The following is a 144,179-nucleotide window of genomic DNA, read 5'->3' on the forward strand; positions in this document are numbered from 1 at the left end:
AGTCAATAAACATTTACTGGGACGGGTAAACGAAATAAAATGTCCACGGAACGAAACAAAGTCTCTGGACACCCCTGCACGCATGCAAGTGGGTGCGCGATGTGAGCCTTGTGACAGTCCTTGGCTAGGGGCGCAACTTGCCAGCCCTATATCTCCACCGAAAAGAAAGATTTTGTAATGTCCTTACAGGATTTGTTCGGGAATCCTTAGCTCAAACAAATTCTGGAAGAGGGGCACGGTCCTTGGATACGATGTTGTTAACCCCTCACACTCCGGAACCGCTGACGCTAACACTTGGACGTTTCTTGGTAAAGCTTAGATGAATCTAACTGGGAGTGCGCTACATGCATCTTTATAGGGTTAATGGTCCTATTCCTAACATGCACAGCCAATCCTCCCATGGGAACAACTTCTCCCACCTATCCCCGACTTGCCAGGAGTTCTTAGAACAGGCAGAAGTTGCTTCCCGATCTGCTAAGAGCATGCGTTAACCTCACACTTGAGCTACTTAGCATACCGGGCCCAACCTCTTACCTGGCGACAGTAAGTCTGATACTTAGCAATATCCCGGCCACCCTAACACCTCGGGTCTGAGGCTTTTCAACTCCGGACTTCTTTAGACACTGAGGCACCACCTTTGCAGGGTGCCCTTTGAAGTACGGAGATGAAAAATCTCTCAGCTCATTCATCCATAACATATGGGCATGTTAATTGACTCATTGCTGGTCTGGAAGGAAAAGGTTCCTGCCTGTACATTTTAAAACACCATTGCAATACAGTTTATTTATAAATGTACTAGCTGATATACCTGGCGTTGCCCGTGATGTAATGTTCTGGCTCCCCCATCCTCCCTCTCAACTCCCTTCCCCCCCTCTTCACAGCTGTTTAGGCTTCCCCCCTTCTCTCCTGATTCCCTCCCTCCCCTCTCTCCTGACTCCCTCCCCCCCCTCTCTCCTGACTCCCCCCCCCCCTCTCTCCTGACTCCCTCCCCCCCTCTCTCCTGACTCCCTCCCCCCCTCTCTCCTGACTCCCTCTCCCGCCCTCTCTCCTGACTCCCTCTCCCCCCCTCTCCTGACTCCCTCTCTCCTCCCCCCTCTCCTGACTCCCTCTCTCCCCCCCCCTCTCCTGACTCCCTCTCCCCCCCCCTCTCCTGACTCACTCTCTCCCCCCCTCTCCTGACTCCCTCTCCCCACCCCTCTCTCCTGACTGACTCCCCCCCTCTCTCCTGACTGACTCCCCCCCTCTCTCCTGACTGAATACCACCCCCCGCCTGTCTGCTGTGCGCCGCCATCTTACCCATTCAGCGCCACGAGGCAGGTGCAGGAGGAAGGGGGTCCTTCCGGGCGCCGCCATCTTAGCCACTCGGCGCCGCGAGGCAGCTGCAGGAGGAAGGGGGTCCTTCCGGGCGCCGCCATCTTACCCCCACTCGGCGCCACGAGGCAGCTGCAGGAGGAAGGCTGCCTGCCCACTGCCTGTCCCCCCGCCGGGGAGGGAAGTAAGCGCCGGGGGGGAGGGAAGTGAGCGCCGGGGAGGGAGGGAAGTGAGCGCCGGGGAGGGAAATGAGCGCCGGGGAGGGAGAGAAGTGAGCGTTGGCGGCTGGGGCAGGAGGGCCGCGCTTCCCCTCCATCTGTGAGCCGGTGCAGGGCGGCGCACGTGAGGGTGAGGGTGAGGGAGAGGGAGAGGGAGAGAGAGAGAAAGGGAGACAGTTGGGTGACATCAGAGCCACCAATCTGATTGGTCCTCAGCCTCTGGCCAATCAGATTCACCGCATCTAGCACTAACCTTTTGATTTTATATATTAAGATGTTCTGCCTATGCAACAATTCTAAAACTTACATGTTTGTTTATGGTTTCTTTTTACCTAGCTGCACTCCACAAATTAGAGTGCTAGCTCTTTCCTAACGCAAGTTATCCACTTAATTGAAGTGGCTCTGTGATGTGGGTTGCGGTTTGACCTATAATCAATCTGGGTGTAACGCTCGGCCTACCCAAAAGCCAGACGAGACCCCGGGACTGAGGTGGAAAGGGTAAAACCACACACCTAGCAGCAAACGGGGGCAGGGCCGGAGTGTGGAAGTAGCGTAGGTGGTCCGGGTAACAAGAATGTTAAATGATACCATACTTGACAGCTCCGGCGTAGAAGGGTTAAGTTCGTATGCCAAGGGTCGTGGGTTGGAGAGGGCAGCGTAAACGATTGTCCGTAAGCCTGGGTCGTGGAGTGGAGAGAGCAGCGTAGTAGATTGTCCGTGTGCCATGTCCAAGGGTTGTAGAAGTCAGCAGCGTAGAAAGTCCAAAGCAAGGTCCAAAGGGTTCCAGAGAGCAGCGTTGTAGAGTCCAAAGCAAAAGGTCAAATCCAGGGAGGTCAGCAGAATTTCCAGGGACAGGAACGGACACTGTAAGACAAGAGAGGCCAGGCAACAGCAGACAGAACCAAGGTACAGAAGCTATGCAGAGCAAAGAGGAAATGGTGAAGGGGGATTATATAGGGAGCTGGGACCAATCAGAGAAAGGAGAGTGACGGAGGAGCGGCCCGAAGAAGGACCTAATAGGAGAGCAGAGTGTGAAAGTTTGGGACCAATGGAAGTGAGGGGAGGAACAGAGTAGTGAGCTAGGTAAGACCCAGAAAGAGGAGAATTGCTAGAGGCAAAGGGAGTGGTCAGAGTAAGGGGAGGAGTGGAGGGACGAACAAGGGAAGGGACAGAAAGGGAAGGAGAACCTGGGAGGCAAGGCTAATGGGGAAGGGGTGTGCAGGGCATGTGCGTGACATTCGAGAAGGCGGAGAATGGGGAAGGTGCACCGGAGGGTCCAGGAGCAGACAGAAGAAGGGGAGGAGCAGAGGGACGGACAGGGGAAGGGACAGGCAAGGAAGACGAAGCGGGGAGGCGGAGCTGACCAGAACGGAGGTATGCAAGGAAGGTGTGCTGCATCAGCGGAGGCGGAGTCAGGCGCCCGGTGCCAACTAATGGCGGCTTGGGTGCACGTGCGCTCGTAGGACTGACGCGCGTGGGTTGGAGGTGCGGGGATAGCAGCCAGGAGCGGGGAATGCCGCCAGGGACCTGAATGGCCTGGGAAAAAGGTAAGGATGCGCTGGACGCGGGTATACCCGCAGCGCGGATCCTTACACTGGGTTACAAACCAGCATACAATGTATCCGTGCTGGCTTTGATCGGTAACCGCAGATGCGCGTCACCACTTCAACTTAAGTGGATAACGAGACGGCAGGATACCATGTATCAAGAAGGCACTTTAGCTAAACCGCAGACCACTTATTCAATTGACTTTGCGGTTTCAACGTCTGTTGTCTGGAAACTGATACTTATCGTTAATACAGCTATTTAGTCGCAGGCACACTTCTTCAATTTAGCGCTTGGCACAGCGCTAGAAGCTCCCCCTTGTGTTGCAAATACAGTTAGCACATTTCTCATTCATTAATTTAACTGCAGCTAGCTGCTAAGCAGCAAAACAGGGACAATAAACGTAGTGTAGGGGATAACATGGGGTTTTGTTGGCAATACATTTTAACCCCTTCTGTCCCAACACAGTTTAGGGTTAACCAGCCGGACATAATACCTTTATTATTGGCCTGGTTAACCCTTCCACCGCCACAGGAAGGGAGAGAGGGGGAAGAATGAGGGGGAGGAAGTGTAAAGGGAAGATTGAGGGGGAGGGAGGGGGGAGTGTGAGAAGGGGTGGAATAGAATCGGGTGAGGTGTGTTAGATGGGGGACTGTAAGAGAAAGGGGGGGGGGCACAAGGCCGCTGACACAAGTTGGCCCAGTGGAAACTCTACTTCTTGGAAAGCTGCTGGTGACCCTGTTCAGTGCTGTCATGTGTCCCCTACTCTGGAACGTGAGAAAGGGCCTCACACATGCATGCGATTTATGCGTGACCCCTCCTAATCGCTGGGGCAGGGACTACGCTGTCTGCCATAGATGGGGTCTGTAATGTTATGGGACATGGTTATGATCCTAATGTCAGACTTGACTGGGCTATTACAGATAAAATTAATACAACTGTAACAGGTGTGACAAACGCCCCTCTTTTGTAGCGCTGACGTCTGTCTGGGTTCTTCCCGACACAGTCTTCTAGGGTTATTTATACAAAAACAGGATCATGCAAAGTATTACATTGCTTAACTCAGGCTTCTGCCTGCTTTATTTTCATCCAAATAAGGGGCTGCAGCTTTAACATGTGTAGGTTAGAGGCACTCAGACATTTTCATTCAGCGGTTCACTTATATCAGTGTCATAGTATTTCCCACACTGTTATTTCAAGTAACAAGAAACCAAATTATATAAACAAAATCCTATCCCTTTCAGGGATCTAACTACACATCATAATCAGCCTCTAACTGCTGCTGGGCCAACTAATCTGGTTCCCCAGCTTAAAACAATGCCCTCTCATTTAGGGTCACTAGATACAGCATAGTCTTTTAGAAACAGCAATACATATTTGTTTGTCTTATCTGTTCGTGGTGGGAACTCGGTCCCAAGTGTCCAGGCAAATCCTCTGGTATTGTGATACTTGGAGGGGCCGTCCACCCCAAAACTGGATGCAGGGGAGCAGCGACACCCCCAGCCCCCAGGCTCTAAGGAGAGAGACTGAAATGCAAACCTCTCTGCTCTAAATCCCTGTGCTAGTGATTAGGAGGGCAGGTGAGGGAGAATTAGACACATTGTAATCTGTGGTCTGGATTTTCCATCCACCAGCCTGAGTTAATGTGAAGCTGTGGAATGGATCCTTTTTTTAACTATTCCTGCACTTTCTGACCTAAAACGGGGCAGAAAGCTGCCTAACATCTTTGGACTATGTCACATATCCCCCTCCCCAGCTCACACCTACTGGGGTGAGCGGCCATGGACCTCACTGGGGTGAGCGTCCTACCTGAAGTACTTGAGCTAACTCCCCAGTACAATATTAAACATTCACAACACGAATATTAACTTTTTTTTTCAAGGCAATTATGGACAATAGTTTTCGTCATAAGAGACTATACTTGGCAAACATACTTTGTTGCTCTCTATTAGGGAACTATTGTATTTTGAAAAATAAATGTCTAGCACAAATTCTTATAACCCAGGATATGATAAATATACTCACAAAACCAGACAATTTCTATTACCTCCATGGTTTTTTTTTTCTTTTCTACTCTAGAATATGAACCTCATTATATATTTACCAACCAAAAGGGCCATCAACCCTGTATAGTAATTTATAGTTTAGCTACATTTTTAACACAGAGAACCAATATAACATTGCAATAGTTACAAAATGCTTATTCTAGAGGCCTAATATAGCATAATTACACTAGCTTATTTGCAAAGTTAAGTGTCCGTGACATAGTCCACACGTGTAATAAAAAAAAATATCGGTCAGTTCCCCAAACATTTTTTTTTCTTTGACTTCCAGTCCATTACATCCTCTGACTTCATTTCAACACCGCTGCAACCTGCAAATGACTGGACTGTTTCTTTAGCTTCTGACGGAACTCTGGGGCCGGATAGTCTTTGTCTTTATATTGTGGCCCAGAGTGTCGAGATCCGGAAAAATTCAAGGCCAGCGTTGACCATCGTCGCTTTTGCTTTGCAACCTTTGAACCTTTATGGTACTTCTTACTGCCATGTATTTTCTCACGACCATCACTCTCAGAGATTTGGGATTTTCCCTTTGGGGCAATTATATGGTACTTAGAAGATGAAGCACTGATTACCTGGAGCACCTTCACCTTGATGGGGCTCTCACTAACTCCGGCTGTACCCTGTGGCATTTTACCTTTGCAGCCGGCAGGCATGTAGTCTTGGACCTCTCTTTCCTGAGGCCTACATTTATTCAGGCGGAAGTACCGCTGGATAACCAGTGACGCATTTCTCAGGGTTTGATAGCGAATCCTGTTCTGTGTCATCCTAGTCAGAGACTGGATTTTTATAGTTGCTCCTTTCATAATGAGGAACCTGTTTCGTACCATGCGGGCACGGTAGAATGATTGAAGAACACAGGCTGCTTTATTTCGGCGATTAAACTGACGAATTTTCATCCCTCTGTAGGCAGCCTGTAGGATGATAGTTGCGGCGCGTTTACGCCGATAATTTTCTCTTTCCCTTCTTCCTTGGATAAGAACTTTGCAGTGCTTCTGAATTATTCGAATGCTTTTCTCCTTTTTCAATATGTTAAGTTCCTCTGCGAGAGAATTCTGTTTTGTGCATACATCTCGCAATTCTGTTCTCAGAGCGTCTATTTCTTCCTGGTGCTGGCTCTGAGTGTGCATCAATGTATTCTGTAGTGCTTCCTGCACTTCTAATTTTTCCTGAGTCAACTGTTTCTTCACTTTTTCTGCTTGGTCAGTCAAATCTGAATTTTCCATTTTCAGACTCTAATTTTCTTGCTTTACAGTCTCTACATCACACAGGGCAATCTCATGGGTTTGCTTCAACATTCCCAGCTCTGCCTTCAGACCGTGGCCCTCCAGGCGTGAGTTTTGCACCTCTGTGCTGAGCGCATGAACCTTTTGTAGAGCCTTCCCGTATTTCTGTTTTAGAATAGCAATCAATTTGTCAGACTTAATCTGTTTTCCATCCATGGTGGCAATTACGGTGTTGGCCTTTTCCAGACTAGTCGTCACCTCTTCCAGCTCACTCCGTAAGAGAGATTCTGTTTTCTTCAAAGCCTCGTACTCTTGTAAAGCTGGGAGTATACACCTCTGTAACTCTGCGTTCGCTTCTTGCACCTTCTTCCAACATTCTCGCTCCTTCACCAAATCCTGCCACAGGACTTCATAATCATGGCGGGCAGCTTGGAGTACAGAAACCAAAGCCTCTTTATCCTGGTTCAAGGATTCAGCTTCCCTTTGCTCCTCCTTTTCCTTTGCCACTGTTCCCGTGACAATTCTGCAGGTCCTTCCGGTCTGCAGCACATCTCGGCACCTTTCTGACGCATGTCCTGACAGCGCAGGTTCAAGTGGCTCGGTCACTTCCCCTGTGACTTGAGGAACAGTTTTCTTTTTGCTTTATTAGCTCCAGAGATATCAGTGGTACTGGGCACACACACTGGTTTCAGCTTCCACATCTTGCTTGCACTCACAGGGCGTTGCTTGCTTTTGCAGCTGTTTGTCTTTGAAAATTTTGGGGCACACATCTTCCATGTGACCTACTTCACGACAGGCCCAGCATACTAAATTCATCTGTAGGTACGGCTCTCTTCTAGGGGCCACATACGAATCATCGTCATCATCATCATCATATGGCCTGAAGGGACACTGTTTTTCATGATTATGTACATTACAAAACAAACATTTCACGTCGGCCATTTTAGAAACCCGGCAGGGACAATTTGCTAGCTGCAATTCCACTCACTTCAGCAACTTACATACAGCACTTGCTAGCTGCAAATTCACTCACTTCAGCAAAAGGCATTAGCTTTACAAACAGCACTTGCTAGATGCAATTTCCACTTTCTTCAGAAAACAATTTTTTTTTTTTTTTTTCCTGTTTGGGTTCAGGGTGCTATTGCATCCACACTTCGCACATTCTCTGTGTATGCTGGAAGCACAACTGGTTATACACAGTGGGACAAACTTCACTCATAGCATCTGTACTTTATCTTCGGCTGGGCAGCCATTTTAAACCCCCGCATTTATTTGCAAACCCACAGACTTTTAGTGTCGACCCGCATTCTCCACCATATGTGACAAACGCCCCTCTTTTGTAGCGCTGACGTCTGTCTGGGTTCTTCCCGACACAGTCTTCTAGGGTTATTTATACAAAATCAGGATCATGCAAAGTATTACATTGCTTAACTCAGGATTCTGCCTGCTTTATTTTCATCCAAATAAGGGACTGCAGCTTTAACATGTGTAGGTTAGAGGCACTCAGACATTTTCATTCAGCGGTTCACTTATATCAGTGTCATAGTATTTCCCACGCTGTTATTTCAAGTAACAAGAAACCAAATAATATAAACAAAATCTTATCCCTTTCAGGGATCTAACTACACATCATAATCAGCCTCTAACTGCTGCTGGGCCAACTAACCTGGTTCCCCAGCTTAAAACAATGCCCTCTCATTTAGGGTCACTAGATACAGCATAGTCTTTTAGAAACAGCAATACATATTTCTTTGTCTTATCTGTTCGTGGTGGGAACTCGGTCCCAAGTGTCCAGGCAAATCTTCTGGTACTGTGATACTTGGAGGGGCCGTCCAGCCCGAAACTGGATGCAGGGGAGCAGTGACACCCCCAGCCCCCAGGCTCTAAGGAGTGAGACTGAAATGCAAACCTCTCTGCTCTAAATACCTGTGCTAGTGATTAGGAGGGCAGGTGAGGGAGAAATAGACACATTGTAATCTGTGGTCTGGATTTTCCATCCACCAGCCTGAGTTAATGTGAAGCTGTGGAATGGATCCTTTTTTTAACTATTCCTGCACTTTCTGACCTAAAACGGGGCAGAAAGCTGCCTAACATCTTTGGACTATGTCACACAGGGTATGTCATTCTGCCTATCTTTCCCCGCCCTGTTATGTAAGACCTGCTAACTGCAGGCTGTAAGGGGTTCACCTTCTGGGTTTGTAACCCCACCCATGCTCCTCTATGATGGGCAGGAGTAAGGTGGTGACTCATGGCCTGTGTAAGCCTATCAGGGATAGGTATAGACCATGAGCCCGCCTCTTCTGTTCTCAATTAGGGGAATGCCAAATTTAGAATCAGTCCTTTTCCTGCTCTGGAGGAGAGAGGAAGCAGTAGAGCTATGAGACTCTACCATGGCGGGATGAGCGTGCTCACCCCCAGCCTTTGGGTTGGGGGAACATCTAATTCAGCCACAGATGCCCTAAACTACCAGGGGCAAAGCACCATCCATAGGTATGGAACCCTCTGAACCCTTGCACCACTGTAATACCATTGTGCAGTAACTGCTAAGAATAAAGCCCTTTTGTTAATCATACACTAGCCTGGATTGAGTCAGGGCATGTGGTGTATGGAAAATGTGCTTCATAGAGAACTGTCTCTGGTACTACCAGAGCCCCCTGAAGCTGGAGGAGCTGAACTTCGAAGGAAAGAACTACAGGTGACATCAAAAGCCTGTCCTGATCTCCACTACATCGCAGATCCACTCAGTTCTCCTGGAACCAACAGGTATGCCTCAGCACCACACGGTAGCAATAGAGTGCATCTCCTATTAGGAATCCCTGAACCCTTCCTTAATCAACTGTTTTGGGGTGACTCTGATGGCAAGATACCAGGGAGCGTGGTTACCGTGCACAGTAATTTCAGTTCAATATAGGGGCGAGCCTGGTAGGAAACTTATCCTGGGCACGTGGTTACCCTATCCTTGTGCTATGCTGATGAAAGGTTGGGGCTAGGTGATTGTCTGAAACACGACCCTAGGCACCCATTCACAAAATGGCATGAATGTACTGTGCCGTGGGGGAGTCGTACCAGATGGAGGCGCTCGCCGGTAGCGTGACCCCCCATTTTCTTTTTCTCTTCAAATTAAGTTCTATATTGGGGGCTCCCAGTGGGAAAATTATCTTGCTAGAGGGAACCCCAATTGAAAATCTGCTGTAAGGGCCAAGCGGCGCAGTGTATGTGGAGATTGGGCACTTGGCAGACTCTGAACCTTCCAAGAGGGTCCTAAAGAAGATCTAAAATGGCTGCCACCGCGTGGTGGCCTGTTCTGTCTGTTCTATGGTTCCAAAATGGACCTCCCGCCAAAGAAAGGTAACCACATGGGCTGCAGTGTGTTTTTGCAAAACTTTTGCAAACACAAGTTGCATCCTTTCGGTGCCAAATGCTTGCACCGCCCACCAAAGTGACTGGCTCATCTTGAGTCAGATCAGCCTTCCAAACCACACCCGCCCTACTCCTAATTCCACCCAGGGGAGGAGCAAAGAGTGACTGTCACGGTAGCTTATGACAAGATATAATGAACACCAAATATCTGGGTTGAACTGAACGAGGCTTAGATATAATAAAATATAATTTATTCCTTAAATAAGGTGAACACAGCAATATAGTACAATTAACAGACAAGAAGGTAACACTTACTTAGGGTTGGGGGATGGAGAAGTATCAGCTAGCAATTCTCCAGCAATCTGGTGACATTCAAGATGGTATCAGAAGAAGAACTAAAAACTGTAGGGTTGACAGTTTATATACCTGTGAAACCCTATTCTTAACATTGAATACAGACTATTGGTGAACAATTATCTGTATCCAATCCCTAACGTGGAGACACAGATTAACCCATGCCCCCCAGCTAATTAGCCCATGTGTACTGGGACTCTATGGGTAGCCCCATAATTAAATCAGGGGCGACGACCAGTCTATCAAATGAAGTATCTGCATTGTTTGTAGGTGTAGACATAACACTTACAAACCACTCTGTTGATTAGTACTTAGTGTAAACAATCAGGCAGTTAACTTTTGATCACATTGCTTAGGCTCAATCAGCCGACTGCCCTTCATGACTTATTAGCATAGCAGATGGAGTCTGCATTTTCAGGGCAGATCCAAAATACCATACATATACACTTTAATATCTACACATATTAATAAGTTCCATTCTGGTGGGCTCAGTGGGTCGACATTTGCCAGTTCTTAATGCCTACAGTGACTCCACATATTGGCCAAATATCAACTCTCTGCGACCTCCAGAACTGGAGATACAGAAATGCACTTTAAAACATCTTTAAAATACAGGATTATAATGAAACATGGGAACATACATTTTCATGACATGACAAGGTGTAAACCACCTTCCTGGACCGCAGTCCAGTTAACCCCTTGCCTCCCTGGTGAGGTCAGGGGGTGGCCATATGAGGTGCAACCCCTTTAATACCGGGCCAACCCCCTCTCCCTCTACAGTGACTGTCCTATCAGAGACTGAGTTCCTGCTGGGAGCAGTCTGCCATGCTGTCTCCAGGGTTTCATTCACATTGGAGCTGAGCAACAGTGAGTGTCTGCTGAGGCAAACGTGCCTACATCTAGAGCCCCCACACCAACTGGGGTGGCTCTTCCTAACTACAGCTACTGCCGCGGACCCTGCTGTGGGCCCATGTGCCCTACAACTGCTGTTCCAGCCTGCTGTGATGGTGCCGACTGTCCAAGGACTGGGATTCGTGTCAGTGGAGGTTGAGTGGACTGCCCCAGGGGTGTTGGGTGTGAGTCCCCAGGTTACCGTGGAGCAAGGTAGCTCCATAAGCATGGTCGCCAGGGCGAGTGGCTCGCCCCTACATCGCGTCCTGGTGGACGTGTCCCCACCTGTGGCTGTTCCAGATGACTCCAACCAGGAGGAACCTGTGGAGAAGAGCCCACCTCTTATCTGCCACCCGGAGAGGAATTCCAGCCCAGTGCATCCATCCCCGAGGCTGTGGAGGTTCGGGAATGATCAAGGAGTTCCACGACCCCAGATGACATCGCCGCTGTTCCAAACCAGCCTGCGGAGGAATCCGGGGACATCGCCTACCTGATTATTGGTGAGGTTCCCGCTCCTTCCGTCTTACAGGGTTCTGTAGCGGCGTACTCGGATGAGGCGCCGGGTGCGGCCTTGTCCGGTGTGCAGCTCGGTGACGAACTTCCGTTCTCACCGGAAGTGATGTCATCACTGACGCCGGGCTTGAGCTGCTCCAGTGGTCTCGCGAGATCCGCACACCCAAATTATGCCGAAAAGATGGCATCGCCGCTATCTGCATAACTCAGAACCTCACTGCTGGCTTCACTAGCGGTGAGTGCCTAACTGTTCACAGCATTGGATCCCTGTTTTGTGGTATATTGACAGGACTGCTGCCACAGTGCTCCTGAGTCCCTGCTTGTGCCACCTCCCTGGGGCAAAGGAAAGTCACGCTATACAGGACAGGGCAATTGGCTTGGATAGGCCCCAAACACCGGCCGTAGCCACTCATGTCCAGCCCCATACTGTCACTGTCAAGGACACTGCTCTGACCCCGTTCGTGCCCTTGGTCAGGTTAAGAGTAACTGTCTTGCTCCTACTGTTTCATCCCACTATCAAAGTCATAGGGACCAAAGGTTCCAGTGAGCGGGTACTTGAAAAGCTGGTCAAGCACTACAAGTAGATATCCCATTCTTTTCCCAGTTGGAAGACTAAGATTATTTGTCGCTGTCACCAGTGGGTGATATGGGTTCTGATTGTATATGGTTATATGTACTGTCGTAATGTATGACCTGTAATATTATCTTGCAGGTTCCTGACTGACGGATGGTGCAGCAAATTTGGTCCCAAGCGAGGGCGTTGGGAATTTCACCCAGGGGAGAGTGCAACAGGGTGTGACGATGTGCTCACCACAAACAAGATGTGACCACGCAGCTGAGGTGGGGTGGGGTGGGCACATCTGGAGTGTAGAGTAGTCAAGGTAGCCGAGTCAGGGTAACAGAAGTGAGAGTAGTCTTGATACTTGCCGGGGTCAGTAGTGGAGAGATACGGATCGTTGAGGATGCTTTAGCCGAGGTCAGGATTGGACAGGTACGGACCGTCTAGAGTAAGCCGAGGTCAGGGATGGAGAGATGCGGATAGTCAAACGTAAGCCCAGTCAGGAAAGGAGAGGAGCGGAGTCCGAAGGCAAGCAGGGTCAGGCAACAAGGCAAGGCAAACAAAGCTGGAACAGAACAGACTGTAGAGAAGCACATGCACAAACAGAGATTGAGCTCAGCCGATGAGCCTCTGGCACTGCAGAGTATTTACAGGGCGTTGTGACCAATCAGAGCAGGAGGCGTGTCACTGAGCAGGAAGCTCAGCTGCAAGAGGCAGGTGTGTGGAATCTTCCTGATGAATTACTAAGAGGATACAGGTGCGTGCTGCACGCGTGTTGCGTGCTGATGACGTCACCACGGGGAAGTAACCGGGAGGTGGAGCCAGCGGAGTTGGAATTTAGGACCGCGCAGGCTGCGCAAGCGCTCCTAAGATGACGACAAGCCTCAGGGTAAGGTTTGGGAGCGGTGCTGGTAGCTGGACGTATTGAGGGTAAGTTTTGCTTGCGCCGACCACGCGGTGCCCCACGGATCCTTACACAGGGTATATCATTCTGCCTATCTTTCCCCGCCCTGTTATGTAAGTCCTGCTAGCTGCAGGCTGTAATGGGTTAATCTTCGGAGTTTGTGACCCCACCCACACTCTTCTATGATGGACAAGAGTAAGGTGGTGCCTCATGGCCTGTGTAAGTCTATCAGGGCTAGGTATAGACCATGAGCCCGCCCCTTCTGTTCCCAATTAGGGGAATGCCAAATTTAGAATCAGTCCTGTTTCTGCTCTGGAGGAGAGAGGAAGCAGTAGATTTATGAGACTATACCATGGCGGGATGAGTGTGCTCACCCCCAGCCTTTGGGTTGGGGGAACATCTGATTCAGCCACAGATGCCCTATACTACCGGGGGCAAAGCACTATCCAGAGGAATGAAACACTCTGAACCCTTGCATCACTGTAATACCATCATGCAGTGACTGCTAAGAATAAAGCTCTTTTGTTAATCGTACACCAGCCTGGATTGAGTCAGTGCATGTGGTGTATGGAAAATGTGCTTCAGAGAGGACTGTCTCTGGTACTACCAGAGCCCCCTGAAGCTGGAGGCGCTGAACACCAAAGGAAAGAACTACAGATGATATCAAAAGCCTGTCCTGATCTCCACTACATCGCAGATCCACTCAGCTCTCCTGGAACCAACAGGTATGCCTCAGCACCACACGGTGGCAATAGAGTGCATCTCCCAGTGGGGGGTGGGGGGAAAACAGTGCTACACAACTACCACAACAAATGTCAAAGACAGGAGAAAGAAAATAAAAATTGGGAAGGAGGGAAGCTGCAATTAAAAAAAAAAGATGTAAATAATAGAACCAGAGTAGATTTACACGAGAAAGTCGTTTCTTAAATCATTCCCAATTAGGGTTGCCAGGTGGACGGACAAACACACCTCAATGCTGTTTCTTCCTCTCCTTGGCCCAACCCCCAGGCTCCTGCATTTACCCAGCAGCCGCCAATCAGGATGGAGGAAGATTCCCAGCCCCTTAGCAACAGCCCTGCTCAGGGAAATCCCATGGTCCCCCAAGACTGTAGGTCAATATGTCCAGAGAGGTAATACCGGACACATAAATGTCCAGTATTACCTCTAATTTTTTACTGGACAGAGTCCAAATACAGGACAGTCCGGTTAAATACTGGACACCTGGCAACCCTATATAATAACGGGCCAAATTTATTAAAATATAGTTAATGTAAGTAAATAAATTGCTGCTAATCTTTCATAACTGTGTACTGCAAGCACTACCTTCTACTAACCAGTGAGCAAGATGAAATAATTGTCTTTCCCATTGATAAAAATCCATATTTTTGCTGGTAAAATTAGACTTGTGTTAAGTGTTTTTAAAAGGGACCAGGTTATTTGTAAATCTGTACACGATAATATTTTATTCCAATTTAATTGCCAGCATCTGAATGTGTTGGGGCGCAATAGAAAATTGTGTGTGTGTGTGTGTGTGTGTGTGTGTGTGTGTGTGTGTGTATGTATATATTATAAATAAAATAAAATATATATTTATTATAAATAAAATGGGTGAAGATTGATAGTGAGAGGAGCTGAAAATGAAAGTAAATTATAGAGCCGAGAGAGTAAGACTGAGAATAAGTACAAGAAACAGCAAGACTGAGTGTGAGAGACAGAGTCTGAGTGTGTAAATAATAAACTCGGGGTACTCAGCACAGGGAGACAGAAGAGACAAGAGTGGTCTGGGAGAACAGGAGTGCGGAAGTGTGAGAATAACACCGAGACAGAGAGGAACACATTGTGCAAGAGAGAGGGGAGAAGGCGAATGAATGACACGTGGACGGAGGGAGACAAGGTGAGTGAAGTGGGAGGAGGGAGAGAGAGGTGAGAGTGAAGAATGTAAAGTGGGAGGAGGGAAGGTGCGGGGAGAGCACAGGGTGCAATGTGTGCTCTGATACTAAGACGGATATAGAAAAATAAACCTGAGCTGAACCCAGGCCACTGAGCACTGCGGGTAGGAAGTGGGGAGAGTGTACAAGTGCATAAGTGCACAAGTGCCCAAGTGCCCGCAGTTCAAGAGGCAGGGAGATGGTGCGTGGAAAGTAGCCCTGGTTATCAAGGACACTGACCCTGCAGTGAATTGCTGGATTTGGCATGGCTCAGCTAGTAGGGATCATCCGCAGGAGTTTTCGTCGGAAATTATCCACTACAGGTAAAAATATCCTGACGTGAAGTCTCATTTTAAGGACACGCTGTAAGGGAACCCCCATTTATACAACCTGCAAAGCAGTGCTCTGTATACACTATTCATACACAACAGAATTCCCCTATACACCTTTTATTAAACAGGATTTCCCAATTTACCCTAATAATACACAGCTGGATTCCTCAAAATACCATAATACAAAAAAGTTAAAGTTAAATTCCCTTATATCCTTCTAAATACACAGCAGCATTCACATACACACCTTTTAATAAACAGCACGATTTCTGTATGTATCTTATTAATGTAACCATGTATTTTTATAACTCTATGCCCAGGACATACTTGAAAACGAGAGGTAACTCTCAATGTATTACTTCCTGGTAAAACATTTTTATTAAATAAATAATGCACAACATTACTTCCCTATATACCTTTATTAATACACAGCAAGATTCCCATATACACATTATTAATAAATAGTAGGATTTCCTTTGATACCCTCTTAATACACAGCAAATTTACCCTATATACCTTATTAATACTGTACATAGGAAGATTCCTCTACATGCATTATAAATACACAGCAGGACTCAACCATATACTTTATTAATGCACAGCAAGAATCCCCCATGTATATGTTATTAATGCACTGCATAATTACAGGCAGCAATCTTTTATATATAATACACAATATATTTGTGAGCTATGTGAAATTTCGTCCATTATTAAAATAAAGAGAGTGATATACTGTGTGTGTTTATATATATAATTATACATACAATACATTCATGGTATTGCAATATACTTTGAAGCGGCTGTTTGGGCCATTATTTGCTCAAAACTTCCATTGAAGTCGATAGGGTTGTTTTGCACAAAATGGCCTGAATGTTCACTTTGAAGTGTATAGAATTTACCCCCTAGTGTGTGTGTGTGTGTGTGTGTGTGTGTGTGTGTGTGTGTGTGTGTGTGTGTGTGTGTGTGTGTGTGTGTGTGTGTGTGTGTGTGTGTGTGTGTGTGTGGTTTTTTTTTTTTTTTTTTTGAAAGGTGACTTTAGTTTTTTGTATCTCTTTGATGTTCTCTGTGTTAATTTGCGCACCCATGTTCATGCACGTACAATATGTGTGGGCTCTCGGAAAGCTTATAGAAAATTCTGGTTTGTGATTTAAAACGCATACAATACTTTCCTAGCAGATAAAAACAAATCTAACTCTTCTAATTATTTGTGGGGTTCTCTAATTTAGGGCATGGAAATAAAATGTTTTAACAATTGTCACTGTGCTCCTACGTAGGACTGACCTTTTAAACGTCACTGTCATTAAATCACTTTGCTTCCATCACTGTGCCACTGTAATCCTGCAAGGGGCTGAACCATATATAAGATGGCTTCTTATGTCAGCAGTATGTAACCATATATAAGTGGGTGTGTGCGCAAAGCTATGTATATCAGTGTGGATTAAGTGTTTGTCAGTGTGTTAGTGAATTTGAGCAGTGGTGAACGAACGTTAGGTGCTACATTAGTATTGAACTGTAGGTGGAAAGGCAATATGACGTGTCCCAAAGGCACCTCCTCTACTCCCTGTTGGTTGTAGTTTGGTAAGTGGGCAGAAAGGGGTTGTGGTGGCATGCAAAAGGAAGATGCAAGACTTGTGGAGTAGACCTTCTTTTTTAAATTGTGGGAAGGGGTGGGGCAGGTTCTCTAGAGAGGGGTGTCAGGGATCTATGGAGTGTGAGGGCTAAAGGGTTTCACTCAACGTGGTGTGATTGATGGACTTATTGATGTCCTCTGCATCCGAAAGGTTGCGTCTTGAAAGGTTAGGAACAGCTCAGTGGTTGGGGTGTCAAGGAGGCAGACCAAATGTTAGTAACGTTTGTGAGGTTGTAGGTGGCCCCTTGGTGTTGGGAACGTTAGCTTACAGTCAAGGGTTGTGCAGACTTGTTTGGGGGTTGTCTGCATCGGTTCAGTCAGGAGCGTTGGCGGGAGTTCCCTTCCAGGATTTCCATCTTTATCATAGTTTTATATACTTACAGTATGCATCCACTTTACGATATTGATCAGTTCTCTTTTGCTGACCCTTATAAAAACTATGTATTTACATTTGGAATTGTAAATGAATAATAATGGGTATTAAAGGGTGATAAGGACATTCAGTGAAAACCCCTAAAGAAGCATGTGATCATGTAAAAATTACTACATTATCAAGCTGTTGCGTGGAGATGATGCTATTGGGTTCTGGAGTCTATTGTCATCGGTATGAGGGATGCCACCGTTCTATTGTTGGATCCTGAAATACTCTACCAATCTTGGCTGTGTAAATATTACTACTTGCCTCGTTGTAAGTAACCAGATTTTTTTGCGTACATTAAACATTTAATTTATATTAAAACCGAGTCGAAATGGATGGATTTTGTCAAGCAGTGGGGAGGTGTGAAGTAGAACAGGAAGAGCTGTGGTGGGTTATATCCTGACAAAGTTTGGTGAAAATGCTTCAGTAAATACGGTAGCGCCCTGGCTGGCCAAGATATAACTTTTTTTTTTCCCCTGGGGATTTCAGGTTGTAGGGATTTTACTAAGCAATATTTGGTTGAAAAGCTGTGGAAGTGTTGGTTGTGGTGCATGTTTTCTGAGGACGATTAGAATCCAGGTACTCCAGCCTTGTCACAAATGTTGGTGTTTTTTTGGGGACAGATATTTTTTGGGGCACGCTGGAAGTTGGCAAACTGTTGGGTGATGCCAAGTCTAGCCTGGTCCCGTTGTTGGTACATGGCTATCCTTTTGACCAAATATCCGTTTAAATAAACTCTAAAAGTAGTGCCTTTCTTTATACAGGTCTCGTTTGTTTTGAACTGACCAACCCATGGCCCGCAACGGCATCTGGAATGGCCAGCGTGATATTTGGGAGAAACTGGGGGATTGAGAGAGAAGATGAAGGGGGTACAGTAGGATAGTGGTCCACCAAAAACAGTGTGTCCATTTATTGGCACACCTAGAAAAAAGGTTGGCCATGCCTGATTTTAGAGGATGGAGAGGTGGGAGTCGGATCAGTTCTGGAGCTTCACATTGCTTAAAAGGTTTTGGTTGTTGGTGAATGTTAATGGAATTTGAGTTGGGTGTACCTGTTATTGATGTTTATGTTGTCAGGTTTCAGGACCATTGTAGATGGAATGTGTAGCCACTCTTATGTACATTGGGCTGAGAGAAGAGCGGAGAAGCGACCTTTATAAAAAAAAACTTCTAGGGTTACAAGGTGATAGAAGGCAGGTCCTTTGGGTGTGTCATGTGAGTATCCGATTGATTCATCCTTGTCGAATTTGTTACAGGAGAAAATTATTAGAGCAGCACTGGATAGTCTGGTACTGCATGTTGGTTTGGTGGCAATGATCTAGGGCACATAAGGTTGGTTGACTTGATCAACTGCATTAAAATAGATCTGGTGCAGATGTAGTTTGCTTTCTATCAGTGATTTTGGTATGGTTTGAGGGGAGGAATTAAGGACTACAAAGCAGTGGATAGATGCCAGAGTAAATTGAATTGTTGGGGGGCTGATTTGGTGAAGGGCTTGAATGAGTAACCTTGTGCCATAAATAGCTTGAGAAGGACTGCAAAAGCTTTTACTAGGAAGATACGGTTCATATTTCTGAGATTTCAATATTTTTGCCAGACCATTTGGAAAATGCTGCAAGGTGTAGTTGGGGATTTAAGAGGCAAATTTGAATGGGTCAGATGACTTCAACTGTTGAAGGAGCAGACTGATCCGAGAGGCCCACGGCAGTTTACAGATATGCCTTTTGGGTGACAGCCTGTGTTACCATAGTGCCGCAAGTCCTTTGGCAAACTGAGATCATGAGTGGTGCCCTTTAACCTGGAAACGGGAGAGGAGACTTCCATTTAGTTACGTTTCAGATAGCTTCATGGGAGCGCAGGAGGCAATCTCCCCTAGAAAATGAGCACTTTGTGGGTATGATGTAGCCACTACGTCATGGGGCCCCAGGAGTGCCGGACCCGATGGTGCATTGGTTATGTCTTGGGGCACCCAAAAGGTTAAGAAAAGGGGGTCTCGGGTGTGGGCCTGGGTGGGTCCTACAATGTGGGGAACTTAATTTGGGCTTGCCGGGCCATTGGTGGTGGCGAGTAAAAAAAAATTGTCTTGGTAATGAATAAGAAAATCGAAAAGGTTTTGATCTGACTACATCCATGGGTTGTTTGTAGTTGTTGAAATGTTTGGTTAATAAAAGCTGTCACTCTTTGAACCCAAATTTTTTTGTTCAGGTTTGTTGGCGAGCAAAAAGGGGGGGGGGGGAGGGAAGCGTAGAGGGACCACAGATCAAGGGCTCATCAGCAATAAATAGCAGAGGGCACCATTAACTGCTTCATTGCTAGAGAAGCCAGTAATTCATGGCTATGTCTGGTATTACATTACTCTGCATTGTCTCGCTGGCACCTCTTGCAGTGTAGGGGGTTAATCTGTGGCTGGTATTACACAAGAACACATTACAGAGGATACTTTTATATAGGAAGTAAACTCGGCTGTGTCATGACCTTATCTTACACTCCCTGTTTGTACAGTAAAGTGTATTTTTAAATCCCAACATACAGTAGGAAGTGCCTTAAAGGAGTAGTTTTTTTAAATTTTTATAATGGGTTAAATATTTTCCATAAACAGAATAATTAATATTTGAAAGGTTTATTATTTTAAATCATTTCTATTTCACAATATTGCTCTATTTACTTATGGTCATTTTAACTAATATTTTCCGTAAACAGAATCATTAATAGTTTAAATGTTTGACTTAATTGCTATAAATGACCAATTTTACATTAAAACATGAGTGATCGGATAGCACAATTCTATCAAAAGAACAAACCCTGATCTGACAGTGGTGCAAAGGGAACAAAGAGGAACCCTCATTCCCTCTTAAATCTAGGTCAAAACTAAACTGGGTTCCCAGCTCTCAAATTAAGAATTGGGGAAAATATTAAAACTACATGAGACCGTAATAGCAAAAATAAAAATTTTACTAGCTCAAGTAAATATTGTAACCAAATGCCCAAATCACCTGCAAAAAATGCAAACATATCAATTCTACACCAAGGATATATACTGTACATATGTACAAATATATAGACACAAGCCCTGCTACTTATCTGCCAGGTGGAAACACAGAAATGAGGACAGTTTAGAGAAAAAATAAATCTCTGCACTAGTGGGAAAAGATATGCAGAAAAAAACAATAAATAAATCAATCCCAAGTAGGAAGACATATAGGAGCAAAATACCGGGTATTTTTTCAATCCACAGAGGATCCTGGAGGATTTAGAAATATTTGCTTGTTACTCAGTACACATCATTGGGAGCCTTTGTGAAAGAAATTCGGTACCACTTGTACTATGCACGTGGGAACGGACTTGAAGAATGGGGGTTCTTCCTCCAAAACGTTGCCTCAGCTGCTCAACATTTTCTCCTACTAGCGCCTCCATTTTGCCTTTATTTTTACCCCTATATGTGTCCCTATTTGGGATTTAATAAATATATATATATATATTTGTATCTGTATCCACTAATGCAGATGTTTCTTTTTTCGAAACTGTCAATTTCTGTGATCCCATGTGGTATATAAGTATCGGAGCTTATATCTGTATATTTGTACATATGCTTGGTGTAGAATTCATATGTAAAAAAAATGTCACCTCTTTCATGATAGTGTAGATATGTATTTTAGCATTCTACATGGTATGTTATTTGTGCAATTGGTAGCAATATTTACTTGCACAAGTAACATTTCTATTTTTGCTATTACTGTTTCATGTAACTTTTTGCCTTTTTTTCGCCAATTCTTCATTTGAGTGCTGGGACCAGTGTTTAGGTTTGACCAATTTTATAATGTTACTTTCTATTTATCGTAATATGGCCATCTTGCCTAATTTTTTTTATTAAACGGTTAGTCAAGTAATGGAGGAGAATGAGTAGGTAGTATGAGACCTTTTCATTGGCTTTTGAACCTCACCGGGTTCTTCATTGGGCAATAGTAGTAATCATTTATGTTTCTGTTTTAAATAGTTTTTTTATTGTATTTCTTATCTAGTTGGTAATCGATTTTAAATACTTACATATAAAAAAGAGACTAGTGCGAGTTGGAAAAGCCTAATACACGAAAGAAGAGATCTGCAATGCTTGGAAAGCTCTGTACCCGGTGTCACGTATGGCGCACCTGTGAGCACGTGACCTGCATACGGGACAAGGGTTAATACACAGCTCTCTAGCTGGTTCACTTTTCACCTTCGCAAAGGTCCCTCAAATTAATATCTCCTCTCAATCCGTCCCTATATACCATCTGTCCAAACCGCACACTAGTGAGCATGTAACGTAGATATGCAACCAGGGTTAATACACACAGCTACTTTAGCCAACTCGCCTTTCTCCTGCGCAAGGTACTTTCAATTAACCCCTTACTCAATTGCAATCATAGCTATATGCTTCCACCACCCAATAAATATGCAAAAGGTATAACTAATATAGATATCTGCCAGGGTCTTAGGTCCCTGTTTATTATAGAAAAAAACTATGCACTTTAGGCTGCGGCCACGCTTCCGCTGAGCTCGCTTGTGCTTGAGAGCGGTGACATCACCAGCTCGCCAAGCATGATCGGCTGACCTGCAGCATTTTTAGAGCGGGGGGGGGGAGGGGGCGCAGCTATTACGGGAAGGGGGCGTATCATTGGCTGGATCGGAACAGTCTCTGTTTGTGTGTGTCTGTGTGTGTGTGTGTGTGTGTGTGTGTGTGTGTGTGTTGCTGAATTCTGATTTTCATTTTACCTGGGTGAGACTTTTGTAGCATCTCTTCCCCCATTGAAACAACATACAGGCATACCCCGCATTACGTACGCAATGGGACCGGAGCATGTATGTAATGCGAAAATGTGCTTAAAGGGAAGTAATACCTTTTTCCACTTATCGATGCATGTACCGTACTGCAATCGTTATATACGTGCATAACTGATGTAAATAACGCATTTGTAACAGGCTCTATAGTCTCCCCACTTGCGCACAGCTTCGGTGCAGGTAGGGAGCCGGTATTGGTGTTCAGGACGTGCCGACAGGCGCATGCGTGAGTTGCTGTTTGCCTATTGGGTGATATGTCCTTACTCGCGAGTGGACTTAAACTGGGGAATGCCTGTAAGTTGTAAATTTGGCTCGCCTGACATTTTTATGGCTTAGAAAAAAACTCCCCTTTTGACCTTCAAAAAGTCTTGACTCAATATATAAAATACCTCATAACTTCATTTCTCTAATACTTGGCGCCTTCTTCACGGGTGCGTCTGTGTGTCACATACACGCCTATGTATGAAATGTGACAGCCTAACGTCTATTTTACAATGAGAAACAGTTATCTGTCTTTTGCACCTCTTACACAGGCAGTGGGTGGTATGATTTGATTTGTCTAATCACAACGGTGACAGATATACATGTTACTCTTATAAATTGATGTCCAGGCCCATGATTTCTTATATTTACTGTAATAAAGTCCTGCAACGAAGTGGTGACCTGTTTGTCACCTCTCTCTGGGATGCACAGGAGGTATCTCAGGAATATTAGTTTCATTTGAGGCTGACAGCCTTGGGTCTGGTGAATGTCCACAGCCTTCTAATCTATATATATATATATTTCACTTTTAGTCAGCTGTCAGTGATACCCCACCAATTAAGCCCTCTTTGTAGATCAGCACAGATACATAAAGTGGGTTGACCTGTCATAAACACAATATCTTGTATTTTTAAGACAATGGGTAACCACATTAACCCCTGTAGCATCAGATTGATTAAAATACTTAACATTCCATGATATCAAGACACGTGAACAGGAGACCAAGGTTTGGAAGCTCTGTAAATGGCAAGGAGAGACCTGTGAGGTTTGGAAAGCTCTGTACACGGGTACTAGGGTTCAAATGAGAATTCACAGGGAGACTCTAATACCGGATCAATAGGGATGCTTGTTGGTAGCTGCAACCAGGAGTCCAGATCTGCAGTGCGATGTAAGCAGAGATTTCACGAAGGAGCAGGCAGATGGGGTAGACTAGTACAATGATCCAAGGTCAGGCCAGGCAGTGAACGGAAGACTCGTCAATCAGGGTCAGAGCAACGAGGAAGCAGCAGAGTAATAGGACAAGCCAGAATCGATACCAGGTTTTCACTAGAGCCAACAGCAAGTCTGGGAGCTCCCAAACAGCAGAGACACAGAGAACCTACCTCCAGGGTAGCAGGCTTGTTGTGAAGCACTGGAGTGCAGGACAAGTACCTTTTTTTAGGCCATGGGAAGTCAGGTTGTGTAGTCATTCTTGTTGTCTACTGAGGGCCTGTATAGAATGACGCAGCCCCTGCATGCAGGTCCTTACAACGGGAAGAAGGGACCTGTGACTTTTGGAAAGCTCTGTACATGGGAAGAAGAGATCTGCAAAGTTGGGAAAACACCTTGAACAACTGTATAGCTATCACTGTAGCAGATAAACATTGTGTATAATTAATATTATTTATCTTTATGCTGGTCTCATTTCCAGAAAACCTCAAGGAAGGCGTGCCCCCTAAAGATGTTGGTGCACCTGAAGATCGCAGGATGTCTGTGCTGAGTGGGGGGCAGTGCTTCTTTGAGTATTTGGTGGTGGTTTCGCTCAAGAAAAACCCAGCGGGGGATTATGCACCGCAAATAACCTACCAGTTTCCAAAGGTGATGTGTGTGTCTCTCTCTGTCTCCTATCTATCTATCCAAAAATATAAAATACTTAGGAGCCAGCGTTTTGCTAGATGGGTGCGACTCGTAGTCATCTGTGACAAACTGACACACTCTCACAGACACGCACTCTCTCTCACATCTCCGCGATCTGCTCTGACTATCCTCACCCCTCTGTTTCCTACTCTCCTCACTGACACACACACTGACCCAGGCACACTCACACACACACACATCTCTTGTCTCCGCTTCAACTTGCTCCATCCACAATTCTCACATGGTTGATGCCTACTGCTCTCACGAAGAAGTGACGGCGGTTGCCATGGTAACGCAACATTGTGGTGTTTAACACGATGGTGCAATGCAACGCAACGCCATGTGCCGTCTCAGTGTCATTTGACGCTTATGGAGGCACGCGGCACAACAGAGAAGGTAAGAACTTTACAGAGGCCCTGATCTCTCCCCCGGCAATCAGTGTGGGGTAGAGGGGGGGAGGAGGGGTGGTAATAAAAAATTGCCTCCCCAAATTTTTGCCGGCCTGCACCTAATGGGAAATTTACCACTGAGCAGAACTCTATATGTTATCCAAAACTTGATGTGAAGCCTGCAGAGGGATTTAAGAAGATGATCAGAGACTGTGAAATGATTCTAGCAGCAGAATTTTAGATGGGTTGCTAAGGAGAAAGTTGCGAGGCAGCCAAGCCTTTTAACAGTACTGTATATTGCAAAAATCCACACGGGAATGTATAAGGGCATGCATTATAGTTTTAGTAGTTATTGACAGGGGAAAGGGTGGATCGTGGCAATGTTACAGGGGAAGAAGCTTCAAATTTTTGCCATGGCATTAATCTGAATTGAGAAGGAGTAAAATGTTACACCTAGGCAACGTGTTTTGGCAACAGGATAGATTGTAGTATTGTGATAGAAAAACGGGTTATTGGGCCATGTTTAGGAGAAAATATGAGGAGCTCTATTTTTCTATTAAGTTTGGGGTGGCAGAGCACCAACAATGAGTATATAGCCAGGAGTCAATTAGAGACTTGGGACTTGATTGCAGGTGCGATGTTGGGAGTGGATAGATATATCTACACAGAGGATACGAAGATATATCTAAAGCCAAAGGAGTTGATGATGAGGTCACAAAGTAATCTTGTGTAGAGAGAGATGAGGAGAGGTCCCAATACAGAGCCCTCCGGTACACCAACAGATAGATCAACAGAAGGCACAGGTTAGCAAAGACAGAAACTGAGTGACTGACCCCTTAACCCAGTAATAGGCAACCTGATATACCTCAAGGGCTGCATGTGCAGCCCTTAAACCCTCAATAGGGCTACACATTGTTTGTGCGTGTGTGTATATACAGTGGTGTGAAAAAGAAAGTACACCCTCTTTGAATTCTATGGTTTTACATATCAGGACATAACAATCATCTGTTCCTTAGCAGGTCTTTAAAATTAGGTAAATACAACCTCAGAAGAACAACACATGACATATTACACCATGTCATGATTTATTTAACAAAAATAAAGCCAAAGTGGAGAAGCCATGTGTGAAAAACGATACCTTAGGATTCAATAGCTTGTAGAACCACCTTTAGCAGCAATAACTTGAAGTAATCGTTTTCTGTATGACTTTATCAGTCTCTCACATTGTTGTGGAGGAATTTTGTCCCACTCTTCTTTACAACGTTCATTGAGGTTTGTGGGCATTTGTTTATGCACAGCTCTCTTAAAGTCCTGCCACAGCATTTCAATCGGGTTGAGGTCTGGACTTTGACTGGGCCATTGCAACACCTTGATTCTTTTTCAACCATTCTGTTGTAGATTTGCTGGTGTGCTTGGGATCATTGTCCTGTTGCATGACCCAATTTCGGCCAAGCTTTAGCTGTCGAACAGATGGCCTCACATTTGACTCTAGAATACTTTGGTATACAGAGGAGTTCATGGTCGACTCAATGACTGCAAGGTTCCCAGGTCCTGTGGCTGCAAAACAAGCCCAAATCACCCCTCCACCACCGTGCTTGACAGTTGGTATGAGGTGTTTGTGCTGATATGCTGTGTTTGGTTTTCGCCAAACGTGGCGCTGTGCATTATGGCCAAACATCTCCACTTTGGTCTCGTCTGCCAAAAAGACATTGTTCCAGAAGTCTTGTGGTTTGTTCAGGTGCAACTTTGCAAACCTAAGCCGGGCTGCCATGTTCTTTTTAGAGAGAAGAGGATTCTCCTGGCAACCCTTCCAAACAAACCATACTTGTTCAATCTTTTTCTAATTGTACTGTCATGAACTTTAACATTGAACATGCTAACTGAGGCCTGTAAAGCCTGAGATGTAACTCGTGGGTATTTTGCAATTTCTTTGAGCATTGCACGGTCTGACCTTGGGGTGAATTTGCTGGGACGTTCACTCCTGGGAAGATTGGCAACTGTCTTGAATGTTTTTTCCACTTTTGAATAATCTTTCTCACTGTAGAATGATGGAATTTAAATTGTTTGGAAATGGCATTATAACCCTTCCCAGATTGATGGGCAGCAACAATTGCTTCTCTAAGATCATTGCTGATGTCTTTCCTCCTTGGCATTGTGTTAACACACACCTGAATGCTTCAGACCAGCAAACTGCTAAAACTTCAGCTTTTATAGAGGTGGTCACACTTGCTGATGATCAATTAATCAAGGGCATTTGATTAGCAGCACATGTCTGCTACTTAGCATCTTAATTCCTATGGAAGCACTAAGGGTGTACTTAGTTTTTGACACACAGCTTCTCCATTTTGGCTTTATTTTTGTTAATCCATGACACGTTATAATATTGTCATGTGTTGTTGTTCTTCTGAGGTTGTATTTACCTAATTTTAAGACCTGCTAAGGAACAGATGATTGTTATTATGTCCTGATATGTAAAACCATGGAATTCATAGAGGGTGTACTTTCTTTTTCACACAACTGTATATCACAGACAAAGAGACGGGCACTCACCTATGCTTAAAGATTTATTGCGTCCTGATCAAAGTTTCGACCCTACTGCAATAACATTTTTTAAGCATTGGTGAGTGTCTGTTTCTCTAGATGCTTTTGTATGATACAGTATTGTATCTTACCTTTTTGTATACTGGATTACAGTGCACCCCACTATTACAACACCTATTGACTTGAGAGCCCATTTTGTGTGTGTGTGTGTGTGTGTGTATAATATATTCAGCAACAAATAGACGATACAATTCTGTGGCTAACAAAATGCTTTTGTTTGTGCGAGCTTTCGAGATACACTGATCTATTCTTCTGGCGGTGTTACCAGTTCTTTGGGTAGGTAACACCACCGGAAGAAGAGATCAGTGTATCTCGAAAGCTCGCACAAATAAAAGCATTTTGTTAGCCACAGAACGGTATTGTCTATTCGTTTTTTATTTATTAAACTCGGCTAACACAGTACAGGCATACCCCGCATTAACGTACGCAATGGGACCGGAGCATGCATGTAAAGCGAAAATGTACTTAAAGTGAAGCACTACCTTTTCCCACTTATTGATGCATGTACTGTACTGCAATCGTTATATACGTGCATAACTGATGTAAATAACACATTTGTAACAGGCTCTATAGTCTCCCTGCTTGGGCACAGCTTCGGTACAAGTAGGGAGCCGGTATTGCTGTTCAGGATGTGATGACAGGCGCATGCGTGAGCTGCCGTTTGCCTATTGGGTGATATGTACTTACTCGCGAGTGTACTTAAATTGAGTGTACTTAAAGCGGGGTATGCCTGTACAGATATAGAACTAGTGATTAGCACAGTCCATAATCAGCAGTGGCAGTGGGAAGAAGCTATAATCCACTCCCTCTGGACTGGGAATAGAGTGAGAACTGGCTTCTGAGGTTGCCAGGAGTTGGCCAATCTCACCCATCTTTCCCATTAATGCTTTAAAATGGGTCACATTGATCCTACGTGGGACTGACCCTATAAAGCAGTTGTTTGAGCTCATAGTTTGGTATTTTTTGCATATTTCTTTTTTATTTATATATAAAACACATCCCATTGCCATTTCAGGGGATGTTTTTTTTTATTTTTACAATCTGATTTCTTTCTACGGGATATATGAGCAGTTGAAATATTAAGTGTCCGGGATATCAAAATGGATGTCTCCCTAGAGCCTAGTGAAGTGTAAGGCTAATTTCAGACACTAGAGATTAAGAAAACAATTATTTTAACACTATAGAAAATGTTAAAAAAAAAAAATTTAAAAATCAGAAAATGCTCACGGGCTAAGATACGAACATGTGAGTTAAACTCGTATAGGTGTAGCCCGTGACTAGGGGAACTGCACATGCTGCATACCTGTTTAGTGTACAGGAGGCCTAATCCTCCGCCACTGGGAGCCTGGGGTGATAGCGTTATATCGGTTTGCAGCGCCTCCACCTGGGAGGGATCCAGCGCTGCAGGACAACCTCTCTCAGGAAACAATGTAGTCAATGAATAAAGACCAGACATATGTGGTGAATGCTGCACACCTAGAAAAGTATAACAATGATACAATTACCGGTGCTCCCGTGCTTGAATGAAAGCCTGTCGTCAGTCCAATGTATGTAGTAGAAGGAACACAGGGCACAACGGATTTCAGATAACTAAACTCATTTATTGAGCCAACACAACGTTTCGACCTTAGTGGTCTTTATCAAGTGACCTAGTGGCATGTAGCCACTGTCACTTGATAAAGACCACTAAAGGCGAAACGTTGTGTTGGCTCAAATGAGTTTAGTTATCTGAAATCCATTGTGCCCTGTGTCAATGAATAAAGATACATACCCACTGGTATGACTACTTCTCTTTACTAACACATATATTTAACAGTATAATAACTACACAGGGTGGGTGTCCCCCAAAGTACATAGGGTGCTTGGCACCAATACCCCTGGTGTCCTCCCCCAATGAGTCAGTCACACCCAAGTGTAGGGAGTAGCGCTACCCGTGTGGACCGTTGGTGCACTTTATCTCCCTGGGCAATCCTGTACCCAGGTACCGCTGAATGAGCAAAAAGGATCCGTCTGATCCCGCAACGTATGCTGAATCCTCTCTCTGGTCCGCATAGGCACCCGCCTCTTGAGGGAGCTCCAGCTGTAGGGTGTCCCTTAATTTCTAGAGTTGCCTGTGGTCTGATCGCAGGCCGCAGCTCACCGCGTGGCGTCTCTTAGCTGCTGCTACAGCTGACACTATAAGGCTAAAGGGAAACGTCCCTGTCTGGGGTCTTCCCTATAGCAGCCACAATCTAAAAGGGGACTTAGGACCTAGCTGGGACCTCAGGGAGAAACCTAGCCCTAGTCCAGGGGAGCACTGCTTCCCGGACACTACTTCAACGGTTCTCCCCTTCTTCCAACTGACAGTAACTGACAGTCACTGTAGTAACTGCCTGTATCTGGCTCTGTCAACATTTTACCTGCATGTCCCTCAGGCTCCTGGGACATGTAGTCCCTTGCGGAGCCTCTCCTAAGATGGCCGGCGCAACTCTGGGGACTGCGCATGCGCAAAGACTCCCCTGCGCATGCGCGAACTACAAGATGGCAGCCCCGGCTTACCGGGTATGCCGCAGAGCTCCGCTGCTCCCATACACTGCAGCCGTCCCCTTACCCGGCACTGGAGGTAAGAGGGGACACGGCTACATAGGCTACTGGGGAAATTGCTGCTTTCACCGGTTAAATATGTCACTGGGTCACTTTGCTCCTACAGGGGACTAACCATTTAAAAGAGCAATTCACGCTGCTTGTAATTTTTTACTTACCTGAACCGATTTATAATATATATTTAGTCCTATCCCAAACAAACTTTAATACTCTTTCTGCCACACCTAACGCATGGAATTATATTTATTACACAACATCTAATTCCTGGAAATATACACGTCGCCTTCACGTGATTTATTGTAAGAGGTGTGTGTGTATACAATGTGTGTGTGTGTATGTGTGTATATATATATGTATATATATATATAATATATATATATTTATATATCAATATTACTCCCTTGAGAAAGGTCCTGTTGTTAGGACCGAAACGTCGGTTGATTGTGCCTGTTTTAATACACCGTTTGGACTTTACTACGAGTGCCGTCTCTTTTCTTGCTGTTTGGTTCTGGATCTCCTGGTCTGCCTGGTAAGGAATTCTGTTACATATATGTGTGTGTTTGTGTGTGTGTATCTGTGGGTTGGGGTAGTGGGGTGTAGGAACTATGTGGTCCCCACAACTAACCCACCTGGAAACGGACACATCCAATATAATCAATTGCTTATACTTGAGGGGAGATGCCCAGATAGTGCTTTACTCCTATGATGAGTGAAGCAAGAATCACCCCAATTGTTTGATAAAGAAATATAACATTTATTCCACCACACCAAAACTCCTTAAAATAATTTGACTGTTAATGAAACAAAAAATGCAGAATTTTAGTTCAGTTTAAATCCCGTCCAAGCACAGTCCCAATGTAGTCCTAATAGAGCTTTAGCATCTGTGTATTGGCATTGTAATTTGTTATTTTCACCTGGCCAGGGCTTAGGGGGATATATGAAGCGGCCCTACTTGGCTGTATTCTCTGGTCCTCGGCTATTCCTTCTCCACAATGCCCTCCCTGCCTGGCTCTTAAGACGTTTACAGCAGATAGACCATTTATATGGCTGTGCTCAGTGGCTCATAACTTTGCAGGGTGCTGTATCCGTGCAGTCTGGGTGTATATATGCAGATGTTGGAATGAAGGGCACATCTGTGGGTAATGCTCCACACGCATAGGATATACTTCTCATAGACATTAATTGGTGTCAAACAATATGCTTCTTCTCTTATTATCTCTCACCCTTACACTAGGGAGATACTTCAACTTCATTAGGATTCATCCACTTAGCAGCTCTCACTGATACGCATGGGAAGTACTTCTACTTGTGTCCTTTAGTAATGTTAGATTGTATAGCTTCCTCAATGCCCTATATCTGGGGTACCTTGGTTTGGTGACACACCCTATTCTCTGGGATCAGTACCCCTTTACTGTGAACGGCATTATTCCTATATACTTTATCAGATCTGCAGTTTACTGAGGACATATAGGTGGGAGTACACTTTATCTTCAGGGATGAGTATCCCATCACTCCGTGCACCATTTACCTGATCCAACGATGCTCCGGAGTTTCTATTCTGAGAACTCCCTGCTGAGCAGTTGCCTGCTCCTCTTCTGGTCCCTAACTGAACACAATGAAGGTGACAGGACATCCTTACTACACATAACTACACATTTACTCCTTGATAAAGGACCCCCATGGTCCGAATCGCGTAGGAGGTACTGTCTCACCCCCTGGGGGGTATGTCTTTGTGAAGTGTTGCTGAATAAATAGATTTTTTTATATTTACACCACCTGGCTCCCTGGCAGTGCACTGTTTTGCTCTTCTTCTTCTTACTGGACTACAATCTACAGATTTGCACGCCCCCTGGATGGACTATGTCGGAATCTTACTAACAGATGGAGTGGGTAAGAGTTTAATATATATTATGTGTGATTGTTATAGATGAGTACCAGCACTGTTTTGTCTCCAATGAGGGGTCACTAGAGTGCCTTAGGGTACAATAGTTGGTCCCCTTCAGGAGACTTAGTGTCTCATAGGTGACTCACATATCACATCTCTTAGTTAACCCACTCCGCTTTTGAGTCCGTCCACCAGTCCTGTTTATTACTAAAGATAGACATTTTGGAATTTCCACTGACTTTGGAGCACCCATTCCACCCTACACCCCTATACATTTAAACATAGTTACTGTACGTAACTTACAGTGAGGCCCTACTGCTACTCTTCAGGAACCTAATTCTAGAAACTAAGAAACATCATTAAGCCTGATGAAGCCTAGGAGTAGGCGAAACGCATTGCTCGTCTTTTGACCACAAGCGGCCTCCGTAGGTACCCTTCCAGCTGACGTCACAGCCATGTATCCGGACGCGGAAGCGGGGACCCAATCTGTTTCAGACGCCTACACGGATCCTTCTGGCGCCGACACGGTCGTTCTTTTATCTAAGTGCAGAGATATTTTTATGTAATAAATCGTATCAATCTTACTGAATCTGGCTGCCTCTGCACCTGCCTATACCGAGGGGAGGACCACAGATCGGGACGTGGATACCGAGGTGGTATCCTGACCATACCAACAGTACCATACAGAAGGGATAAAGAAAAGATACTTTGTCCGGTGTTCCACTACCAGCATTAGTGCTTTGACTGGGGCATTTAACCCCTTGAGCACTGAGCTAGGTATAAAGCAATTGATATCATTGATCACTGTGTCATTCACTACACCATATGTAGATCTCCTGAGAAGGAATCGTATATCTCATTGTTCACCCTTTGCTCCCCTATTTGTTTTTGTTTACCTAATTCTAGAACCCTGCAGAATAACTGGTCACCAGACCTACTGCGGAGTTATGCTTTCTGCAAGTTATCCTATATCACATGATGGGATGGGGAGTAACTCTGTGACCCCACACAGTTAACCCTGTAACCCCTTAACAACTACTAGCAGTCTCTAGTAGAGGGAGCTAAAACAACTAACGAAACAGACTAAGCAATGATTACGCCTTGAATATATCATCCTATCGGGACACTATCAGCTTAGAACAGTCACTGTTACTATAGCTTCAGCCTCTAAGTGTTCTGGTTGTGTACCATTCTGTGACCTGCACTCTTTCATGCATCTCTCTGTTTATTGTCATTTGTGACCTGGATAACTCTTGTGCAGATGCCGTGTCTGTAAGTAGTTTCTCATTTTCTTGCCTTTGCATGCTCTCCCTCTATTTTACTATCTCTATCTGTTTCCTGCTTTTTCTATACAAATCAATCTGTCTAGCGCCTAACAAGTTTATATTTTACTATTTATCTGTATACATGTTATCTATCTCTGTACTAATCCTCTCCTCAGATTTTTTTTTAATGTCTTTATTCTAACTTTATGTTTTTCTATTTAACAGATTAACCGACTAGTTATCTATTGATTTACTCTACATGATTTATGTAATCCTTTCTTGTTTATAAATTATTCTGTCCTTCTCACACTTTTATACTGTTTTACTCCCTTTCGCTTAATCACTCTATCACTCAGTCTCTTCTGCACACTTTCTTATTTTATCAGTCTACAATTATGTTCTTTCATTTTACTCATCTGTTTCCTGCTCTGTTCTGTCATGTCCTGAATCTTCACTCTCATTAACCGCTTAATGTGTGGTGTGTATAATTTCTCTCTCTTCCCCCCCCTTCTCTCTCTCTCTCTCTCTCTCTTCTCCTTTCTCCTCCTTTCTCCTTTTCTCTTTCCCCCCCCCCCCCTCTTTTTTGGAATTTTGTATTTTTGGAATTTGTATTCTTTTGCAAGGGTGGTATAAATATTTCTGTGTAGTAAAATGTTTAGCATGCTTACAAGCACTCATATCTGATATATACATTTTGGGAGCTTCGCTACAGCAGAAAATCTTATGAAAGAAAATGATCCTCAAATCTGTGTATTTAAAAAATAAATAAAATCAAGACCGCTAATAAAGATTGATAATATAGCCAGAAAGGTGTTTAAAATGTTCTGACTGTATGTGAAATAAGGCAAGACTGATATGAAGATATTTCTCAAAATAAATTTAGTTTTTAAGTACAGCATAAAACACATCTATGTGATGAGGACAAGCACCTTGGCAAAGACCTCTGGTAGCCTGCAGGGCCTTACCCTGCACCCCCAAACTCCTCTCTCACTGGTCCCTTCTGCCCTTCCTCATTTAATCCTGATGTGGGGGAGAAATGGGGTGGAGATACAGGTAAACTGGAACATTACAGTGAGAGAAGTGGGGGAGATGGGGAGGGGGGGGGGAGAATAGTGCGAGCCCGAGGTGGGAGAATAGTGAGATTGCGAGGGGGTGGGGAGAACAGTGAGAGCATAAGGGAGAAGGGGACAGGGGGGGCCACGGGTGACGAGGGGACAGATGGGGAGGGAGTAAAAAGGGTGAGGATGGAGCAAAAACAGTGGACGAGAACCGGTAGAGAGAGCAGTTACAGGAAGAGGTTATATCTCAATAGGTTATGTGCTGCCCATGTTGCCAATCACTGTTCAAGACAATCCCTCTCAAAGTACCAGTGTATATATAATTGTAAAAAAAACATTAACCCTACATCATTCACAACTCATTCTGTACATGCTATCCCCACCCTGACTATCTTCTGTCAGCACTTTTTTCAGTTCTTTTCCTTCTGTGGCTTAGTATGTAAGGGCTGGGTGGTTTCTGTTTCTGTGTTAGCGGATTTTTGGTTAGTCGGGTAATCAGTTAAGCAATGAACTTTGTGCTGTTTTCACAAGTTTCATGCAGGTATGTTTGCCTATACCTTTGTTACAACCCCATTCTGCAGTAACCCTTTGGTAGGGTAATCACTACGTCATGCGGTTTTGCACTCCAGGGGCCCCAAGATGCAGTGATTACGTCATCCCCAGGGAGGGTGGTCTTTCCTGATTAAATTACGTCTGCATTCTGAAGGGTACAGCGACCACTTCAAGACTCAAGTCGACCTCTATTTTATGGTGGTCTCTTATTGGGGTGTTGCAGTCCAACTGTATGTCATATGTTTTTATGTAAAAATATATATATATTTTTTTGTGAGCAGAGTGAACACCTTTTGAGTTTTCAAAAAGAAGAGGAGAAGAGGCTCTTAAATGCCATTCCATTGTTCTGCTTTCCTGACCGGAACAGTTGGGCGCCTCTCGATGAATATACCAGGTAAATTCAAAGCTTTAATTTTATTCGGGGGTCAGAGCCCTGGAGTAGCCTGCAGAGCGGTGAAATAACATGCAGAGCAATGCACTGCTAGCAGCTCCGGCAGTGAAGGGGTTAATAATAATAATAATAACTGCCATTTAGAGCTGCTGAGCCCTAATGCAGCATGTGATGCTCTTTAGGCTGCAACAATTCACGAACACAATAGTACAGACACACTACAACGCCACACTGATGCCCTGCCACACCCCAATGATGTACACAATCTAAACATCAATAACTTGATATATACAATGATATACATTGCTTGGCATATGCGCATACAATGGCCTATATACTGTTATATACTACTGACATTAGCAGTGTGGGCTCTTGCATGTATGGGTGCTACACTGAGAAATGGTTTTATTTGTTTAATGTCGGCATCGTTGAACTGCCTCTTTTTAGTAGCAGCAGCTAAAGATGACAGCTGTGTGAGTAGTGGGAGTTTACCGAGGTCAGTGTGAGGGGGCTAATCAATTAAAGGCAGATTTCCTGGGATATTGCCATATTATTGAATGGGTCATGTACTTAATCACAAAACAGCCAGGAACAGCTCAAACTACTCTGTGGATCAGCTGCACAAGCTGTAACATGCGGCAGGCTGAAACCTTTCGTATGTTGCTCCCAGAATCCCTTGCAGTGTGTTACTCTTAGTAAAGATTGAACCCATGAAATATTAGGTCACTTTGTAGTCCAACGTGGGAATGACTCTTTACCCCATTGTCCCTACCTCACTTTGGTCCCACATGGGACTCACCTTTCCGTCCATTAGACATGTCCTTTTCATTGTCACTTTTTTATTTGGTCACTCCGGCATAACATAGGACTGACCCTATAACTCATTAAAAATATCAGTCATTTGGTCACTTTGGTCCTACGTGGGACTGACCCTTTAACCCATTAAACATGATAAGGGGACCAAAATTAACCAAGGGCAGTGGAATGTTTAATAGGTTAAAGGGTCAGTCACACATACAGTGACATGATTAGGGCGTTTAATCTGGCTTACTTTTTTTTTTTTAATAAAAATCAGATACCTAAGTATTTTCCAATCATTATTTAAAGTTAGTTTGTAAACACAGAAAGCTGAGTATTGGCAGGGGGTTGTAATATCAGACCGCTGGTACACAAAAACAATAGTTCACCAGTCCACTGAGTCTATCCAGATTCCACTTGCTGCGATACCGCCTTGGTCCTACAGACCATAAGGGAATCCCACTTGGGATATTGCAATAAAGTGCCCAAACTCTCAAGAAAATAATCCTAGCCTAACACCTACTAGGAGGGTAGCTCCACAAACCGTGACCAGTAGTGGGAACACCCAAGGGATGCGCTCATATATCTGGAGTACCTCCCACCCACTCTGTGGGAGCCACAAATGTAATACTATGTCCTGGTGGTTTCTGGGTGTGATGAGACATCTGCTAACCGAGTGGGTCACAGAGCTTCCAGAACACACCACAAAAACCGAACCAGAATACCGTGTCACAAAAAACAGCATCTCCGCCTATACTCTTAATCAGTGGTTACTGGGGACAATAGGACCACAGGGGTCACAAAGTTCCCAGTAAGCACACTGCCCAAATTACAAGCCAAAAATACAGTAGACAAGAGAATAACAAAAATACCAGAAACCATGTGGGCTACCACTCGGTCACGACAATAAAGATGTTAAACAAATAGGATTTAATAGCGAAACATACAGTACACAAAAGGGATAACATAGAGGTGCCGCACAAAATAAAAGAGAATGTGTACAAAAATGCTATAACTTTCAGAGAGAGGTTATAGTCCGTGGGGATCAGAAGAGATCTTGGGCCACATGTAGTTGTGGGAGGGGTGGGGATTCCTGGATGGTCCATGGAGAGGCTCACAACAAGAAAATTGTTTCCCCAACTGAATGAGAAGGTGTTCTCCTCTGTGCAGACACTTTTTTAAATCTCCCACCTCCATAGGGAAACATTCAAATGTGTTGTTGGGCAATTAGAAAAGCTATGGACCCAGAACAGGGAAACTGTTGTATTATGAAGAGGAAGGGTTTACCACTCCCTGCAGGAAGAGACACCAGACTGGCTGCTAGGAGAGGAGCAGCTGTAGAGATTTAAAGCACCTTTTGAGAAAGTTTTGATACGTCTGCGTGGCACAGGACAGAGGATGCACTGCAAGGGACCTCTGCGGATGTGGAGGGGATAGGCAGCTATGCCTTAGGCTGTGCTTATAGTGCTGGTGACGACGTCGCCACCTACAAAAGTTATAATTAGATTTTCCGCGACTGTCGCCAAAAATGTCACGAAAGGGGGCGGGGCAGCGGTCTCTGGTTTAGAGGCAGTCACATGTGGCGACTGTCTCTGAAAAATCAAATAGACCCGGTTTCAAAAAAATATTTTGCCGCTCCGTCGCCATCGCGCTTTACTATAAGCGCTTGCGACGGAGTCAATGTATTTGATTTGGAGCGCCGTCACCAGGCGCTATAAGCGCAGCCAAAATGTGTGCTGTGTGAAGTCTATATTGTTTAACACATTATATACAGTACTGCACATTCTACCAGAAAAGGTACACACTATATTTTAAACCCATTTTGAACTAATGTTATCTCCCAAAATAATTTGTATCTGACGGGCCAACAGAGCAGAAGGCTGGGCTTAACTTTTATTTAAGGGGAGCACCCTTGCCCCCCTCCCCCTTCTTCCTACTTAGCTCTAACGGGGTTGGTTAGAGATTGAGTAGACATTGGATTGACAAGTCCTTACCCTATTTAAAGGCTGAAATGAAAATACAATTCTCCTTAATTTCCAAAGAAACCGAAGTAGCCCAATCTTTGCTTCAAGTATGGTTACGGGAGATCATTTTTTTCCTTATTGTTTTTTTTTAATAATGCTGGGTTTTCAGCAAACTGGCAGAGATAACACCTTTAATCTCTACACAGATGTGCATAGAATAGGTTAACTATTATGCTGTTTTTACTTTTTATTAATAATACTTCTAATGAATATATATATATTTTGTTTTTTATACAGTGAAACCTTTTCTTTTGTCCTGACAAATATTGACAGCAGTAGGAAATTTGGTTACTGCCGGCGTCTTTTGGTAAGTTTTATTTTGCTGAAAGTTAACCCGTATTTTATGAACGGTGAGATTGTGTTTATACAGGCCTGCCAAACACGAGAGTCGCATGCGGCCCAGAGTTTGGGAGGGTGTTGTTTGGCCTGGAGGGAGGGAAGGAAGGAGGGGGTTCTTTGACCTCTTGGGAAGTAATAACAATTGGACAGACAGGTGCTCCTCCGATCAACCTAATAATCATATGAGAGAGAAGCAATCCTGTGGTGCAAATGGGATAAAGGTCAACATAGAGCACATAAATGTTATCCCAAAGGGAAAAACACGCAGGTTACCGCGTAATTGCACTCAGACAGATAATTGTGAAGGAATATATAAGGAACTGTAATGTCTCCAAGTCTATTACTTATAAGATAAGTAACACAACTCCCAATGTACATATATACATCTATATATATGATCTCCTCTATACACAACTTCCAATGTATATGTGTGTGTGTATATGTATACACATCTATACATCTATACATCTATACATCTATACATCCACGGACGTAGCGCCTGGTTGTCCCTAAATCCAAAGCTGTTATAAATGATACTAAAGTAGACTAAATCGTGGAACTGTCCAGAATAAGGCTGAATAAATAATAATTATGATACACCAATAAACACAATAATAATCGAAAATTCAAGGCTATTGTGTGTAGTATAATTTCTCAAACAACTAGTCTCTATACCATAACAATGAATAATTTAAAAAACCTAAATAATTTAATAAAATAATATTTAAAATCATAAAAAATAATAATAAATTAATAGGACCAATTGATGAATGTCCAGTTCGGTCCCAAAATGTACTCTTCAAGGTATCTCCTGCCCGAATAAGCTACCTGAACAAGCTCCTCGCCCCTACCAGCTCCTACCACCTGAGATCAGACTCCAAAAGACTGTTCATGGTCCCAAGGATCAACAAAGTATCCGGCCGCTCCTCCTTCTCTTACCGTGCACCCCAAAACTGGAACAACCTACCAGAGACTCTTACATCCACCACCAGTCTAAGTTCTTTCAAATCTAAGGCTGTCACACATTTTAATCTGGTCTGTAACTGTTTCATACGCCCATAATATATATTATCTTTAACTGTGCATGCAATGTCTTTTATATAATATATACCCTGCTCATTTATGTAACTGTATTTGTAAATATGTATTATTTGTCTTCACTCTGTGCCCAGGACATACTTGAAAACGAGAGGTAACTCTCAATGTATTAATTCCTGGTAAAATATTTTATAAATAATATATCTCAAATGGAAATATTACTGTATGCTCATTTGCTTGTCTTAGACAGGTCTGCAACCTCACCATTATCACACAGCACTTCCACTGCAGCAAGGGATTTTGGGAAATTACATGCAAATGAGCACACAGTGCCACCTTTTGTCTCAAGCTCACATTACATGAACAACCCTTAAGCCAATGCATGCTGCTTTAAACACAGCTTTTAAACATAGCCTGGGATGAGATGCAAAGCCAGTTAACCCACTCATAGACAGACTGTTTCGACCTTGTGGGTCTCTTCAGTGTGAGGTTGGTTGTACTGGCTCTGCTTTTTTGAGACAGAGTAGGTATTTGAAAGTTCTTCGCCAGTGACACATCTGGGAGAAAATCCTGACACATGGTATCGTAATGTTTACAGAGATTTCTGTTTTATGTTTTATCCTGTTATTTTAAGAAGCTGTTCTGCATTTACTGTAATTGTATGTTCTTGTAATACTTTTTCTCTAATCTAAGAGATATATATATATATATATATATATATATATATATATAGTGCTTAGATTACAGAAAAAGTATATACAGGCATACCCCGCTTTAAGGACACTCACTTTAAGTACACTCGCGAGTAAGTACATTTCGCTCAATAGGCAAACAGCAGCTCACGCATGCGCCTGTCAGCACGTCCTGAACAGCAATACCGGCTCCCTACCTGTACCGAAGCTGTGCACAAGCGGGGAGACTATAGATCCTGTTACACATGCATTATTTACATCAGTTATGCACGTATATGACGATTGCTGTACAGTACATGCATCAAAAGTGGGAAAAAGGGAGTGCTTCACTTTAAGTACAATTTCACTTTACATACATGCTCCGGTCCCATTGCGTACGTTAATGCGGGGTATGCCTGTATATATTTAATAAGTGATGCTTTTGGGCTCTGAATGAACTTTTGCATTTTTTGGAGAGAGTACTTACATATTTGTACACACTTTGCTACAATACATTTTTGTGTGTTAAGTGCATATTTTTTTTCTATTATAAACGGGAACCTAAGACACAGGCATATTAAATTTACATAGTTTATTTGCATAATTTCTCAAGTGGTGGAAGCGTATAGATATGATTGCAAATAGGTATGGGGTTAATATTGACTCATTGAAAGTTACTTGCAGAGGAGAAAGGTGAGTTGACTAGAGTAGCAGTGTGTATTAACACTGGTTTCATATCTAAGTCACGTGCCCACTGTGTGCTGTTCGTGACATATGGTATATGGGAACGAATTTAGGGTAGATGTTGTCACGGTAGACCAGGACTCTTACCACCATTTATATTTAAGGGATCAGTCAATAGACAAAACAAGGTAGTGAAATAAAATGAGGTTTATTTGGAGAAGACCTCGGAAATACACAGAAATACAAAATACAAAAATATACACACTTACTGGGGTCTGGGGAATGAGATCTATCTTTCCTAGGTGCCGGGACCCGCTTGCATGGGCTTACCCCGAACAGAACCTTGTTCCGTACGTCCTGGACCGAAATCCAGCAGAAAATCCTTACCGGGACCTAGTCCTGAATCCCCTGGAACCGATTCCGGCAGAAGATCCAGACCGCGACTGCTAGTTCGATTTTGAGTTCTTGGCCGCAAAAGACGGCACTCAGTCTCTGCGAAGCAAACTTTTCAAGCTTCAAAACGAAGCCGGTACTCTGTTATTTCGAACAGAGCAACTTTGAAAAGCTCGCCGAAGCTTCATCGACTCCCGATTGGTTGCGCCACTCTTTTTCCTGGTCAGCACCTTGCATACACTCCTCTGGGCTATCCCCAGAACAGAGGGGGGGAAGGAGCAGCCAATAAGAGAAGGGGAATCCCTCCTCGCCAGCCAATAGAAAGAGGGGCTCGACCCTTGGCTGACATTAGGGGAGTAGGCGTGCCACATAGGCGCGAAAAGCCGGGTGAGCGGGAAATGCGATTTTAGTCAAGGATCAGACTCTATGGCTGCATCCTTTTTGGCTAACTCATTGCCACCTGCAGAGCCGGGTCCACTAGGTCTGGCACTGACAAAAGGGTGTCTGTCCCTTTGTAGTCTGGACCTGGCCATTCACCTTTTCTCACTCGCCATGTGGTTTCACACCTCACGACATCCTCTCCCCTTTGAACTACGGACCCTATAGACTTGCTAGCACCTTATCTGGTTGCCCGGGCAAGCTACATAGAGCCTTATAATAATGTATAAGACATTGAAACACATTTTAATACCTGGGGGACCTTGGGGAGACTCGTGACTGTGCTGGATATAGGGCAAATAATATAGTGTACACTGTGCAAAGTAAATGTGGAACTGAGCTTGGTTCTTTTGTGTAACGGGTGCTCACCACAAACAGGACGGGACCGCGAGGCTGAGGTGGGGACCTACAACCGCGTAACCGTGTCCGAATTGCAGAGTCATAGTTGTGTAGCTGGGTCAGGGTAGGAGAGGTTAGAATGGTCATGGTACTAGCCGTGGTCTCGGGTTGGAGAAGTCGGGTGGTCGCAGTGCGTAGCCGGGTTCCAGGAGTAGAGAAGGTAGAAGTCCAATAGCAAGCCAAAGTCAAAACAGGAACAAGATAAACAAGACAGGTGCAGGCAAGCAGCAGGATGCTTTTGGGGCAAGCACTTTGTCACATAAACAGAGGTTTATGCTCAGCCAAATTGGAGGAGGACTTGGTGAGCATAAATAGGGCAGGTAACCAATAGCAGGTTAGCACAAGGCTGCAAGGTAATGAATGGTGACCCGCTCCTTCAGACGTATTCAGTCCACCGATAGGCAGGGGTGGGGAGAAGAGCAGGTGTGGCATAATTGCTGAGAGCATGCAGTATCCCAAAGCCTGGTAGCGTGACGTGCGTCACCCATTTTGTTACGGGGCAGAGCCTAATCTCGGTATGTGCAGTGTCCCCCAGCCTGGTAGCGCGACGTGCGTCATCAGTCTTGTCACGGGACGCGTCATAGGGGCGGAGCCGGGGTCCAATCCTCACAGTATGTCAGATCACTTAATAGATAGAAATAATAAAGCTCATCCAATCAGTGGCTAGTGTGTGTCTTCTTAAAGCTCTGCCACCAAACACTCTCCCCCTTGACAATCTCTACGCGTTTTACAGCTCAATGCCGCTTCGTCAAGGGGGAGAGCGTTTGGTGGCATAGTACCTGAAAATTCTACACTCATTCCTGATGATACCGGAGGGGGGGAGCGCACCCGGAAGTGACGTTGGACGCCTGAGAAGCTGGTGAGGAGAGAGAGAGAGAGTGGAGCGGTGCAGAAGGGACTCCCTGGACTGCACAGGACTGCAGAAATAGTGTCCGAATCCCCAGAAAGGCACAAAGTACTCAAGCCCAGCTGCTTCACCTATATTTATTGCCTGTCATACATGCATAAAGTGTGAGTACTTGGTGTATATGTTGGTACTAAACTTTGTCAATATTGGATTGCACTATGTCTCGTTTCTTATTCTGAGGGAATACCCACATACACCAATTTGGGAGAACATCTGTACCCGTATATCCCTGGAAATCGCGAGCAATAACAGCATTAAGATAACACACACTAGCCACTGATTGGATGAGCTTTATTATTCCTATCTTCTAGTAAGTGGGTTGACATATGAGCCAAGCTCAGTTCCACATTTTCCATATTTGCTTTGCACAGTGTAAACTATATTATTTTCCCTTTTCTGGGGTGATCCTGCTCCTTCTGGAATTTGGAGGAGTGACTTTGAAAAAGAGGACTTTTGGAAACAAGTCCTCACCGGAGGTTTTGAGCTATTTTTATACCCAGTATCGATCACCTATGATTATTTGTTTTTTCTTATCCACTTTTACTCACTTGTATGATTTAGTGTGGGAGCGCGTCCATTTTTTTTGGTGTGTGCTGGATATAGGACTGGGATATCGGGGCTCGAAAATCAGGAGTCTGGGGGACACGGGGCAGCTCCGGTGTAATTCTACTCGCGTATCGGCAAATCATGCCTGCACTTCGGGTAGAATTAAGGTACTACCAGTAGCTCCGGTTCTCGAACTCTTGCAAATAAAAGAACTGCATTCTTACACAAATATCCCACCTAAAACTCACACACTCAAAGATTCATGTGTCTGGGGTACAGGGAATATGAAATAGGAAAAAACAGGGTCATTTTATTTTCCAACATGTTTCGTCCCTGGTCCCTAGCTTATGGAGGTAGCAGGGACCCTACAGGTTCAGGGGTAACCAGAGGGCTTAACCTTTATTAGATATCCTGGTTACCCCCTCCTGCCACAATTGTTCATTTGAAGGACCTTTGTGAAGGTGAAAAGTGGGACAGCTTGCGAGCTGTGTATTAACCCTTGTCCCATATGCAGGTCACATGCTCACTGGTGTGCCGTACTGACACGTGGCATGACATGTTTCCACACGCCTGTATAGGGAAGACTAAACTCACAATGTTTCTGATCTTTATATAGGGTAGCGCCTCAAACTCACCCCTGAAGATCTACCTAATTATTTAAACACTTGATTTTAATTATATCCTTAATTTAGCTGCTAAAACCAGGGTTTCACTTACTTTTGCACATATCCCGACTCTTCATTACTCATTGTTTAATTCATCCACATTTTGTTTCAAATGAGATGGAATTGATATAAACCCTATTGGATATTTAAGAAAATACTGGTCTTGATTCAAGAAGGTTACCATGGCAAAACTATGGAATTTCCATAATTATCATTGGGGTTCACAAATTTTTTCTTGCAACTGTAACCTGGGATCTCAGGAGCTGCTGGTTTCTCGTCCTCGATTGCGTTACTTTTAACTGATTGGTTTGGCGCATTGCAGACAACTGCTTGGTACTGTATATTATGTTTTGGTCTTAAGACTAAATATTCTTGGTGACCACATGTACCCTACACTGTTGGATCCAATGGTGGGATTGAAAATTTGTAATAACCGGTTCTTACCGCGACGGACGGCGTCTACCAGCATCTTTTCCCTACATCTCCTCAAAATGGCTGCGCTGCATCACATAGCACCACATTGCATGACAGCGCAATGCCGCGTGACGTCATGTAGTGTCTCATTGCCATAGCAACGGATGTCACGTGATGCGGTGACGTCATGTGGCGTTCCCGTTGGCATGGCAAAGCGGCACCATTTGACGCCGTGCGGCCAAATTGAGAAGAGATATGCAGGGATTTAGATTTTTTTTTAAATGGCAAAATTTGTGTGTGACTGATAAGATGACTAATACAGTATATGCCTTTTAAATACCTTAAATGTATTTTCAGCCCGCAGGAAGAGGTTCTCGTCTGCCTGAAGTTTACTGCATCATCAGCTACCTGGGCTGCTTTGGACTATTTGCAAAGGTTCAACATTTTGTTTAATAAATATAATTATTTTAATTTCCCAATACACTTTATCAACATAAGGATAGAGTATAACCACTCACTTTGTGCTGTAAAGATTTAAAAAATGACAGCAGCATTCCACTTGGGGCCTTCTTTTTATATATTTATTTTTTAATCTAACCTAAACCAGGTATAGTGTCACGGAACTCATCAGTGGTTCCTCAATAAAAATATTAAGAACAATATAAATGGTAAGACCATTTAAAATTATTCGTAAAAAAAAAAACGATTATTCATATATAGTAATATTAACCCATTCAATTGAACTATGTGAAAATCAGACCGCTATAATATAATTCTATAATCTATAACAATATAAGAAAAATTAACACGATTGTGATAATTTGAAATGACTAAATATTCATACTGCATCTGTTGAATATTAAAGCAGCAATTCTGCCTTTCCCCCCTTTAATTTGACTGTTTCCAAAAAAATATATAATCTCGTGTGTGTGTGTGTGTGTATATGTATATATGTGTGTATGTGTGTATGTGTGTGTGTGTATATCTATCTATCTATATCTGAACCCCGTTATAACGCGGTGCTCGGGATCCACCCAATACGACCGCGTTATAACCGCGATAGAGAAAATAAATTAAATACACAGCTGAACAAAGTTCCTGAGCTGAACAAAGTTTATTTCAGCCTCGGGGACCCCCTATTATCCGAGATACAGGCCACTGTACGGGGTGCCAGTATCCCTCTGCTTTTACATCCCACGTGGATTTTAACATGGAGGTGATACCGGGGCCTGTAACTCGGGAAGTAGGGGGTCCCCGAGGCTGAAATCAATTTTGTTGAGCACATGAGACTACCTGCTCACGCACGCTATGAATAAAAATAAAATGTAAGCAGCTTATTATTGATAACTTAATTCGCAAGTATCTGGGAGACCGGGGAGGGAATCCCTAAAGCTAAAAATAGCGCAATTTAGCTCTAGGGGACTCCCCATGTCCCAAATCATAAATAAAAAAAAGATTCAACTATTCATAATAATTTGTGAAATTACGTCGGCTCTAATATAATTGCATATTATGTTATAACAATACACCATACTAAGAATTTGAAATAAACACATGACGTAATTATTCATATACTGTATCTGTTGAATATTTATTATTCATAATAATTATGTAAAACGTCAGTCGTAATATATTAAAATGATGTATAATATAGGAGTATTAAATGTGATTAAGCCCATTTGAAACAACTATTTAAAATACTTTTAATGTTTCTACAATATCAATATTAAAAGATATATATTCATAACGTTTGGATTTCTTTAATCAAAATCAACAGAGTTAAACCCGTAATAATAATAAAGAGTGTCTGATTATAAGCACGGCCCCATGCTTCTAGTAAATTGCGGTTTAAAGTGTAGGCCGCTGTATCAGAGAGACTTTGCTCCTGTTGTTTCCTCTCCAGAATCCTCTGCTTCTTTGGCCCTCACTTATTTGCATCATTGAGGACAGTGACCTCATCAGACTGGCATTACAAGTTTCACATGTTACAACTATTTGCCATCTTGGATTTTCTCCCACTTAGAAAGGTGCGAGGGACTTTGAGAATGGATGCTAGAGTGACTTTATAAAGGGAGTACACGTAACAATAATCTCTTAGTTTGTGGTACTTTAACCCCTTGGCTGCCAGAGGTTCCTGCAACACTTTGTCAGGTTTGATTTCAACTGAGTACTTTTACTTTTCTTTGAAATGTAAATCCTATTTCTGCAGATACTCGAAGAAGTGGAAAAGAGGCGGCAGATCTCGACAGCGGTTATTTACCCGTTCATGCAGGGGCTGCGAGAGGCAGCTTTTCCTGCGCCCGGGAAGACGGTGAAGATAAAAAGTTTTATTCCAGGATCTGGGACAGAGGTGGGTTAGTCAGGGCAAATGTCAGCTTTCCTGGGGCCCAGGACTAGAGTCTCCACCTGGGCCTCGTGTTGTGGGGTGGAAGTGTTTACTCTCCCCTGTGTCGGCGGCCATGCGAGCCCTCCCCCCCCTTACTCTTCCCCCATTCTCTCTCTACCCCCCTCTCTCTCTACCCCCTTTTCTCTCTACCCCTCTCTCTCTCTTCCTCTCTCCCCCTCTCTCTCCCCCCTCTGTCTTTTCCCCTGCTTCCACTTTCCCTTCCCCCTTTTTCTCACTCTTCTCCCCCTCAACTCTCTCCCCCCTGACACTTTCTCTCTCCCACCACCACTCTTTCCCCCCACCACCACTCTCTTCACCCAACCCACACACCCCTACTCTCTCCCTGGGCTGACATTCTGCATTGGTTTTACTGAATCTATAGCCCATGTTTCACAAAAAACAGACTGAAACAGTTGAAGAGCCAATATTCCAATATTCTGTACTTTGTACTGTACATAAGTTTTAAATGTATTTTTATAACCTTGACAATTAGTCTTGTAATAACCTAACACAACCAGTTAATATAAAAACATTTATTTAATCATTCTTTTCATTTAAAAACTTTCTGATGTGTAACAAAGTTTAAAATAAATATTCCCTTTTACATGTAATTTTTTTTTTTTTTTTGTATGTTTATTTCAGATAATCGAACTAACACGGCCCCTGGATTCACGATTAGAACATGTTAATTTCAAAACCCTCATGCAGTGCATAAGTTCTGAGAAAATATTACAAATCTTTGCTTCTGTTGTTTTAGAGAGGCGAGTCGTATTTTTCGCCAAAGATCTAAGGTAAAAATGAAACTCCTTAAACCTTGAAAATTCCCCCAAAATATAATCAGTTAAGATTCAATACCCCTTAAAGTTACCTGATCTCTTGAAGTGTAAACATTATCTGTAATAAGCAAAATACTAGTGCCATAGAGCTTAAAAATATATCTAGCAATCACATTCAAGGAAAAATAGACATAAGCATAAGAAATGGCATTATCACTATCTTCCCTTATATTGGCAATAGTTCTAATCAAAATAATGCTGCGTCCATAGACACTGCAGCCGTGCGGAGGCTGAGGGAAAGCAGGTGCTCTCCTTGGCCTTAGTACGCGCGCCGTCCGGGGGGCGTGTCTATGGGCGGGCCAGTGACGTCACGGAGCTGGTTCGCCCTCATTGGGCGAACCGCTCACGTGACCGGCCCTATGGCGCAAGAAATCAGTTTTGACTGATTTCATGCGCAACGCGCGCCCGCCCGCTGTATAGATGCGATCACTGCCTTTAGGCAGTCTGATCGCTCAGCGCGGTCTGCCCCTCTATGGACGCAGCCTAAGTTCTCTCAAAATGGAGGCCTGTATAGCGTGTCCAATCCTCCAAGTGCTGCCACTCCATTTGGCTTTCTGCCGAATAACCCTTGCACCACTGCGCGAGTTCAAAATATTCTCTTTCTTAGGGGGTGCAAACAGAGGAGACAAAGGACAAAATTCCGTATTCTATTTCAAACAAACAAACAGTATCTTCCCACTTGAAGATTAGGACGGTTAAAACCGGGGCTTGTTCCCACTCTGGCTGGTCAGTTTAGCTCCTCCCGCTATGTTCTGAAGAGACCCCAGAGGAAAGAGAATAAAAATTATCTAAATATATTCTTCAGGCTCCTGTGTAAATCTAATCTTTTCTGGTAATTATTTATCTACAGAATTTCTTTTATGATGGCAGCATTATTACTTTCAAGTTAAACCGCTTAATAATAATAAAATAAAAAGTCCACAAACTATTTCTCTGTACATACCGTACAAGAGTTTACAGAGAGACTTATGACAAATGTTTTAATGACTATGAAGTAATTTCCAAGTTTAAACAATTCTTAAAACGTATCTTGTCTGAAATATTTAAAATAAGTTGTCAATCAATGAGCTTTAACCCATTAAACATGTTGCTGCCATTAGGTCACTTTATTCCTACGTGAGACTGACCCTTTCAACCATTAAACATGTCACTATCGTTGTCACGTTGTTCCTACATGGAACAGGCCCTATAACTTATTAAACATGACATTGTCATTAGTCACCTTGTTCCTACGTGAGACTGACTCTTTAACCCATTAAAAATGTTACTGTAATTAGGTCACTCTCTTACAGTGGCTCAAAGATATTTTATGAGCAACTTAACAATGTAATTGTCATTCGGAAGAATGCAGAAATTGTCCTACTGTACATATAAAATACCCTCACGTGTGTGTTTTAAAATGGGACCATTTTTGGAATGCGCAGCATATGCTCTAAACAGTTAAGAGTATATGAGTAACAGCTGATAAACATTATATACTATAAAACTGATTAATGAATATAGTTACTGCCATAAAGTACACAATCTTTAGTCTTAGTTTTATGCATTACTGGAGACACTTAAAGGATCACTCCCGTGTAGGAACAAAGCGGCATGTACGTTAGTGGCATGTTTAATGAGAATGTCACTCCCCTTTGCCCTCCCCACCTCCCCTGTGGATCCCCCCCCCCAACCTTTCGCCTGTTCTGCCCTTCCACAACCCCTCCTCCCCCTAACCTGTTTTGCCCTCCCCCCACCTTTCACCTGTTCAGCCCGCCCCCCCCACCTGTAATCTGTTCAACCCTCCCACCCCCCCCCACCTGTAATCTGTTCAACCCTCCCACCCCCCCCACCTGTAATCTGTTCAACCCTCCCACCCCCCCCCACCTGTAATCTGTTCAGCCCTCCCACCCCCCCCACCTGTAATCTGTTCAGCCCTCCCACCCCCCATCTGTCATCTGTTCAACCCTCCCACCCCCCCACCTGTCATCTGTTCAAAACCTGTCATCTGTTCAGCCCTCCCACCCCCCACCTGTCATCTGCTCAGCCCTCCCACCCCCCCATCTGTCATCTGTTCAGCCCTCCCACCCCCCCACCTGTCACCTGTTCAGCCCTCCCACCCCCCCCACCTGTCACCTGTTCAGCCTTCCCACCCCCCCCACCTGTCACCTGTTCAGCCTTCCCACCCCCCCCCCACCTGTCACCTGTTCAGCCTTCCCACCCCCCCCACCTGTCACCTGTTCAGCCCTCCCACCCCATCTGTCATCTGTTCAGCCCTCCCCCCCACCTGTCATCTGTTCAGCCCTCCCACCCCCCGCCCCCCACCTGTCACCTATTCAGCCCTCCCACCCCCCCCACCTGTCATCTGTTCAGCCCTCCCACCCCCCCCTCCCCACCTGTCAACCCCTCTCTCCTTTAGTGTTGAAATAGAAAAAGTAATGCTACACTTGGGTGTGTAAATTGGTTTCACACTTCTAAACCCCTTCTTTGTCTTCCACAGTATTTTATCCCAGTGTATCCATGCTGTCGTTGCTCTCCTGTACCCTTTTACATGGGAGCACACGTACATCCCAGTTCTGCCTCAGGTTTTATTAGACACAGTGTGCTGTCCGACGCCTTTTATGGTGGGGATTCAAACCCAATTCCTAGATCAGGTTCTAGAGCAGCCCATGGAAGAGGTACGTGCAAAATATTCTGTGTCTTTTGATATACTTCCTGGTTGATTTTATGTGTTGCTGATTATTGCTATATACAGATGTAGCTAGCCTTACTGTTTTCGGTGCGGTGACCAAAACACAGGAAAGACGCGTGAAAGGGCCACATAGGGGTAAAGTGACTTGTTTACTGGATTAAAAGGTGTGTGTGTGTGTGTGTGTGTGTGTGTGTGTGTGTATCTTTATTTATATAGCGCCATTAATGTAACAAGAAGGTTGTTATGGAAAAACGGTTATCATTTGGGATTCACAAACTTTTTTCTCGTTGATGTACAATGTACATATACATATATTGTAATGTATATGGCTGATGAGGGGTTAATGTGGATTACAAATTGTTTTAAATATACTGTACAAGAATTGTTATTTGTTTTTATAGGACAGATCAAAACTAGAGATAAGGGTATCTGCTCTTGCCAGAAGGGATTGAATTATAGGTACAGTACATTCAAAGACATTCTTTGGAGGGTTCAGAGGGTGTGACTAAGAAGGTATTCCAGAAAGATTAAATATGAAGATATCATGGCCCTGACACCTATTCTGAAGAATAACGAATAGATAACAGTTGCAATGAGATGGATGCAATAAGGTCAAATCCTTCATGTTTAGGAGGTCAAATGGGACAGATATCTATTTCTAGCCTAAATTTAGGCATAAGTTGGTCAAAATTTGTCTCGTTAGATTTAGCAAACTCGCCTGAACCTATTGATATGAATTACATTATTCCAAGTATTATAGAAATGAAGATAGGAGCATGTTTCTATATTCAGAAGACTTTTTAAAGTCTAAAGAAAGGTGTTTTTTCTTTTCTTTAGTCGCACAACTGTCATGAGGGCTGATTGATGGGAATCAATGAAGGGGCGGGTTTCAATGCAGAAGGTTTGGGCATAAAAGTTGGCATGTGTGAATAGAAAATTATATTTCAACTAAGGGAGTGCCCATGCTGGAGTACGTGAAATCTCAATTTCCACTCAAGACCATTTAAGAAAAGATCTGATCAATGCAGACAGTTTCATGAAAATAATAACTATATTCTTGTAATCTTTTTCTGTAATCTAATCACTGTATTATATATCTGTATTAGATTGGAAGGGGTGATTTGATTGCGGAACACTTTGTGCGTTTGAGTGTATATATATATATATATATATCACCCCTTCCAATCTAATTATGTCAATATCCCAGTAATCAGAAAAAATTTGCCTTTGGTGGTGCTAAGGACAAGTAGCATATAAAACACCCAAAAAGAACAAAGCAAGTCCTCTATAAAGCACTCAAATTGACAAAAATGGTATGTGAAAAAGCAAAATGGACTTTATTAGTAATTTACAGAAAACACAAACAAACACAAAAAGTAGTGATACCGCTATACTCCTGCTGAAAAATATGCTGATGCCCCCCAAAAAAAGAAATATATAGGTAAAAATAACATATATATAAATATCCTAATACAGAAAATATAAACCAAATACCAATGAATAAATAAACTATACCTCAATAATAAATGACTATCAAAAAATATAAACTAGTACTGAGCTGTGCTAAACTGGATAAGGACTATATAATTGACAAATACCAATTTAGCCGAATGTAATGGAACTAAGTAGTCCTGATATACTAAAGTGCAATGGATTAAATAAAAAAAAACATAAGGACACTGTCCAAGTCACAATAATCCAGAGCATGAGATCCTGGTCAAATGACCACAGAAAAAGTCCAGTAACAAAATATGAAAGTCAAACAAATAAATGAGTATAATATAGTGTCCAGAATGGAATTTATATATAATAAATTGGTATTGGGAAGCAGCAGAAAATAAGATAATACTCATCAGCTGAGAGATGTAATCTGATTGCTGTAAAAACGCCTGGTATCTTGTGTACATTTCATCTGCTTATCTTGTAAGGTCTAATACATCAGCTGTAGTATGTATGCTCCAATATACACGAGCAGGATCGTTAAGGCTGTAAAGCTGGCATATCCAGTACAAGGATGGACAGTCCCCGGTAAGTAAACAAAAGTAACAGCCGGCTTCAAATCCACCCACGACACTCTGCAAATATCTGCCAACCAAGAAGACAGCACTCAGGTGAAGCAGGACACGAGGGGGGTTATACACACTGCCGTGTGTCTGCGTCGCGTCAGTCACCGCCAAGTAACCCCCTTCACGATATCCAACATATTAGCAGAGCAGCTGTAAAAGATCCTTTCGATAGGGCAAAGCAACAGTTACCAGCTGATCCAGGACACAGCACTTCATTAACCAGAGCGTGAGGGGTCATATATACTACCGTGTATCCATGTAGCATCGGTCACCAACGGACAGCCCCCTCCATGATATCTGGCATGTCCGCGAGATAGCAGATTTTCCGCAATGAAGCAGTAAAGTTTCATCTAAAGTAAAACTACTTAAATTAAATTTCAATTATAGGTGGAGTTCCTCATACATTAAATATCTGGGAGTGAATGTATCGGGAAACTATCACTCATTGTACAGACACAATTACCCGACTATCTTCGGGAAAATTAAAAAAGATCTGGACAAATGGGAAGACTACCAGATCTCATGGATCGGGAGAATGATCTCGGTAAAGATGAATATACTCCCCAGATTGTTATATTTTTTCCCAAACACTCCCGATCCGTGTACCAGGTCCTGAATTGAAAAACATTCAAAATAGACTGTTCAAATTTATTTGGCAGGGCAGGAGGCCCAGGGTCGCTTGGTCAGTTCTTATGTCATCAAGATCAAGAGGGGGCTAGGGAGTGCCAGATATAACAAAATATTACCAAGCAGCCCAGTTAAGACAAACGGAATTGTGGAATGCGGACCCGAACCAACACTGCTGGTTAGAAATTGAGTCCCACTACGCTAAAACGCCTTCTCTGCCAGCTTGTCTGTGGAGTATGGATGTTATTTATATTTGTTATTTATATGACATGTATTACTACTGTGAAGCGCTATGTACATTTTATGGCGCTATACAAATAAAGACATACATACATACATACATACAGAGGTGACATGCTGGCGCACAAATTTGAGTTAGGTGCAATGAGGCATACTTGGGAAGTCTGGATAAAATGTAAAACCAAATTTAAGCTATCAGATACAGGTTCGCAGCTCACCTCGATTCTCAACAATCCTAAATTCCCCCCGGGATGTGAACCTAAACAACTTGACCAATGCAAAGGGATCAGAGCGATCGCCGACTTATTGAGCAATGGAAGGCGGCTGAGCTTTCAAGATCTGCGCACCAAATACGAAGCACCAGAATTGGGCGCCTTCAAATATCTCCAAATTAGGCATTTCCTACAAAAACTGTCCCCAAAATTAGAATTTCCCCCTCTCACAAACTTTGAGATGTTGTGCCAAGTCGCCACTCATCAAAAAGGTCTAATAACAAAAATTTACGCTGGAATGGAGATACCAGCGGGCCCCCCGCACATGAAAACATGCTCAAATGGGCAGCGGAATTGAACACAGTTATAGGCAGAGAGGACTGGGAAGACATCTGGGACGCTGCGTCAGGAACTTCCATATGTACCACAACGAAGGAAAATATTTATAAGATTCTGTATCATTGGTACCTGACTCCAGTGAGACTAAAGCAAATCTACCCCCTGGCTTCTGATCTGTGTTGGAGAGGCTGCGGACAAAGGGGAGACATGGCCCACATTTGGTGGACATGCCCAAGAATACAGAAATATTGGCTCAATGTGCAAACTTTAATAGAAGAGGTAACCAACCTCACAATACCCATTGATCCGCTGACCTTCCTACAGGCCAGGCCAATAGAGGAAATTGACCGACCATATAGGAAATTGAAATCCTTCATTCTCACTGCGGCGGGATGTGCAGTCGCGTCCTCCTGGAAGAAGGTGTCGCCCCCCTCCTTACAAATGGTAAGAAAAAGGCTGAACAAAGTCATGCTTATGGAGAGACTAACTGCTTTCCTTAAGCGCTCAACAGAAGGCTTTTATAAAATCTGGGAGCCTTGGCTTACCCACTGACTTCATATAAAAATCACCCCACCAGGCCTTGGTCATAAGAGAAGGCCTCCATTCCAAGTGTACGAGTCCTGGCCACTGGACCCCTCCCTCCTCCCCCCCCCTTCCCTCCTCCTCTTTCCCCTCTCCCCCCCCCCCCCTCTTTCTCGCCTCACTCTTGCCGGTTCACTTTGTGGGCCTGAGGTCTCGCCTCCTCTGGCGAAGCTTTTTTCTATCCTTAATACTCTCTAATAAAGAAAAACCCATGTTGTATTAGGCCACTGTTGCATTTTAATGTATGTAAATTATATAACCTGCCTAATAAAAAAAGTTTGGGGAAAAAAAAGAGTTTAATCTAAGATAATTTCTGTAACAAGACGTAACATTGTAACTAGTAAGTGTATTTTCATAGTATTTTGTAAATCAAGCTGTGTGTGTTCATTGTGTAAATAAATTACAATTTATTTTATCTTCTGCTTTGCACAATCAAAGGATCCGGGTATTAAGGTGTTAAAAGCATTGGTCTCCTGTGACAGGCTAAGTTAATTAAAGATATTGGGTGGTAGCTCCCACAAGCTGAAGGGTCTTTCCCCTCCTTGTAGATAAGAGAGATCGAAGCTTGCAGCATATTTGTTGGAAAAACAGAGTCAGCCATAATAGAGTTGAACAACCTGAGCAGATGGGGGGGAAAGCGAGTCACTACATTTTTTATAATATACATTTGAAAACCCACTTAGTTTTTCACACACAGCTTCTCCATTTTGGCTTTATTTTTGTTAAATAAATCATGATACGGTGCAATATGACATGTGTTGTTATTCATCTGAGGTTGTATTTACCTAATTTTTAGATCTGCTAAGGAACAGATGATTGTTATTATGTCCTGATATGTAAAACCATGGAATTCAAAGAGGGTGTATAGGATTTTATCCATATGGCGCAAATCTAACGGCCAATCAAAAATGAGGGAAATAGATAGGCGGAACCCTGTATGTCCTATATGGTAAAACAAGACCAACACATTCCTTCATGAAATCGCTGACGTCGAAATAAAATTGTTAAAACCACAAGATGAACGTGTTTTAATTTGTACATCGCTGTACAACCCAGGTGAAAAACATCACATAAGAATCGAGACAGATATTGGGTATAACTGTCATATTGCTGTTAATAATAGACATCCATAAGCTTTCATCACTTTACAAGAAAGCAGAATAAACAAAGCCTTCATTGAGACCTTTGGGGGATTGGGTGCCCAACATATAGATCCATTTTGCTTCTCTACGTAGTAGGGCATTATCCAAATCCCCCCCCCCCCTCTTAGTCCCAATGTAATGTGATCAATGCCTTGAAAAGACAAATGATTGATGGTGCCTTGATGCATTCGATTGACATGTCGTGCTACTGGCGTGTCACTGTTAATTCTTATAGTACTGATGTGTTCAAGGCGTGTGCTGCGTCAGAATTGGCGGGACGTTTTACCAACATAACATATGCCACAGGTCTTGCAATTAATAACATTTTGAATCTGGTAGCTCTTAGTGTTATTCCAGTTGTTAAATTCCTTACAAGAATGTATAAAATTACATGCCCTGCATGTTCCACAGCGATATATACCAACTGTCTTATTTGTTAGCCAGGTTTGTGTGTTAACTGTCTGGTAATGGCTGTGGACCAATTCATCCAACAGATTTCTGGGTCTTGTATAAGTAATAGTTCATTTCCCAGTACCACCTTTAAGTCATCATCCTCCAAGAGGATATGCCAATATTTATTCAGCAAACACCATGGGAGCTCCCCTGGTGTGTGGAGGATAATCGTTTGAAAAGATTTGGGATCAGTCTTTTGAGGGTTGAGTGAGATTTTTTGCTTCTTTATTAAGCACTTTATTCACTTTTTGTTTGGTATTTGGTGTTGATTATATTCACCTTTTAATTTATACCTCCACTGTTACACGTTATTTATTCAAATTGACTTAGGAAGTGTTTGAGCGCCATCCAGTGTTTTTATACTGTAATATTTATTCAGCACCTGTTTAACCTGCCTCCATTGTTTTTTTATATGTGCCCACTATTCGGATCCTATTTGATCCCATAGATTCTGATCTGGGGTTGTTATTATACAGTAAAGTATCACGGTCCGTGTTTTTCGCCCTTTTGTATGCTTTGCTAATACAAGCTCTACTGTATCCTCTATTGTAGAATCTGGTGGTCATGATCTCAGATTGAGTTTCAAAGTCTTGCACGGTGGAACAAATCCTTTTGGATCTTAAGAATTGTCCAGTTGGAATTCCTTCCACTTGTGGTCTCGGGTGGTGGCTTGTGTATAGGAGTAAATTGTTTGTGGCTGTTGGTTTAGTGTGAACCGTAGACTGTAAGCCCCCTTGATGGTCTTTGAAGATTTCAAAATCTAGAAAGGTGGTCCTTTCTTGATTGATCTCGCTAGTCAGCCTTAGATTGTGGTTATTATGGTTCATTGCCTTTACAAACAAATTGAATTTTTCTATTGTGCCGTTCCACACTAACACGTCATCGATGTATCTAGACCATGGGAGCTCAAACCCCCCCCCCCCCGTCTGGCTTGTGCCAAAGCTGCGCCCCCCCTGCTACCTTCATGTCGCGTCATGGGGTCACGTGACCTGTGGCGTCTTTTGACGCCAGTGACATCACATGACCCCGCGGCGTAAGATGACGCCACGTTGCCATGGAGACGCGTCACAGCGTCTGAATCCCGGTAAGTTTTTTTTTTTTTTTTTTGCAGAGGCCTCACGCGATCCCCCGACATTAAATTAAATGCCTGGGGGAAGAGCGCGGACCTCTGCAACAGCCCGCGCCTCCCCAGACATCTCCCGCCCCCAGTTTGCGCACCGCTGATCTAGACCATAAGTCTACGTGTCGTGTGTGTACTTGCATCTCTGGAATAAACACTTTAGTCTCCTCCCACCACCCAAGATAGATATTGGCATAGGTGGGCGCACAGGTACTGCCCATGAAGTACCTTCACACCCCACAGCAGGCCAGTTTGCAGATGGCACACTGCTGGGAGCCCTTCCCTGCACCCTAGCGGCGATCCTACCTTCCACCCCCCTCATAGCTTCGCCCCCCCCCCCCCACTTCAGCCCCGCTCCCGCTAGGATCGGTCAGCTTCAGAACCTCCTGCTCTGCACAGCCAGCCAAAAGTGCTATCCGTTGCTCCCCGCCTCCCGGCTGATTACCCCGCTTACCTGCGGCGCAACCGGAGCACGTCCGTACTCTGCTGCCTTCCCCGTGGCACCTGGCCCCTCGGGTTGTGCAGCCGAGTTGGGGAAATTTAGATCACGTGCGGGCGGCAGCCATCTTGGGCACCTCTGCAGCTGAAAACTTTCCCGGGGTCTTCTAAACCACGGCTCGGGCATAGGGGAGCCCACAAAATTGGTTAGCAGTGAGGGGTTCAGTCCTCTCCCTGCTTAGCTCGATCTGCCACTTGCAGGGACGTTTTTTAGATAAAATTCTGCCTCGCACTGACTCTTCGTTGTGGAGCTGAACCGATTTGCGTCTGCTCAGAGTCCTGGCCACACCCCCATAACGCACCTCTTTTTAATGAAACATATGGGTAGTTCCACTGGCTGATACTATACATCTAAGATGCACTGACCTGGACCCCTTGCAGAGGCACTTACCATAACACCCTCTTACTGTCTCTGTAAGTTCTCCCTAATGACCACTTAGATCAGCGTTTCCCAAATGGTGGGTCGCGACCCGGCACCGGGTCACGGAAGCAAAATTGCCGTGTCGCAGCGAGGCTGGCCGCACGGCATCCCCCCCTCCTTCCTTGCGGCGTCCCCCCCTCCCTCCTTGCGGCGTCCCCCCCTCCCTCCTTGCGGCGTCCACCCCTCCCTCCTTTCGGCGGCCCAAGGTGAGGTGCGGGACAGTGCTGAAGTGGTGCAGGCTGCTATCGCTGGGGTATCAATGGTGATTTGCTGACTCGGGCTCCTACTGCAGCTCCGCATGATGATGTTGCCGCCCATGACATGCTCCGCCCCCCCACAGGACACGATGCCCGGCGTGATAGGAGGTAGGAAGTGGTGCGGGGGCGCACATGTGCCTCCGTTCCTGGCGCTCCCTTCCCCTCAGTCCCCTTGGTGCGGGAGATAGGCGCAGGGGGTGGGCAGTGGTGGCTGCGCGGTCGCTGGCGGGCAGAGGGAGGCGTGGAGCCGCCTGCTCGGATCGCGGGCCTTTCCTCTCTCCCCCGCCCCCCCCCCCCTCCAGTCACTCACATCCGTCGCTGCCTCTGTAATAAATCGTGTGTGTGTGTGTGTAGGGGAGTGTGTGTGTATCAGTGGCTGTGTGTGTGTATCAGTGGCTGTGTGTGTGTGTATCAGTGGGTGCGTGCATCAGTGGGTGCGTGCATCAGTGGGTGCGTGCATGTGTATATATAGGGGAGAGAGTGTGTGTGTGGGAGAGAGAGAGAGTGTGTGTGTGTGTGTATAGGTGAGTGTGTATCAGTGGCTGCGTGTGTGTGTGTGTGTGTGTGTATAGGGGAGAGAGAGTGTGTGTGTGTATATACAGGGAAGTGTTTGTGTATCACTGGCTGTGTGTGTGTATGGGGGAGAGAGTGGGTGTATGTGTGTGTGTGTGTGTGTGTGTATCTGTGTGTGTGTGTGTGTGTGTGTGTATCTGTATGTGTGTGTGTATCTGTATGTGTGTGTGTGTGTATCTGTATGTGTGTGTATGTATCTGTATGTGTGTGTGTCTGTGTGTGTGTGTATCTGTGTCTGTGTGGGTATCTGTGTGTGTATGAGGGAGAGAGTGTGTGTATGTATCTTTGTATGTATCTTTGTGTGTGTGTGTGTGTATCTGTGTGTGTGTGTATGGGGGACAGTGTGTGTGTGTGTGTATCAGTGGCTGTGTGTGTGTGTGTGTGTGTGTGTGTGTGTGTGTGTGTGTGTGTATATGGGGGAGAGTGTGTGTGTGTGTATCAGTGGCTGTGTGTGTGTGTGTGTGTATCAGTGGCTGTGTGTGTGTCTGTGCAGGCTAGCAATGGCTGTGTGTGTTTGGTCTGTCTGTGTGAGTGTCTGTAGGTCAGTGACTGTGTGCGTCTGTGCAGGTCAGAGAGAGGGTGGGGGGGGGAGGGAGAGAGAGAATAGAGGGGATTGGGAGACTATATGAAATCTGTATGGACATTCATAACGGTTTTATTTTACCCATAGGCGATAAAAATTTTTAGTGGGTCACAAAGAAGTTCAAAGATAACCGGGTCATGGAAAAAAAAGTTTGGGAAACGCTGACTTAGATTGTAAGCTCTTTGGGGCAAGGACTCCCTTTCCTGTTGTTACTGTCATGTCTAACACGCTTGTTCCCATTATGTGTTATATTACTATGTATTACTGTGAAGCGCTATGTACCTGGTTGGCACCATATAAATAAAGATATACATACATACACTTGTCCCATATACAGGTCACGAGCTCACAGGTGTGTCGTACGTTACATTTATGTGTGTGTGTGTGTGTGTGTATATACTGTATATGTATTGATGTGATGTGATGTGATGTATAGGCATATATTTGTGTGTGTAATCTTATTATTTTAAAACATATCTCTCGATCTATCATCTCTAGGTCCTGATTGTAGATTTGTGCGAGGGGAAACTCATCCGAATTGTAAGTGTATTTAAATTAAATTATAGTATTCATTTTTTTTTCTGTTTCTTCCTGGTTATGCAGGATATGGGCATTGAATTTTCTATTCGGATAAAAGTATAAAGATTGAAATGTCTTTAAAGGTGCTTTTGCATCATTAAAAATGCTGAATAAAATTAAAATGTCACAGATTTAATAATTGGACTTCGTTTTTTTATTTTATTTTATAGACCGCGCCCAATAATTATAAAAATTCAATGTAATACTGAAGTAGTACAACTGAACCCCGTTATAACGCGGTCCTTGGGGTTCACAGAATGAGATCGCGTTATAACCGTGATCACGTACATTTTGCCGCGCAAGGACTTACCGGCATCTGCATTTCTCTTCTCACCCTGCCGTGGACTTTCGAGCGCAGAGGAGGGTCACATGATGTTCTGGTGTTACACACACACTCTTTTCCATACACACACACACACACACACACACACACACTCTCTCTTCCATACACACACACACACACTCTCTTCCATACACACTCTTCCATACACACTCACACACCCTCTCTTCCACACACACACACACACTCTCCCATACACACACACTCGCAAAATGGAGTATGAGAGGCAGCGACGGATGTGAGTGACGGGATGGGGGGAGAAAAGGCCATAGATCCAAACAGGCGGCTCCCCACCTCAGTACAGCTGAACCCCGTTATAACGCGGTCCTTGGGGTTCACAGAATGAGATCGCGTTATAACCGTGATCACGTACATTTTGCTGCGCAAGGACTTACCGGCATCTGCATTTCTCTTCTCACCCTGCCGTGGACTTTCGAGCGCAGAGGAGGGTCACATGATGTTCTGGTGTTACACACACACACTCTCTTCCATACACATTCGCACACACACACACTCTCTTCCATACACATTCGCACACACACACTCTCTCTTCCATACACACTCTTCCATACACACTCACACACCCTCTCTTCCATACACACACACACACACACACACACACTCTCCCATACACACACACTCGCAAAATGGAGTATGAGAGGCAGCGACGGATGTGAGTGACGGGATGGGGGGGGGGGGGAGAAAAGGCCATAGATCCAAGCAGGCGGCTCCCCACCTCAGTACAGCTGAACCCCGTTATAACGCGATCCTTGGGGTTCACAGAATGAGATCGCATTATAACCGTGATCACGTACATTTTGCCGCGCAAGGACTTACCGGCATCTGCATTTCTCTTCTCACCCTGCCGTCGACTTTCGAGCGCAGAGGAGGGTCACATGATGTTCTGGTGTTACACACACACTCTCTTCCATACACACACACACTCTTCCATACACACACACTCTCTTCCATACACACTCACACTCTTCCATACACACTCTCTCTTCCATACACACCCTCTCTTCCATACACACTCACACACCCTCTCTTCCATACACACACTCTTCCATACACACTCACACACTCTCTCTTCCATACACACTCACACACTCTCTCTTCCATACACACACACACACACACACTCTCCCATACACACACACTCGCAAAATGGAGTATGAGAGGCAGCGACGGATGTGAGTGACGGGATGGGGGGGGGGAGAAAAGGCCATAGATCCAAGCAGGCGGCTCCCCACTTCCCCCTGCACCCACCGCCCTGCCGCTCCTCCACCCCGCCCCCCTGCGACCATCTCCCGCCCCGTGCGGGTGACCAGGGGGAAGAGAGTGGGGGGAAGGGACTGCCAGGAGGCAAGGGAGTGCATTGCCACCGTCCAATTCCACACACCCGCTACCATCTCCCACCCTGGGCGGGCAGCCACGGGGACCGGCAGCAGAAGGGGGGACCCACCGTGTGAGCAGGAAATGCAGGGGCGGGAAGCCAGAGGTGCACCAGAGACAAGGGGGAGGCATAAGAAATTACTTACCTCCACAGAGAAGGGCAGGCAAGCTTGACTGGCTGCGCACCAAAAAAAAAAGTCCTGGTAGCGAGCATGCCAACACGCGTCAGTCCAAAGAGAGAGAGAGAGAGGGAGACGCTCATAGCGTATTATCTTTAGTATAAAAAAAATATATATAAAAAAAAATAGGTAATCTGCGTACATCAGATAAACTTTATAGTATGTCATGTAACAATACATGTGTTACAAGTGCTGCAACAGGTCTGGTCAGGGGAGGCACGTCATCGGTCACGCATTGGGGGTCTTCCAGAGATGTCCCTCTATCCCAGGTAGGTGGCTCCACTCCAGGGGGCACGAGATGTCCCACTCTGGATGGTGTATAGTCCAGAAATGTCCCAAAATGCAGATATACTGTCCAGCCTCTAGAACTCTGTTCTCCTGAACTTTAGTAACAGACCGCTATCCGTAGATCTCAACAAACCACCTAAAAGGTGTCACTACCAGCGTGAGCCGGTGGTGTGTGCGTATCACAAGGCGGATTCGCAGCGGAGGTTAACACGGTCACGGTACACAAAGACTTCCAGCCAAAGAGCCCCATCTGTGCCCGTCGCGGGAGGTGACGTCCCTGAACCCGTGACAGCGCGTAAGTGTCTCAACCAGAGACCGACACCAGACTGCAGGCAAACAGCAGATATTACCGGAGCAAAGTGCTGGAAGTACAGTAGATCAGTAAAAAAGCAAATAAAAGTCCTACGCGTTTCGTAGCTCCACAACGCCACTTTGTCATGGAATAATATTTGCAGAGCGTATATCCAAACTAAATACCAATAGAGCTTCGCCGATTGGATGGACATAGGGGGGCGTGTCCAGCCAATCCGGAGAAAACTCATGGAAACAGCACATATGCTAGCATAATCAAACTAAAACAGAAGTAAACGTACAATGAACAATTTATTTATACAATAAAAATAGGTCGCAAAGCAACAATGAATTTGCTGAAAGAGAAGAAACAAGTATTAAAATAAGGAATTTATATCAAAAAAATACATCAAAAAGGCTAACAATGAACCCATGAGGTTTAAGCAGAGGAAAAAATAAAATCCACACGCATAAGTATGGTTACTTCATAAATATGACTGAAATATACTAAAAATTAAATTCCAGCAATATCATACCGAGGTATAAACCAGAGAATAACCTAAATCAGATGCGAACATGAGAATAAGCTGAATCACACATTAAGGGAGGAACATTACATCAGCAGACATGGGAATACCCTGAATCAACACCATAAAGAAGAGAGATTATATTCACAGAGACCCCAAATGTATATCAATACAGAGACCAGACATCTATCTCTTCATTTAGTCCTTTTGGGGTTAAAGTGTCCAACTTGTGAATCCAAAAGGACTCTTTGGCCGAGAGATCCTTTATCCTGTCTCCCCCTCTTCTACTACAGGGCACACATTGTATGCCCTTAAATGTAAGTGATGAGGGGTCTTTATTATGATGTGACAAATAGTGTCGTGACAGACTATGTTTAACATAGCCAGTCTTGATATTTCTTACATGCTCCTGTATTCTTATTTTTAAAAGTCTTTTTGTACGGCCCACATATTGGAAGCCACAAGGACATTCTGAAAGATAGACTATGTGGGTAGAGTTACAAGAAATAAAATCACTAATGTCAATGGACTCCTTAGTTGACGTAGAAACAAATGTATTCCTTGATGGATGAAGACATTTACATATAGAACATTTTTCACATTTTTCCAATATGTGGGCCGTACAAAAAGACATTTAAAAATAAGAATACAGGAGCATGTAAGAAATATCAAGACTGGCTATGTTAAACATAGTCTGTCACGACACTATTTGTCACATCATAATAAAGACCCCTCATCACTTACATTTAAGGGCATACAATGTGTGCCCTGTAGTAGAAGAGGGGGAGACAGGATAAAGGATCTCTCGGCCAAAGAGTCCTTTTGGATTCACAAGTTGGACACTTTAACCCCAAAAGGACTAAATGAAGAGATAGATGTCTGGTCTCTGTATTGATATACATTTTGGGTCTCTGTGAATATAATCTCTCTTCTTTATGGTGTTGATTCAGGGTATTCCCATGTCTGCTGATGTAATGTTCCTCCCTTAATGTGTGATTCAGCTTATTCTCATGTTCGCATCTGATTTAGGTTATTTTCTGGTTTATATCTCGGTATGATATTGCTGGAATTTCATTTTTAGTATATTTCAGTCATATTTATGAAGTAACCATACTTATGCGTGTATTTTTTTCTTCTGCTTAAACCTCATGGGTTCATTGTTAGCCTTTTTTGTGTCTTTTTTGGATATAAGTTACTTATTTTAATACTTGTTTCTTCTCTTTCAGTAAATTCATTGTTGCTTTGCAACCTATTTTTATTGTATAAATAAATTGTTCATTGTACGTTTACTTCTGTTTTAGTTTGATTATGCTAGCATATGTGCTGTTTCCATGAGTTTTCTCCGGATTGGCTGGACACGCCCCCTATGTCCATCCAATCGGCGAAGCTCTATAGGTATTTAGTTTGGATGTACACTCTGCAAATATTATTCCCTGACGAAGTGGCGTTGTGGAGCTACGAAACGCGTAGGACTTTTATTTGCTTTTTTACTGAGCTACTGTACTTCCAGCACTTTGCTCCGGTAATATCTGCGGTCTGGTGTCGGTCTCTGGTTGAGACACTTACGCGCTGTCGCTGGTTCAGTGATGCCACCTCCCGCGACGGGCGCAGGAGGGGCTCTTTGGCTGGAAGTCTTTGTGTACCGTGACCGTGTTTACCTCTGCTGCGAATCCTCCTTGTGATACGCACACACCACCGGCTCACGCTGGTAGTGACGCCTTTTAGGGGGTTTGTTGAGCTCTATGGAGAGCGGTCTGTTACTAAAGTTCAGGAGAACAGAGTTGTAGAGGCTGGACAGTCTATCTGCATTTTGGGACATTTCTGGACTATACACCATCCTGAGTAGGACATCTCGTGCCCCCTGGAGTGCTCCACTACCTGGGATAGAGGGACATCTCTGGAAGACCCCCAATGCGTGACCGATGACGTGCCTCCCCTGACCAGACCAGTTGCAGCGCTGGTAACACATGTATAGTTACATGACATGCTATAAAGTTTATCTGATGTACGCAGATTACCTATTTTTTATATATATTTTTATACTAACGATAATACACTATGAGCATTGTGCGCTTTTATTTTGTATTTTTTTCTCTGTATACGGCTTGCTACAGGTGCAAATCTTTAATCTGTCCCAGCCCAGTTAAAGGTGGGACTTAACTATTTAGTGCCCATTGCCATGGAAAATTACTCCGGAAAAGAAAATGATGTTAAGATACCTGTAGTGAAATATTTATTTTCTTTTTTAAAGGGTCCAGTCTACTGCTAATGTTTGTAACACAGGTTCTTCTGAGATTTTAAATAAAAATCTTTTTTTCTTTTTTTAAATTAACTACAGTACGTTGTATTTACTCATCTTTCTGCAGGACCTGCCTGTAGTTTTGTAATGCAAATGTAATTATTTCACAGGTTGGGGATGAAACGAAACTTTTACCTCATAAATTGCAAGCGCAGATGCTCACTTCCCTAAATGATCAGCAAATGATAGCACAAAGTAAGTTATATATTTTTTTATATATATATACATATATATATATTACACACAAAAAAGACGACTTAATACTGATGGAGTTTCTTACATGATCATCATTTTTTGTAATGTTTCTCTCCCCCACCCCTTTCACTGCTGATGGGTGTATGGCCCTACATGCTCTCCACATTTGTAATATCCCTTTCATCCATTTATTGCCTGGTCTATTTATTTACTATTCCATCTGCTTTTCCTTCTTTACCTCATCTGTCTTAGATTGTTATCTTGGATTTTACCTCTTTCTTAAACTCATGGAATCTTTTGTAAATTAGTGTTGCTTGACCGGAGAAAGAGTATAACTCTTGAAAGCTTGTCCTAAAATATTAAATGTTAGTCCAAATAAAAAAAAAAATGCATCACTGAATACTGAAGTACTCCATTATTCTGCACTATGTTTTTCTGTGATAATATTATTAAAGTGACCTAATGTCCGGGATATGTTTATTAGATGATGTGGTCAGTCCCACGTAGGACAACAGTGACCATGTTGAAGGGGTAAAAGGTTGATTGACACATTGACTATTTTGTTGTTTCAAATTTTGATGTGTGAAAGTTTTTGGTAACATTTTACATAACAGGGTTGATTACCAATTTTCTCTTCTGTGAAATAAAATAATGGGTTTTATTTTTGCCCCTACAGCATCAGAAAAATAAATAAATTAGGAAGTTAGATTACAACCAAGAGGCAGAAGTTTAAGCTTATCCGAAGTCTCAATTTCCAAGTTCAATTCCCCAAAATAATTAGAAATACTTATCAATTGAGGTCTGTCAACCAAATATTTTCTTACCTGGTATCGCAATCTGTCTTTTCAGCGTCGGAGGAGGTAAACATGGCAGTCTCAGACACATTTACGCAGTTCTTCGTGAGTGCCGTGGGACATTACTCCTCCCACTTCAAAGCAAACAAGTGCGGGGCACGGCAGTTTCAGGAGAAGTCCTTCCTGAAGGCTGTACATTCCAAGAGTCTGCGCAAGTTTCTCAAACACTTCGTCCAAACACAGATGTTCTCGCTGTTTATACAAGGTTCAGAGAACAGCACAGCAACGCAAGAAGGTGTGTGTGTGTGTGTATATATATGTATATAATGTGTGTGTAAAATGCTGTGTATAATTATATATAGATGTATATATGTCCTTCATTTAAATCCTTATCTCACTGCCTCAAAGTGGCGGGAAAGGTTTTCATCGCATTTTCAGGAAGTTGTATAGTGGTACTTGTGCTGGTACGTTCAACCATACTATAAGAAGTTGAGCAATGCACTTGGCTAAAGTGGGAAAGGTACTTGCCAACATACAAATGAGGCTGGCATGGCAAGTAAGGACTCAACCCCCAAATATGGAACACAAAAATAAAAATCAATGGTCCTCTTTCTCCGGAGGCAGGAAAGTCCCTGGACTTGACAGAATTCAGGGTGATTAGAATCCACAGAGGTTAAACAAAGGCTTGTCATTCAAATCTAAACCTGGCCCACCTACAACTGACAGATGCTCTGCAGTGAAGCAGCACTGCAAGAACTTGAAGATGAACTTAAAAAGATTAAATGGGTTATTGTTGGCCTTAGTGAAGTTAGAAGGAAAGATGAAGGTCTCATTGAGCTCAAACATGGACACCTATTCCAGGGGTCTCCAAACTCAGTCCTCAAGGGCCATCAACAGGCCGGCTTTTATGGCTATCCCTGTTTCAGCACAGGTGGCTCAGTATTTGACTGAGCCATTGATTGAGCCACCTGTGCTGAAACAGGGATATCCATAAAATCTGGCCTGTTGGCGGCCCTTGAGGACTGAGTTTCGAGACCCCTAACCTATTCTATTACAGAGGTACAGATAGTGGAAGAATCAGTGGAGTAGGGTTCATTGTTGACAAGAGATGGTGAAACATACATAGTTGAGTATGAAAGCTTATTAGAAAGAGCAGCCAGAATCATCCTTCAGTTGACAGACAGGTTTCAAATCCAAGTGTATGCTCCAACATAGTCACGCAGACGGTGAAGTGGAAGCTTTCTACCATGAAATTAACCATTTTAACAATAAAAGGAAATTTTCACCTCAAGATCGTTGTGGGAGATTTCAATGCAATGATTTGGTGCCCATCAGAAATACGAAGCATTGGTTGGGAAGTATGGTTACAGTAACAGGAATGAACGTGGAGACAGATTGGTAGAATTTGCAGAATGTGAAAACGTCTACACCATGAATTCATTCTTCAGGAAGAATTCAAATAGAAAATTTACATGGAATGGACCCAATGGATTAAATAATTAAATTTACTATATCCTAGCTAACAAGAAACACGTGGTTTGAAGACTGAACAGTGCTCAACCGTTCTGACACAAAGAATAAATCACTGATTGGTTCACTGCAGATTTCATCTGATTGCAAAGTTGGGGGGGGGGGGGGAAACGGATTAAAAAGACAAAAACAATCAACATCAATGGCCAGAAGAATAAAAGCAGAGAATTTCAACGAGAACTCAAAAATCACTCCAGCTTGATCAAAATGATCACTCAAAAAAAATAAATCACTTTAACAAATGATTTAAGAGGAGGTTATGAAGATTATAGTTGAGACCAAACAATTGATGAGGAGTCAACAAGAAATTAAGCAATCCCAAAATGCAGGAATAAGAAGATGGAATTACAACTGAAATCTTGAAAGAAGCTGGGGAAATAGTAGAAAAAATCCTTGCAAAACTCTTTACATGCTCTTGAAGAACAGGAAAATTCCAGAGCAATGGAGTAATGCCATAGTTATCCTCATCTCACAACCCAGGGGCAGCATGGAGGAAAAAACAACAGAGAAAACACAGACTAAGTGCAGACAGTCAAATTCAATGTGGAAGCGTGTGTTATAAACTTGGCTCTTATGTGCAGCCTTCTCACAAGATGGTAGTAGGGTAAAGGCAATAACAGGATTTGTGGAATCTATGGGGTCCTCTGGACGCAGACAGGATACAACTCAGGCTCAGAAGTCAGGTGGATAGGAGCATGGAAAAATAAAGAGAAATCTCCATGGTGCAGATCAATGGTACAAAAGGATAACTTTATGGTAATGCTAAAAATGCGCACTTACAATGTAAAAAAGTAAAATCAACATTTATCACTTAACAAGTGAATGAGGAGTGATAGGGATTATGCCACAGCTCACCGCACCGCCGTCGCTTCGTGACTTCTGTGTAGTAGGCTTTCTGTGCTCCCCTCTCCACCGCAGTGTATAGGGATCACCTCCGGCACTCTCTCCGATGCGATACGTCACTTCCGGTGTACACAATGACCTCCGTCGCGTCACTTCCGGTGCGGCTTGAGATCGACAGCTAGCAGCACCAATCCTCACACTTCTGTGCGGTGCGGTGAGCTGCGGCATAATCCCTATCACTCCTCATTCACTTGTTAAGTGATAAATGTTGATTTTACTATTTTACATTGTAAGTGCGCATTTTTAGCATTACCATAAAGTTATCCTTTTGTACCATTGATCTGCACCATGGAGATTTCTCTTTATTTTTCCATGCTCCTATCCACCTGACTTCTGAGCCTGAGTTGTATCCTGTCTGCGTCTAGAGGACTCCATAGATTCCACTTATCCTGTTATTGCCTTTACCCTACTACCATCTTGTGAGTAGGCTGCACATAAGAGCCAAGTTTAACACACGCTTCAACATTGAATTTGACTGTCTGCACTTAGTCTGTGTTTTCTCTGTTGTTTTTTCCTCCATGCTCCCCCTGGGTTGTGAGAATATATATCGATCATCTGGGACCAGTGAAGACAGTCCCTTCCAGAGGGTTTGAGCAGGGGGTTACAACTTTCATATATTTTTATGGTAGCACAATTTTAGTCACTTTAAGTCACAACATTATTATATGTTTAATATTCTTTCACTGAATTATTAGTGAGCACTAGCATTCTATTAGCGCCTGTTTCTACACTATCACTTTGTCATAGTTATCCTCATCCACAAGAAAGGAGACAAAGAAGCCCTAAAAAAAACTACAGACCAATCACTTACAAGATTTTTACAAAAATACTCACTAATTGGCTACAACAGACCCCAGACTTTGCTCGACCTACAGAACAAGCAGGATTTTGCAGAGGGTACAACACAATGGACCACATCCAAGTCGTACAAGCTGCGTTTTCCCGAAGTTTCTAATTTCGTCCTCCCACCTTACATTTTGCTGTCGGGTCTTTTGTTATCCTTTTTAATCCAGTTGAGTACCATCTTTGTCCAACGATGGTCTTTTCTGCTGGCAATCTGTCTAGGCCACTGCCATTTTCATTTATACGCCTTCGTGATGATGTCACTGACTTGTTTCCTTTTGAACTCATTTATTCTTTTCATGTATCTTCGGGTAATACACAGTATACATCTCTTCATACATCCTTGCGTTGTCTGAAGCTTCTAAATTATCTTTCCATTTAGGGTCCAGATTTCACATTCATACATGAGTATGAACACTTTCTTCCTGCGGCACAGTGGAACATTCCCTTAAAAGATTGTCTTGTTTCTTCCACCATCCAATCTTCATTCTCCTATTGATTTATTTGAAATTTTCCTATCTGTTAATACTTGCTGGCCGAGGTAGACACAGCTTTTGACATCTAGTTCTTTTCCATTTATTTCAACTCTTGTAGAATTGTCACATTTGTTAAACGTAACTTTAGCCTTGCTGAGATTCATGTGGAGGCTGCTTTCTTATTTAGTTTGGCGAATTCTCTGATTTGTTGCTGGAGGTCTTCTGGACATGTGGCAAAAATAACAATCTCTTCTGCAAATTGTAAGTGACTCATGTATTACACCAATAATTTTGATTATTTTTTCTTCCCAATGCAATGTCTTGAATAATTCAAGTGTTGCTATGAAAAGCTTTGGTGAAATGGTGTCTCCCTGTCGAACTCCCTTGATGATCCATATCTTGTTTTTATCTTCATGTAATCTAATGGTTTGTGGCATATTTGTAAATGTTCTTTTTATAACCATAAACGCATCTTAACACGTTGTCTTCTTAATGCATATAAAACGACTGAGGTGTAGACTGAATCAAATCTTTTTTTATACTCTATGAATCTTAAGCTGAGTGGTAGATCGTATTCATTACTTTGGGAAATCACTTCTTCTACAACGTGGATGTATTGTATCAACTGTGAACCACTTCTACTCTAGGCTGAGCAAAGTCGAGGGTCTTTTCCAGCTGATTACTGATTATTTTTGTAAACATCTGATTGGTCTGTAGTTCATGATCTTCTTGTCTCTTTTCTTATGGATGAGGATAACGATGGCATTGCTCCATTGTTCTGGAATTTTCCTGATCAAGCTGCATGATCCTAGAAAAGAGCACAGGGGAACCCCCAATAGTGCAGTAATAACTTATATTCTTAAAGAAAACTAAAATAAATACACTCAAGTGTAGTATGAGCAGATAACTGAGATCTCACTGGTGCTGTAATAGCCGCCTCTCCTCTTGTCCAGCTGCATGTATAAGTCAGCTGTGACACATCATACCAGGGATAGCAGCAGTCCACCACCAGCAGCAACGGAGATACAGTATTACAAAGAGCCTCCAAGAGCAACAGAGATGCGGTATCACGGAACCTCCGGCCGTTTCGCCTATTGGCTTCTTCCGGGAGTATAATTTCTGTGATGAGCAGCTGTGCAGGTTTTAAAGGCGCCACCAATCCTATGTGATAGACCATGTGACATCGTCTGTCCAATCAGGAACATCCAAAATCGGGCACATAGGTTTAATAACAAAGGTTTGTGAAGGCTGCAATTACCTGCAACTAAAAAGCAATACATGAATACAAATTAAAACAAAAACTGTAACTTTGAAATGTCCGGTCTCAAATCCAAATGGATAATAACTCTACACACAGCACGGTTCCAGCATAACAAACAGTCCGACAGCGTTTAGCAAACCTACATGTTTCGTCACTAAGGGCTTGCGACTTCGTCAGGGATTTAACCTTCAATCTCATCCTTTTTACCTAATACATTTATCACTTACGGATTTTTTATTTGGGCACCCAGTACTTTTATTTTTGTCAGATAGATTTGAGAGAGAGAGAAGCACACAGAATCCTTACATATGCCAAATATTGTTTTTTTTTTTCTCCTTAGGTTATTTTCAGCAGAAAGTTCAGGAATTCCACATGCAGAATAAACCGAACAGAAAGTGAGTGGTCACTGAGTTGGCGAGGCCTGTGAACTGTGAACAAAATGCCATATTTGTAAGGTTTTTCTGTAAACACCATTTCTCAGGGTCTAATAGTTTTTTTTTTGTTTTTGTTTTTTTTAGAATTTTCTAAGCTTCTCAATAGTTTAGAATAGAAATCAAATATTTTTTTGTTGTTGTAAAATAACGATTTTTGAGTGTGCAGACGTATTCCTAATTCTTTAACCCCTTAGTTGCACAAAGGGGCAAAGGGTTTAAAAATGTGCTATGAACTGAATTGTATGTAACTTTTAAACAGCCTGTTAAGCTCAAGTTGTTAAGATTTGCCCTTCTATTACTTATTCTGTTAATTTTTCATTAATTATTTAAATTAGACTCCAGAGCTCCTCCTCTTGCTCCATATAACTCTTGCTATTTCTCCCTGAGCCGCCTTAATTTCCCCCCCCCCCTTATGAATGGGTATGATTTTTACATGTTAAATGTCATAATTGTATATTTCTGTGCAATAGTTGTATACATTATTTTGGTTTGTTTATTGAAGATAATAAAAACTATTTAAAATGTGAAAATGTGGGGCAAAAAATATTGCATTCATCTGCATTACATCTGAAAAGACAGAAAGAAAGTTAAGTATACAAGGGGTGCGTGTGTGCGTGTGTGCAGAATAAATGAGTTCTTCAGTATTAGGCTATACCTTTTTTATTTGGACTAACAATTTGTCGTAGGACAAGCTTTCAAGAGTTCTCCCTTCCTCAGGTCGGCAATACTGATTAACAAAGGAATTTATGGCTAAAACAGTGTTTGGGGGGGTGGGGGGAGGGTTATGAAGTTTCCTGTTGACTAATTTCTGTTTGAGATTTGGTGGTTGCCGGAACACAAGAATGGGAGGTTTGGGAAAAGATTTCTTTTAATGTCACATCCTCTGCCAGCATGGGTTGCAGATCTTTGATTATTTTTCGTATTCCCTTTAGGGTAAGGTTGTCTGTGGCCATTACTGGTATGTGTGTGGTAGGTTCTTCTGTCTGTATTGTAGCAGGTGTTCTCGTGGGGCTTTTAGAAATCACCAAACCTCAAACAGAAATTAGTCAACAGAAAACTTCATAACAAACTTAGACACTGATAATGGAACAAAACCATGCGACAACACACGTTGCAAACTCTGCAAACATATATGCTAAGATCCCACAGTCCGTCACAACCATGCAACATTCAATGTTAGAGGATCATACTGCTGCACATCCAGGAATGTGGTGTATATGATTCAGTGCAACAAATGTGACCAAAGGATGCTACATTGGGGAAAACAGACAAAAACTTCAAGGCAGAATGAATATGCACAGACACTCTATACTCTATAATGCATGGCTAAGAAAGTGGTGCAGGAAGGAGGGTTTGGGGTTTTTAGAGCACTGGGACTCCTTTCTGAGAGGTGCCATCTATATTCTAGGGACGGATTGCACCTCAATGAAGAGGGATCTTCTGTGCTAGGGGGAAGAATGTTAAAAAGGTTGGAGGAGAGTTTAAACTAGGATGGAGGTGGATGAAACAGATAACAAACTAAATAATGAGGAAACAAGGGGTTATGGAGGTAGAATGGGGGCAAGTGCGAGTTTGACAAGCAGCGAGATACCCATAGTACATACAGATAATACTAGAAAACTATTAAAGACTAAACCACGTTGGCGCAGAAAGGAAGGAGGAGATAATAGTACAGGCTAAAAAAAAACTTAAATGCATGCTTGCTAATGCAAGAAGCCTTACAGATAAAAAGGAGCTTGGATTAATTGCTGCAACGGAGCAGTATGATAGTATAGGCATTACTGAAACATGGTGGGATGAAACTCATGACTGGGCAGTTAATTTAGAGGGTTATTCCCTTTTTCGGAAGGATCGAGCAAATAGAAGAGGAGGTGGAGTACAGATGCAGCGGCCGTTATTGAAACACTTCACGCGGTGTATACCTCGGAATACCCATGTGATGGCGCGCGATTTCTTTCAAACGTAACGGCGTTAGACGCGAGTGCAGAAAATGGCATTTTAGTGTTCTGACTTTTAAACACCTTAAATTGACACAGTAGCACAGTACTGTACACATTACAATTCATTCATTCATTGCATTTAACTGCACACAATCCATGAAATTCAAACAAAGCAACCGCGATAAACACGTGTGCCTGGGGCGATTGGCGGCGTTAATGCCGCGTGGAGTACAGCAGCGCACACGAAAACGGCACCGTGATTTGTTCGAATAACGGCTGCTGCATCTGTATGTTTATATGTTAAACAGGATCTAAAACCTATTATAAGGGAAGATGTTTATGAAGGGAATGATGAAAATGTAGAGACCTTGTGGATAGAAATTAGCAGTGGCGGTAAAAGTATATAAAAAAAAATGTTTGTAGTGATATGCTATAAACCACCAAATATCGGTGAGATTGAGGAAGGTAAAATACTTTTGCAAATGGAGAAAGCATCAAAACTGGGTCATGTTTGCATAATGGGGGATTTTTAATTATCCAGACAGATTGGGGCAATGAGATTAGCATTACAACAAAAGGAAACCGTTTTTTGGGGGTGCTTAAAGACAATTATATCACCCAAATTATTGAGGAACCAACCAGGAGAGGGGCAATACTGGATTTGGTACGAACAATGTAGAAGTAATAACAAATATTAAAGTCCTGGAACATTTGGGTAATAGTGATCATAACATGGTCTCATTTGAAATAAATTATCAAAAAACAGATTACAGTACTTGGGTTCACAGTACTTGGGTTCAACAAAGACCTTAAACTTTAGAAAAGCAGATTTTAATAAACTGAGGACTAATCTACAAGTAATACATTGGGATTATGTTTTTGCAGGGAAAAATGTAGAAGATAAATGGGCAGTCTTTAAAACATTTTTACAAAAGCACACTTATCAGTGTATACCCTTGGGTAATAAGTATAAAAGAAATAAGTCAAAACCAATGTGGCTAAATAAACAGGTAGGGGAGGAAATGGACAAGAAGAGGAAGGCGTTTACATTCTTTAAGTCAGAAGGGACGGAGAGTTCGTATCAGAATTACAATCAATGTAACAAAAATTGCAAAAGGGCAATCTAATTAGCAAAAATGGATACTGTAATGAAAAAAAGGATTGCAATAGAAAGTAAGATCAACCCTAAAAAGTTCTTTAAGTACCTTAATAACAAAATGAGAAAAGAAAATATAGGACCCTTTCAGTGTGAGATAGACAGGCAGATTATTGGAGATAAGGAAAAAGCAGAGGTACAGTATTAAACAAATTCTTTGCCTCTGTTTTTACCAGGGAAGAATCAATTTCAATAGTCGTGCCGCAGGAGGAAGCCACAACCTCCATATTAATGAACAATTGTTTAACTGAGGAAGAAGTTCATAAGCGGCTTGAAAAAATTAAAGTAAATATGGCACCTGGCCCCGATGGTATACATACAAGAGTGCTCAAAGAGTTAAGTTCAGTAATAGCCAAACCATTATATTTAATATTCAAGGACTCCATTTCCACAGGTTCAGTACCACAAGATTGGCATAAAGCAGATGTGGTGCCTATATTAAAAAAGGGAGCTAGATCACAACCGGGGAATTACAGACCTGTAAGCCTGACTTCAGTAGTGGGGAAACTACTTGAAGGTTTAATACGGGATAATATTCAGGAATACCTAATGGAAAAATCATTAGTAATAGTCGGCATGATTTATGCAGGATAGATCATGCAAACTAACCTTATTTGTTTCTTTGAGGAGGTAAGTAGGAATTCCGACCAGGGTAATGCAGTTGATGTGCTGTACTTAGATTTTGCAAAGGCTTTTGATATGGTTTCACACAAGAGGTTAGTGTATAAAATAAGGCAAATTGGACTCAGTAATAATATATGCACCTGGATTGAAAACTGGTTGAAGGATGGACAACAGAGTGTTGTCATAAATGAAACTTTTTCAGGTTAGGCTAAAGTCGGGAGTGGAGTACCTCAGGGATCGGTACTGGGACCCCTGCTTTTTAACTTGTTTATTAATGACCTTGAGGTTGGCAGAGAGAGCAAAGTCCACATCTTTGCTGCTGATACTAAATTGTGTATTGTACTGTAGTAGAATCAGAGCAGGGTGTAATTTCTCTCCAGAAGGACTTGGAGAGACTGGAAACGTGAGCAGGTAAAAGGCAGATGAGGTTTAATACAGATAAATGTAAGGTTATGCATTTGGGATGTAAGAATAAACTGGCGACTTACACATTAAATGGGGATAAATTGGGGGAATCCTTGATGGAGAAGGATTTAGGAGGGCTTGTAGACAGCAGGCTTAGCAATAGTGCCCAAAATCATGCAGTAGCTGCAAAGGCAAACAAGATCTTATCTTGAATTAAACGGGCAATGTATGGAAGGGAAGTAAACATAATTATGCCCCTTTACGAAGCATTAGTAAGACTACACCTTGAATACTGAGTACAATTTTGGGTACCACTCCTTAGAAGAGACATTCTGGAACTAGAGTGTGTAGAGAAGAGCCACCAAATGAATAAAGGGGATGTACAATCTAACTTATGAGGAGAGGCTAGCTAAATTAGATTTATTTACATCTAAGAGGGGATATGATAACTATATACAAATATATTCAGGAACAGTACAAGGAGCTTTCAAATGAACTATTCATTCCAAGGGCAGTACAAAGGACTCAGGGGCATCCCTTTTGGTTGGAGGAAAGGAGATTTCACCAGCAACAAAGGAAAGGGTTCTTTACAGTAAGGGCAGTTAAAATGTGGAATTCATTACCCATGGAGACTGTGATGGCAGTCTCTCTTTCTCTCTCGGCAATCGATTACAGGAGAACGGATCAATCGGCAACTTAGCTAATCACTTGTCAGTGTGCAGATTGTCCACAGATGCAGCAGTCGTTATTCGAACAAATCACAGCGCCGTTTTCGTATGCGCTGCTGTACTCCACGCGGCATTAACGCGGCCAATCGCCCTAGGCACACGTGTTTATCGCGGTTGCTTTGTTTGAATTTCATGGATTGTGTGCAATTAAATGCAATGAAATGAATGAATGAATTGTAATGTGTACTGTACTGCTCTACGGTGTCAATTTTAGGTGTTTAAAAGCCAGAACACTAAAATGCCATTTTCTGCACTCGCGTCTAACGGCGGTACGGTTGGAAGAAATCGCGCGCCGCCATCACATGGGTATTCCGAGGTATACACCGCGTGAAGTGTTTCAATAACGGTCGCTGCATCTGTATTAAATTAAAGTTGTGCTTACCCCTGCCAGGTTGCAGGCTGTCATCATCTTCGGCCCTCTGGTCCTCCACGTCATCCGTGGGCAGCAACATTAAAATAAAATAACCAACTACAGGCCACTAACCCCTTAATTACCTTAGTGGTTATTAGCCGCTATCATAATTACGGAGTTAACCGCCTTTCCCCCCCCTCCCTGCTACCCACCCAGGACGCCCAACCATCCTCTCTGGGGCAACTATCCCCATCTCCACCCCCTCCCCACTACCATCATCACCACGCATACAAATGGACAAAAGCACTAGTAATTGCACGTTTGCCTATTTGTTTTTAATAGATACAGGTGGTTGGAAGGGAGCCAAAGTCGCAGGAACATCCAAAAAATAAAAGGAAATATAATAGTGCAATATGTTGTGATAAAACGAATTCTGAGTTATCTTGGCTCTATAGAGTGTCTACTTACAATAAGTAGGTATATATAAAGCGTTTTGCAAATTAGGATGGTGTGTAGCAGGCTGTAAAGACAGGATCCTCGCGAGTTTGAGGTGAAGGAGATCTCACTCAGGTACATATGCCACACAAAATAAATATACAATAAAATAACATTTACATAACAGTACAATACATTACAAAGTAGGCAATAAACCCATTGATTGTCACTGTGGTAAACTATGCCCACAATGGGGGAAAGGATTACCCCAATGGCAATGAATAGGCAACCTAAAGAAAAACATCCAAAAACTAAAATACATTACAATAAAATAAAAACAAACATTTGCCAAAAAAATAATTGATTGTCACTGTGGTTATGTATATCCTCAACTGGTATAAACACATTGCCAGTCGACTAGCACCCTAAGCAAAATACACAATTAATTATAATACATTCAATGTGTTTCTTAGCTTTGCTGGGATGAAGATTTATGCTCCTCATCCAACTACAGCACCAACTCTTGCCCCACCACACGATGATCCTCAGCAATGTGAAGCAGTCCATGATCCTCAGTTGCTTACAGAGGAGTATCTCTTCTTTCTTTTCTTTAAAAGGCCTTCCCTGAAGCAACCACAAGCTCACTTGAATGGGGCCTATCTGGGAAATAAGGGGGTACTCTGGCTTAGTCTGAGTGCCACTGACACTGAGACCCTAACTTCCCTTTCTTCGTCCTGGCTTAACTGCCTAGCGTGGTTGAAGTGTGCAAAATGTATCTTCTTGCCTGCAGGGCAATCCGAGCGCCCTTTTGACTGCTGGCCGCATGTGACCTATGCAACCCCAGTGCCTTCTTGGGATTGTAGTAACCCTCAGAGCCTTTTCCCTTAATGGTCGCCACTCTGCCTAAGCTCCTGTGCATGCGCAAAGCACTGGGATGGCCAACCGCACCTCCGGTCCACTCTGCGCATGCGCATCTCGTACTGCGCATGCGTACGCAAAACTAGTATGGCGACGCCCTTCCCAGCATCCCCACGAGGAGCGCTGGTGATCCGGTCGTCCCTTCAACTGCCCACAATGCACCTGCACTCACGGGAGTGCGTACAGCCCGCTCAGCGCCGCAGCATTCCGTACCGCAGGCAAGGGGAGCAGGGGGAAATACCTGGTTACATATGTATAGTAGTTCATAGAAGTCATTATGTTTATTCTCACAGCAATTTGTTCATGTAGACAAAAGTGTTACTCATATTTCTTACTATCTGTTCCGAGATACTATCATTTAGATTAATTATAGTTCTCATATAGAAAATCATGATAATGTGGTTATGATTTCTATTTAAGCAGACTGACTCTAGGCTTAGCAGGCTATCACATGGATATTCCGAGGTATATACCGCGTGGTGTTTCAATAACGGTCGCTGCATCTGTAGATGCACATATTGAATGAAAAAAATTTTTGTTTGTTTTTTCAAACAGCAGCTTTAATGTAACCATGTATTGCCAACGGAACTCTGTGCCCAGGATATACATAAAAAGTATTTTTTCCTGGTAAAACATTTTATAAATTAAAAACCATGTGGTCCATGAGCTGAAAATATATCTGTCCAGCTCCTAAATGGGCAGTATTGCTGCCTTAAATTCACGTCATCTTTAGTATTAATCATATTACTGCATTCCTCTCATCTATACCCACCTTTTTTCACACTTCTTCAGTTTTATCTTTCTTCCCACATTGTGTTAAACGTTTGCCTGTAATGACATACTGTAATAATTCAAAATGTGCCTTTATTAAGAGAAATGTACCATTAAATGTGTCACTGTCATTCGATCACTTTTGTTCCACGTGGATGGACCATTTAACCCATTACTATCATTAGGTCACTTTGGTCCTACATTGGGACTGAATCCTTAACCACTTAAAAATGTCACGGTAGATCACTTTGGTCCTACAGTACACGTAGGACTGACCATTTAACCTATTAAACGCGACCTAACCAAATTGTATGAGCATATGCTCCAAATACTCCAACAATTTCAATTTCCAGTCCACAAAATAACCACCTTCTACTTATTTTTCCCCCAAATGTTTAACAATTAACAAAATTATAAGTTCTGTGTTTATTTGACAGCAGAAAGAAATGTAGCTTGGATTTAATACAAAAAATGAACAGTAGAATTGAATGAAAGTCTTTTCACAAAAGGGAGAAATTCTTTAGAGACCGTATTAAAAAAAATAAAATAATCTTACATTTATCTCGCCAATTTCATGCTTACAGTACCAAGAAAAGGCATTCTGCAATTTTTTTATGCATTAAAAGATTTTCATAGCAAACAAACTTATTTCTTTGAATAAACTCAAAAAATTTGGGAATAAGCTGAAAAATGTTAGAAGCTAAACTCTCTGGAATTTTTTTTTTAAATAAAGCGCAAGAAAACAATTATTAGGAGTTTAAAACTCAAAAAAGCGACGTAATTGGAACTTTGAACAAAGTTTTTTTCCCCCTTAAAATACTGCATTTTTGGAAATCTGCTTTTAAATGTAAAGTTATTTTGCAAAAGGCAAAATAATTTCTTTTCGGCATGCGTGACTCTATGCAGAACTCTAGTTCATCATAAGTATTTTATATCAACGTATATATGATTTATTCCTTACAGCAAGAACATTGGGGAGTGTTATTCAGGGCAAACTGCTGTGACACTGATTATAAAATAAACTTCTTGTTATATCTTCTTCTCCGGCTCTCCTTTCATGTTCCTCCTTTATTTTTCTGGACAATGTGCATTTCTTTTAATGAATCATTCCAATGATCTGTAGGTCACTTAGTGGTGGTTAAAATGTGAGACGTTCGTCTTTATTCTGAATACTTCAATGTGAAGGTGAGAAGCGATTTGATTGCAGACGCTCACGCTGTAACGGATCAAATCAACCAGCGAAAAGACCTGTAAAAGGAAGTGTTAATACAGCGAGCTAGATCATTTTAGGGTAATCCCTCTTAATTCACATTGGTCCTGCAGTACATGGGACTGACCCTTTAACCTTGTCACTTTCACCTTGTCCCTTGGTGAAAGGTGGGTGGGTGGAGGGAACGGGGGATGGGTGGGTGGAGGGAACGGGGGGTGGGTGGAGGGAACGGGGGGTGGGTGGAGGGAACGGGGGATGGGTGGGTGGAGGGAAAGGGGGATGGGTGGGTGGGTGGAAAGGAGGATTGGGAACGGGGGTTGGGTGGGTGGAGGGAACGGGGGTTGGGTCGAGGAAACGGGGGGTGGGTGGAAAGAGCCGCGGGTGGGCACCACCTGGTCTGGGATGCGGCGCGCGAACCAAGACACAGAGTGTTACCACCTTCGATGAAACACGGCACTTCCCGATCTGACACCATATCTCTATGCGCATGTCCTATCTGTATCGTGAAAGTAGGATTTCAATTTTAGCGGACTACCTGAACATCAAGTGTATTTTGTTTGAAGTAGTTTTTAATGTTTTATTAAATTAACCTTTTTTCACTCTATTTGCCTTTGTTTCTTACATCTGAGGCATCTTCAGTTCCAGCATGCTTATACGCTAGAATTTCTCAGTAATACAGTATTATGCTATGTTTTCTTGTTTTCTCATTCCATGTGATGTGACCATCATCCGTTATAAAACAACAATTGGAATGGCCAGGACTATTCGCTCAGGACAATATATGGTTGTATCAATTACTTCTGGGCTGCACCCATATCTATATACCCATAAGATTGCGCCTACCAGGCGCCTTTACAGTATTTGTTTGTAGTACAAAGTTGGTGACTTGCATCATAAAAATTACGCTTTTTTAATGGTAATTTTTACCCTAACGAAGATTGATGACTCTAGGCCTTACAGAGATAATAGGATTCTGGAGATTGGGGAAAGAGGAAGATTATGAAGAGAGAGAGAGAGGAGGGTGAGGAAGACTGGGTAATTAAATGGAAGAAGAAAGGAAGGCATAATGAACTGAAAAGTGCTACTTACCAGTGCGATCCATAGCACGATGTACTCATCAATGAAGCTATTAAAGTATTGATCGAGAAACAGTAGCGCCGGCCCGATGAAAGCAGTGTCATGCAAATGCATCTCACTCTTAGTCATGTGAGCTACCTATTAAAAAAATAAATACTTTTCAGTGCCGCGAAAATCATTATTCAATAATGCTGTTAAAAACAGGTTTCTTCTTCCTGGTTAGAACCACCTGTAGGGTTCGAAAAGCTCTGTACCCGTCAATGAGAGACCTGTGAGGTTGATTAAGTTCTGTTCACCTGAAGAAAAAACCTATTATGCTGGGAAAGTTACTTACACCTGAAGAAGAGACCTGCGAGGTTTGGAAAGCTCTGTATATGTTACGAGTCTTGCAAGGTTGGGAAAGTTCTGTACCTCTTACAATCTACAGAGTGACAAAATAAAATGGAGTTCTTACCACTAATTTATTTGTTACTTTTGCAGAAACAAAGCCAAATGCGAGTATGTAGAGGCAGGGGTGTTTCTCAAAGAGTTGAACAGCAGATTTCTTGTATATCATGGTGGCTAGAATGATGACAGACCCAATGTGTAACATGGGAGACAGAACGCTGGTGCCCTATGGGAGAGAGAGAATTAAATATGGTGACTAATTAGCACTTATTTCAGAATTCTATAAATTCTAGTATTTTACAATAAAGAGTAATCTCATCTTTTAGAATAATTAATTTGAATAATAACTATATATTTTATCATTAGGAAAGATTGATATATGAGGTATGTCTATATGTATATACCTGTATTTCTATATCCATCCATATGTATTTCTGTGTCCATCTTACCATCTGCCTATTCATGTATCTCACCATTCTTTGTATCCGTCTATAAATTTCAACCTCAAACTACTGCTACCTTTCTAAGTTTGTGATATATATATATATATATATATATATATATATATATATATATATATATATATATATAGCAGAAAGAAGAACTCATTTATTCTGCACTATATATACATACATATACAAACATACATATACACACATATATCATATAAAAAGAACAAAAAGCACTCCGTAATCTCTATACGTAATCTCTATATATATTATACAGAGATGTAGCAGGACTCAAGGGTCTCCGGTGCCAAGTTTAAGAAGCAGACTGTGTCTGCCACGATCGCACTGCGGGGGTCTATACTTCTTAACTGGACCCGTCACAGCGCTAATCCTCCGGTGCCGTGACCACCATGGTCTCGTACAGATGCGCCGACGAGTATTCTAAAACTTGCCTTGGAAAATCTGGGGCTATCACCAGGTACATGCTGGGTACATGCTGGGTACATGCTGCAAACATTTCAGTGACATTTCTGCAGAGAGTAATGGCCCATCGGATTAACACAGCAGGGGTCCCTGGCAGTCCCATTCAGTTTGAGTGGGACTGCCAGGGACCCCCGCTGTTAATCTGATGGGCGATTAGTCAGTCTGCAGAAATGTAACTGAAATGTTTGCAGCATGTACCCAGCATGTACCTGGGTCGTGTTGGGGATTGCCCCAGGTTTGTTTCAGAATACTCGTCGGCACTACAGTAGATATGTGTATATACACACACACACACATGAAATACACACATATACGCACACTTATCAGTGTATACCCTTGGGTAATAAGTATAAAAGAAATAAGTCAAAACCAATGTGGCTAAATAAACAGGTAGGGAGGAAATGGACAAGAAGAGGAAGGCGTTTAGATTTTTTTAAGTCAGAAGGGACGGAGACATCGTATCAGAATTATAAGCAATGTAACAAAAATTGCAAAAGGGCAATCAAATAAGCAAAAATGGTTAATGAAAAAAGGATTGCAATAGAAAGTAAGATCAACCCTAAAAGGTTCTTTAAGTACCTTAATAACAAAAAAATGAGAAAAGAAAATATAGGACCCATTCAGTATGAGATGGGCAGGCAGATTATAGGAGATAAGGAAAAAGCAGAGGTATTAAACAAATTCTTTGCCTCTGTTTACCAGGGAAGAATCAATTTCAATAGTAGTGCCACAGGAGGAAGCCACAACCTCCATATTAATGAACAATTAGTTAACAGAGGAAGAAGTTCATAAGCGGCTTGAAAAATTTAAAGTTAATAAGGCACCTGGCCCTGATGGTATACATCCAAGAATTCTCAAGGAGTTAAGCTCAGTAATAGCCAAACCATTATATTTAATATTCAAGGACTCCATTTCCACAGGCTCAGTACCACAAGATTTTCGAAAAGCAGATGTGGTGCCTATATTTTAAAGGGGAGATAGATCACAACTGGGGAATTACAGACCTGTAAGCCTGACTTTAATAGTGGGTAAACTACTTAATGGTTGGTCTAAGGTCGTGAGTTGGGTACCTCCGTGATCAGTACTGGGGCACCTGCTTTTTAACTTGTTTATTAATGACCTTGAGTTTAGTATCGAGAGCAAAGTCTCCATCTTTGCTGTTGATACTAAATTGTGTAAGGTATTACAATCAGAGCAGGATGTAATTTCTCTCCAGAAGGACTCGGGGAGACTGGAAACTTGGGCAGGTAAATGGCAGATAAGGTTTAATACAGATAAATGGAAGGCTATGTACAGTATTTAGGAAGCAAGAATAAACAGATGACTTACAGTACAAATTAAATGGGGATAAATTGGGGGAATCCTTGATAGAGAAGGATTTAGGAGTGCTGGTAGACAGCAGGTTTAGCAATAGTGCTTAAAGTCATGCAGTAGCTGCAAAGGCAAACAGGATCTTATCTTGTATTAAATGGGCAATGGATGGAAGGGAAGTAAACATAATTATGTCCCTTTATAAAACATTAGTAAGACCACACCTTGAATATGGAGTACAATTTTGGGCACCACTCCTTAGAAAAGACATTCTTGGACTAGAGAGAGTGCAGAGAAGAGCCACGAAATTAATAAAGGGGATGGACAATCTAACTTATGAGGAGAGGCTAGCTAAATTAGATTGATTTACATTAGAAAAAAGGCATCTAAGAGTGGATATGATAACTATATACAAATATATTTGGGGACAGTACAAGGAGCTTTCAAAAGAACTATTTACCCCAAGGAAAGTACAAATGACACAGGGACATATCTTTAGGTTGGAGGAAAGGAGATTTTACCAGCAACAAAGGAAAGGGTTCTTTACCGTAAGGGCAGTTAAAATGTGGGATTCATTACCCATGGAGACTGTGATGGCAGATACAATAGATTTGTTCAAAAAAAGGTTGGACATCTTTTTAGAAAGGAAAGGTATACAGGGATATAGCAAATAAGTAAACATGGGAAGGATGTTGATCCAGGGATTAATCTGAATGCCAATTCTTGGAGTCAGGAAGGAATTTATTTTTCCCCTTATGAGATATCATTGGATGATATGTCACTGGAGTTTTTTGTTTGCCTTCCTCTGGATCAATAAGTATAGATATAGCATAAAGTATCTGTTGTCTAAATTTAGCATAGGTTGAACTTGATGGACCCATGTCTTTTTCAACGTCATCTACTATGTATATTAGAGAAGAACAATCCAAAGATTAAAACGGAGCACAGCTGTAGAAGAATTGGGGCTAACACCAGCAAAAATAGGTTAAAAGGTTATACTTTAATCATGGCATATGCATGGGGAACATCAGGTTAAACACTGATAGACTGCACTTTAAGCCCATATTCATTATTTAACTGTAACTTGAATTTATTTTGGTACACAGACAAAATAACAAAACTTGTATCAGTGTCCAATTATTTCCGAACCTAACTGTATATGCAATTTCTTATTGTCCTATGGACTACACTTTGTGAAGTATGTGAAAGTTCCCTGAAGGTGTTAAATAAATAAAACATATGCTTATTTGTGGGGAAAAAAAGAATGGTGTATATAGCGCTAAAAGGCTATGAATATATAATATACAGTGTATATAAACATATAAGGTGATAAAAAAAAGTGTGTGTGACCTTACACACTATACCTTAATAATGTAAGGCTAGGCTGCAGAGTGAAACTAACCCAAAACACAGTTAGTACAAAGCAAAAAACAACAATACAAACCGGCGCCTACAGAGTCCCATATAGGAAAAAAGTTCAGTCCAATGGTGAAGAAGTGTCCAGAAATGTCCAATCTTGCACTTGACGCTCCACAGCAAGATGTTACAAGAAGCAGGTGATGCAAAGAGAGAGAAAAATCATAGTGCAACAATGCTACAGTATAAACACATAAGACAAACAGGACAAGACAATACTAGACAAACACAAGCAAGGCTGACAAATAATAGAAGAGTTAATTTAATAACCAAAAAATATAAAATGAACAAGGCAGATGACGGATCCGGTGGTAAAACCGGAATCCTACTTACAGGACGTTTGTTTAATACAGACAGGGGTGTATGGCGAGTGATGCACAGCCGCGGCGTCTGATGGATGCGGGGCGTCCAGGAGTTCCAAACACTGTCCCTAGCTCCGCAACCGGATGTGCGTCACCGGGGGCCGGTCTCAGGCTCTCCAAACGCTGTCTGCCACTCTGTGGCCGGAAATACGTCACCGGGGGCGGGTCAAAATGCCAAAAACCCCTTCTCCTACTGCTGTACCTCGATCATTCCTGTGGGTACTCTGACTTAGTCCAAATAAACTCTCACAAACTGCCCAACGCGTTTCGTGCGCTTGAAACGCGTTGGGCAGTTTGTGAGAGTTTATTTGGACTAAGTCAGAGTACCCACAGGAGTGATCGAGGTACAGCAGTAGAAGGGGGTTTTGGCATTTTGACCCGCCCCCGGTGACGCACATCCGGTTGCGGAGCTAGGGACAGTGTTTGGAACTCCTGGACGCCCCACATCCATCAGACGCCGCGGCCGTGCATCACTCGCCATACACCCCTGTCTGTATTAAACGAACGTCCTGTAAGTAGGATTCCGGTTTTACCACCGGATCCGTCATCTGCCTTGTTCATTTTATATTTTTTGGTTATTAAATTAACTTTTCTATTGTCAGCCTTGCTTGTGTTTGTCTAGTATTGTCTTGTCCTGTTTGTCTTATATGTTTATACTGTGGCATTGTTGCACTATGATTTTTCTCTCACTTTGCATCACATTATTCTTGTAACATCTTGCTGTGGAGCGTCAAGTGCAAGATTGGACATTTCTGGACACTTCTTTACCATTGGACTGAACTTTTTTCCTATATGGGACTCTGTAGGCGCCAGTTTGTATTGTTGCTATAAGCTTATTTGTGATTTAGTGCAATTAAAATCTGGCCAAAGCCAGTAACAAAGTTCCCTTATTATAAAGGTAAACTGTGGGTACACAAATACCCTAGTGTAAAATAATAGAACGTACAGATATCTCTTCTTTCTGTTAGCCATAAAGATTCACGTACTCTTCAGTGGAGGGTGATGTGTAGACCAACAATGAGGTGTATAATACCTTCGTGCTAAATGGAGAATTGGTAGGAGCCATACACCTCCAAGCAACTGTTTAGTAAAACAGAAACCAGGTGAGCTAAAACCTATGTTTTTCATAAATGTTAGGCCTATTCTTTTCAATGCTGCATACTCCATAAGGGCATTTAATTATAGTGTTACTGACACATTTCGTCAAAGGGGTAGGTTTTGGCTCCCCTGGTTTCTGGTTTACTAAACAGTTCTTTGGAGGTGTATCGCTCCTCCCTTCAGGATAATGCTCCTTAACAATTCTCCGATTAGCATAAAGATATTATATACCTCAATGTCAGTCGTACACATCACCCTCCACTGAAGGGTTGTCCTTTTATTAGCAACATACTTCACAAAGGGAGGAGCGCATTTATATATATATATATATATATATATATATATATATTAATGCGCTATATATATATATATATATATATATATATATATTTATAACAGAGAGGAGCAGTTGGCACACAGATATCCAGGCAAAACACAGATGCTTATCCCATATGTATAAGGTAGAGATATTTACCAGATGGACATCCAGTAATGAGAGACAGCACACTGCAGATGGTAATCCAGACAAAAAACTGTATTGAAACAAATTGCAGTGCTCATTTGTTTCAATACAATTTTTTGTCTGGATTACCATCTGCAGAGTGTTGTCTCTCATTACTGGACGTCCAGCTGGTAAATATATATTCTGATGCAGCGGCTGTTATTCGAACACTTCACGCGTCATGTACATCGGAATCCCGATTTGAAACCGTGGGATGAATTCCAGCCTCCCCGCACTAAGATGCGAGTGCGGCGAGAGCAGAAAAACTAATTTTAGTGTTCTGGCTATTAAAAACATGAAATTGACACAGTAGCACAGTACTGTACACATTACAATTCATCCATTTTATTGCAAACTAAGAAACAGAATCCATGAAATTCAAACAAAACATCTGCGATAAGCGCGGGTGCCTGGGGCGATTGGCCGCGTTCATACTGCGTGGGGAACAGCAGAGAACTCAAAATCGGCGCTGAGATGTGTTCGAATAACGGCCGCTGCATCAGTATCTCTCTCTCATATAATATATGGAGGCTGGAATTCATCTCACGGTTTCAAATCGGTGATAATGGTGAAAGGTGGGGTTGCAGACCTGCCTAAGACATGCAGATGAGCATACAGTTGTATTTACATATTTTTATATATATATATATATATATATATATATATATATATATATAATGTAAATATTACTGTATGCTCATTTGCATGTCTTAGACAGGTCTGCAACCCCGCCTTTCACCATTATCACCCAGCACACAGCACTTCCACTGCAGCAAGGGATTCTGGGAAATGACATGCAAATGAGCACACAGTGCCACCTTTTGCTTCAAAACCATTTTTAACATGGCTCCCTATAGGCGTAAGCTTGCTGCATGGTCACAGCTTTGAGCACAGCCAGGGTTAAGATGCATAGCCAGTAAACCCACCCATAGACAGCTGTTTCGTTTACATGCAAATGAGCATACAGTAATATTTACATTTGCTATATGCTTTGCTGTGGAGTGTTTTTGTCACTTTTTTTTACCCACCATAACTTAACACATACATATATATATATATATATATATATATATATATATATATATATATATATATATATCTTTATTTATTTATTACACACACATACAGTTAATTGCTGATCTAAAACTTACTGCGATGGTGGATCCGTTCTTCCCGATGCCGCCTGTAAAGATGACTCGAAAGTAATTGGTACAGGAGAATATGGTGCCTGCCACAGTGCAGAGAGCGGGCGCGAGCTTTACTGGGATGTCCAGCAGTGGGATCTTACAGGAAGGAATAGGGAAGTAAGTGTCTCACACAGAGGAGAGACTGCACACTCACAGGAAATCACACGCTCCACGTCTATGCCAAATATCCACATACTCTGCATAATGAATATATAAACATACATACACACATACAGTATATGTATACTTATATGTGTGTGTGGTGTGTATGTATTTACAGATATAGCTAGTCTTACTGACAGGCAGAGAGAGGAAGAGAGGGGCAGAGCGCCAGACAAAGGCACTGTCACGCAGGCAAGCGGAGACAGAGACACAGACACAGGCAAGCAGATGCACAGGGATACAAACAGGCACAGGCAGAAACACAGGCAGACAGACAGAGACAGACGTCAGAAGCAGACATGTAGAGAGAGAGGCAGACAAAGAGAAATGGGCAGACAGAGACAAACAGAGAGACGCAGGCAGACTGTCAGAGGCAGGCAGAGAAAGAGAGACACACAGACACACAGAGACAGACACGCACACACAGAGACAGACACGCACAGACACGCAGACACGCACACACACACACACACAGATACACAGGCAAACAGGCCAAGAGACAAAAACAGACTGAGAGACAAAAACAGCAAGCCAGACACACACACACACACACAAAGAGTGAGAGAGACACAGATAGACACATGCACACAGCTACACACATGCACAACACACACAGCCAGACACACAACACACCCACCCACTGCCAGCTACACACATACACACAGCCAGCTAGATACAGACATCCACCCGCATGCACACATAGCCAGATACAGACACACCCAGATGTATAGACAGACACACATGCACACAGTCAGATACACAAACACACATATAGCCAGCCTGATATACACACAGATACACACACACACACACACACACACACACACACACACACACACAGCAAGATACACACACAGATAAACAGAGAGACATAGGCAGTCACACATAGATACAAAGACACCGCCAGATACACACAGTCAGATACACACGCACACAGATAGCCAGATATACACACACGTGGCACACAGCCAGATACACACATGCAGCTACACATACACAGCCAGATACGTGCGCACACAGATATACACACACATTGACAGAAATACACACAGAACGAGACACAGAGAGCAACACACACACAGACAGAGACACCGACAAAGACATCAATACCCACGTACACAGCCAGAAACGCACAGGTACACAGAGACCGAGACAGAAAGAGACAGACAGACACACAGAGATAGATACAGACAGACACAGACAAACAGCTAGATACACACACAAATACAGAAATAGACAGACAGATACACACCCACGCAGATATAGATCGGTACAAGGCCAGATATACACAAACAAACACAGAGAGAAATTGAATAGACCAAGGTTTAGGGAATTACAGCCACAAAAAAAAAGGGTAGATACACAGATAGAAACAGTGTACACATAAATTGACATGCAGATCCTTCATATACTGCACACTGATGTCACAATGCATCCACACAAACCCATCATCAAAACAATTAAAAAAACGCTTGAACCAGTTCCCGATTTCCCAGATTAACTTGCAAATGAGCAGAATTATGTCATCTAAATTACCATTGATTGCCACAAAGCCGGTCCACCGATCACAGCCAATAAATGCATGGTTATTATGAAGATTTGTACCTCAGTCACATCAATTCTGATTACATACAAGAAGCCAGAAAAACAAAAACCATTATTAAAGCGAAGTTATTAGTGGATAAAGTTAATCGTCAGAATATCCACTTTATCATGCAGAATATTCGCTTTAAAATAAAAAATAAAGGATATTTCACATTCAAATTTCAGTTTATTGAATGTCATTAAAGAGCATTAAAAAAAGCCAGCACTGAGTTTATAATAGTTATTATTAAATATTAGCGTTATTTGTGTTCTATACAAAACTATTAAACCCATTTAGGGCATCTGAAAATCTTCAACGGTTCAAATATATATTAAACAGACACATATTGTTATATTTATATGTAACTTTATATATAAATAAATATATATATATATAATATATGTAAATATAAATATATGAGTGTGTAGATATCGGTATACATATGATATAAAGCCAGTGCAGGTTTTTACTGAAATCAAACACATGTCGAATGAGCAAATCTTGATTTTTAATGAATGAGCAGCAGTTCAGCATTGCATGCTTGTTCAAGGTACAGTATAAACAGGCTTGTCATCACGTTTAAAGTTACCGTTTGATTCCAGAACTTGGGTCCCAATGTCCCTGTGAGAAGCTGAATAACTATAAAACACATTTCAGTCTCTGTGACATCAAATCTATGTGTGGAATAAAGAGATTCTTTTTGAGCCGGTAAATTCCAATTCTTCTTAACGGTGTCAAATTTGTACAATTTAGTCCTAACTAGGACTGACTGTTTAATCCGGTAAACACTTCACTGCCATTATGTCACTTTGCACCTATGCGGGATTGACCCCTTAACCCATTATACATGCATTGTCTTTAGGGCACTTTGTTTCTAAGAGGGACCGACCCGTCAACCTAAAACAATGATAATTATAACAAGACTTATTTTTTAATAAAGAAAACATTTATGGAAGGATTTCAAGAAATTAGTAAATTTGCTGAATTTTCTGATATCAAAACTGCTGGGACATCTATGATTTCCTAACGCGCGTTTTAGTGACCGGAAGAAGATTTGAAACATAGAATTTGATCTATTCCATATTGGGGTGTTACATTTTGTTCACAATTTTATTCATCCTCTATAAGGGTTAATATCTATATTACATAACTGCCTACATTATTATTAGGTTTGGTGTTGGTTATGTGGGGATGTTCACCTTAATACAGTTCACACAGGCCGGTGTCTCAAGGGTGTAAAGTGGAAAAAAAATATTTTTTCACCAGAACCTGTGATCAGTTTTTATATTGTATATCTTATCAAGTGCAGTGTATTATACTACTATACTTATTGTCAGTTCTACATTTTCACTGGTCATTAATTATAGATAGGCAGTTCAGGTAGTAAGGGTTTCTCAGGTAATTTTAACTTCATGTTGTGTTATTGTTTTTTGAGATATTGCTTGAATTACATTTTTTATATTTTTAGATATGCTAGAGCACGGGAACGCAAACTTTTGGAGCTGCGCCTCCTTGCCTGCTCCCGCAGCTACTCGCGCCCCCCTTACTGTTTGACCGGGGGTGTGATGGCACACAACCCCGCTGCCAAGGCAACGGCCGTCAAATGACACCATGGGGTCAGGTGACGTCACATGGCCCCGCTGTGTCATTAGATGCAGCACAACCAACTACTGAAACCCAGTAAGTAGGTTACAGAGGCCTCGCGCGAACCCCCGGCATTTAATTTAAATGCCTTAGGGAAGAGCGCAGGGCCTCTGCTACCGCCCGCACCCCCCAGAAAAATCTAGCGTACGCCCTGTGCTAGTGTGCTTATTTTGGGCTTGTTTGTTTCTTGTTTACATATATCTTCTGTCCATTAGCATCGTTAGGCTGCGGCCATAGTGCCGCAGCCCGTGCGGAGGCGCGCTGAGGCTGTGGGTGCTTTCCCTGCCCATAGTACTCAGACCGTGGGGGCGTTCCCAGTGACGTCATGGTGCTAGTTCGCCCTCACTGGGCGAACCGCTCACGTGACCACCCTGTCGCGAGAGAAATCAGTTTTAACTGATTTTTTGCGCATCACGCGCCCCCTCCTGCCTCCGAGCGCACGCACCTACACGCCGCATGTATGCGAACACTGCCATAAGGCAGTCTGTTCGCTTACCGTGCGGACGCATCCGCGCGGTCTGAGGTACCATGGACGCAGCCTAAGGGGGTACATACCCTATATTTTTACCTTGTGTCCCCTGATTATAGCATCCGTTAATTCAGCAGTCTGTTGCAGGGGTGTGTGTGTGTGTGTGTGTGTGTATATGTATACACACACAGTCATGTGAAAAAGAAAGTACACCCTCTTTGAATTCCATGGTTTTACATATCAGGACATAATAACAATCAACTGCTCCTTAGCAGGTCTTAAAATTAGGTAAATACAACCTCAGATGAACAACAACACGACATATTACACCGTGTCATGAATTATTTAACAAAAATAAAGCCAAAATGGAGAAGCCATGTGTGAAAAACTAAGTATACCTTATGATTCAATAGTTTGTAGAACCACCTTTAGCAGCAATAACTTGAAGTAATCGTTTTCTGTATGACTTTATCAGTCTCTCACATCGTTGTGGAGGAATTTTGACCCACTCTTCTTTACAACGTTGCTTCAGTTCATTGAGGTTTGCGGGCATTTGTTTACGCACAGCTCTCTTAAGGTCCCACCACAGCATTTAAATCGGGTTGAGGTCTGGACTTTGACTGGGCCATTGCAACACCTTGATTCTTTTCTTTTTCAGCCATTCTGTTGTAGATTTGCTGGTGTGCTTGGGATCATTGTCCTGTTGCATGACCCAATTTCGGCCAAGCTTTAGCTGTTGGACAGATGGCTTCACATTTGTATCTAGAATACTTTGGTATACAGAGGAGTTCATGGTCGACTCAATGACTGCAAGGTTCCCAGGTCCTGTCACTGCAAAACAAGCCTAAATCATCACCCTTCCCCCACCGTGCTTGGTATGAGGTGTTTGTGCTGATATGACGTGTTTGGTTTTCGCCAAACGTGGCGCTGTGTATTATGGCCAAACATCTCCACTTTGGTCTCGTCTGTCCAAAGGACATTGTTCCAGAAGTCTTGTGGTTTTTCAGATGCAACTTTGCAAACCTAAGCCGTGCTGCCATGTTCTTTTTAGAGAGAAGAGGCTTTCTCCTGGCAACCCTTCCAAACAAACCATACTTGTTCAGTCTTTTTCTAATTGTACAGTCATGAACTTTAACATTTAACATGTTAACTAAGGCCTGTAGAGTCTGAGATGTAACTCTTGGGTTTTTTACAATTTCTCTGAGCATTGCACGGTCTGACCTTGGGGTGAATTTGCTGGGACATCCACTCCTGGAAAGATTGGCAACGGTCTTGAATGTTTTCCACTTTTGACTAATCTTTCTCACTGTAGAATGATGGACTTTACATTGTTTGGAAATGGCCTTAAAACCCTTCCCAGATTGATGGGCAGCAACAATGGCTTATCTAAGATCATTGTTGATGTCTTTCCTCCTTGGCATTGTGTTAACACACCCCTGAATGCTCTAGACCAGCAAACTGATAAAACGTTGGCTTTTATAGAGGTGGTCACACTTGCTGATGATCAATTAATCAAAGGCATTTGATTAGCAGCACCTGTCTGCTACTTAGCATCTTAATTCCTATGGAAGCAGTATGGGTGTACTTAGTTTTTCACAAATAGCTTCTCCATTTTGGCTTTATTTTTGTTAAATAAATCATGACACGGTGTAATATATCATGTGTTGTTGTTCATCTGAGGTTATATTTACCTAATTTTTAGACCTGCTAAGGAACAGATGATGATGATGATTGTTATTATGTCCCGATATGTAAAACCATGGAATTCAAAGAGGGTGTACTTTCTTTTTCACATGACTGTCTATATGGACCACCACTCAGTGATTGCAAAAAGAAAAACATTTTATTATCACAATCCTGAATGCGATAATATAGCTTTATTTCCTTTCTGCAATTGGACATCATTGGTGGTCCGGGGCATAGAAGATACTCACCGCTAGCCTCTTATGACTGGGGTGGGCAACACAGGGAGTCAATTTATTACAATGCTATGGAACAGTTTCATTTATTGAATAAAGGTTCACTCCTCTCCCCCTGACCATCAATAATGTCCAGTGCCCCCACCTCTGCCCAAGTCATAGGGAGAAGGGGTCAGAGTTGCCGAGGGAAGGGACCCTTTTAGTAATGAGTTATTTTAACAGATCAGCACTTTCTTGAAGAGCTGACAAGCTGCTGCAGACAGCAGAGGCCGACATAAATTCTGTCAGCTGCACAGGGGGGGATTAGATTGTGCAGGATATACCTGGTACATCACAAGGCCCCTGGCGTGCCAGCTGCTGGGTTGTACCAGATACGTAACTAAGAAAACTCTAAAGGTTAAAGGTGCAGCCTCACCAAGGATCAAAGTCCCCTAATGACAGTGACGTGCGTTAAATTGTGGGGATCGATTACATTTTTCCTCAAATCTGACCCCAATAAGTAGATGTAAATAGAGTATACAAAAGAAAATGCCCTTTATTTCCCCCTGTCGCTATCTATATTGGCTCTTTACATAAGGACTGGGCGGGCTAAGGGTAAAGAAAACACTTGAATAACCAACACTTCTACATTCACAGGGCCCAAAGACCCACAATTTGTAATTAATTTTAAGAGAATCAAAAGCATCCAAATACGTGCTCAGTTAGGTGAGCTTTTACCAGCTACATGAGATAACAACTTTAAGCAGGAACACGGAAAAGATGGGGGTGGGGGAACTTGCAAAGAAAACTTGTGGTTGGCGAGAGTAACTTACATCCCGAAGCGAAGAGTCCCAGAAACGTAGGTTTGCCAGTGAGCGCAGTAGAACATAAACATGCCAGCAAAGCAGCAGAAGAACATCCAGTCTGGGTTCGTCCCGAGCTGCACAGCGATGCATGTCCCCAGGACCACAAAGACTGGCAAAAAAAAAAAGCAACAGGGACTTGTTAGAGGGTCAGTCCAATGTAGGAGAAAAGGGAACTGATGCCAATGACATGTGTATTGGGTTAAAGGGTCAGTCCCATGTAGAAACAAAGCGACCTAATGAAGGTGTTGTGTTCAATAGCTTAAATGGTCAGTCCCATGTAGTAGCAAAGGGACCTAATGACACTTAAAAAGTTCAATCAGACACGTATATTAACCCCCTTCAGTGCAAAAGGGTCAAACCTTCATGGCCCCCTCCGACACACTCTCTCTGATTAGGTGATCACTCATGAGTAGAGTGATCACATGAACTGGATGTAATTCCGATGACATCTACGGAAGGGGAGAATCCTCCCCTTACGTGTAGTTTGCAGCCAGGATCGACCCCTAGAAAAAAGGGAGCATATTGCCATGTCGTACAGGGTGCGTCATAAAGGTCACTAGCGTGCCAGCTGTACGCTCAAAGAGCATTAAAGAAGTTATTTGTTTACACTTGTAATGTAACCAAATGCTTCACCTAATCTCTTTTGTGATAAGACTTTCTGTAAGCATAGTATATACAGGCAAATTGTTGATCCAGACTTTCCCCCTCCTCAATTTGGCTAAAGCTGCAGAGAGATATACTGAAGTTAGACTAAGGCTGCGCTTATAGTGCCGGCGACAGCGACGTCGCAGCAAAACAAATGCATTGCCGCCGCCGCGTGCGCTTATAGTAAGTGCGACGCGACGGCGCAACGAATTGATAGCGAGCGCTGGAAGTTATCTCTATTTGGTTTTCCAGGGACCGTCGCGTCGCCGTCACTATAAGCGTAGCCTTACAGAGGACCCGTTGAAAATAGAAACATTCATTTTGCCGCAGGAAGCCGAAAAAGGGAAATTTTAATGAATGCAACATAAATCCACTTCAAGATGTTGGATAAAAAAAAGTTTTATTCAAACATAGGTGCAATACAAGCAACAAGCAGGAGGCAGCCCAACACATGCTCCTCTACGTGTGTCAGACAATGAGAAAATGTATAGGCAGTTGGTATATGGGGCAATAGGAGGGGTTATAGGGAGCAGCTATATTGGGCAATAGAAGTTATAAGGACGGTTTACATGGACAAATAGGAGGAGTTACAGGGAGCAATCACAGTTAAGGGAAGAGGTTACATGGAGCAATAGGAGTTCTATTGAGCGGTTATATGGAGTTTACAAAGTATTTTTGACTGCGAACGAAAAGATTGATTAGCACAGGATGAGAGGGAGCTACCTGTAGAGAGAGAGTCACAGCCATGATCAAAAAGTTCCCCCAGAGGCGTGCTGCTGTTGGTTCTCCTTGCTTGCTTCCCGTCTATGGCGTCCAAAGACTGGTATATAAACAGGCCGACAGCACAGGAGAGGTATGTCCACACCGGGGCCTGAGAAAGGAAGCAATGTAGTTACACAATGAGTGAGGTTCAAATACCTGGACAGAGTATATCAATCCCATTGTTATTTTAAACTGTCTGATCTCCAAAATTGTTTCTCGAGGTGAAGCTGTAATAGGTGGTTTCCCTTATTGGGGCTGTATGCCAAAGTCTCTGATCTGCTTATCTGTAGAAACAGCACCAGTGGATTATCAATATTCTTTCTAGTTAATGAAGCAAGTGCTAATTTCATGTGTGTGTGTGTGTGTGCGTATAGACACACACACACACACACACACACACACACACACACACACACACACACCTGGAAAATCCACTCATCTACTTATCCAGGATCAGTGAAAAATTGAGGGGGATCTTGTCTGCTGCAGAATGTCTTCGGAATGCTTGTTGAAGTCACGTCCCATAATGCATTGTATAGCACTCACAGTAGAGTGATAATTGACACACATACATACATACATACTCAGACACGGCCTTCCTCCAGTTGTGGATCGACAAGGGTTGATGATAATGAGCGTGTGTGTGTATATGAAAACAAATGATAAATAATAACACAAATATGATTTGTTAATAGCAATAAATAAGAGTTCAATAAATCTCTGTATGTCACCTCAGTGAGGTAATAAGTTTCATGGGAGCGCTGCTTAATTGAAATGTTCCTATCACCATATGAATGATCAACAGTCCTAGAAAATAAGCGCAAGAGACGCTTCTGTCACGTACGACACCCAGCTAGCACGTGACCTGCATATGGGACAAGGGTTAATAGAGCAAGCTGCCCCACTCTTCACCTCCGCAAAGGTCCCTCAAATGAGTAGTATCCCTCCTCAAGCCGTCCCAATATACAACCTCCACGAACAGCACACAAGTGAGCAGCACCTGACATAGATATGCAACCAGGGTTAATACACACGGCTACTCTAGCCAATCCCCCTTTCTCCTCTGCCAGGAACCAGTGAGTTCATATTAACCCCTACTCAATTGCAAATCATAACTATCCACTGCCACCACCTGAGGGTATGCAAATATGATAAGAGATCTCAGACTAAAATATTTGCCAGGGCCTCTGGTCCCTGTTTATTATAGAAAAACTATGCACTTAACACACCAAAATCAGTTGTAACTAAATGTGGCAGAATCGTAATAATTCTCCCCAGAGCGTGCACCAGTTCATTCAGAGCCCAAAGCATTACTTATTAAATGTTTTAATATATATATAAAAATACAGTGCTTAGAATACAGAAAAGGTATTACAAAATAAACATACGGTTACAATATAAGGCAGAACAGCTTCTTAAAATAAAATGATAAACAGAAAAGAAAATCTATACTTTACCAAATGACATAGATTTTCGCCAGAGAGGTCACTGATAAGAAACAATTAAATATCCCATTTCTGGTCTCAAATACTCCTCTGTGGGCATCTGATTTTCAAAATCTTTTCCCAGGCTTAAATACATTCTTTCTCAAGGCACCGGCATGAGCCCACCCCTTTCTACAGGATACTTTGAAGTTGCTCCCCCCCCACCCCCCCGGAGGCAGGAATAGGTGGTGCGGTGCAGGAGACAGGTGGGAGTGATTAGGAGGTTGATGAATGTTGACACGTATCTAGTGGGCGGTGCACACGTGTCACGTGTGCGCGACGTGCGGCACCGTCATGTGATGTGAATGGGAGGCGGGATCAGTCCCCGTGATGTCACAAGTGCACCTCCGTGCGCGCGGAGAGATGTCCGTGGACGTTCTTGAAGTTGCAGGGAAGGAGGGAGCGTTCCGCGAGGGACGCGTTCACTGATTCTTTACACTCCCTAAATGGGTAAGTTATAACATCTAAAAATCACAATTTATTATCATAATCAATCAAAATAAAGGGTATTAAAATAAAACAGCGGCGTGGAATAAATCCCTCTGATAACACTATGGTAAGTGTCGGAATAATTCGCATATAACAATGGAGTTCCGGGCTATTGGTAAAGTCCAGACTCCCTGGGCTGTGGTGCCCAACAAAAATACAGTCTAGTATCCCTGGTTAATAATATAGGGATAGATAGGGGCCCCCTGCCTTGACAAAGTGTTAGCACATGTGAAACGCGCGCGTTGGCACTCAGACTTCCATGCATGAGCAGGGCTACTCACTGAAGCTGCATACGGCGTCATTTACCCACAAGCGGGTCCCTGCAGAGCGAGAGACTCGGCAACTATAGCCTATTGGCAAGCCGAGCACTAGGGGCGTTTTTACAGCAACTGCTTGCTCTATATCCATACCCAGGATTACAGCCATTTGCACTCTGCAACAATGTTACAATACTGACAATGATACCAATGTTGCAATTGCAAGAATGGCTGTTTTAATACTTGGTCTATTGAAGAATCAATTAGTTACTATTATAAACATTATGGTTACTTGTCCTCATTTCTATATGGACTTTTCACCATTGCATTTGCAGTGCTCAATGCTCAGTGACGTTAAACTAGGCTATTGAAACCCCTGATCCTAGTTCTTACCGGATTGTTTTGTGTATTCATATTGCTACATATATATTAATCAAACTTGTTCGCTTATGCTTCATGAGAGCCTATTACTTATAGCAGCGGTGCGCAAACTGGGGTGGGGGGGTTCAAGATTATTCAGGGGGGGGCACGAGTAGGAGGGGGGGGCGCAAGCAGGAAAGATTGCGCTGCGAAGACAGTCTCCTGTTGCCTTTATTGGCAATGCAGACCTAGCATCTGTATTCCTGATGCTCTATCTGCATTGCCGTCCTCCACAACAGGTTTTCCCAGCTCTAGCTGTCTCCAGGGCATTGACGCCCACTGACATGACTTAACCTCAGCATTCTGTTACTAGAGCTGGCATTACCTACAAAATCTAACTAAATATTGGGTCTACATACCACCTCTTCTATGGTTATAGTGAACACTCGCCTCACTCTATCCTGGTATCTAGCTTATGCCTTTTGATACTAATATATTATTTATCCCCAGACCACACTATAAGGAGAACCAACAACCTCGTACCTAAACCAATAACAGGTTAAGGACATCCTATTCCCTACCAATTACTTTACTGGATCAATTATTTACCAGTAGAAGGTGTCCCTTATGTTAACTGTGATTTAAGATTTTTATATATACACGTCTCAACTACTCTACCTTTGGGGATTCATACTAGAATTGGATGTGTAGGTGCATTTTCAAGCAGTCTGTTTTCACCCCTTATCTATCCCTATATTATTAACCAGGGATATTAGACTGTATTTTTGTTGGGCACCACAGCCCAGGGAGTCTGGACTTTACCAATAGCCCGGAACTCCATTGTTATAAACAAATTATCCCAACACTTATCATAGTGTTATCAGAGGGATTTATTCCATGTCGCTGTTTTATTTTAAATACCCTTTATTTTAATTGATGGTAATAAATTGTGTTTTTTAGATGTTATAACATACCCATTTAGGGAGATAGAGAGCCCGAACCTGGGTTTACCTTTCGTGTTTTAGTATACCTGTCACCCCTCTACCCAGAGGCGCACCTCTCCCTGTATACACAAAATAGCTGAGCGGGGGTAACCACCTTTTTGGTTTATCTCAAAAAAGGGTGTGTCAGAGCCTGTTTCAGAAGAGGAAGGGGATGTAAATTTGGAATGGTTGGTAAAGAAACAAAAATTTTATTTCAACATATTCCCTCTAGATTGTAAGCTTGTGTGTGTATATGTATATAGACACAAATATACAGAGGACACACACGCACACACTATATGTGTGTCCTGTGTATATTTGTGTGTGTATATATCTATACACACATCCACACACAAATATACACAGGACACAGATATATATACAGCTCAACCCTGTTATAGCGCGATCCGCTACAACACGGATCCGCATGTAACACGGTGAGTGTGGCTCCTGTTTAAAAAAAATGATTAGGTTTTTTTTAAACATCTATTCAAAGCTTTATAAAAGATTAAGAGAAAGCCTGGTGGCTCAAACCCAATCTTACCTTCCCCCACTGCAACAAAGGATAGAAGCGTTCATGAGATATGCCCCAGGGACCTCTAGGATGAGCCATCTTTATTCTCTAGCATTGCAAGTGCTTGTGGTATTACAGGGCAACAATTTACTTTGTCAGTGTGAGAGTATGTATGTGAGGGAGGAGGCAGGGAGTGCTCAGTGTGACAGTATATATGTGAGGGATGAGGAGGCAGGGAGTGCTCAGTGTGAGTGTGTATGTGAGGGAGGAGGAGGTAGGGAGTGCTCAGTGTGACAGTGTGTATGTGAGGGAAGAGGAGGCAGGGAGTGCTCGGTTTGCTGCAAGCTGGAGTCAGCTGCTCTGCCTTTACTGTGATGGAAATGCTACCTGAAACTGTGCTCCTTTTAATGCCATGTGTTACTCCAAATCTAGCTACCAGCCAACCACGCTGCTTGCTGCCTTTTAAAGTATACCCCCATTAAAAAAAAAAAAAATATATATATATATAATATATATATGTGTATATATATATATATATATATATATATATATATATATATATATATACCGTTTTTTTGTTTAAAAAAAAAATGTATACAATGCTGCAACCACTAAAAGAGAAGCAAAACACACTCCTTGTGTAATGTTGGGTGGTCGTTGTTTGTGCTTCTAGGCAGCAGCAAAGGGACATGTCACAATCCAGATCACACACACACACAACACATTATGGCTTCTGCACACTGCTTGAGATCCTCCCCCTCCCCACAACACCGGCTCCTCCAGGCTGCTTGCGATCTCTCTCACACACTCAAACACACAAGGAAGGAGAGAGGGGGGCTGGCTCCGGGAGATTCCGACAGACCGCTATAAAACATACTGGCTTCTCCAGCCGGCTTGCGATCCTCCCCCTCTTCACCACACATTGCTTCTCCTGCACTGTTTGAGCCTGCTTCACACACGCACGCGTGCAAACCCACTCCCCTGCCCTGCCCTCCCTTGCTCGGAAGCTGATGAAGCAGAGCTACAGATGCCGGGTAAGTCATTGCAGCTGACATTTTTTCCCCGCGCGATCTCGGTTATAACGCGGTAGCAACGGGTGGACCCCAACCACCGCGTTATATCGGGGTTCAGCTTTATGTATATCAATCAAAGAAGACCGAACAAAGCGCACCAGAAGTAAGAATCCAAAATAATGTATTCATAAAAACACAACATCTATAACTTACAATGTGGTAAGTAGTAATGGACAGCACTACTATAACGTGTGAAACGCGTCACGGTTACATTATAAGCACCTCATCACGTTACCAAGTGTGAATTCTATTGGCAATTTTGGTGTCTGGAGCTTCAGCGTATGTAGTGGGGACGCGATGCTCAAGCGGTCCTTTCAGAATTCCAACTACAGATAGTTGAATACTCTCCGATTGCCTTTGATGTTCACTACTATTTACCATATTGAAAGTTATAGATATTAGGTGTTTTTATAACTACATTATTTAGATACTAGTGTGCTTTATTTCGTCTTCTTTCTTCATTGAGATCTGTTTATATTCTCCATTTGGGCAAGAAGAGCGCCTGGACATAGCAGTAAGGAGGTCGGCATTGGACGCATTGAAAGCACTTTTAAAAACAGCAGTAATTTTTGTGCAAAGGAACTACCTTTCATTATACATATGAACGAGGCATTGAGGCAGGCAGAATGGTCTTGGAAATCTGGGGTATACTGCAAACCAGCACTCAAAGGTGTATAGTAAAAGATCGAGGCAGGCACTCACCAATTAGCATAATTTATTATGCCCTCAACGTTTCAGCTCCCAATGCAGCCTTTTTCAAAGCTTCATAAAGTCTACTCTGGGAACCAAAACGTTGACAATACAAATAAGACACACAACCGCCAAAAACGACACACGCAACCACTGACAAACACACAGGACTGCCCTTAAGTAAGCTGCACTAGCAGAAATTAGAGCAGGAGTTGGCATAGTCCCGGAACACGCCACTTTGCTCCTACATGGGACTGCCTCTTTAACCATGTCACTCGGCTCCTTTGAGGGACTGACTCTTTAACCCACTTCAAGTGTCACTGCCATTAGGTCACCCTCTAAAAAAAATTTTAGGAATAATGAAAACGGGACCCCCTTACCTCTTCCGTTGCTGTGGGACAGTAATATACTAAAACCACTGTGGTGAAGATGTTGATCAACAGTCCGACTATAGTAATAAGGTTTGGGGCGATCCACACCGGAAGTCGCCCCACCAACCACTCCCAAAATCCTTGCATTAATGGCTCCAGGAGAGATTTCCCACAACTCCGATACCGATGCTCCTCCAATCTTTTCAGCTGGTGACGTGACAAAGGGGGAGTTGGCAACTCGAGCAGCTTGCTTAGTTTGCAGGCTAATTTCGGGGTGTGCCCATGACTCGTGGGGGGCTCTGTGTGAGGGTCCCCGCATCTTTTCCTTGACGCTCTCTGCCCGCTCATGGGGTTGGTATTTCAAATGCTGGCAACAAAAACTATACAGACACAGGATAGAAATGTTTTAAGTCCAGCAATACACCCCGATAATTACATTCTTTGAGCTTTAGTGTTTTTTACGGCAGGTAATAACTCTGTCCATTTAATATATCCAGAAAGTCCTAAATGCCCATAAAATAATTTAAATAAATAACCCCATACTGTATAATGGACTTCATGGTTTTCCTCTCTGTGCTGCCAAATTAAGTGTTCTGTATCTGTCTACAGTCCAGCTGTCACCTGTGGCTCTCCTCTGACAAGGAACAATTTGGTGACCAGGACGGGACATTTGAGAAAAAAAAGAGATTTGAACTTGAAGTTCTGACTTCAGACCGAATGTATTTAGCAAAGATGCATCTCTACTGCTAGATATCTTCCTGATATTATATCTTCCTGTTATCCACTATATAACTTCCACTATATCTTCCTGTTATCCACTATATAACTTCCACTATATCTTCCTGTTATCCACTATATAACTTCCACTATATCTTCCTGTTATCCACTATATAACTTCCACTATATCTTCCTGTTATCCACTATATAACTTCCACTATATCTTCCTGTTATCCACTATATAACTTCCATTATATCTTCCTGTTATCCACTATATAACTTCCACTATATCTTCCTGTTATCCACTATATAACTTCCACTATATCTTCCTGTTATCCACTATATAACTTCCACTATATCTTCCTGTTATCCACTATATAACTTCCACTATATCTTCCTGTTATCCACTATATAACTTCCACTATATCGTCCTGTTATCCACTATATAACTTCCACTATATCTTCCTGTTATCCACTATATAACTTCCACTATATCTTCCTGTTATCCACTATATAACTTCCACTATATCTTCCTGTTATCCACTACTGTATATAACTTCCACTATATCTTCCTGTTATCCACTATATAACTTCCACTATATCTTCCTGTTATCCACTATATAACTTCCACTATATCTTCCTGTTATCCACTATATAACTTCCACTATATCTTCCTGTTATTTGACGTGAGCTGAAATTTTAGAAATGACAGTGACACCTGGAACCATCAGTGGAGAAACATGGAGACTTACTATTTTACGTTTTGTAAATGTTCAGAACTTCGATACACTTTAAAAACCAAAGCTAACCCAACAAAGGTTTGCATATGAAAAAGTAGAGTACATAAAAATATTAGGGTGTAGCTAATGACAGTGACATGTTTAATGGGTCAACGGGTCAGCCCCTCCTAGAAGCATAATTACATTGACATGTTTCATAGGTTAAAGGGTCAACCCCACGCAGGAGCAGAGTGACACAGTGACATGTTTAATAGGTTAAATATAGTTGACACCATTTCTTTAAATAACGGTCATTTTTTCAACTTTTAACATTTCCGTGGTAAACAAGTGCTTCACCTAATGCAACCTTGTAGATTGCCACTAGCTCGCCCCAGGGCGGGAGAGTGGGCAGCCGTGAGTGGAGTGACGACGGCAGAGGAGCCCCATCCCAGCGGCCCAAACTCAGAAATCAGGCACCGTCGGAAGTCAGGCCCTAATAGCCCCATTCCGCTGTCAGTAGAACTCAAACCCCCTATTCCAACAGCTAAGGTTCAGGGGGGTACGTTGGGGGGGGGGAGAGTGTGTGGGGGAGGGGAGAGTGTGGGGGGAGGGGGGGAGAGGAGAGGAGAGAGGGAGCGTGGGGGGAGAGGGGGAGCGTGGGGGGGGAGAGGGGAAGCATGGGGGGGAGAGGGGGGAGCATGGGGGAGAGAGGGGGAGCGTGAGAGGGGATGGGGGGGAGATGGGGAGCGTGGGGAGGGGAGAGGGAGCGTGGGGGGAGGAGAGAGAGAGGGAGCATGGGGGGGAGAGGGGGAGCATGGGGGGGAGAGGGGGACCATGGGGGGGGAGAGGGGGAGCGTGAGGGGGGAGAGGGGGAGCGTGAAGGGGGAGAGGGGGAGTGTGAAGGGGAGAGGGGGAGCGTGAGGGGGGGAAAGGGGGGGCGTGAGGGGGGGGAGAGGGGGAGCGTGAGGGGGGGGAGAGGGGGAGCGTGAGGGGGTGGGGAGAGAGGGATAGAGGGAGCGTGGGGAGAGAGGGATAGAGGGAGCGTGGGGAGAGAGGGATAGAGGGAGCGTGGGGAGAGAGGGATAGAGGGAGCGTGGGGAGAGAGGAGAGGGAGCGTGGGGAGAGAGGAGAGGGAGCGTGGGGAGAGAGGAGAGGGAGCGTGGGGAGAGAGGAGAGGGAGCGTGGGGAGAGAGGAGAGGGAGCGTGGGGGCAGGGGGGGCAGGGAGCGAGAAAGAGCGTGGGGGCAGGGAGCGAGAGGGAGTGTGGGGGCAGGGAGCGAGAGGGAGCGAGAGGGAGCGTGGGGGCAGGGAGCGAGAGGGAGCGTGGGGGCAGGGAGCGAGAGGGAGCGTGGGGGCAGGGAGCGAGAGGGAGCGTGGGGGCAGGGAGCGAGAGGGAGCGTGGGGGCAGGGAGCGAGAGGGAGCGTGGGGGCAGGGAGCGAGAGGGAGCGTGGGGGCAGGGAGCGAGAGGGAGCGTGGGGGCAGGGAGCGAGAGGGAGCGTGGGGGCAGGGAGCGAGAGGGAGCGTGGGGGCAGGGAGCGAGAGGGAGCGTGGGGGCAGGGAGCGAGAGGGAGCGTGGGGGCAGGGAGCGAGAGGGAGCGTGGGGGCAGGGAGCGAGAGGGAGCGTGGGGGCAGGGAGCGAGAGGGAGCGTGGGGGCAGGGAGCGAGGGGGCAGGGAGCAAGAGGGAGCGAGAGGGCAGAGAGCGAGAGGGCAGAGAGCGAGAGGGCAGAGAGCGAGAGGGCAGAGAGCGAGAGGGCAGAGAGCGAGAGGGCAGAGAGCGAGAGGGAGCGAGAGGGCAGAGAGCGAGAGGGCAGAGAGCGAGAGGGAGCGAGAGGGCAGAGAGCGAGAGGGAGCGAGAGGGCAGAGAGCGAGAGGGAGCGAGAGGGCAGAGAGCGAGAGCGAGAGGGAGCAAGAGGGAGCGAGAGGGCAGAGAGTGAGAGGGAGCGAGAGGGCAGAGAGCGAGAGGGACCGAGAGGGCAGAGAGCGAGAGGGGGCAGAGAGCGAGAGGGAGCGAGAGGGCAGAGAGCGAGAGGGCAGGGAGCGAGAGGGAGCGAGAGGGCAGAGAGCGAGAGGGAGCGAGAGGGCAGAGAGCGAGAGGGCAGAGAGCGAGAGGGAGCGAGAGGGAAGAGAGCGAGAGGGAGCGAGAGGGCAGAGAGCGAGAGGGAGCGAGAGGGCAGAGAGCGAGAGGGAGCGAGAGGGCAGAGAGCGAGAGGGAGCGAGAGGGAGCGAGAGGGCAGAGAGCGAGAGGGAGCGAGAGGGCAGAGAGCGAGAGGGAACGAGAGGGCAGAGAGCGTGGGGGCAGGGAGCGAGAGTGGGGGCAGGGAGCGAGAGGGAGCGTGGGGGCAGGGAGCGAGAGGGAGCGTGGGGGCAGGGAGCGAGAGGGAGCGTGGGGGCAGGGAGCGAGAGGGAGCGTGGGAGCAGGGAGCGAGAGGGAGCGTGGGGGCAGAGAGCGAGAGGGCAGAGAGCGAGAGGGCAGAGAGCGAGAGGGCAGAGAGCGAGAGGGCAGAGAGCGAGAGGGCAGAGAGCGAGAGGGCAGAGAGCGAGAGGGAGCGAGAGGGCAGAGAGCGAGAGGGAGCGAGAGGGCAGAGAGCGAGAGGGCAGAGAGCGAGAGGGCAGAGAGCGAGAGGGCAGAGAGCGAGAGGGCAGAGAGCGAGAGGGCAGAGAGCGAGAGGGCAGAGAGCGAGAGGGCAGAGAGCGAGAGGGCAGAGAGCGAGAGGGCAGAGAGCGAGAGGGAGCGAGAGGGAGTGAGAGGGCAGAGAGCGAGAGGGAGCGAGAGGGCAGAGAGCGAGAGGGAGCGAGAGGGCAGAGAGCGAGAGGGAGCGAGAGGGCAGAGAGCGAGAGGGAGCGAGAGGGCAGAGAGCGAGAGGGAGCGAGAGGGCAGAGAGCGAGAGGGAGCGAGAGGGCAGAGAGCGAGAGGGAGCGAGAGGGCAGAGAGCGAGAGGGAGCGAGAGGGCAGAGAGCGAGAGGGCAGAAAGCAGAGAGCGAGAGGGAGCGAGAGGGAGTGAGAGGGCAGAGAGCGAGAGGGAGCGAGAGGGCAGAGAGCAAGAGCGAGCGAGAGGGAGCGAGAGGGCAGAGAGCGAGCGAGAGGGCAGACAGCGAGCGAGAGGGCAGACAGCGAGCGAGAGGGCAGAGAGCGAGCGAGAGGGCAGAGAGCGAGAGGGAGCGAGAGGGCAGAGTGCGAGAGGGTGCAGAGAGCGAGAGGGAGCGAGAGGGCAGAGAGCGAGAGGGAGCGAGAGGGAGCGAGAGGGCAGAGAGCGAGAGGGAGCGAGAGGGCAGAGAGCGTGGGGGCAGAGAGGGAGCGTGGGGGCAGAGAGCGAGAGGGAGCGTGGGGGCAGAGAGCGAGAGGGGGCGTGGGGGCAGAGAGCGAGAGGGCGCGTGGGGGCAGAGAGCGAGAGGGCGCGTGGGGGCAGAGAGTGAGAGGGGGCGTGGGGGCAGAGAGCGAGAGGGGGCGTGGGGGCAGAGAGGATCGTGGCGGGCAGAGAAGGGGCGTGGGGGGGATGAGAGGGGGCAGAGAGGGGGCGTGGGGGGCAGAAAGGGGGCGTGGGTGCAGAGAGCCGGAGCAGAGAGCGGAGAGGGGGGGGGGAAGAGAGCAGGGGGATAGTTTGAGGGATGGAGAGGGGGACTGTGCGGGAGAGAGAAAGGGAGTGTGGTCGAGACAGAGGGGGTACAGGTAAGCAGGGGTGGACTGGTAAAACTTATTTTGGACTGGTAACATTTTCTACTTATCTGCAAGGCTGATCTAATGTCCTTTTTTTGCAAACTAAAAGGAAAGAGAATGTCATTGTTTAAACAATTTTTTGTTATTGTTTATGTATGTTTGTACACCTATATATATTTGTGTGCCTGCCTGTATATCTATTTGCAAAATATACTAACTTACACCGGGTTATATGAAAAGATATTAAAGCAGCAATCCAAGCCGGCAATTATTTTGTTTCATTTAACATTGTATTGAAGCAGTGAGCTGAATTCCATTAATCTCAGCTCCGGCAACCCCCTGTGACACAACAGCTTTAAAAAGCAGGGGGATATCGACATCCCCATCGGAGGAAAATATGTCTGGGAGCAGGGGGTTCCGTAGCTGAAATTAGCGGGGTTCAGCTCCAGAGACACACTGCTTCAGCCTTCTATAACAAAAAAAAAATCAATGGCTTGGATTGCTCCTTTAAAAATAGAAATAAGAGTGTTAAATACAATAAAATAACGTTACAGAATAACACTCAACAGCACATCGTAAGTTCTGACGAGCAGGGCCCTCATTACCTTTTGAATCTGTTTGCACGTGTTTGTCTTTATTCGGTATGTCATTCTGTTTATTTAATATACATAGCTATGTACCTCGCTGCAGAATATGCTGGCGTTTTACAAATAAACGATAATAATAGCCCTAAAAATGTGTTTTATAGTCCATATATTCATCCACCTTTGGTGTTGCTGCTTTTCATTGATTCTATTCCCCCGCCATCTACAGAAAGGACTTACAGCCTTTAGCCAAAGCTGTGTAATAAGACTATGTTATTCCATTAGACACGGGGTGGGCAACTCCAGTCCTCAAGAGCCATCAACAGATCAGGTTTCAAAGGATATCCCTGCTTCAGCACAGATGGCTCAATCAGTGGCTCAGTATTGGACCACCTGCTCTGAAGCAGGGATATCATTAAAACTGGACCTATAGGTGGCCCTTGAGGACTGGAGTTGGCCACTCCTGCTGTAGATGGTAGGGGCATGTTAGGTGTGCTGGGGTGGGAGGAATGGTAGTGGGTGATGAGGGTAGGTGTCCCAGGGTGGGTGGTTGGACACATTGGGAAGGGAGGTGGGGGGGGGAGAAAGAGAACTGGGAGTTACCCCCCTTGTATGCCATATGGGTTAAAAAGCATTGCCAAGCCATGGATTATAAGACTCTTTGGTATGTCAGAGGTGTGTGATAGATATTGTAGTGGTATATCTTGGAGATAAAGGAACATGGGCAGCACTCCTGTGGTCTTGTGAAATATCAAACAAGGCTTATTGATCACCTCAATCAATCTTGCATGTTTCACAAGACCACACAAGTGCTGCCCATGTTCCTTTATCTACAGATGTGCCTCCTCAACGAGGGAAAAGTTGTGCACCCATGGCAGTACATCACTGGACTTCTGAGTGTTCCTCTTTTTCATCAATAGTAGGTCCCGGGCTATGGGGTGGCACATGATCGTGTCTAATGTCAGCCTGGTTTAGGTAATAAAGACTGCAATTCATTTTTGCCGTTAGTCCGATATCTAAATTTCGTGAATAGCACATTGGTGCTCATAAAGAATGAATCGGTGGTTATATCCTCATTTACATGCTAATTTGCATTAACAATACTGCTAAAACATCAATTCTGTAAAAAATGCATTGCTTTATCAGAGGAAATATAGCTTTAGTGAACATGCCAACAGCCAAAATGGCATTAAATACTAACGCCAATTTGTTTTAGTTTATTGATTTTAGATATACAGACATAGGACTAGATTGACTTTCAGTATGGGTTACTGTAAGAATGCACGTCTATGTCTTTATGTATGTGTTTATGTATGTGTTTATGTATGTGTTTATGTATGTGTTATATATATATATATATATATATATATATATATATATATATATATATATATATATATATATATATATATATATATATATATATATATCCCACTTGGTTAAGTTATGGTGGGTAAAAAAAAAATGACAAAAACCCTCCACAGAAAAGAATATAGCAAATGGAAGTATTACTGTATCCTGTCTGCAACCCCACCTTTCACAATTATCACCCAGCACACAGTGCTTCCACTGCAGCAAGGGATTCTGGGAAATTACATTTGCTGTGTGTGTAATATGTGTGTGTGTAATGTGTGAATGAATATATATATATATATATATATATATATATATATATATATCTCAACCCCCTTATAACGCTGTACTTGGGGTCCAAAGAATCACATCACGTTATAAGCGGATCGCGTTAGAAATAATGTACAACTGTATGCATTGTACAATAAAGTATTTACGATACCAATAATCGTGTTGTAAAGTATAAATAGATATGAAAATTGGGAGCCACGCTGCCATCGCGGATTCGAATTGTAACAGATCACGTTATAACGGGGTTGAGGGTGTGTGAGGGGGTGTGTATATATGTGCATATATATATATATATATATGTGCATAAATATATATATATGTGCATGTGCGTGTGCGTGTGTAAAGATACCAAGTGCGCAAAGATATAAGGGTTAAAATCTAGTAGGTGCTGCCTAAATGCTGGTTTTAACACAAAAACCCAAATATGTATATGTGTTATTGCATTTTCTTTGGCTTTCTTTGATCCATTCAATATATATTCCAAATACACAGAATATACAAACATCTAGACTACTTATATATTAGGGTCATATATACTGTGAGTCTTTACCCCATCAATTCCCTTAATTGGGTATACTCTTGTTTTTGCGCCAAATGCAATAACACATATATCTGTAAATTTCTGTCTGCACATATCTATGTATATTTGCATATATTGGTCCAAGTCTGTGTGTATTACCTGTATTTATCGGTTTGTGAGATATGTCCCCTGCAAATAGAACATGTGCACTGTTATTTCATCAGCGACTTTACTGGATTCCTGTTTTGTTATACCTGGTATTTTCCTTGTGCACCTCACTGTAAGTATTGCTTTCGAGTGCGGGCATTTTGTATATATGTATTTGTACATGTGTTTCTACAAGTACAGTACTCTGAATAAGTATGTGTCTATGTACTGTATACAGTATCCTTGTTTGTCCTGTGTGTCTGAATCTGTGTGTTTTTGTATGTATATGTCTTGCTGTGTATGCCTGTGTTAAGTACAGTACAGCACGTGTTGGATTTAACTCAAATAAAGTGCAAGTCATATGGATTTGGGACGATCAAACATATGGTTTGTAGGATAGAGATTAAGCTTCTTTATATTAGTTGTACACTTTTAAGTCCTTTCTAGGCCTCCTGGAGGAATATAAGCAGGCCGGTGATGGGATAGAAGAGACTAAAAGGGATTTAAGGCAAATTTTTTGGAAATTCAAAATGACAGTTTTCCTGAAAAGTCCTCGTAGAAAGTTTTAAATTGATGTATAACAAGCGCAGGGGGTAGGAGAGAGCGTGACAGACACTTATGATTTATTTATAATGTTTTTATTTATGTATATTGCAATATAATTGTTTCAAATCGTCTGAGCCCCACTAGCCAGAACAGATACTTTGATATGAAGACTTATATAAAAGGATCAGACGCTTAATTTGCACTGGCACTTAAGAGGCGCACTCCATTAGTTTGCAAAAACATGTCATTAACTTCCTTACACAAATGTAACCAGAATTAAATCAAAGCTTGTGCTTTTGTTTCTTTGGAAATTAAGCTGAATTTTTTTTTCAGCTGGTCCTCTGAATGGGGGGCAATGGGAGGTAGGGTAATTGTCAATTAAATTAGAAGTGCTCGCCCACCCTGTTCCTGTTAGAATCAAATCAAGATAAGGAGAGAGGGACATTGCCAATACACACGTTTGTTCAGCACATAAATGATCACACACAGAAGGGAGTCAGAGGAAAACCTCCCAAGTCTCGGCTCCCCTTGTTCACAAACTAACTTTGAATAATGCTTTAATGCGTACATAGGACCCATATTTAACCCATTACACTGTCATAAGATCATTGTGCTTCTACATGGGACAGACCCATTAATCATAGCACTGTCATGACTGGTGATAACCTTTATCAGAAGTTATGTTTGTTTTTTGGGTACCCCAAATTAATCAGACCCCTCCGTAAAAATGGAGGGCAAGACTGTAACATAATAAATGGAGTTGGGGTATAAGTAACCCGCATATAACCCCATTTAAACCTCTCTGCGGTGGTGATAGAGGCCCCGGGAAGCAAGGTACACTTGGCATAATTAGGCCTCAGACTACCCCAGCTTCTCTATTCGCGTCCCCTCCCCAACGTATTTGCTGTACGAAAAGAAAATGTTCGCAGAATTCCTCACCTGCCTCTCTGCTCTGGCAGCGGCTTTACGACACTTTAGCAGCAGCCGCAAATGGACAATCCCTCCCCGGTTTCCATGGAAACGGATGAGGGCGGCAAATGTATTGGCCATCTTAGTACACCCAAATAAAATCGAAAGTATCCTGTTACAAAGCTCAAAAAAACTTTATTAGAGGGTTACACGACTGAAGGGTGTCCTGAACGAGTTGCGTTCAGGAACTCTCCCTTCTGACCTTAAAGTAGGTTATTTATCGCGGCAGGTGTTTCTGGCTCTTTGCCAAAATGCAAGATGGATTCTCGCGAGTGTATGTCACGGTCGCCTCAAGCACACTATCTTCTACCTCCGTTGCCACTTGCCAGAATCTAGCATGGCGACACCAACGTACCTTCGTAATTTCCGCCCCAAGCTTAGCTCTTCTATGGGGGCGGCCCCAATCAACTGGGGAAGGTCCTGTGAGCTCACGTCGCAAGTCACGTGAACAGAGATCTAAATGGTTTGGATTACAGGGGCTTCTCTGATAGTTATATCTCAAGGTGTTTATAAATATATTTATGTATTGCATACACATATGATATGCTTCCTTTTGACACTTATATACATGTATCCCTGTTAACCCTTAAACAAGATGGCTACTGGTGCTGCCCTTAACCTGTTGGCTCGCAGAGGCGTAAGGCTAAGGACCAGCTGCGGTCGGCGGCTCGCGCGGGCAACCAGCCCCTTTTCTCCAGTCTAGAGGTCCCCTCTGACTCCTTCCGACGTGGCTGACTGCGTGCTGTGACGCGTCAGCCGGCCGGTGCTGCAAGCTTCTGACGCGTGACGTGGTGCACGCGTCAGCCAATGAGGGGAGGAGGAAGGAGCTACGGGAGGGAGGCGGCTTGGGAGGGAAGTCTGTGAGGCAGCCGTGCATGGCTCTCCCTCCCTCTCCCCCCTTCTCCCGTGCATAGCTCTCCCTCCAAAAGGTTGGGGGGGAAGTGTGTGTGTTGCACAGCCCGGGGGAGGGGGCGGCAGATGGGACGGCCTCGCCCCCCCCCTCGTCATTGCCCCTGCCCCCCGACCCATTTGGCAATGCCCCCCAGCGCGCATCACAGTTCACTGCAGATTGCAAATTGCGGTGCAGTGAGTTGCATGCGCCGCCAGCAAGCAAGGCAGCCGTGCGGACGCGTGCAGCGGGGCCTCCGCCACGGGGAGCCTGGGGCGATATACTTATACTTTGGTGCAGCGCCTCCACCTGAGAGGGATCCCAAGTAGTGGGAGGAGCCCCTCACAGGACACAATAATAAACACACACTCCGTAAAATAGGAAGGCCTTTACTGGCACACATAAACCTTATGCTCTAATATCTTATACTCTAACAACTAAAGGTACAACTACCCAGGCACCTCGCAGGGCTGTATCCCACCACCATGTAACCCACACCTTGTCCTGAGAATCCCAGTCCCTCAATGTCCCGCAATGCCCACAGCCAACCCACAGTGTGTGATTGCGCGGCCCACTATTTGAATGTGTCAAAGTTGGTGCACTTGCTGTAATGGTGCCTGCCGGGCACTCCAGGACCCGGGCGCGCTGACAAGGATCAGTTGGGATCCACGATCCAGCGATGTCTTCCGGTGTGCTTTCTCCTCCGCTTGGGATGGTATCCAGCCGGATGATCCCACTTTGAAGACAGTCTCTGCTTTAGTTCAGTGGTCTGGTCCCAAACCACAATTGAAAAGAAGAGAGTGGGACACTGCTCAAACCATAATAACAGGTAAAATAAAAGAAGCAAAGAAGAAACCTGGTGCACGGAGAAATGAATATATAGCAACAGAAAAAAGTGACAAGAGGTCACAGGAGTCTCCTATAAATTGCACTCAAGGTAAGGAAATTGGTACCAGACTCGTGTGAAAGATCAAGGCATATGAAATATAAGTATAGATGAAACTAAGCCCTAAAAAGTGTCACGTTGAAGACACAACTATTTAGCTAGTCCTAATGCTCATATCATATTGAGATGTATCCTATGTAGGATAAAAGGTATCACTCCGGCTAAATAGACGAACGTATGTCCTGATCACATAACACACAAGTGTGGTAAATACATAAAAAGATATAAGTATCCACAGTATGAACCAGATAGGTCCCAGGTGTAATAAATAACGTACTGGGGGATACCAATATCCACTGAAAGACTAATGTCTAGAGTAAATCCACCAACAAATGTCACATAGCCAAAAAATATATAATGGTGACATCCACAAATACAAAACAATAAACCTTTTAATATTTGAATAATTACGCCGAAAAACAAGTGACTAGTGGGCGTCCGTGAGCGGTATCAATCGTGGAGCAGAGCTATCCCTGCTGGATACTATTGTAGCCAATCGAGCACTAGGAGCAACAAAGAGCACGGTTGTATACTTTGCAATTATTTACTGTGGTTACTTAGAAGCCTATGTGATACATACCAGATTTGGTGACCTATATTGCATATATACACAATGTTTACTGCTCATATTTGATCTGTCATATCGTGCAGAGGGTCACAGACCCCTGCACACACCTCTTACCCCTATCTTACTCCAGCTCCGTCTGACCCCTCCTCTTCCGGCCCGCGGAAGTATGTCTCCTGTCTCTCTAAGCTAGCTGCACTATTGGCTCCCTGGCATCACGTGATACACTTGCCCCGGAGCACTATGGGGCATGTAGTCCCCACGGAACCTATCTCTATGGGCTTCCGCGTACGCGCTGTACACTGCGCATGCGCAACCCTCAATTGACCACCGCGACTCCTGGCACTCCTCGCTCACATGCAACCTGCCCAAGATGGCGGCACCCTGCAGACAGGGCAACCGGAGCTTCTGGCAAACCTGTCGCCACCCACACTAACCCATGCAGCAGCGGAGGTAGGGAGGGGAGAGGCGCAACCACAGGGGACAGACTGCGGACCTGGCTACATCTTCCCCCTGGTGAAAATATCAATGTTCCCGCTTGGGGGACAGCGTTACACATTTATATAATAAAAATGCAGAGTAACCTTGTACAACTTAACACATAACTCTAAACAATATTATATAGTTCAGCAAACATGTTAATAACGGAGGCCAGCTTAGCTTTAGCCTGCGGCTGAGACTGATAGTGGGGTGCCCCTAATTGATCATAAACCACTCTAGTGGGTGGACGCCTTACTCTTTGACTCCGACGAGTCTCAGTCTCTGTAACTTCCTCAGAGGAGAGCGGTTCTGGGACTTGAGGTCCCGTCTCTCTAATAACAGGTGAATCCGCCGGAACAAAGTCTCTGTTAGGTACAAAGCTGGGGCTGCTGGGGTTGAGAGGACGTCCGACAGACGCCATGGATGAGGGTTCCTGGGGCTCATGCCCATTACCCGCTGCTCCTTCGGGAGGTGCCCTCCAGTCTCTGGTTTGGTTAGCAGCAGTTGTGTCCCTGAGTTCAGAATCGCTCTCTGTTATAGGACTGGGAGTGTCCGTAGATTCGTTGGGCTCAGAGTTGTCTACGTCAGTCTCTCGTTCTGAGCCTACATCAGCCACTTGTGGTATGAGCAACAAATGGTTTCGATGCCAAACCTTTTACCTGCCATTGATGTCATGTATGCGATACACAGGGAGGCCCGGCATCTGGGACTCTACTTCAAAATATCCTTCTCTCCATCGATCGGCTAACTTATGCTTGCCAGGAATCCCCAAATTACGTAAGAGAACAGTGTCTCCAGGCTGCAATTCCCGATAGCGAACTTTATGATCGTACCTCCTCTTGTTATTGGTGTTTAACTGGGCCGTGGCCCTTTCGGCTAACTGATAGGTACGGTCCAGGGGGAGCTTCTAGTGCTGTGCCAAGCGCTAAATTGAAGAAGTGTGCCAGCGAGTAAGTAGCTGTATTAAAGCTAGGTATCACTTTCCAGACCACAGATGTTGAAACCGCAAAGTCAATTGAATAAGTGGTCTGCGGTTTAGCTGAAGTGCCTTCTTGATACATAGTATCCTGCCGTCTCATTATCCACTTAAGCTGAATTGGTGGCGCGTGTCTGCGGTTACCGATCAAAGCGAAGACGGATACATTGTATGCCGACTTGTAACCCAGACCGATTATTGGTCAAACCGCAACCCACATCACAGAGCCCCTTCAATTAAGTGGATAACTTGCATTAGGAAAGAGCTAGCACTCTAATTTTTGGAATGCAGCTAGGTAAAAGAAACAATAAACATACATATAAGTTTTATAATTGTTGCATATGCAGAACATACATTTATAAATAAACTATTGTAATGGTGTTTTTAAATGTACAGGCAGGAACCTTTTCCTGCCAGACCGGCAATGAATCCATTAACATGCCCATATGTTATGGATGAATGAGCTGAGGGATTTTTTATCTCTGCACTTCAAAGGGCACCCTGCTAAGGTGGTGCCCCAATGTCTAGAGAAGTCCGGGGTTGAAAAGCCTCAGAGACACGAGGTGTTGGGGTGGACGGATTATTGCGAAGTATGGGCTATCAACAGTTGGTAGTCAAACCCTAGACTTACTGTCGCCAGGTAAGGGGTTGGGCTCGGTATGCTAAGCAGTTTAGGTGTCAAGTTAGCGCATGCTTTTAGCAAACCGTGAAGCAACTTCTGCCCTTTTTGTGAGCTACTAGCAAGTCTGGGATAGGTGGGAAAAGTTGTTCCCACGGGAGAATTGGCTGGGTATGTTAGAGATAGGACTCTTAACCCTATAAAAATGCCAGCAGCCCAGTCCTAGTTAGATTAATCTGAGATTTCACCAATATCCATCCAAGTACAGCGTCAGCGATTCCGGAGTGTGAAGAGTTAAAAAGGGTTAACATAACTTTGACGTATTAAACTCCCTTTGTAGGCAAATGTACACACACCATGAACTGACACTGTTGTGGCTTGGAAATGTAACCACTGTGTTTATTTAAAACACACTTTCCGTGACGTACAATTTGCTCCAGTCCTTGGTTTAAATTTAATATAGGGTGACCATATTAATCCAGATTATCAAGCACGGTCTAAAACAGTCCTGGTTTATATCTAATGTAGAGTGACCTCCTTACTACATATTATAGAGTTACATATTAATTCAGCCAGTCCTGTATTGTATCTTATGTAGGATGACCTCATGTCCTCACTGCAGATGATCATGGACAGGCTCAGAAAGTACTGTCCTATATATCGAATAAAGGGTGACCTCTTTTTGACTCCAGATTATCAGGGATAGGCTCAGACAGTCCTGGTTTTATATTTAATTTAGTGTGACCCCCTAATTGTGCAAAGATAATGTGTATCTCTATAAAGTTCTAATTAACAAACTGTGCTGTATAATGAGGCTTAGTAGCTTTATATTCTGATAAGGTACACAATGCGCTGTATAATGATACAGGGTATCTTATATATGCTGATAATGAACACGCTGCACTGTATAATGAATATCTGTATAGAGCAATAATGAACAAGTTGCATTGTTTAATGATTCACAGTATTTCTATACACTGATAATGAATGCATTGCACTGTATAATGATGTTGAGTTTCTCAATACGCTCCTAATACCCTGAAATTGAACATGGCTAAATAACCCATTATACTGTACGTCTCACTGTCATTAGGGTCACTTTAGTCCTTCACTGCTGTAGGACTTTCTGTACCCTTTATTCACCACTAAACACATCACTGTCATTTATGTCAGTGGAGCTTTTTAGCACCTCCTTTAATTTGGTTGTTTTTAATCTCCCAGCTCCCTCCCCCCTCCACTCCTCCTCTCTTCCTCTCTTCCTCTACCAGGCCTATCCCCCCCCTAGAGTGAGGACTGTAAAGTGAAAAGCAGTAAGAATAAGAGCAAGCCGAGCGCAGGAATAAGAACAGAAAAGCACATGGAGGAATAAAACCTGCACTTTGATACTGTACACACTGTGTCCTTAATTACCGGGAAGGTTTGAGGCGATCCCCGGACCTGGCAGCACCAATGCTTTTTCATTTAGCAACTACCCACTGATGTTACACACAAAAAAGTGGACCTAAAAATATATTTATAAAAGTACGTATTCCTTTTTTACATCAATTTTGTTGAATCCAGGATCGGGTCTTATTTTTTATATCATAGGTAGGATAACAACTTTTTATCTGCTAACTTGACTTCTGCTTTTCGAGATGTGTTTTTTTTTTTTTATTGTATTTCCTGCCAGATTTTGGCCATAAAAGGAAGTAATGTAACGTCTGTAAATCTTCTTCCTATTGCTTAAGGGGTTTAAGATCTTGTGTCATGAGGCACAGTACTGTTTTTTAATTTAGCTCCTACAGTAAATCTGCAACTATTTCCAAAGAGTGGAATTTTGGTAAAAAGTGCATACTTGAAAACGAGAGGTAACTCGCAATGTATTACTTCCTGGTAAAACATTTTATAAATACAATAAATATTTTTCTAGTTTGACGGCATAAAGTGTAAAATGAGGTTCATATAACTGTACCCTATTAAAGCAGCAATACTACTTTCAATTTTTTTTTCTTATTTGAATATGCAAAGCATGTGACAATGTATAATTCTACATTCTTACCTAAACTGGTAATTGTTTGGTGCGCCTGTTATAAATCTGTCAATCTTCTGATTGTGTGATTTACATAAAGGCTGCTTCAGTCAGTGTAACTCAGCAGCTATCATGTATCCTTTATATTACTAAGGTAACATTATCTATTGTTACAGTTACAGCGCAAACTGCAGGGAACAATTTTAACAAATTATCCCAAACAGAAATGTGTCGCAAGTATCTTGCACTGCTTGGGAGGTGTGTTAAAACTTGCTCTAAAAATCAAAGGATGCTTTAAAACTCATTAAGAATTACTTTGAGTTCAATAAAAACAAAACAAAAAAAGTCACAATTATCTAATACTACAGAACTGATTTAAAAAATAAATTAAAAAAAAAACGTACGATTTCACATGTTGTTGCTTTTAACAAACAGGGTTGGGATCACTGGATTTAAATACAGACCACTGGTTGTTTTTATTTGTATTGACCACACTTAAAACAAACACTTTGCACAGGAATGGGAATTTAATTAGAGATTTCTAGCTTAATATCTGAACATCGCTCTGTACCACTGTTTTGTTTTTTTAAGGGAATGTCAGGTGTTGGAGATATCCATAGATTCTGATGGTATATTTACTGTACATAAGTGTTTGTGCTGAAGGAGTTAGACTATGCAGAATATGCAGGAAATATAAGTAGTGGGTGTTTGTACTGCAATGGGATTACCAATATCCCTTAAAGACACGTATAAAATATGGAATAAAGCAGCACTTTTTCCTATTTTATACACGAGATTCGGTTGGTATATATGTAGGTTTAATGCTTTCTCAATAAGAGTTCTCTCGTGACGAGTGTTTACCTGCGGGCAGCAGAAAACAGTAATGTAGGTATCCAGGTTAAGATATGGTGTGCTTGATGTAGTATGTATATCTTTATTTATATAGCGCCAGCAGTGTAGTCAGCGCTTTACAAAGTCAATACGGTACAGGGTATTATAATACAATAATCGCAGCATAGTCAGACAATAGGAAAGGAAATCCCTACCCTGTCGAGTTTACAATCTCAATGATATGTTGTGAGATTTACAGAGACAGCAGGTGAGGGAATAAGTGCAGTAGATGGCAGTACTTGGCCACAATGGTTGTTAGGAGTGACTGCGGGTGTGGGACAGTAGCCATGAGTGCAGCCTATTGGGATGTTTCTTTTAAGAGGTGAGTTTAAAGGTGTGTCGGTATTAATGGTTAACAACATTGAGAGAGAGAATTTATGGGAGTGCTTTTTAGTGAGGGGTGTAGAAGTGGTTGGGAAAGAGGTGTGTAAATAGTGGTGCAGTGTACAAGCATAGGTGGAGGGGAGGGGAAATGAAAACGTGGATAGCAGGAGACTGAGGAAGTTGGAGAGAACAGAAAAGTTTACAAAGGAGTGAGGAAACTGCAAACAGAGACAGCAATAGATAGGGCTTAATGAGATGCAGGGAGAAAGTTAGGAGGTGAGAGTTCACAGGTATTGGAGGATAAGAAGAATAGGAGTTGGAAAATACAGGTGTCAAAATTCGACCTGGGAGGGCACTGAAGGTAGAAACAGCAGCTTAGAAAGTTAGTCTGTAGATTTATACAAATTGTCAGAGCATTTAGAAAGCTACGTTCTCACAGTTGAAGAGGTGACGAAGTGCAGTCCAGTTCTTCTTCTACTCTTCACGTCTAATTCAACTCCTATTTTAACTCCACAGACACTTCATATCTGACACTTCAGAGGTTACACAGCCATATTAATGGGTCAGTCCCATATAGCACTAATGTGATCTGATAATAGTAACATGTTTAATGGGTTAAAGGGACAGTCTCATGTTGGAGTAAACTGACCTAATGTCAGTAATATGTTTAGTGGGTTAAAGCATGGCTCTTCAACTGGTGCCACTGTGACTCAGCTGCCCAAGCAACTTGTTTAAAATTAGCAGGAGCAATTTTTTCCACAAACTTACTTGCAAGTTAAGGTAATGCAATGTAAATATATATGGTACATATATTATAAATGGTTGCAAAATGGGTCATGTTTTCTTATCTGGAGCCTTGGGTTAAAGGGTCAATCCCATGTAAAAAGCAAAGTGATCTAATGACCATGATGTGTTTAATAGGTTGGGCTCTACAACCAGGTCTACAAATGGGCCAGATAAGAAAACATCTAGGAATAAAAAGGCTTATTGGAATGTAATTTTAGATACATTTATAAGACCTGAACATTTTTATTTCAACATTTTGCAAAACTGTGACGTGTATTATATATACACTTCATATATACATTTCAGTGTGCTGACTGACCTCGTTTGGACTATATATATATAGTCCAAACGAGGTCAGTCAGCACACTGAAATAAGGCAAAAGGCAGATGCTAGTCCCATAAAGCTACACACAACATGAGAACCAATCCAAAGACCAGTAAAGGGACAGCAAACTGCACGGGGTTAATCCAAAAAAGTTGTATTCAAAACATAGATACACGTAAGCCTACGGCTTTGGATTGGTTCTCATGTTGTGTATATATATATATATATATATATTATTTTTTATATATATATATATATATATATATCAGACAAGATACAAACAGCGCAACTTAAAACAAATGTCAAATCAAACTAAAACTTCTAATTGAAATACCACACACAGAGAGGTGTAAACCCTTAATACTAACTTTAATACTAACTTTCCCTACACAACCCCTGATGAAGCCACATTGGAGAAATGCGTAGGGTGTACGCTAGCAGTGAAAGATCCAGTGAGAGACTGAATTTCCACCACGGAGCCGGCAGTAGAGTCGAGATCCCGCGAGACTACGCGATGACGTGATGACCACATGATGCGGAAGTGATCGCGGGTGAACGCCGGTGCTGGATTCGGTGTAGTACTGAGTGTGAGAGACTCAGTTATAATACTCTCAACTGCGCATTTCCCACTTACAAAGTGTGAGTGCTTTACCTGTAAGGTATTTTATAAGTATTGTTATTAAACGATTTTACACTATGTAGCCCCTCTCTCCCTGCCTTGTCCCCTAAATGGGAACCATCTCTGAGATGGAAGCTGTCTATCTAGGTTAATTACAAATAACCAGGGGATCCTGTTGCTGCAGCTACCAGAGAGTGTGAGGGATCTTCTTTTGGATGAGACAAGAACCCCAAGCTGTGTTCCCTGCCCCTGAAGTGGACTAAAGGCGTATATTAATCGACCTAACTGTAAGTGCATATCTTAAAATCTTTTGGATATCCTCATTTAGATATACTACCCTATGATTGTTTCTCTTTTCTTCTCCCCATATGTCTGCGCCTAGGTCACTCTTCTGAAAAAATATATATATATATATATATATATATATATATATATATATAAAAACAAAACAATCCAAACCATTCACAAACATGTTTCAACCTTAATGGGTGCTTGTCCGGGATGGGAAGGGAGCGAAGATAGCAGGGATACACCATGAAAAATAAAATAGAAAGCATACAATAGTGCAATAAAGTTTTTTTCAATCTGGATCTAACATATAAATCTTGGCTCTATAGCAATGCCTACTTACAGCAGGTCAAAAAGTATATCTCATTGATCTACACAATTGGTAGAAAGGTGTCAGGATCTTCGAGAAAAACAGCCTTGGTTTACAGCATGGAATGTCAGCACATCAGCTCGGACGTCAGGAGATGTTATGGGATCAAAGTCATGCAAAAGAAAGGCAGACCATGGTGTAGATCGCACATGAAATTTATATATAAAAACAACAAAAGAACTTAGGAATCGTACTCACAATGTGTACATGTTCAAAGTTCACATAGGATTTTACTTGAGGCAAAGGAGTGCCGGCTCAGTGTGGAACAGCTCACCGGGGATCTTCTCCTTAACTCACAGTAGACCGGGTGGAAGATGGCGTCTGACGTCACATCCGCTGTGAGAGTGACGGCTTCCGGTCTTGGAGGGGAGCGGTGGGGGAACTCGGCAACTCAGGAGCCTTCAGTGAAAAGAGTAGCTCTGAGCTGTGATCTCTCCTTTCCCTGCTGCAGTCTCAGGTTCCCTGAGTTGCCGAGTTCCCCCACCGCTCCCCTCCAAGACCGGAAGCCGTCACTCTCACAGCGGATGTGACGTCAGACGCCATCTTCCACCCGGTCTACTGTGAGTTAAGGAGAAGATCCCCGGTGAGCTGTTCCACACTGAGCCGGCACTCCTTTGCCTCAAGTAAAAAGCCTATGTGAACTTTGAACATGTACACATTGTGAGTACGATTCCTAAGTTCTTTTGTTGTTTTTATATATAAATTTCATGTGCGATCTACACCATGGTCTGCCTTTCTTTTGCATGACTTTCATCCCATAACATCTCCTGATGTCCGAGCTAATGTGCTGACATTCCATGCTGTAAACCAAGGCTGTTTTCTCGAAGATCCTGACACCTTTCTACCAATTGTGTAGATCAATGAGATATACTTTTTGACCTGCTGTAAGTAGGCATTGCTACAGAGCCAAGATTTATATGTTATATCCAGATTGAAAAAAACTTTATTGCACTATTGTATGCTTTCTATTTTATTTTTCATGGTGTATCCCTGCTATCTTCGCTCCCTTCCCATCCCGGACAAGCAACTATTGAAAGGAATCTGTACAAATTCCTGGAAGGTTGAGAATTTGATCAGAGATCACCTTGACACAATATTTTTGAATTTTACTTTATTTCCGTGCACTATTTAATCACAGATTGGGTGTGGTTAGCGCCGGTTACAAATCACGTTAAGTTTACTCAACTTTAATGGGTATCATCAGTGTGAAGTTGGTTGTACTGCAGGCTTTGCATTTTCAAGACAGTAGGGTTTACCATCACGTTTTAAGTTATGGTGGGTGAAAAAGGCAACAAGAAAACTCCACAGCAGTACAACAAACTTCACACTGATGATACCCATTAAGGGTGAAACATGCCTGTGAATGGTTTCTCTGGTTTTGCATCTGATTCCCATGCTGTGCTTTAAAGCTGTGTTAACAGCGAGCATTAGCTTACATGGGCTTCATGTAACAATGGATTTTCAGACAAAAGGTGACACACTGTGTGCTCATTTGCATGTCATTCCCCAGAATCCCTTGCTGCAGTGGAAGCACTGTATGCTGGGGATAATGGTGAAAGGCGGGGTTGCAGACCTGCCTAAGACATGTGAATGTGCTCACAAGTGATCTTTTTATTTGTTATATGCAATACGGTGGAGGTTTCTTGTTGCCTTTTTCACCCACCATAACTTAAAACATATATATACATGCACACATGCACACATGCACACACATACATATATATATATATATATATATATATATGCAAATATAGCTGTATGCTCATCTGCATGTCTTAGGCAGGTCTGCAACCCCGCCATATATATATATGTGTGTGTGTGTGTGTGTGTGTGTGTGTATATGTATATATATATATGTATATATATGTATATATAGCAGGACCAGAGTTTCCAAGGGCCACATCAAAGCCCTTCATGGATTACATTTGGCCCATGAGTCACCAGTTTAAGAGCCGTAGGTTAAAGGTTCAGTTTCACATACAGGCAAAGTGACCTATAGATAGTTACATGTTTACTGGATTAAACTGTCACTCCCAAATAGGAAGAAAGTGAACTAATGACAGGGCCGTGTTTATTGGGACCATTTATGTATGTATGTATATCTTTATATGTGCCATCTATGTACATAGCGCTTCAGAGCATTAATACAAGTGATAGTGGGCGTAGAACGAGCACAGCCGGAGAAATCCTGCTTCTGGTATCCAGAGAGGGAAAAATAGCCAGGCAACTCCAAACTGAAGAAATGATTAATTTATTGCAAGCTTGACATACAGTAAAAACGGACTACATGAACGCACCTACGCGTTTCATGCAACAGCACTTTATCAAGGTGTACCTATCACCTTGAATTTACACCGGATGGATTGCACACCACGGATGATGAGTGTCCCATGGAATGTACAGGTAAAGAGCCGCAGTGCCTTATTATCTCCTGTACACAATGGACATTATCCTTTATATATTTACTATCTGGTTGGGTATTTATTGAAGTGTATACAGTTGTGGATGTCATGCAGGCTCCGCTAGACACTTATCCCTTCCAGTTCATTCATCTTGTCATATTGGGGACACTCCATCTTCATCTGGACATTTACTCATGATTTAATTATCTTCTACAGATGGAACTAGTTTCATTTGTTGAGCACTACACTCACCATATTCTCATTAATACAAGTGACATAATAATATAACACATAATGGGAATAAGCACTTGAGACATAAGGAGTCCCTGCCCACGAAGAGCTTAAAATCTAAGTGGTAAGTAGGAAGAATGTACAGGGTGAGACACTAGGAGGGTGTTCTAATAAGTGTGTCTTCAAGGGGCCACGGTCAATCTATGAGGTGTGTAGTATCCATTGAGCTACCCATATGCTTAGTTAAAGAGGTGGGTATTAAGATGGGCCTTAAAGGTGGAAAGAGAGGGTGCTAGTCGGATACTGAGGGGAAGAGCATTCTCGAGGCATGGGCCAATGAGTGAGATAGGTTTTAGGTGGGAGAGGGCTTTAGATACAGAAGGGGTAGACAGAAGAATTTATGTCATTAAACACATCACTGTCCTCTCCCTTCTTTGGTCTCACAGGAATACAGTCTCATTCTGGGGATTGAGGAGGAGCAGAGATGAGATGCTCACTGAGGAAGAATGTGGCTGTCAGTGTATCATGTCTGATACTGTTACTGTTGGTCAGCTTGAGAATGAGGGAGGACGAAGACAACATAGCTGTGAGTGTGAGAGGGAATAGGGAATAAGGTGAATGTGAGCCATGTATGTGCTGCATATGTCTCGTGTGTATGCTGCATATGTCTTGTGTGTGCTGTGTATAGCTATATCCTAGCTATATCCTGTATATGATTTATATTTGTGCTGCTTATGTCCTATGTTGTGTATGTCCTTTTGCATGTGCTGCATTACAGCTACCTCTTTGTGGAGCACTTTGCATTCCTCCCTGTTCTCTGTCCCTTCAGAAGACAAGCCTATCTCGGGATCTAGCTCTGCAAGAGCTGCGCTCTGCCGGGAACTACCAGAGGTTCCAGGAACTGTGGAATGCGTCAGCTCCTATCAATACCTCCTACCTGTATCTCGCAGGATTCCCCTCAATAAGCAGGAGTGAGTATGGCGTGCAACCCTATAAGGTTAATGTAGGTCCTCCAATGACCTCAAGGAGAAACGTAGGATCCCTCAAGATCTCCTTAACTCAAGGCTTTTATTATTAGTATATTTTTCTCAGATAGCGCTAACAATGTACAGTCGATGCAGTACATTAAACGTAAACAGCTGACATGTGGAATAGAATTGGAGACATCCATGTCTGAGGCAGTGTCCTTATCAATAAACTAATCTTTTGGGGTCAATGTGAGGTATTTTTTGTGGACTTTGTATATTTCTAAATCTCAGACATCTCTCACATTAGATGAAACTCATGTAATAACAATGTTTTTCTTGTATAGCGCTGACAGTGTACACAGCACTGCACATAGAATTTTGAATGCACAATGAGTCTCTGCCGTATAGAGCTTACAATCTATTTTTTGTTATAAAAGAATAAAGAAAGAGTATTTGAAGCGCTAACAATAGCAAATATTATTCTAAAATCTTCAAAAATATATTAGTGGGTAGTATTACTCTCAATATTAATTTGTACGGTACTAATATTGATTCAACCACACCCCAGAAAAATATTGTAATCAGATAATTGTAGTGTCAAATTATTTTCCATGTATGCAAGTGCCTGCTATTCAAAATTTTCTCTATTTGCTCAATTTGTACACAAACGTTAAGTGTTAGTTGTTTCTGAGGGATTCCCTCTGTGCTGTTGCGTTGGATGTTTTGACAAGTACTAACTGGGAAAAAAAAGCACAGACAGAACGAGCCTTAGGCTAGGTCCATAGTGCCTTCTCCCGAGGAGGCGTGCGCGGCCGTGACGTCACCCGCTTGAAGCGGGTGCGTTTTTTTGCCATGGTACACACGCCGTCTGTGGGCGTGTCTAGGGGCGTGCCAGTGATGTCTCCGAGCTGGTTCGCCCTCATTGAGCGAACCGCTCACGTGACCTGTCTGTCGTACTGAGAAATCAGCTTAACTGATTTCTCACGCAACGCGCGCCCCCTCCTCCTTCCGCATAGACGCCCCCGCACGCCGCATGGACGTGAACATTGCCTTAAGGCAGTCTGTTCGCTCAGCATGTGGACGCTTCCGCACGGTCTGCAGTACCATGGCCCCAGTCTTTTGGTGTAGTGTATTTTAGAAATGTTAGGAAACAAAGTAACCTTATACACTTACAATGTTTTGGCTCTTAGCATGTATTTCATCACTTAATTGGCCTCTGGGGTGCCTTACAGAGTCTGAGCGATGTGAGGTCTAGGGGTCTCCGTGGGTGGTGTCTAGGATTGCTGCTGCAGCCATTTCCTGCTCTCTTTTACTCACTGCTTCTCTCCTGCTTCACTCTTATTTTCTCTGTTTTAGCGTTCTTTTTTTATACTCCGTTCCTCTGTGGCTGCAATCTCTGGTATCCAACGCATTTTGTACAATGTCTTAGCAATTCGGCAGGGATATGGAAGTGTGCTAGCTCTTTAGTTCAGTTCATTTCAAAATAGTTATTGGTGTAATTAAGAGGATATATTAGGCTTCCAATTAATACAGTATGTAATTGTAGGTTGATTGCCTTTCTAATTATATAAAACAAACTTTTAATAGTATACTTTTGTCACAGGAGACCAGGACCTTTAACACTTTTATACCGGGATCATTCACTAGGCAAAACAAAGTAGTGGAATAAAATGTAGTTTATTCAGGTAAACCTGCGTACACACAATGAATACACAAAATACAGACAAAAAACACACTTACTGGGGCTCTGGGGGTGAAAATTAGGCTAAAATCGGTGCAGGGCGCCTGCTTCGGAAGGCTTACCCTGACCAGGATCTACACCTGGGCTTCCTGGTCCTCTTTTCGGCTGGAAGCTCTAGCCACGACCGCAACATTTTAGTACAATCTATACGTAATAAAGGGATGGAAACTGATAAATCCATCTTATCTCGTTCTTGATCCGAACTTGATAACTTCAAGGGCTAATAATAATATACAATTAACAACAGGGATTACACCTATGTCCTGTTACGCCTACAAAATTGGCTATATAGGAGGAGATCTACCGGTGTTATCTTGTAAATCAAGCTGTGTGTGTTTCTCATGTGAATAAATACCATTTATTTTATCTCACGTTTTGTCAATCAAAGGATCCAGGTATATTTTCGTAAGGTAAGCACTGGTCTCCCGTGACAGTATCTGAGCTATGCACTTAATTACTATGTGGGGCAAAGTACTTTGGCACACTAGATTTGGTTATAAATTTGAAAAGCCTGCATGTGTGCCGTTTTTGCTATGTGCACAGAAAGCTGAATCATTTCAATAGCATTGAGTACTGTGTGTCAATACTGTGTCTCTTGGGAACAGCTTCAGTTGATATATGCTTGATACAGTGTTGCACTTTAGCAACAAAGACTTGCTGCGTATCCAGTGAAAATTATACTGGTAGTATACTGAAGGGGATTTCCCCCAACTCTAATGTGTAACAGCTAGATACTGCTGTTTGCTGCCGTGGTTCGCATCTAAGACCACCCAGCTATTAGTCATTCGGTAGCAGTATCTACCTCTGATTTGATATGCCGTAAGCAAGTGTGGTATATACACAATTATATTAATAATTGTAGATCTACATTTCCAGCATTCATGCACACGTATGATACATCAACACACAAATAGCTGGTTACACTAATTCTGCAATTCGGCTAGCTTGATCCTCATCACCGAGGTTTTTATTCACTTTGTAAATAATGTACACACCTTGTGTCTTATATATGTTAAATAACATTTTATTATTTTGCGCCACTCCCCATTGAGGCAGTTCCTGATCAATCTCCCCAATTAATCCTATTATAGTCACGTCTGAAAACCAGTAACATCCCCCCATGGTTTTGTCTCACATTTTATTAGGAAGAGTGCAGCTATTTGGGACCCTTTCCTGATCTTCTCTGATCAGACCTTGTAGTCTACACTGTAAAATATCACAGGATACTCATCAGCTGGTTCTCCATATCAGAAGGGAATCCTGAGGTCCTAGAGAAATCATCAGAGAAGATAAAGAGAGAAACAGGCACACGGACTTGCTGAATAAAGACTATTTATTGTGCCAAATAGAACCAAAGTTTTGGCTGTAAATAACAGCAATAACAGCCATGCTCCTTCCGCAGCCAGCAGCCTATGTCGCCCTGCGTGACATCAGAACGCTGACTTCACCACGTACAAGACGGAGATGCCGGCGGTTGTCATGGCTATGAGGATGTCGAAGCGGAGGACGGGGAAATCCCCATGGTGCACTGTGCTATAGCAAAAGAAGCCATACAATACATATAAGCAGTGGTCGACAAGTCACCAAAAAATCTACTCGCCGAAAAAATCTACTCGCCACCTAGTACCACATGTGTGCTGCTTGGGCCAATAGGAGCTCGCCACGATGTTAAATCCACTCGCCCGGGGCGTGCAAATGTATAGGTTTGTCGAACACTGCATATAAGTGAGTGTGACTGAAAGTAAGAGGAGAGAATCCCCCCTGGGGAAGCAGCTCAACACCTACATATACAGTATTAAAAAAAAAATCACATATAAGCATTAAAAAAATAGATTGGATCATATACAGAGAATGTTAATAAGTTACTAACAAGGAAAAATTTCAAATGAAAAATAACTAACATGGTATCGCTGTTGCTTGAAATCCATGAGATTACATTCAAAATAAAGTGAGTATATTGATCACAATATTAGTGTGATTAAAAAGGGCACAGAGCCCACCATTCTAGTTCAGCACTTTTTAGAATGCAGACATACTGTTTCCGCATTTAGGATTATGGGTATAGAGACCATACCACCTAGACACGGGGCCCCTGATTGGGATACATCCTTCCTCAGAATAGAGGCTTATTGGATCCATACATTACAAACTAGTAATGGTGGGAGACTCAATAAGCAATTACATTTAAAATGGTTTCTTGATAGGAGATAATTTTGTCTCCTTTCAGTAGGGTTCATTTTGTCCTTCTCACCTTATTTTGAATTTAATCTCATGGAATACAAGCAACAGCGATACCTTGTTTATTTAAAAATTTTCCTCATTAGTAATGTTTATTAATATTCTCAGTATATAACCCAGTTTTTTTATGCTTATATGTGATTTTTTAATACTGTATTTGTAGAGATGATGAGCTGCTTCCCCTGTGGGGATTCTCACATCCTACTTTGTCACACTCACTTATATGTATTGTATGGTTACTTTTTCTATAGCACAATACACTGTGGGGATTCCCCTGCCCTCCACTTTGGTATCCTCGTTGCCATGATGGCGGGAGATGCTTCTTTCTTGGCGTCTCCGGTGGCCATGACGACCGCCGGCTGGCATCTCTGTCTTGTACGTGGTGATGTCAACGTTCTGAAGTCACGCAGGGCAACGTCAACTCGAGGCAACGAATGGAGCATGGCAGGGTAAGTAATTGGTTTTGGTATATATATGTTTAATATTTGTATGCCCTGTAGCCCTCACCTTGACAAAAGCTGTTATTTGTAGCCAAAACGTTGGATCTGTTTCGCACAATAAATTGTCTTTATTCAGCAAGTCCATGTTTCTGGGTTTGTGTGTACCCCATTCACATACGTGTAAAGAGGTATATTACCCCCTACATACAACCAAACACTGCCTCCTCTACCCACCCTTATGCATCACCTATGTAGAATTCCCTCAAGACACCCCATATTTGTCTTTTCCAGAATACCTCACAATTGGACTGTCTTCCGTGAAAAGGAAGGGCGGGAACTACCTAGTGGAGACTCTGAGATCCATATTCCATCAATCCAGTGAAGAGGAGCTGAAGGAAATTGTAGTTGTCGTCCATCTCGCTGACTTGGACATGGAGTGGAATGCCCATGTGTCGGAGGATATCTCTAGAAAGTTCAGCCAACATATAGTCATGGGGTGCCTCCTCCTCATCCACGCACCTCAGGAACTCTATCCGCCCTTGGAGGGTCTTAAGCGAAACTACAATGACCCAGAAGACAGGGTGAAGTTTAGGTCCAAGCAGAATGTTGACTATGCCTTCCTGATTAACTTCTGCTCCAATCTGTCTACCTACTATCTGATGATTGAAGATGACGTCCGTTGCTCCAAGTCCTTCTTCACGGCCATCAAAAAAGTGGTGACTTCCAAGGAGGGATCGTACTGGGTCACTCTTGAATTCTCCAAACTGGGATATATTGGTAAGCTCTACCAGTCTAGAGACCTGCCCAAGCTTGCACAGTTCCTGTTCACCTTCTACCTGGAGATGCCTTGCGACTGGCTCCTAGTCCACTTCCGACTGCTTTTGACCCAGAAAGATGTACTCCGGTTCAAGCCATCTTTGTTCCAACACATCGGGCTGCTCTCCTCTTTCCAGGGAATGGTCAACCGGCTCAAAGATGAGGACTTTGAAGAGGATTCTTTTGACATTCCTGATAATCCAGCTGCTGACGTGTTCACCAGTATCCCAAGTTTCGAGAGCTACCATCCCGGCCGAGCCTATGGCAGCGCAGATGGATATTTCTGGGGCAAATCTCCTGCAGCTGGAAATTATTTTACCATAGCCTTCCAAAAACCGGTACGTCTTGCCAGGGTCTCGGTGAGGACAGGATCAGAGGAAAGGAAGATGGATTCCCTACACCAGGGGCGCTTTGAAGTTGGCAACCAGCAAGATAAGAATGGAAAAGACTGTTCCAACTACATCCAAATCGGGAGCTTTGAGGAGGGGAGATTTGAGAAGAAAGGTTTGGAGGATATGGTTACCTTCCCTGTGGCGTGTATCCGGATATACGTGACCCAAAGCCAAAATGAGTGGTTGATCATCCAAAGCATAAACGTCTGGACTAAGCAAGGCACCTAGGTGAGCCATTGTTGGCAGAATGAGCAAGTCAATCGGGTTCCAAAATGACCGTCAGTTTTGCAAAAACACTGAGGTGCAATGTATTCACACTGAGCATCTACAGTAGGTATCTTGAGGTTGTATTGATTGGTCATGAGATATTTAAGTGGACCACCATTGTACTTGGAGCTGTCAACTACTTTTTTGGTATGGTTTTCAAGACAGATGTGGTTTATAGACAATTGGAGTCCCTCTCATGCTTTATTCAAAAGCCATATTTCAATCAAGAACTCAACCACAGATCAAGGACATTTAAACCCGTGGACCTTAATACTTTGATATGCAGAAGTGTCTTCAGATGATTCATAAATCATGATCTATACCTGCAGAATAACTTCAATTTCTAAGCAGAAATCTTGGAGAACAGGAAAGCAGTTGGACTCCTCAATGGCAGAGCTTCTCAATGTTTTGCATCTCATGAACCAGTATGATAATAATTGTGTGGATGCCTACAATACTTACTTAAAGCAGTAATCCACTCTGTCCCCCCAACTAGCACTGACCTACTGAAAGGTACCCAGACTGGGAATGAGGACCACATTTTAAAGGGTTTCAGGGACCACCACCATAGCAATCTATGACCAATGGTGATCCGTGACCACAGCTGTTAAGACTTCTAGAAACAAAATGTAAAAGATCTTTGTCTGTTTCTCATATCTACCTCAATCCAGGTTTCTGAGCCCTCACTGACCTTAATAATGTCACATGTAGAAGGACCTTTAAAAGGCCAGGCATCTACACCCCAATTAATTATAATCTTTAATGTGTTGTGATGTCGGGTAATAACTGTTTTAATAATCAATATGATTATTTTAAGGGTAGTTAGGACTTGCTTCATATATTAACCGTACAGTTATTATCTGACATTGAAACTTTTGGACTAAAGTTTTTATTGATAGGAGTGTAGCTGGTCATTATATGCTATTCAGCGCTCCATTTTATTTTCCAACTGTTTATTTTGAGATTTTTATGGGGTACAGAAAGGAAAAAAAAAAACATGATATCAGCATAACATTTGGGAATACAGAAGAAGGAATAGAGAACATGAAGTCACAATGACATATTTTGCTATTGGGGGGGGAAACAAAATAAAGCATTGAGATTACAGCATCAAATGTTTCGTGACATGCGAATGCGATGGGGAGAGGATAAAGGCAGGTAAAAGGAGGAGGACAAAAAAAGAAAGGGATAAACGAAAGGGAAGGCCTATCTCCAAACATTGAACATGGCCCTGGTACATGAAGATATGTGGCCTGCCCTGTTGGCCGTCCGCATCAGTCCAGAGCTCATCTTGGGTTGACCTGTTTTAGCCACTATAGTTGCATCCTTCTGCATCAATTTAAAAACTGCTAAATATTGCCTGCACAGTTGATCGAAGCACCCAATGGAATCGCGAGACCCAGATTGAAGGGAACCCTTCCACCTGACCTGCTGAAAAAAGGAGGACATATTAGGAGCCGGGGGAGGTGGATTAGCGCTAGACATCCTGGCCCGGTGGATGGATGCCACTGGAGTCCAGTAGACGCAGGAGATCGCTACAGCCGCAATCAAAGGATTCTGGTAGCAGCATGACATCAGAAGGACGAGGAATCACAACTACAGATGTTTTGAAAAGACTTGTATTTGGACTAATTTTTTATTTGGATTATCTATTGGGACTTTTACTAATTGTGTTCACACCAATATTGAGAACAAAAAGGATTGGGGATAAGGAGTGATCAACTAGAATCCATAATAATAAGTGAAATAATCAGTGAAAATCATAATAAGTGGATGCCACTGTGAACTGAAAGTGAATCAGTAAAGTGGTGAGCACACTAGACTGTGTGCTCTGAAAGAAATTCACTTAAATGCACACCACTTGCAATTTTTAAAATATAACTTTTAATCATATTTACTTAAAACATGTATTAACGATTGTGAGTATAACATTAAATAAAAAAATCAATCAATAGTAGAACGATATGCACATAAACTCCTTAGTCCACTCAGATGTAATAATATTGTTTACTGAGATAGGAGGTAAATGGCGTAATTCAGTGAAGATGGAAATACAGTACCATCAAGGAGCCAGAGCAAGATTACACAATAATACACCTAGTGAATATTGGGGTGGAAAGTAGACTGAATATGGAACTTAATCAATACTGATTTTAATGACAATAGGTGTAGATAATAAATGAAAAATTATACCATATCTCCCCTATTGTAAAGCCAAAGGGGGAAAGAAAAGAAGGTAGAAGCAATATACTACCTTCCAATATATAATATATAATATATATATATATATATATATATATATATATATATATATATATATATATATATATATTGGATGTAGGCGAGGTATAAGTTGTAAAATGCCCCTAAACAGAGAGCCAAAGTAGCACACCCCTGCACAAGCAGAGATAGCAAAAGCTGTAATAGATGGCTCAGTATACAGTATGCTGCCTTGCAGTATATATAGGGTGTAGGCAAGATGGATGTAATAAGAACCAATTATATATCAGGCTGTAAAGGGTGGCTAAGTATGCAATATCCTGCCTCAAGATTAATATATAAAGTGCAGGCTAGATATAGATGGGTATAATGGCCCCCAATTATATAAACCAGGGCACACAGTATACTGTGAGTCCAAGCTGACAGTCTACCATGAATCAGAGCTGCCACAGGCCATCAAATATACCAAAAATACTTGCTATTGCCTACTTGAACTGGATAGCATAGGGTAACTAATAACCTCAAAAGTCTCCTATCTTAATATAATAATATGATATAATATGATAGCTCATAATGCTCCAGACACTGAAATACTTGTTTTACTAAAAGCTAACACAGCTCCATAACGGAAGCTGATGATGTCATTGCGTGCCCTACACACATTTCCCTCCAGCCATGGAGCTTCGTCAGGGACATTTTTGCAAATACAGGTAAGCAGAGCTATATAAATGGGATAGGTTGCCATGGTAACATAATTAGTAGTTCAAACAGCGCTTGCGTGCGATAATATACTCAATGTGTCTACATTTGAAACAGTACGCATGCGTAGAGCCATAATCACTGATAACTGACAAAGGGTAAAATCATAACTTGATCTATAATAGCGAGGAGAAATAGATGGAAGCTTAGACACCGAGGTAATATATCGCGCATATGCAAATGCGCATTTGTATGGAGATAAACCTGCTCTCACCCAGATCGACAGTACGCATGTGCTGGGAGATAGACATTCTCTCACTCAGAACACAGAAATGCGCATGTGCAGGGAAATAGACGTTTAGTCACCCAAATCAAAGTAATGCGCATGTGCAGGGAAACAGAAATCCTCTCACACAGATCACAGTAATGCGCATGTGTAGAGAAATAGACATTCTCTCATCCAGATCACAACAATGCGCATGTGTAGGGAGATAGATGTCCTCTTACTCGTGTCATAGTCATGCGCATGTGCGCGGAGATTGACATTAACGCGCATGCGTAGGGAGATAAATATCACCTCATTCAAAGTGCAGTGATGCGCATATGCAGAGAAATAAACATTCTCACGCTCACTCAAATCGCAGTGATGCGCATGTGCATGGAAATAGATGTTCTCTCACCCAAATCCCAAAAGTACTCATGTTTAGAGAGATGGATATTATCTCACCCAGGTCACATATCTGTCCAAAAAAATCCAATTACTACAACATTAAGTTATTGATACATTTAATGACCATCACAGTTACTTGTTCCAATGCCTACTGATTCAATGTGCAATACTAAGTTCTATTTGACACTAAATAACATTGTGAAGTCAATGGATGATGGGCAATTGGGCATCACTAATTTTAGCCACATAGAAACAAACTAATTCATGTGACATGCATGAAATTATCTAACATTTTTGTAAATTCATAATGAATGTGCTTGATTTAAGGCAACAACACTATTTATATGTTGCTGCTACTTCACATGTGTATTAGTATTGAAGTCCAAAGTCTGTCTATTTCAGTCACACTTGAAAATGTCACAAGGTCATATGCAAGTGTACTTATGGCATAGAAGGTGCTACACTATTATATAATAGTCTTAATTGAGGGGATCACCTTCAATTAATGGTAATGACTCCTGGGATGCAGGGGATGCCATATATGAGGTGACCTGGGCTGCAGTTGCGGGCACATCTGATCCGAGCTGGGATGCTGGGCACACTGTGGAGTATATAAATGTATTTGTTACCAAGCAAGCATATGAACGTTTAATTCCATGAAACATTAACATTATTAAAGTATCACCTATCCAAATATTACAATTCATTTAAGTGTGAAAATCACCACCTGTTTATAGTACATGGCAAGAATGTTTGTATGTAACTAATGAAGTATCTCCATTTATGTAAATATATTATCATATAATAATTTATAAATGTATGAACGTGTGGGTTATAGTGTACATTTATAATCATAATAAATATGAAACGATGACAAAATAATGTTGACATGTATTATTAAGTAATGACATAGTTAATTGTTGATTATTAATAATTGATGAAAGAGTTGTGAAAACAACAACCAAACTGTATTACAATGAAATTTTTTCTCATCAACACAAATAATTACCTGGGGAAAACGGATGATCATACACCCCGATATCAAGATCCCCTGGCAATCCTTCAACCTGGATTGGCGGCAATCTTGCACTCCCACGGAGTCAGGCTTAAATTGGGTGCAGATGGTCCGCCCCCTGTGCCTGAAGCATGTAAATGTTGTTTTTGTAATTTGTCTTTCACTTTCCTTTTGATATCGTCAAACCTCTTGCGACAATTATCATGACTTCGAACTTTATTCCCACAGCCAGATACAGACACTCAAATGTGTTCCCACAATTCCCTCTTCACCAATGCCGATGTCTTTCCTTTAAATATACAATAAAATAAACTTGATCATGGACATATCTTCCAATTTATGTTTGTTTCAAATGTCAATGTGTGGACTCGGCTAACATTTATTTGAGATGATGTTTGCCAGAGTGTATGTTAAGCACATGTATATAGAAACTATTTGTAGGCATACATCTACAATTAATATAGATGTAACTATAATATTTCAATAATATTGTACAGTGCATCTATTTGTAACATGGATGCTAACACTATAATATAACATGTTTGTACATATACACAATGACTATGTTAATGTCAGTTCTATGTGAATGACTACTAATTATATAATTGATTACAAGATAAATAGTGAAATTAATTGAGAATTAATTTCTTACCTACTAAATGACCAAACAGACGATCATAATGCTCCAAAATACAAGTCACGAGGACTCTGTTTTCCTCCTCGTTAAATTCTACACTCCTTTTTTTGGCAATAGTATTCTCCTGTCCAGATCCAACCACTGACGTTTCCTGCTGACAACTCTCTCCGTCTTTCAATTCAAGAGAGGGCTGGAGAATTGCACTCTCACCTCCAGCAGCCACACCACCACCACCAGTCACCCCACCACCAGGCACCCTACCACCACAGCAGTGACACCACCATCACTCACAAGCCTACTCCCACTCCTCCCTTCCATACCTCTAACACTCACAAACAAAATGACACACTCAAACACTTTCAAACTAACAAGACAAATTTTTTTTTATTTAACCCAAGACAACACTATCACAATTCAATCCAATCCAAATATAACAACAATCTCAAATCCTCACAAATACTAGCTCTGTCTGCCTCTCACTCACTACTCCAAACACAGAGAAAGATTAACCATAATACACAATTTAAATAGGACGCTCAACTAATTGAAGATCTTGCGAGTCGCGCACAATGCAAAACAAAAAAAAATACCGCCATTTACATGCAACGCCATTTCCTCTTGTTCCCGCTGATGCGGATCACTCCACTGACTAATCACCATGTTTACAAAAGTTGCTCTCACAGGGATTCGGGCCTTTCTGCATACCGTGAAATCCAAACGCCAAAAAATGGTGAATCAAAACAAGCAGCAGATTTTTTTCCCGGAGCTTTCTGCATAGACCCCTTAGTCGTGTGGGGCTGGCAGCAAGCATACGCGTTCTCGTGGATGGCATATATTCATCGGCTTTGCTGGACACCGGGTCCCAAGTGACCATTGTGTACCGGCCTTTCTATGACAAACATCTTAAACACCTGCCCTTGCAGTCGGCGGACAAGATGAAGTTGTGGGGACTCAGCAATGAGGACTACCCCATCGACAGCGTGGTGAAGGTTCGGCTGGAAATACCACAGCTGAATACTGGCAAGACTCACACCATGGATGTGGAGGCTCTGATATGCCCCAAGAACACCCAAGCTCCACGATCATATTGGGAACCAACACGGATGTGGTGATCATCCGAGCGTACCTGCAAGAGGTCGACGAACTACCCCTCTCTGCCCTACAAATTCATCTTGCACTAAGTGAAGAGTGCTGCAAAATATCGGCACAAGATGGATATGGGTACCTGTTTAATCATACCCAAGGATTGACCGAGATTCCACCATGGGAAGTGAGGATCATGTACGCAGTGTGCTACTATCCGGGCTGAGACGACGACGATCATCTCTTCTCTCTAGAGAGTACGGCAGAGGAAGACGCCAACCGCAGCTACAAGCTTGTTCCCGAAGTACGAGAATGGAAGTCCTCACTACTGGGGAATATCAAGGTGTTTATCCAAAACATCTCTCCTTACACCATGCCCATTGACCAAGGACAACGGTTAGGTAGGATATATCCAGTTACCCCCGTCGAGACGATGGCCACTCAAGTGAACACTGCTGCAGTGCAAGATCAACCAGATGGGCTGGCATTTGACTTCGGGAAATCAACCCTGTCCGTCTAGTGGAGGGATCAGCTAACGGCCAAATTGGAAGAAAGCCGGGACGTGTTCTCCAACAGCGAAATGATCTGGGTATAAGGTGTTAAAAGTGCTGGTCTCCCGTGACACTTACCAACTGCCCTTGGCACAGAATCGACTTGATGCCCGACCCCGATTCTGCGCTCGACTATTTCCAATCCGAGTTCTTAAAACTCTGTGATACCCATGCCCCACTACGCAGAATAAGAGTACGGGGCCCACCTTCCGTGGGTTACATCTTAATTGATTGGGTTACCTAGATTACTGATCCAGGCTGTAAAGGGTTAACTGCTTGGTGGTGTGTGTGTGTGTGTATGTTTATGGTAATTTCCATCACCATTTTCTGGAGTGTTTAGGGTGAAATAGCATCTAGTGTTGGCATTTTCACAGAGGTGACAGCATCTTTAATTAAGTGTGTTACTCCTCATTGTTTCTCTACATTTTTATATTTTTCATGCATTGTATTGAGCACGAGTGAAAATCCCAGCGCCAAGGAAGACACTATTTGCAAAGACTGTTTCTATGGGATTTGGATAATCCCAGAGGACTCACGGCTGCCGGACTTTACGATGTAAGTGGATACTCTTTAAACTTTTTTCTTGATATATTACTTGATTTTATGTTTATGTTACATTAGATTGTTTGCAAACATTTTGTATATTTGATTTGTGGTATAGCGCTATAGTTGTGTAATTGCCAGCTTGTATCTTTCAAAACTAAAGTGAATATATATTATATATATTATTATCTATAATATATAATATATATTATCTCTAACTGTGCATGCTATGTATTGTATATCATGTATACCCTGTTCACTTAGGTAACTGTATTTGTAACCATGTATTATTTGTCATCTTAACTCTATGCCCAGAACATACTTGAAAACGAAAGGTAACGCTCAATGTATTACTTCCTGGTAAAATATTTTATAAATAAATAAATATTGCTCTATTTAACCTTTTACTACAACTCCTCCTATTGCTCCATATACCTGCACACTATACCACCTCTCATTGCTTCATATAACCTCTCCCTATAACTATTGCTCCATACAACCCCTCCTATTGTTCAATTTAACCTTTTACTATAACTCCTCCTATTGCTCCATGTAACCGCTCCCTAAATCTCCTCCAATCGCTCTATATATTGAGAGAGGCATATTGGTGGTAGCTCAGAGCCACACAGTAGACCAGCCTTCCCCAGGTTTGGCAGTGTCTGAATACAAACACAACCCCAAATGTATTCCCTAAAAACACCTAAAAAGCGGCAGAATCCTAAATAATTCTTGTTTTCGGAATTGCCCGCTGTTTCCGGGAGAATCTGTGGCTGCTATTTTCCCTCCAAGAATCCTCTGGTTTTCTTTCCCTCCCTGTTTATTGGCTCAAGTGAGAGCAGTGACATTATCAGACTGGTATAAAAAGTGTAACGCATCTACCCCCCCCCCCCCCCGGTCGCAGATCGGACCCCTAGGGTGTACGGTGGTCTGGCTACATATGTCTGGGTGGTGCATACCTGCTGGCAACAGGAGGGCCTGAGTCTCCTGCGATGGGATGGGGGACAACAGGGACAGGTTTCTGGGGTTCTTGCCTTCATTCCTTAGTGGTGATACAGCGCCTCCATCTCTGGCAAGCCCTATCAGGGTAGGGTGAAATCCTTCCAGAGAACCCCTCGATGGGGCGAGAGATTTCAGTCTCACGCAAGTCTTTTATAAAAGTAGCAACAGTTCCTTTATTGTACACAGCAGCAGCACAGCAGTAGTCATCAGGTACAGCAGGTTCTCTCTCTCCAGACTGTACCTCTTCAGGATGGGCTGTCTGGGACTCTCACTGATCCCTGCCACCACCCCAAGTCACAGGCACTCAGGGTGGGGCCAGCTCTTCCCTCAACCCCTACGCAGGGTGAGGGGCCTTGGTCCACCACAGTTCTATAAGCTCTACTCAGGGCCTGCCTGAGCTCCTCCAATGTAACACACTAATCCTGTACAACTCATTACTCAGAACTGACACACACTAAATTGACTGTGCACTGCCCTTTATGACTTTGGCAGGCCCCTCCCCTATGTCTCTTGCCTTAGACACAGAGTCAGGTGGCCTACCTCCACCACTCAGGGCAGGGCTTGAAGCGGGGGAAACCAATGATAACTACGGGCAGCCTGCCCTTAGCAGGGCTTACACCAGTAGGAGGATAGACGTATAGCCCATTTTCTTACCAGGGCTACAAAAGCAAAAGCGTCATCTACTCTGACTCAGGCCCTCATTCTCTCCCGTCTCGATTACTGCAACCTCCTGCTGTCCGGCCTTCCTGCCTCTCACCTGTCTCCCCTACAATCTATCCTACACGCTGCTGCCAGAATCACTCTATGTTTTCCTAAATCTGTCTCCGCGTCTCCCCTCCTGAAATCCCTCTCCTGGCTTCCGATCAAATCCCGTAACACACACTCAATTTTCCTCCGCACTTTTAAAGCTTTACACTCTTCTGCCCCTCCTTACATTACAGCCCTAATTTCTCGTTATGCACCTTCCCGACTCTTGCGTTTTTCTCAAGGATGTCTTCTTTCTACCCCCTTTGTATCTAAAGCCCTCTCCCGCCTTAAACCTCTCACTGACTGCCCCGCACCTCTGGAATGCCCTTCCCCTCAATACCCGACTAGCACCCTCTCCATCCACCTTAAGACACATTTGCTTAAAGAAGCATATGAATAGCACTGTGGATAATCCTGGACACATGATACATAAAACTTGGCCCCCTGCAGATGCACTTACCAGAATTCTCTCCTACTGTCTCTATACGTTCCCCTACCTACCAATTAGACTGTAAGCTCCTCGGAGCAGGGACTCCTCTTCCTTAATGTTACTTTTATGTCTGAAGCACTTATTCCCATGACCTGTTATTTATATTATCTGTTATTTATATGATTACCACATGTATTACTACTGTGAAGCACTATGTACAGATATGGCGCTATATAAATAAAGACATACAATACAATACAATCTATTTCTTTCAGCAAAGTTGTTGCATATGGGATTTTAAGAGAGACTTTCTCCTAGTGCAAGCGACTGGAAATGGGGATGGAAAAGCAAGGAGGTGGAGGGAGGAACTTTTAATAGTCATAGGGTTGCACCAAAATGTGAATAATGGGTTAGCCTCGACGCAGTAAGATGAATGTAGTCAGTGTGTGTACAAAGATGGAGGTACCGGGTGTCCTGCTAATGGGTGTACCAAGATTGCAGTGCTGGTGTGAGTGTCAGTCTGTCCTACTAGTCGGTGTACCACAATGGCAGCACCAGAGTGAAAGACTACCATTGCGTATACCAAGATGGCAGTATGTCTAGTGTGAGTATAACAAGCCAGTCCTACCATTTGGTGTACCATGATGGCAGCAGCACCAGAGTGACAAAGACAGTCTATTACTGGGTTTATGAAGATGCAAAACTAGAGTGAAAATGGCAGACTTTCATTGGGTGTACAATGAGAGCAACATTAGGGTGAGTGACCGTTTGCTCCATCAGTGTGTGTATCATGATAGAGGTAAAGAAGGCAGTGACATCCTGCCTGTGAGTGGGTGCACCAAGAATGGGTGTACCAAGAAGTCTGGTACGCTTGAGCATGTAAGCTCCAGTCTAACAGAGGGTGTACCAAGATGGCGGACGCGCCTGCTTCCGGGTGGACTTCACTGAGGCGTCCAACCTGGAAACGTCAACTACGCACGTTCACACAGCAAGATCGGCGCGGCTTATTGGCTCCCGGCGGAAGGCCTGGTCGGATCAGCCATTCAGTGAGCCCCGTGCGCCCGGCTCCGAGATGGTGGAAACGAAGCCCTAGAACGGGTGAGGACACCCGGAAAGTCCCCGAGAAAAAGACAGACGGGACCTGCAGGATGTCCGAGAGCAGTCGGCAGTTTTGGAAGAGAAGCGCAAAACTACCGGGGAGGTGAAGGAGGACGGGAGTGGAGAAAAAGGGGTTGGGGGGGGGGGGTAGGTATAGGGAGTGGAGAAACGGGGTGGAGAAAAGGGGGGAGGTCAGGGAGTGGAGAAAAGGGGGGGGGGGTGTTAGGGAGTGGAGAAAAAGGGGGGGTAGGGAGTGGAGAAATGGGGGGAGGTGTGTGTGTGGAGAGTTGAATAAGGGGCGGTCAGGGGGTGGGGGAAAAGTGGGGCTGTAGAGTGGAGAAAGGGGGGGGCTGTAGAGTGGAGAAAGGGGGGGGCTGTAGAGTGGAGAAAGGTGAGGGGGCTGTAGAGTGGAGAAAGGGGGGAGGGGGCTGTAGAGTGGAGAAAGGGGGGGGGCGGCTGTAGAGTGGAGAAAGGGGGGGGGCGGAAGAGTGGAGAAAGGGGGGGGGCGGCTGTAGAGTGGAGAAAGGGGGGGTGCGGCTGTAGAGTGGAGAAAGGGGGGGGCGGCTATAGAGTGGAGAAAGGGAGGGGGCGGCTGTAGAGTGGAGAAAGGGGGGGTGCGGCTGTAGAGTGGAGAAAGGGGGGGTGCGGCTGTAGAGTGGAGAAAGGGGGGGGCGGCTATAGAGTGGAGAAAGGGAGGGGGCGGCTGTAGAGTGGTGAAAGGGAGGGGGCGGCTGTAGAGTGGAGAAAGGGAGGGAGTGGAGAAGGGGGGGAAAGGGATGGAGGGGAGTGGAGGTGGGGGGGGCTGTAGAGTGGAGAGAGGGGGGGCGTAGAGAGAGGAGGGGTGGAGGTGGGGGGAAAGGGGTGGAGGGGGTTGGGGGGAGTGGAGAAGGGGGGAAGGGGTTGGGGGGAGTGGAGAAGGGGGGAAAGGGGTGGGGGGGGGAGTAGAGAAGGGGGAAAAGGGGTTGGGGGGAGTGGAGAAGGCAGTTGGAGGAATGGGGGGAGGGAGAGTCGACAAATGACTGGGATAGAGGGAAATGGGATCCTGGTATCCAGGATCCAGGACAGGGAGGGGTTGAGATGGAGGGGGAGGAGAAAGGAGTGTTGTAGAGGGAAGGGGGAGATGGAGGGGGTGGGATAGATGGAGAGGAGAAACGAGGGGAGTGGAATATATTGAAGGTATACTGGAGGCAGATGGGGTAAGAAGAAACAAGGGGGTGGTATATACAGTTGGAGGTTAATAAAACAAAGAATTTAGCACAAACCTATGGGGTCTTAAAAAGGAAAGGACTAGCATCTATGAGGGGTTGAAACCTTAGAGGAGGTGGGAGGAGGCACAGTTTAGGTACAGGGTCCTTAATTCCTCTTTGTGGCAATCCCAGTATACAGCCGGTGTATGGAGCCCAGCACCCCCCTCTCGACCCCCGGCTCAATAAGAGGTACCTGACCATATCCTTTATACCAACAACTGCTCCCTATTACACCTCCTATTGCGCCATATAACCCCGTCCTGTTGCCCCCTTTATCCCCTATTGCTCCCTTTAACGCCTCCTATTGCTCCCTTTAAACCCTCCTATTGCTCCCTTTAACCCCTCCTATTGCTCCCTTTAACCCCTCCTATTGCCCCCTTTAACCCCCTATTGTTGTTGCAAGCCTCTCTTCTCAATTTCATTCTCCCATCTTATTTTTGGTTGTCATCCTGGCCTTTTGATATCCCTTGGTGTGACGGAGCGGCCTGTAGGCGAGGGCAGATAGACGCACAGACAGAGGGTTCAGCCTAACCGGATTGGTTTCTTAACCAAAAGACAACCAAACAATAGGGACCCTGTCCCTTTAAGGCCAAAATAAATGATAAAATAAAGACCTATTCCCTGTAGGGAAACTAACTCACTACTATAGCCTTCTCTAACGGGCTGTCAGCTAAGCTGGTTGTCAGCCCCAAAACATGTCATATTGTGTGCAAACAAAACAGTCTTTAGGCATAGTAGTATAGTTTTAGATCTTATCTGGAATGCTGCAGGGA

General features: G+C 43.4%; 4 protein-coding genes across 19 annotated transcripts in view; 3 read left to right on the forward strand and 1 right to left on the reverse strand.

Moving 5' to 3' along the window:
- The first annotated feature begins 14,684 nt into the window (after positions 1 to 14,684).
- Positions 14,685 to 71,851, forward strand: DENND2D (DENN domain containing 2D). Of its 3 annotated transcripts, none has more exons than XM_075614103.1 (12): positions 14,685 to 14,835; positions 23,736 to 23,902; positions 34,556 to 34,668; positions 37,725 to 37,794; positions 44,339 to 44,416; positions 46,191 to 46,331; positions 47,010 to 47,158; positions 49,683 to 49,860; positions 59,486 to 59,527; positions 64,996 to 65,080; positions 65,930 to 66,169; positions 71,228 to 71,851. In XM_075614103.1, the coding sequence occupies exons 2-12, from the start codon at positions 23,792 to 23,794 to the stop codon at positions 71,284 to 71,286; spliced, it is 1,266 nt and encodes a 421-aa protein (XP_075470218.1). In that variant the 5' UTR covers positions 14,685 to 14,835; positions 23,736 to 23,791; the 3' UTR covers positions 71,287 to 71,851. The 3 variants fall into 3 exon arrangements, with proteins under 3 accessions (XP_075470218.1, XP_075470217.1, XP_075470219.1); XM_075614102.1 differs by lacking the exon at positions 14,685 to 14,835 and adding an exon at positions 14,879 to 15,192; XM_075614104.1 differs by lacking the exon at positions 14,685 to 14,835 and adding an exon at positions 16,673 to 16,779.
- A 6,875-nt stretch (positions 71,852 to 78,726) lies between these two features.
- CEPT1 (choline/ethanolamine phosphotransferase 1) lies at positions 78,727 to 111,996 on the reverse strand. 6 transcript variants are annotated; one of them, XM_075614114.1, is made up of 9 exons: positions 111,857 to 111,942; positions 102,394 to 102,764; positions 96,125 to 96,272; positions 94,724 to 94,865; positions 89,831 to 89,915; positions 88,097 to 88,228; positions 81,392 to 81,550; positions 80,950 to 81,075; positions 78,727 to 79,898 (listed from the first exon to the last, which is right to left on the reverse strand). In XM_075614114.1, the coding sequence occupies exons 2-9, from the start codon at positions 102,730 to 102,732 to the stop codon at positions 79,779 to 79,781; spliced, it is 1,251 nt and encodes a 416-aa protein (XP_075470229.1). In that variant the 5' UTR covers positions 102,733 to 102,764; positions 111,857 to 111,942; the 3' UTR covers positions 78,727 to 79,778. The 6 variants fall into 6 exon arrangements, with proteins under 6 accessions (XP_075470229.1, XP_075470231.1, XP_075470230.1 ...); XM_075614116.1 differs by lacking the exon at positions 111,857 to 111,942 and adding an exon at positions 104,178 to 104,385; XM_075614115.1 differs by lacking the exon at positions 111,857 to 111,942 and adding an exon at positions 102,928 to 104,385.
- Positions 111,997 to 112,968: 972 nt separating this feature from the next.
- Positions 112,969 to 136,395, forward strand: LOC142502727 (alpha-1,6-mannosyl-glycoprotein 4-beta-N-acetylglucosaminyltransferase-like). 7 transcript variants are annotated; one of them, XM_075614105.1, is made up of 6 exons: positions 117,454 to 117,882; positions 121,101 to 121,601; positions 124,102 to 124,375; positions 125,052 to 125,191; positions 125,435 to 125,576; positions 130,284 to 136,395. In XM_075614105.1, exons 4-6 carry the CDS (start codon positions 125,090 to 125,092, stop codon positions 131,426 to 131,428), a joined length of 1,389 nt encoding a protein of 462 aa, XP_075470220.1. In that variant the 5' UTR covers positions 117,454 to 117,882; positions 121,101 to 121,601; positions 124,102 to 124,375; positions 125,052 to 125,089; the 3' UTR covers positions 131,429 to 136,395. The 7 variants fall into 7 exon arrangements, with proteins under 7 accessions (XP_075470227.1, XP_075470223.1, XP_075470226.1 ...); XM_075614109.1 differs by lacking the exon at positions 124,102 to 124,375 and having other exon boundaries at positions 117,574 to 117,882; positions 121,101 to 121,334; positions 121,499 to 121,601; XM_075614108.1 differs by lacking the exons at positions 117,454 to 117,882; positions 124,102 to 124,375 and adding an exon at positions 112,971 to 113,712.
- A 5,562-nt stretch (positions 136,396 to 141,957) lies between these two features.
- TBC1D22B (TBC1 domain family member 22B) overlaps positions 141,958 to 144,179 on the forward strand; it is a 20,912-nt gene continuing 18,690 nt past the window's right edge. For 2 of the 3 annotated variants that reach the window (XM_075614123.1, XM_075614124.1), the window contains exons 1-2: positions 141,958 to 142,262; positions 143,539 to 143,595. In XM_075614123.1, coding sequence (XP_075470238.1) covers positions 141,973 to 142,262; positions 143,539 to 143,595 — 347 coding nt within the window. In that variant the 5' untranslated portion in view covers positions 141,958 to 141,972. The remainder of the gene's footprint in view (positions 142,263 to 143,538; positions 143,596 to 144,179) is intronic. The other variant, XM_075614125.1, reaches the window with a different exon arrangement.

The sequence above is a fragment of the Ascaphus truei genome, chromosome 9 (assembly GCF_040206685.1).
Source record: "Ascaphus truei isolate aAscTru1 chromosome 9, aAscTru1.hap1, whole genome shotgun sequence".
In the NCBI taxonomy this organism is placed as follows: Eukaryota; Metazoa; Chordata; class Amphibia; order Anura; family Ascaphidae; genus Ascaphus; species Ascaphus truei.

What these genes read in the sequence shown, in the direction of transcription:
- LOC142502727 (XM_075614112.1), top strand. Translation starts at nt 125,090, where the DNA reads ATGAGATGCTCACTGAGGAAGAATGTGGCTGTCAGTGTATCATGTCTG. An exon ending in AGGACGAAGACAACATAGCT is followed by an intron (nt 125,192 to 125,434) that starts GTGAGTGTGAGA and finishes CTGTCCCTTCAG; the next exon opens with AAGACAAGCCTATCTCGGGA. An exon ending in ATTCCCCTCAATAAGCAGGA is followed by an intron (nt 125,577 to 130,283) that starts GTGAGTATGGCG and finishes TGTCTTTTCCAG; the next exon opens with AATACCTCACAATTGGACTG.
- DENND2D (XM_075614102.1), top strand. Translation starts at nt 15,135, where the DNA reads ATGGCTCAGCTAGTAGGGATCATCCGCAGGAGTTTTCGTCGGAAATTA. An exon ending in TTCCAGGATCTGGGACAGAG is followed by an intron (nt 46,332 to 47,009) that starts GTGGGTTAGTCA and finishes TGTTTATTTCAG; the next exon opens with ATAATCGAACTAACACGGCC. An exon ending in TTTTTCGCCAAAGATCTAAG is followed by an intron (nt 47,159 to 49,682) that starts GTAAAAATGAAA and finishes TGTCTTCCACAG; the next exon opens with TATTTTATCCCAGTGTATCC.
- CEPT1 (XM_075614114.1), bottom strand. Translation starts at nt 102,732, where the DNA reads ATGAGCGGGCAGAGAGCGTCAAGGAAAAGATGCGGGGACCCTCACACA. An exon ending in AGAACGGATCCACCATCGCA is followed by an intron (nt 81,551 to 88,096) that starts GTAAGTTTTAGA and finishes TCTCTCCCATAG; the next exon opens with GGCACCAGCGTTCTGTCTCC. An exon ending in AAGTAACAAATAAATTAGTG is followed by an intron (nt 81,076 to 81,391) that starts GTAAGAACTCCA and finishes TTTTTTTAATAG; the next exon opens with GTAGCTCACATGACTAAGAG.